Source organism: Acipenser ruthenus, chromosome 55, assembly GCF_902713425.1.
Source record: "Acipenser ruthenus chromosome 55, fAciRut3.2 maternal haplotype, whole genome shotgun sequence".
Classification (NCBI taxonomy): Eukaryota; Metazoa; Chordata; class Actinopteri; order Acipenseriformes; family Acipenseridae; genus Acipenser; species Acipenser ruthenus.
This window is the reverse complement of record NC_081243.1, coordinates 2,920,413-3,063,297: the sequence shown is the minus strand read 5'-3', so window position 1 is coordinate 3,063,297 and position 142,885 is coordinate 2,920,413. Positions and strand designations below refer to the sequence as shown.

Here is a 142,885-nt window from a genome sequence, read left to right as displayed (position 1 = left end):
ACTTTACACTTTTCACCTTTGTTGCTGCAACAGTATTTGCCACTACTCCTATTTTTGTGTCTTCTGCAAATTTAACAAGTTTGCTTACTATACCAGAATCTAAATCATTAATGTAGATTCGGAATAGCAGAGGACCTAATATTGATCCCTGTGATCCCTGTGGTACACCACTGGCTCCATTTTGAGATTTCTCCTCTATTATTTATTATTGTTATTTATTTCTTAGCAGACGCCCTTATCCAGGGCGACTTACAATTGCAAGCAAATACATTTCAAGTGTTACAATACAAGAAATACAATAAGAGCAAGAAATACAATAATTTTTGTTCAAGTGTGACAAACCACAATTCAATAATACAGCAGATAATAGTGATAGTTACATCAGGATATGATTAAAAAGTGATAGTTACATCAGGATATGATTAAGTACAAAATACTACAGGTAAAACACTTGGCAGATAACAATATTCTGAAGTACAGGATTAAATGCAGTAAAATACGGGGCAGATAAGAGCAAAATAAAGCACATTTAAATGAAGGGTGATAGTGTCCCAGGATACAACAGAGGAGTTCTACAGGTGCTATTTGAAGAGGTGAGTCTTAAGGAGGCGCCTGAATGTGGTCAAGGACTGGGCAGTCCTGACATCTGTAGGAAGGTCATTCCACCACTGCGGAGCAAGGGTGGAGAAGGAGCGGGCTCTGGAGGCAGGAGAGCGTAGCGGAGGTAGATCCAGTCTTCTAGTGCAGGCGGAGCGGAGAGGTCGAGTGGGGGTGTAGGGAGAGATGAGGGTCTGGAGGTAGCTGGGTGCAGTCTGGTCAAGGCATCTGTAGGCTTGTGGCAAAGTGCCCCCCCCCGTGTATGTTATATGTTACGTGTTGTGTGTAAATGTTGGTGTATAGGCATTGGTACACGGGATATAAGTGGTCTGTGTTTCACGTGTGTGTAAATTGTATATTTGTAGTTAGGCACGGGGATGGCACATCACATCACGTGCAAGTAAAAAGTAATAGTATGTGAGCACGGGGAATTGCACTTTAATTAATTCACGTGCAGTTGTACCGAGATTCCAATTGAATGATTGACTAGCAATCGAATCTCGGTACAACTGCATAAAAGCTGCATGTTTTCACTCACTGGGGTTTTAGGTGTTCGGTGAGTGGAGAACGGGATAGGAGACGGAGGTAGTAATTGTTAGTAAAATAAGTAGTAAAAGAAGCTCACCGTGTTTGTCTGTGTGGTTCGTTTTGTCTGTCTGTTTATTTTGGCGTGTAGTGCCGTGTCCTGTGTTTTTGGTTGTGTTTAAAACCTTTTATTTTCTGTTTATTAAATGCTGAGCGCAATCACGCGCTCAGCTTAACCAAACTCCACATCTCTGTCGTTTGTGTTCCTGTTTCTGGTCTGACGCCACCCACTCCGGCCGTCTTTGTGACACGTGGTGTCAGAACCGGGATAACAGCGCCTCCAGGGCTCAGGCCAGAGCGGGAACCGCAGTTTTTTTTGGGGGAAAAAAAAAAACCAAAGGAGAAGAAATGGGGAGAAGAGGCTGGAGAAGAGCACAGGAGGGCAAAGGGAGAAAGGTGGAAGCAGGGCTGTGGTGTTTCGACTGTGGCCAAACTAGCCACACCACCATACCCTGCTCCGTCCACAGGACCCTACAGGCAATGGCCCAAAGACTGGGATGGGGGGAGTGGTGCCCTGGCTGTGGGGCATATGGGCACACGTTGGCCCTATGCCCCATGCAGGATGAAGAAGAGGAGCCCTTGCTGCCACGTCCTATGCCTGAGCGGGAGGAGCCCGAACGTCCACAGCCCGAGTGGGAGGAGCCAGAACGTCCACAGCCCGAGTGGGAGGAGCCCGAACGTCCACAGCCCGAGTGGGAGGAGCCCGAACGTCCACAGCCCGAGTGGGAGGAGCCCGAACGTCCACGGCCCGAGAGGGAGGAGTCGGTGCGTCCACGGCCCGAGAGGGAGGAGTCGGTGCGTCCACGGCCCGAGAGGGAGGAGTCGGTGCGTCCACGGCCCGAGAGGGAGGAGTCGGTGCGTCCACGGCCCGAGAGGGAGGAGTCGGTGCGTCCACGGCCCGAGAGGGAGGAGTCAGTGCGTCCACGGCCCGGAGGGGAGGAGACAGTGCATCCTGTGTCCGGAGGGGAGGAGCTGAAGGCCCAAACCCCTAATTTTTTTTGGGAGGGACGAGGGCGTGAAGCTCAGGCTCCACAGCAGCCGCTGTTTTTGCTGCTGAAGGGAGCCCAGCGGAGACGCCCGCCACCAGCTCTACCCCCGCTGTCGGAGGAGCCGGCAGTGCCACCAGCCCTACCCCCGCTGTCGGAGGAGCCGGCAGCGCCACCACCACCACCCGAGGGAGAGGAGCAGGAGCTGCCTCTGCCTCCACCACCCGAGGGAGAGGAGCAGGAGCTGCCTCTGCCTCCACCACCCGAGGGAGAGGAGCAGGAGCTGCCTCTGCCTCCACCACCACCACCTGAGGGAGAGGAGCAGGTGCTGCCTCTGCCTCCACCACCTGAGGGAGAGGAGCAGGAGCTGCCTCTGCCTCCACCACCACCACCTGAGGGAGAGGAGCAGGAGCTGCCTCTGCCTCCACCACCACCACCACCCGAGGGAGAGGAGCAGGAGCTGCCTCTGCCTCCACCACCACCACCACCCGAGGGAGAGGAGCAGGAGCTGCCTCTGCCTCCACCTCCCGAGGGTCCGCTGCTGCTGCCGTCGCCTGGGGTCGCCAGGGATCCTGCTTCGCCTGAGGTCATCGAGGGTCCTGCTTCGCCTGGGGTCGCCGGGGCCTCTGCTTTGCCTCGGGTCGCTACAATGTGGCCGGAGCTCCATGAAGGGGAGCTGCCGGCCATAAAGAAAGAGGGGGAGGTCAGGAGACCAGCTCCCCCAGCTGCACTTTCGCAGCAGCAGATAGTGTGGCTGAAGCCCCGGAAGAGGGAGCTGCCAGCCACGAAGAATTGGGGGGTGCCAGACATTCCACCATGGCCACCCCCAGAAACAACTTGCTTCCCCCTCTTCCGGGACTTTGGGACTGAGGGGGGAGGTGGCCATTGAGGCCATGTGTGCGTTGCACAAGGGGGGGTATATGTGGCAAAGTGCCCCCCCCCCCCGTGTATGTTATATGTTACGTGTTGTGTGTAAATGTTGGTGTATAGGCATTGGTACACGGGATATAAGCGGTCTGTGTTTCACGTGTGTGTAAATTGTATATTTGTAGTTAGGCACGGGGATGGCACATCACATCACGTGCAAGTAAAAAGTAATAGTATGTGAGCACGGGGAATTGCACTTTAATTAATTCACGTGCAGTTGTACCGAGATTCCAATTGAATGATTGACTAGCAATCGAATCTCGGTACAACTGCATAAAAGCTGCATGTTTTCACTCACTGGGGTTTTAGGTGTTCGGTGAGTGGAGAACGGGATAGGAGACGGAGGTAGTAATTGTTAGTAAAATAAGTAATAAAAGAAGCTCACCGTGTTTGTCTGTGTAGTTCGTTTTGTCTGTCTGTTTATTTTGGCGTGTAGTGCCGTGTCCTGTGTTTTTGGTTGTGTTTAAAACCTTTTATTTTCTGTTTATTAAATGCTGAGCGCAATCACGCGCTCAGCTTAACCAAACTCCACATCTCTGTCGTTTGTGTTCCTGTTTCTGGTCTGACGCCACCCACTCCGGCCGTCTTTGTGACAAGGCTAGTACAAGAGTCTTGAACTGGATGCGAGCGGTGATCGGGAGCCATTGGAGCGAGCGGAGTAGTGGAGTAGCATGGGCGAAGCGAGGCAGAGAGAATACCAGGCGGGCAGCAGAGTTCTGGATGAGCTGGAGCGGACGGGTGGCGGACGCAGGGAGGCCAGCCAGGAGGGAGTTGCAGTAGTCTAGGCGGGAGAGTACCAAGGCCTGGACCAGGAGCTGGGTAGCATAGTTGGTGAGGAAGGGTCGGATTCTTCGGATGTTGCTCAGGAAGAATCGGCAAGTTTGTGCCAGAGTGGAGATGTGCTGGGAATAAGAGAGGCAGGGGTCCAGGGTGACTCCAAGGTTCTTAGCAGAGGAAGAGGGAGAGAGTGTGGTAGATTCCAGAGGAACAGAGATAGAGAGATCAGAGGAGGGGGAGGAGGAGGGAAAGAAAAGGAGGTCAGATTTAGAGAGGTTGAGTTTGAGGTGATGCGAGTGCATCCAGGAGGAGCTAGCAGACAGACAGGTAGAGATACGGGAGGAGATGGTGGAGTCAGAGGTGGGGAAGGAGAGGAAAATCTGAGCATCATCAGCATAGAAATGGTATGAGAAACCATAGGATGCGATGGGGGGGCCCAGGGAGTGGGTGTAGAAAGAGAACAGGAGAGGACCCAAGACTGACCCTTGGGGGACTCCAGTTAAGAGTGGGTGAGGTGTGGAGGTTGCTCCACGCCAGGTTACCTGGTAAGTGCGGTTGGAGAGGTAGGAGGAGAACCAGGCCAGAGCAGTGCCAGAGATCCCCAGGTTAGCAAGAGATGATAGTAGAATAGAGTGATCAACAGTGTCAAAGGCAGCAGAGAGGTTGAGGAGAATTAGGACAGAGGAGAGAGAGGCAGCTCGGGCACACTTAAGTGAGTTGGTGACAGACAGGAGGGCGGTTTCAGTGGAGTGAGAGGAGCGGAAGCCAGATTGGAGAGGGTCAAGCAGAGAGTGGTTGGACAGGAAAGCAGAGAGCTGGCGGTGTACAGTCCGCTCGAGGGTTTTGGAGAGGAAGGGTAGGAGGGAGACGGGACGGTAGCTCTGGAGGGAGGTGGGGTCGAGGGTAGGTTTTTTGAGGAGGGGGGTGATAGAGGCATTTTTGAAGGCAGAGGGAAAGAGACCAGAAAGTAGAGAGGTGTTGAGGAGTGAGGAGATGAAGGGGAGTAGAGCAGGAGCAGCAGCTTGAAAGAGGTGAGTGGGGAGGGGGTCCAAAGCACACGTGGTGGGTTTGTGACCCTGGAGCAGGGAGGAGAGGTCAGAGTCTGAGAGGGGCAAGAAGGTGGAGAAGGAGGGCGAGTTAGTAGGGGATGTAGTGGGTGTAAGGGTTGGAGCAGGAGGGGGTGCGGGGGAGGGAGAGGTGTTAAAGAGTTTGAGGATATCTGAGATTTTAGAAGAGAAGAAGGAGGCAAAGTCGTCGGGGGAGATAGAGGAGGGAGGAAAAGGTAGAGAATAGTTTACGTGGGTTGTTAGTGGAGGCTTCGATAACAGATTGGAAATAAGCACATTTAGCAGAGGAGAGAGTAGAGGAGAAGGAGGAGAGGAGAGTGCGGTAAAGGTCTAGGGCAGCAGGGAGTTTGGTTCTCTTCCATTTCTTTTCAGCAGATCGCAGTGTGATTCTTGCCGAGCGGAGCGCAGAGGAGAGCCAGGGAGGGGGAGGGGAGCGGCGAGCAGGTCGGGAGGTGAGGGGACAGAGGGAGTCGAGGGAGGAGGTGAGTGAGGAGAAGAGGGTGGAGGTAGCAGAGTCTATGGAGAGTTGTGAAAAGGAGTTGATAGGAGGGAGGTGAGAAAGAGCAGTGGAGGCAAGGACAGAGGGGGAGAGAGATCGGAGGTTACGGCGAGAGGTGACAGTGGGGGTAGGAGGAGCAGGGAGAGTGGGGAGAGACAGAGAAAAAGAGATGAAATAGTGATCAGAGAGGTCCAGGGGGGTGACAGAGAGAGTGGAGCCCTGGAGAAGGTGAGGTCCAGTTGACGGCCAGCTTTGTGGGTAGGAGGGGACGGAGAGAGACAGAAGTCGAAGGAGTGAAGGAGAGGGAGGAATCCAGCAGAGTGGCTGGGGTTGGAGAGATGGATGTTGAAGTCACCCAACAGGACAGTCGGGGTAGACAGAGAGGGGAGGGAGGAGAGTAGATAGTTGAGTTCATCCAGAAAGTGAGTGAGAGGCCCAGGGGGGCGGTACAGAACAATGAGCAGGAGTTGACAGGGAGAGGTTAGTTGGACTGCATGAAATTCAAAGGTACTGACAGAGAGGGAGGTGAGATCGGAGGGGACAGAGAAGAGTAAGGAGGGAGAGAGGAGAAGACCCGTCCCACCTCCCCGTCCAGTGAGACGCGAGGTATGGGACAGGACGTAGAGAGAGGACAGGGCAGCAGGAGTAACAGTGTTATCAGGGGACAGCCAGGTTTCAGTGAGAGCAAGGAAATCGAGCGAGAGGTGGGAGGCAAAGGCAGATATGAAATCAGCTTTGTTAGCAGAAGAGTGACAGTTCCAGAGTGCACCAGAGAGTGTGCGGGAGGGGGGGAGAGGCAGAGAAATGAGGTTAGAGGGGTTGGAGGAGCAGCAGCAGAGGGAGGGCAGAGGACGAGGACGGGAGGACAGAACAGGGATGTGAGAGACAGTCATAGCAGGACAAGCAAGACAAAAGGCACGGTAGGAGCAGTGGGGTGGAGGGTACAGACTTGACTAGTAGATAGATTCTTCTAGAGCCCCGTTAGGTTCGGATCTAGTCGAACAGCGTCTCAGCGCAGGCCTCCCCTCGCTGGACTCCCACAGCTAGACTCCCGGCTCTTTTGTTGAGGCTCTCAGTTTGCTGGCGCTTCTTGCTGGCGCCGAAATAAGCTGCTTGATTAAATGTTACACCTGCTTGGCAAAAGAACCAACTAAACTGTGTGGAAACCAATCAAATAGCAAAATCAACTGCTAATCAATTTAGCCACTCATCTGGTACTAATCACACACTAACTCAGCCAATTCAAACACCACCTTACAATGTCACCAAATGTAGTTAGTTAAAATTACTAGAAGCAGGAACTTATCTAATCAGTACTTTCTGTTTTCTACATGTTAACCACTCCCTAATCCATGTGCATGCATTTCCTTGAATCCTTACTGCGTTCAGTTTGAGAATTAATCTTTTATGCGGGAGTTTGTCAAAAGCTTTCTGGAAATCTAAATAAACCATGTTGTATGCTTTGCAATTATCCATTGTCAATGTTGCAACCTCACAAAAGTCAAGTAGGTTAGTTAGACACGATCTCCCTTTTCTAAAATCATGCTGGCTGTCTCCCAGGATATTGTTACCATATAGGTAATTTTCCATTTTGGATCTTATTGTAGTTTCCATAAGTTTACATATAGTAGAAGTCAGGCTTATTGGTCTGTAGTTACCTGGTTCGGTTTTGTCTCCCTTTTTGTGAATCGCTATTATGTTTTCTATTTTCCAGTCTGTCGGTACAACCCCTGTGTCAAGAGACTGTTGCATGATCTTGGTTAGCGGTTTGTAAATAACTTCTTTCATTTCTTTGAGTACTATTGGGAGGATCTCATCCGGCCCAGGGGATTTGTTTATTTTAAGAGCTCCTAGTCCCTTTAACACTTCTGCCTCTGTTATGCTAAAGTTATTTAAAATTGGATAGGAACAGGTCGACATGTGGGGCATGTGGTCTGTGTCCTCCTTTGTAAAAACCTGTGAAAAGTATCATTTACATATAGGATTTTGCCATTTGTGTCTCTTAGACATTTAACCTTCTCTTTGAATGTTCTCTTGCTGTTATAATATTGGTGTGACAGGATTGACCGAGGTTTGAGACTCAGAGACAGTGTAAAGTTCAAAAATAAAGTTTTTAATAAACAAAAATACAAAATAAATCAGCACGAGGGCCAAACAAAAAGATTTAAACATAAAATAAACACACAAAACAAAAACTTACAAAAATAAAGGTTTCCAGGCTGGGCGTTGCCTTCACTGGATCAAAACACAGCACAAACAGAAAACACTCTTCTTCTCCTTCCAGAACTCTCTACCAACTCTCTCTCCTAGCCAGGGCCTCTCCCCTGGCTTTTATCCCCTGTGGCTGGAGCCCTCACATGTCTCACATGTTTTCTTGGCAGGGAGGAATTTTAACCCCCTCCCTGCCAGTCCCAACATTGATCATAAAGACGGGGCAATACCCCGTCACAATTGGAAAAACATTTTTAAATTGATTTTAGCCCCCTTAGCAATATTGGCCTTTCTAACTTCCTTTTTGACTTGTGTTTGCAGTTCCAAGTACTCTTTCTGTGTACTTTGTTTTTGGTCCCTTTTAAATGCTCTGTAAAGTGACTTTTTTAGCTGAGTATTTTTTTTAATTGATCTATTAAACCATTTTGGCCATTTTGTTTTATATTTAGATTTGTCTACTTTTGGGATGTAATTGTTTTGCGCCTCTAGTACTACATTTTTAAAAAACAGCCACCCTTTTTCTGTGGATGTTTTCTCTATTTTACTCCAATCTAGTTTTGATAGTCTCTGTTTCATACCTTCATAATTTGCTTTTCTAAAATTGTAAACCTTAGCTTTAGTCATTACTTTTGGGGTTTTAAAAATACTTCAAATGAGACCATGTTGTGGTCTGAGTTTGCCAATGACTCTCTGACCTCTGTATTAGTTTTTCTGTCTTCATCATTATTTGAAAAGACTAAATCAAGGCATGCCTCCCCTCTAGTCGGTGCCTTGACAAATTGCGTTAGGAAGCAGTCATTTGTCATTTCCACCATTTCAATTTCATCCGTCGTGCTCCCTATCGGGTTTTCCTATTTTATACGGGGGAAGTTGAAATCCCCCATTAGTATGGCTTCTCCTTTTCTACACGCATTTCGAATGTCATTGTATAACAGATAATTTTGCTCAGCGTCTGGATTTGGCTGTCTATAGCATGCTCCTATTATTATTCCCTTTGAATTTGTGTCCATTATTCTGACCCATATTGATTCTGCATTGTTTTCTATGTCCTGATTTAACACCTGGGCTTCAAAACTATTTCTTATGTATAGCGCTACCCCTCCGCCTCTTCTGTCCTGCCTGTCTTTCTATACACTGTGTACCCACTAATATTATATTCGTCTCCATCACTCTCAGACAACCAAGTTTCTGTAACACCTATCACACTGTAGTTACTTGTTACTGTATTCCTCTCTCCATCTCTGGATCACTCAGTGTGAAAAAGATTTTTCTCATTGAACAAAGACCTGAATAGGACAATGGCTAAAGTCATTACCCCAGGAATCAACGCTGCAAAACAAATAGAATATTCAGAAAAGAGTAGAAACTAGAATAGAATAGAAAAGAGTCACTGAAGAGATACTTGGGGAATAGAATAAATGCATGTTTGCAGAAAGACTGGTGTTTGTGAAATATAAAGGGGTGTACAAATCAATAGTGATCTAAGAGACTGAGTGAAGGGGCTGAAATGAATAAGAACAAGTGAAGTGGGGTTTAAGTTTTTGTACTGTAAATTCTAATTAAAAGAAATATAATTAACAACAGATCAATAAAGAATTAACTCTTTTCTCATAATCTCTTATTAATCAGATTCCACTGAAATGTATAGTCTAATATTTACTGATTGGTATTCACTCAAACAGCTATCCTGCTTGCATATTCATATTTGATTACTGATTTAAGAATATTGCTACTCCAATATAAAAGACATTATAGACAATAGATGAATTCATTGTTTTCCATATAATCAATACTTACACTGAAGCTGAGATGCTACCTGAATATTATTCATTGCTAAACTAATTTCTGCAATTTTGATAAAAATCTTCTTTTCTTTTTTTGTAGAGCATCTATTTTCTATCTTTCTTGATAAAAATGTATAAAATATATAACGGTGTTTTGTGATTTACTGCTCAATTGTTTACCTCAGCAATCTTGAACTCGTAAAAAGGAAGACATGCAGCAGAGTGCTTATTAAATTAGTCCATGTGATGGGGAGAGAAGGAATCCAAGCTGCAATTCCCAACCAGGAAGGGCGCTTGGTAAGGTGGGTGGTGTGCTTTCCCAGAGATGGCCTAACTCGATAGTGGGGTGAAACTGGAAGTCGGCCATCTTGGTGAAAGAGCGTAGTACTGTTGCTGCGTCGCGAGTGGATACACCGTAGTGCCGGCTGATCACGGGGAGGAGTTTGGCACTACAAAGGGGCTGCATCTACGTAAGCATTGCCCTTACGCTGAATGGAGATAAAGTGTCGGAGCACTGTGTGGTGTTTATGTTTGTATGTTCCAGAGGACTGAGAGCGGAGCTGCAGCCAGAGACACAACCTGATTTTGCTGTGTGGCTGTTGTTCCTGGTCCATCATTGTACAGTTGGTCCTGGATGAACATCCCCTTAATCAATCATCGTTCAATTTACTGAGACTGTGGTTATGTGATGTCACACAATACTCCCGCCTCCTTTATGGTTTTCAGATGGGAGGTCAACTAATCTGGCATATTTCATGTGCAACAATTGTGACATGTATAAAAAAGGGGGGAAAAACACCATCTTCGCTTGCTGGATGAATACGCATATAAAGTATAAAGTATGGTACATTTGCAAACTGACGTTTATCCCAGAAATCTTTAATATAAAATAAATAGGGTTACCATATGGCTCCAGATTAACCGGACGCTTTGAGACAGACCGGGATTTCAAAATTCCCCCTAAACTGAAAGTAATTCACGTATAAATGAGCTCCACCTTTGATTAATCCTGCTGTGGTGGAATTACTTGGGCGCAGCAAACAAGTCACACTGATCAGCTGCTTCTGATCAGATCTTAATGAACAAATAGCTAATCTATCAATAGAGCAATGAGATGATGATGCGATTGTATTTGCAGAATAATATGGGTGATTAAATTTTAACAAACAGAAAAAAATAGCGACTGGCTGCAATTCATTCTTAGTATAATACAATTATTTGACGTGCATGCGTGTATTTAAGCACCATTATTAATTGTAGCTAAGGATGGTTCATTTACACATTCATTTATTTCAATTTAGGGGCAAGTTTGAAATCCTGTTCTGATTCACAGCGCCAGTTAATCTGGAGCCACATGGTAACCCTAAAATAAATAAATACAATTACATAATTGAGAACCATTAACAATGCTGTCATGAATTCAATATGTGTGCAATACTGTATTCTGTGTTGATTAGCAGAAAGGAGCGGTTAGTAGGATAGAAAGTGGTCACTGACTAAGGGTGACGATGCCGACACATCCCAGGGGCGAAGGACCCAACGACCGAAAACACATACGAAGGTTATGACTCGGGGAGCCACCCCTCGGGAGGAAGTCGGTCCCGGAAGACCGCAACACGAAAGGAGATGAGAGAGAGGTACCCAGCATCTGAGACTTCTGTGAAGGGGTGCTCGTTAAACCCCCGATTAGCCAAGATGTCACGCTGCCTGGGACCTGAAATAAGGACAAAGCATAGAGGTTAGTATGGGACTCGAGCACGAGGGCCACATCCAGAAAGAAAGACAGAATAGAACAGAGTCTGAAGTGAGGCAAGATTATCGCAGGAGCTGCGACAGGACAGAGTATGGCCAGGGGTCCGCTCTGACTCACATGGTGAGAACCCCCCTGAAGGTAAGGGAGGCGGATGCCTAGCCCTGAGGTCGGGGAAGTGAGACTCACTTGCCCCCCAAATGATGGGCCCCCGGCACCTCACGAAATCTCCTACACCGTGAAACAAACAAAAGACAGCACATGTCAACGCATAACAAACAAAAGACCAGAAGGACAAAATGAGACAAACAGAGGGATGGTTAGTGATTATATTAGTAGGATGTGACTATGTGTATACCTGCCGCTCAGTGGAGAGGGAAAAAAACCCTTGAGGCCGATTAGGGGAAAACCTCTGGTGGCCCCGGCGGTCAGGTAGCCCCAACTCCGGGCATACTAGCGATTTTAAAATGGGCTGCAACTATATCGGAGGGAGATGAATGAACATAAGAATCCACTGCAGAAGAGGACCGGCGCCCCATGGTCTTAATCAGGCTTTGATTGATGCTGGCCTTTGCGGCAGAGGTGGCTGCACCTATATGGAATGAATGGGGAGTATAAAGCTGAGGAGGGAGGCCTGCTCTGGACAGGAGGGTCGCGAGGTGGGTTGAAAACCAGTGACGAGTGATAACACTATGTAACACAATTTTTGTTCCTGGGTAGTAAGTGTTATTTCCTAATTGCTTATGCCTCAAAAGTATAGAAAATGGCTATTATTCCCCACAAACTTTGCTTTTGTGACCAGGACAGTGATATTTTGAAATTTACCTATTTCCAATGAGAAAACTGGCGAATTTGTGTCTTCTCGTTCACAAAGTCAGAAAAAAACAACATATGAATCCAAATTAACATGTATTTATACTAAAGTAATACAAAAATGACTACAAAAGATTTAGAAGTGAGTAGTTTTTCGAGATTTCTGGTTACAGGCGATTCCGATTGCCTCGAACAGACTGGTCACATTGTGGCAGAAGCAGAGCCCATCTTGACGGGTGAAGAAGCTGGAAAAAGGTTTGTGACGCTTCCTCTGATCTGCGACTTGCACACTTTCATCCAACAAGTTCCACTGCTTGAGCCTAGACGTCAAAAGCTTGGCATTGGACTTGGTGAGACCAAGATCTCTAATCAAGTCGTTGAGGTCTTTTTGGTTGGGGTAGTATGGGTTTCTCTCCTCAGCTCCACCTCTGAAATTGTCATCTGGATCTACAATGTCTTCCTCGCTCTCTGACTTGCTGCTCTCTTCTAAAGACGGCTGCTCTCTCTCCGGAGGAGTGGGTACGGGGAGCTCATGGCAGTGTGGCACCGGGGCGATGGACGAAGGAAGGTCCGGATACGTGATAGCAGGTGCATTCTTGCCAGTCCGACGTTTGGAAAGGTCCACCATGCAGAAGTAGCAGTTGCTTGAGTCGTCAGTGGGTTCCCGCCAAATTCTTGGGATAGCGAACTTCATGGCTCTCTTTTCCCCTCTGTACCATCCTACAAAAATACATTTATATCACCCATGACTAATGTGTAAGAGATTCTCTCAACATTTTTCATATATGATATATTTTTTCAATAACATTGAAAATTGTAAAACATTTTAAAATTAAAAACTTTTACAATTTTAAAAATTTTAACAAATTTTATAACATAAAATTCCGAGCAACAATTGTCCCTCTTACCTTCCAGAGTTTTTTTGCAGTGCTCACAGGTGAAATGAGGTGCCCAGGGTTTGTCTTGATCCCCGACAGGCATGCCGAAATATGCCTTGTAGGCCTCACACATCTTAGCAGATGCTTCCACGGAGTACTTTTTCGCTCTTGTCTTGATAAATTGGCCGCAGACATAGCAAAATGCGTCTGCCGGATGCTTGCAGCCTCTTGATGCCATCTCAGAAAAATGCAGATATGTATCCACTTAGGCAGCTGGAACTAAACTGAACTGGTGGGCTTAAGGCCCCTGTATTTATACTACTATTTATATTACTGGAAAGTTCTAGAAAGTTCTAGAAGTTACTCCAAGTTTACTCAGCACTGAATCTATCTGGAATGTTCTGGAAAATAGGTACATTTCAAAATATCACAGTCCTGGTCACAAAAGCAAAGTTTGTGGGGAATAATAGCCATTTTCTATACTTTTGAGGCATAAGCAATTAGAAAATAACACTTACTACCCAGGAACCAAAAAAAATAAAAAATGTGTTACACGGTGTAATAGAGCGAGAAGAATCAATGGTGGATATGATTATGAGCGCAGAAGGTAAAGAATGCTGACCAGGCTGTAGAAGAAGCAGCTCTTGAAGGGGCGAGGGCTGCAGACATGTAGCATGGAGCAGATTGAAGGAGGTCGCGAAGGGTAGGGTTCAGTCTAAAAGCAGCTGATGAAACTGTGGGGTCTGGAGGGGGTTTGGGGAAACAGGCGGGACCAGCTAACAGAACTTGGATACCACTGGGAAACTAGAAGCAGAAGAAACTGTGAACTCTGAGGAGACCGAAGACGGCTGAGATGCAGATGATCATAGGTAGATCCTTTTAGGGGCAAAAGTGGCCTTTCCAAAGAGTAGAATGAGCAAATGGAGAATGTCCATTGATATAGACAGACGGGAAGGTGAGTGAAAGCTCTTAAGAATCCCAAGGAAGGTCAGGTGAACTGCTGGTATGGAGAGAATGGGGGGGGGGGGGGGAGAGAATCCCTAGCGTGGACGATGAAAGCCAGGATCTCGTTTTGATTTAAGGAATAGGATGAATCCGATTCTGGGCACAGAAGTTTGAAAACACTGACCAAGCTGTACAATATGAAGCTCTCAAAGAAGGGCGAGGGCTGCAGACATGAAATGCTGAGCAGATTGAAGGAGGTTACTGAGAGTAGGATTCAGTCAAATAGCAGCTGGGGAACTCCCGAGAATCGATCAGAGTGAGAACAAACTGCAGGAATGGATAGAAAAGCTGTAGTGTCCGAGCTTCGCAGCGATAGCAAACCGGCTTAAATATATATATATATACTGTGATAAACCTCAGGGCATGGTCCTGAATGGGAGATATGTGAGGGCAGAGATTTTGTTAGGACTTTGTCCTTTCACAAAATGGAGGTCCCAATAGGACTACAGTTCCCAAAATGGTCGCCCACCACAATCTACACTACCCACGATCCTTACCAGGTAATTAAGGTATGTCAGCACACCTGCAGGTGATCAAGGGTAATGACCAGCCCTATAAAAGGAGCAAACTGACAGCACCATAGTGAGAGGGGAGTAGAAGGAGTTTGGTGCTGTGTGTTGAGAAGATTTTTGTGTGTTCTATTGATTTCTGGATTGCAATATTGTGTATGACCCTGGACTGTTTGGATAACCCTGTTGGCTGTTTTGACCCTATTTTGGATGACTACCTGATTGTTGGCACACTCTGGATTAACATTACGACTCTGATTATTGGACTTCCCTTGAAAATAAACACGCAGGTAACATCCTGTTTAAAATAAACTTACACTTGTTGTGTCTATTGTGTTGTCCCCGCTCATACTTGTGAACAAAGTACGCAAAGAAGGACTAACTTTGTCACATTATATATATATATATATATATATATATATATATATATATATATATATATATATATATATATATATATATATATATATATATATATATATAACTTGTGATATTATACTGCCATCTACAGGTTATGATTGGAATTAAACCATGGCTTGAGTGAAGCAGGGTAGAATATATGAGGTTATTATGATTTAAATCCTTGTCTATGTAGAACAATGTTTGCTCATTCCTTTAGATTTGAATAGTAAATATTCAAGACATGTTTTAGGACAGTTAGTCATGTATATGGATAAGTTAAACGCAGTATTTAGATGAAAGCGCAGCAACAGGAAGCCAGAAGATTGCAGTAATGAGGCACAGAGCACGCAGTGCCTGATGAAGCTGCCTGGTTACCATGGCAGCTTACCACTCCACACAGTCATTCAGTGAGGGCGTTGCCATGGTAACCATGGTCTGTGAGGCGCTGGTGGAAAATCTTCTGATGGAACGGTAATTGTGCTGGCTCTGTGGGATCAGGGGTGCTGGCTCTGTGGGAGCGGGGGAGGGGCGTCTGATTGCAGGCGAAGAGTAAAGAGAGATTCCCCGTACAAAGCTTCGTGGTGGATTTAATAGAGCTAAAGTAAGGCAATAATTGACAACGGGAATGTCGATGTCTTGTCGAAAGAGCTTGAAAGTTTAGCGGAGGACCAGTCTTTCTGATAAAGTTGTAGACAAGTTGAGTAATGAAGCTGCGCTTTGGACGGCTCTGTTGCTGGGGTGGAGACTAGATGGAACAGGAAAGACTAACGTTGGAGCTCTTGGAGCTGAAAAGAGAGGCTGAATGAAAAGGATCACCTGAGCAGGTAGGAAAATTATAGCTAATATCTTGGCAGCGCTGTGCAGAGAAATTACCTTCAGTGAGCGAGGCAACGAAGTTTAGAAATTAGCAGACGGCGTCTGAGAATTGCTAAAAACAAAACACTAGACAGCAAAGGTGCAAGTGATCAGGGCTTAAATAGAAAATAGATACTAATTAACAGGAAATTAAAAAATTAGAAGCCCCCAGGTCCACACCCCCTGAACCATGCAAGCTCACATGTAAAGGTTTAAAAGTCATTCTGTCATTGACATAAATCGTATATCCTATACACAGGGCCTCCTACCACTGGTGGAAACGGTAATGGTGCATCCTGTAAATTTCCTTTTGAATACAACGATAAGGATATTACTGCACTACAGACAATGAGGAATTAAAAAAACTCTGGTGTGCTACAGTTTCAAATTATACTCAAGATCAAAAGTGGGGATACTGCCCCACATCAGGTAAGTTAGTGTGTCTTCTTAATAGATGGATCATTTTGCAGAATACATTGTATATTGTTTGAATTATGCAAAATAAATGTGACTAAAAAGGGGGGTGCTCCATCTCAGTGTAAGCTGGAAAAATAGCCATGACATGATAAAACCAATCATGAAGATGTATTAATGTATATGAGAATAAACATGCAGATTGTGTATATGCTGGGGTAGTTTGATGCCTACTCCTAGGAGTGAGAGCTTATGTTTGAAGTTATATTTTCCTCTGCAGTGTTGCATCGTGGTTCCTGTGCCTCCACATGCTTAGCATTTATTCCGTGTTCTACTAAATGTTGTCTTTGATTCCAAATCTGAAATGGCAGAACCATGAAGAAAGTTTGATTTTGAGATATTTCTTCTGTTTATTTTCACTACTGTTTTGCATAGGCATTGTCACAGTAGGCGGTAATGATCCTGGAAAAGAGTGTGTCTTCCCCTTTTCCTATGACAAGCAGATGTACTTCGAATGCACAACCATCAATAACAACCGCATTCCCTGGTGTGCCACAACCAGTGATTATCCCCAAGACAACAAGTGGGGTAACTGCCCTTTTACAGGTAGATAATCAACTCTGAATCCTTAATAGCCATTTACAGCCCTTTCTGTAAATTTTTACGTGTTAAAGATAAATTACACAAAGGTACTACATTATGAAGTTCAGTGGTATGTAGAATGGAAGTAAAACTATAGGCCTTTCAGAATGAATTGCTGAATCTTGCTATTTCACGGAAAAAATCATGAGAAACTGTGGCAAAGTGCCCCGCCCCTGTGTGCATTTGTGTGTTCTATGTTGTATGTATGCGTGCGTATGTTAATGTTGGTGTATAGATTGGTACACGGGATATAAACAGGTCTGTGTTTCACGTGTGTTTAAATTGTATATTTGTATTTAGGCACGGGATTGCACATCACGCACGTGCATTTAAAATATAATATGCGAGCACGGGGTTGCACAGAATTAATTCACGTGCTGGGATTCAAGTGAATAATTAATTAGTAATTGAATCCCAGCACAACAGTATATATAGATGCACATTTTCATTCAGTGGGGGTTGGGTGTTCGGAAGAGGAGAACGGGTGAGAGAGAGAGAGGAGAGTTAAAATAAGTAAAATCGTAAACGTAAAGTGTTTGTTCTCACCGTGTCTGTTTGTCTGTCCGTGCACCGTTTGTTTAGTGTTAGTCGTTTTGTCTGTCTGGTTATTTTGGCGTCAAGTGCCGTGTCCTGTTTTGTGTTCTGTTTGTTAAACCTTTTTATTTATTTGTTATTAAACGCTGAGTGCAACCATCTCACTCAGTTTCTCTCATCATCACCGTCTGTCTGTGTGTTTCTCTCTCTGGTCTGAGTTCCTCCCTGCAGCCAGCCTGTCACAGAAACACATTGGCTATACACTTTCAGAATTGGCTGAAATGGTTTGAGCCCAAAATGCATGATATCACCAAAGAGGCACAGTAAATTCTGTCCATGTTTTGTGGGTAATTGTTATTGTATCTCTGGACTTGAATCAGACATTGGCCTGTTCTGTGCCAGTGCTGAAATCCAGCAGTTCATGCATGCAAGTTTACATGAGTTTACTGACTGGGTCAAAAAAAGCAATGTTATCTATATCCGTTGCTTCCACATTGTAAAGTACTTTCAATAAAGCATTTCAAGTCATTCTGTCATTAACATGAAGTATATATCCTATACACAGGGCCTCCTACCACTGGTGGAAACAGTAATGGTGCACCCTGTACATTTCCTTTTAAATACAACGATAAGGATTACTATTACTGCACTACAGAAAATGAGGAATCAAAAAAACTCTGGTGCGCTACAGTTTCAAATTATGCTCAAGATGCAAAGTGGGGATACTGCCCCACATCAGATGAGTTTCCTTGTGTTTCTAATAGATCGTCTAATAAAATGGTTTTCTTCATCTGATTACATGCTGCAAATGGGATGCCATGTACAAAATAGAGAGAAGAAGGGTAGGAGTTGGTATTTTAATAGCATTTTATTGTTTTGTATTTTGGCATGTCTGTAAGCTTCACATTTAACCTCAGTGTCTATCCTCCTAAATAAAACCAACAACATTCAGCATTGTGAACAGGATGTGAGTGGTGATAATAAAGGCAATGTCCAGACAAGAGTTCTCCCAAAAACGTCTGTGTTTTTAATTCCAATAATTACAATAAATAATAATAATAAACCCCCCCTTTTGCCAGCGATGGTATTGGGGGGAACACGGCAGGTTTACAGTCCTTAATAACAAAAGAATGACACTCCTGAACCACAATCCTCCGTGCACGAAACTGTGCTCTTTCTTCCGGGGTCGTGGTGAGTGCTGGTGCTGTGCTGTGTTGTGCTGTGAGGGACGTGCTCCGGGTCTAATGCTGGCTCCGCGGCTGCAGCTCCCGACTCTCACTCCTCCTCTGATAATGACACAAACAAAACAATAACAAACGCACAGGCTCCGGCTGAATATCGTCATCAGCGCAAGCGCGTACTAACGTAGCTGCTTCCCCTTTGTACCCAGAACCTCCTCCCTGCAAGCAACCCCGTTGCCATGGTTTCTCCAATAGGGGCCCGCCCCGCAGCTGATTGCAATGGAATCCTTCCAGGTACATGCAACTACGCGCTCCCCCTAATATGGTCACCTTCCGGTTTCCGCCTACCGTCAAGGCAGTCCGTCTAGGAGGAAGCATACGATCCACCTTACCAAGCGCCTTCTTTAGTCGGGAGGGAGATTTACAGTTTGAATTCTTTCTCTCTCACTACTAACAACCTGTGGGGTATTACTCTAAGCGCTTGGATGCAGTAGTACGCGGGAAGGTGGCCTGTATTAGAGCCGTGGCCGCTGCCTTAGAAGCTGTTAACAGCTGTGTTGACTTGGTGCGAATGTCTGAACTAATAGTACATGTACCCCATGCAGTCTCAGCCCTGTTAAATCAATGCAAAACCGCTCACCTTACTCCCGCCAGGCTTCTACATTATCAAAATGTCCTTCTATCCATGCCTAATGTCTCCATACAGCGTTGTATGTCTCTTAACCCAGCGACACTTCTGCCTGACAACGAAGACGGGGAACCCCATGACTGCCAACACATAGTGGACACTGTCAGCACACCGCGCCCTGACCTGTGGGACGAGCCATTAGACAACGCTGACCTGGTTCTATATGTAGATGGCTCCGCCCAGAAAAACAATAAAGGGGAAGGGCTTGTATCCTATGCAGTCGTAACTGACACCACCACCCTTGAAGCTGGCAGACTGCCCGCTCATTGGTCTGCCCAAGCAGCTGAACTATTTGCCCTGACCATGGCCTGTCTCCTTGCTGCTAAACAGACCGTTACACTGATAGTCGCTATGCTTTCGGTGTCGTTCATGACTATGGGGCTCTCTGGCAGTTCCGTGACTTTCTGACGGCCTCAGGCAAACCCATAAATAATGGGAGGTTGGTTAAAGACTTACTGGATGCCATTCAACAACCAGCAGCCATTGCTGTGGTTAAATGCGCAGCGCATACTAATGCCACTGATGTTGTTTCTTTAGGTAACGCCCGAGCAGACGCAGCTGCCAAGGCCGCTGCAACAGACGTCGATACCCCTTTAGTACCCCTTTTAACCTCTTCTCTTGCAGAGCAACCTTTTTCCCTACAGGATATACTCGACCTGCAAGCCTCCGCTGATGACAAAGAAAGGAGGAAGTGGAAACAGCACGGGGGGCAAACCGAGTCTGGTCTCTGGCTAGGGCCTAACGGTAAACCCATTTTGCCACGCTCTTGTTACCCCTTGATGTGTAAGTGGGCACATGGTCATGACCACGTGTCCAAAGGAGGGGTAGTAGACTATGTTTCTAAATTTTGGTTTTGTTTTGGTTTCACTGCTTTTGCTGAACAGTACTGTTCAAAATGTGTCATATGTATGCAGAACAACATAGGGAAGGGAACCGGCGCACCCATGTCAGCCCACCCAAAACCAGCACAGCCTTTTGATCACGTGATGATGGATTTTATCGAATTAACCCCTTGGCAAGGGAAAAAGTACTGTTTAGTTCTCGTGGACATGTTCTCCCGTTGGGTTGAGGCCTTTCCTGTCAAACATGCATCTGCACTGGCAGTGGCACGCGTTTTGATGAGAGAAATCACACCTCGGTATGGGGTTCCCCTGAAATTGAGCTCAGATAATTGCTCTCACTTTGTGAATCAAATAATTGACTGCCTGGGGGCCTCTTTCCATATCAATTTGAAACGCCATTGTGCTTACCACCCACAAAGCGGTGGTGCTGTAGAACGCACCAATCAAACTCCCAAAACCAAATTAACCAAACTGTGTGCTGAAACGGGGCTGGCATGGGGAACGGTTCTTCCTCTGGCCCTGATGTACATGAGGGGACGCTCTCATTCTACACTGGGTTTGAGTCCACATGAGGTTCTGACTGGCAGAATAATATGTATGCCTAACCACCCACCTTTTACCAGGCAACAGCTGACCCTCCAGGGATGTGACGATGAAATGGTTGCGTACTGTATAGCTCTCAATAATGTGCTTAAGAATCTTTTCTCCAGGGTACAAGACGCCTTACCCGACCCAGCTGAAGGACCAGGGCATCGCATCCGCCCCGGAGACTGGATCGTGATCAAAGACCTCCGACGGCAGCATTGGGACCAGCCACGGTGGATTGGACCTTTTCAGGTGTTGCTGACCACACAAACTGCTGTAAAGGTTGCTGAGAAAGCCACGTGGGTACACGCCGGTCACTGCAGAAAGGTTCCCCACAAACCCGAAGAAAGTGTACTCCGGGATGGGCCTCCACCGCCAACCATGGCCATGGAGCACCCTTAACTCTCGCTCAACTGCCGTATTGTTGCTAAGCGGCATATCAATCGTACTATTGATCCTGACCCTGACAGAATTGAACAACAAGGGGCAGAGGACGGACCGAGACATGAACCCTGTTATTGGACTCAATGGTACCGTTCGTAGGAAAAGATACGTACACTCTGCATGGCATGATGCCAATCACTCTTCTAAACACACTGAACTGAACAAATATGAACACAATACATGGTATCAGTTTACAAGGTACATGGTGAAGAAAAGTAAACATGCAAATAAGTCTTGCTATGTGTGTGCTGCGGTACCGCACTCCTCCGCGGCACCGTATACAGTAACTCCTGCACAACTGTCAGACGATGAATTGGTTTGCGGTATACTGACCCTGAGGACTGAAAAGAACTGTGGTGAGGCTTTAAGCAGGGAGTGCTGTATTAATTCCACCCTTTTAATGCAAGGCGTTTCAGACCAGTGGGCACAAGAAAGGGATGGGACAAAATTAAAACCATTGAATTGTACCAGTATGTGTGACAACTTGTTCTCTGGGGCAAAAGAAAAACCAGGTGCTTCGACAGGACCATTACTGCTAGTAGAATCAACCCAGAGGGTCTATAGCCAGTGTGTGTGTAGAAATGTTACCGATAGAGGTGTTTCAAAATGGATGGGGGACACAGATTGCAGGTTATACTTTCACCGCTCAAGAAAAAGACGCCTTGAAAATATAACCTTGCAAAATAGGGTAGTTAGCTCAAACCCTGGGGAATTCTTTCCAGGGTATTGGGGCTCAATGGCTTTAATGGATGTATATTGGCTGTGCGGGGTTAATGTCTGGGCCATGCTGCCACCGGGATGGCAAGGTTGTTGCACATTGGTGAGATTAAATATGTCATTGGTAATAATCCCTACCACTCAACATGCCAAAATAAGAAGTAGGTGAGCCCTGGGAGACCCCAATAACGTCCCCTTGGAGCATAGGCGGTCCACCAGATGGGATAAATTCTGGAGGGGCGTTCTCCCTGCATATGGGGCGATGGAAAATGCTCATGAGATAGACCGAATTGGCTACCATTTAGAAAGCTTCTGCAATACGACCTTACTAGGCTTCAGCACCCTGACCGCCAAGGTAAAAGAGATTAGGCTGATGGTATTGCAAAATAGAGCAGCCCTTGATTACCTGTTGGCTGCAGAAGGTGGTGTGTGTGCAGTGGTAGGGGAACATTGTTGTACTTACATCCCTGATATCTCAGAAAACATGACTGATGTGGCTAACCAATTAAATAGATTAAGGAGTGCCATAATGGAGGAGGAGCATGGGAAGGAAGGCTGGGAACCATTTGCATGGGTAAAAACATTGATGGGCACGTGGGGATCCACCGTGTTGCATTGGATGATTTATGGGTTAGTGGTACTGTTAGTGTTAGTATTCATTTTGGCTTGTGTAAAGAAATCGTGCGCCAAAGTGTTAGATAATGCCCTAACCATGTCCCTCCTGGCCACAGACAAGGATAATGAAGGCGAGGAAGGCATTGACTCGAACCCACTAGAGGCAATTGCCGATGATGCCATTTAAATGTGGTACCAGGTTTGCACGGCACCAAAGGAGGGAACTGTAATGGAATTTTTGTAACATTGCAATTGCTTAGCTTGCTCAATAGCAAACAAATAGGTTAAGATAACAAAGCTTGCTCAATAGGAAGCAAATAGGTTTTAAGATATCAATGTAGATTGTAACGTTAAGTCTAAGTTGAAGCCTGTCCCAAGTCAATAGGACTAGCGGGACATGTTATAAGGAAAATAATGATTTTGTGTGTAATAAATATAAAAAGTATAATTTGTTTTAAACTAAACTGACTGTTCCTTGGAACTCACGGGGGGGGGGGGGAATTACCCCACCGACAGGGGTAGCAACAACCAATCAGAGACTTATTATTAACCTCTCTATTCAGACGAACCAATATGAATCTAAAGTAAACAACCTTTGTGGGTAACAGGGAGCAACCAGTAAACTAATTTTAGCTGTCATGTCTAGCGTGCACTTGTCTTATGACTGTTTTTATGATTCTCTGAAGTGGAAATAATTTCTTGTTCTATAGCCTGACTGTGACCCTATATGGTCTCCACTTCGTTTAAGTCTTGTAACCAATCCTTATATGGTTACACTGTTTAATTTCCTTCTTGTATGATGTTCCAGAAAACTATATAAGCTGCATTTGAAATTAGCTTGGTGTGCATCTCCGCTGATTGCTAACAGAGTCCGTGTCATTCTGTTGAGTGCGCCAGTTTGCAAACTCATTAAAAGCTTTTTGATTGAACCACAACGTCTCCTCATTGAGTCAACTCGCGGGCTGGGACAAGTAACCTGGGAAGAATAACCCTTACCATACTTAGGTTCAAGGGGGATTGAAAATTTCCATCACAAAACACCCAAAGAACATAGAAGTTTGTGACTTCGTTTTTTTAAGTGGGCTTGTGTTAAGTGAATTCTCATTGAAATGCTCTCCTTAAAGATACATTTTATAAATGGATCAATATTTCCTTCACCCCGACAGTTCTGAATGTAACATCTATTTTCACCCAATCAGTACAACAGTTGGAGAAATTCTAAAGATCCACAAAGATGCATCACTGTAGCTGTGGTGCTTATTTTATTGTAAAGCTCTCCCACTAGATTTATAATGACCTGTCACTGACTGTTGCAAAAAAAGTTCAGACTTGTACAGCTCTGTGAATAATACCATGAGTCAGTCAGCACTGTCCCATTACTTAATGTCTGCAGCCTGTTTTGTTGTCTACAGTTTGTCTTCTACATAGCTACAATTTGAGACGATGTTCATCCATTTAGATCCTGTAGTAGAGAACCAGTCTTGCAAAATAAGCTGTATGGCAATGCACTTTATTAGTTAACTCTTAATCATTCTCTCTAGGAACACACTTTTATCAGTCCTTTGTTTTATAATATCCAACAGTAGTAGTAGTAGAAAGGGCATCCTTTTTCATAAGAAAAAATGCAGGTTAAAAAAAAGCAAAACAGTTGCCCTATAGTCAGAACTAATGCAAAACAGAAAAAAAGTATAGGATGTGTAGACATTGCTGCCAGGAGCTCCAGAGTGTGGATATCCATTGCCTACAACTCAGGGGATCAAATGGGGAAACCTGTATGCACTGATCAGCTCACTACAGCACCCTGGACAGCTGCTTTACAGCTTACAGAGTCACATACGTTCAGTATTAAACATTGGAGACTGTCAACGGGGAAACACTACTTGTGCTTGCTTTCTGGGTGTGAGCACTGACTGCTAAGAGAAAACCAAAGGCTACACTGGGCTTTCTTAGTAAGACAATTGACCATGCTGCACCCTCTTTGTGTGCAGTGTGGTGTAATGAATGAAGCTGCAGTCTATCAAATAGGCAAATCAATCTTGAGACATTTTCACACATGAAGCACAAGCAGGTTTTATAAAAGTCCTTGGTCCCCCGTGCAGATATAACTTCAGCTACAAAAGCATTTTTTGAGAAACAATATGGATAAAGACAAGTTTTCCAAAATGGACTACTCCTTGCTGGGCATTCCTTAATTATATATATATAATTGTGCAGCCCTTATAAGGATTCCCTGGAAGCAATCACACTGCGATGATTTGGCATTAGAGAGAAGACCAAACAGACACACTCATTGCAAGCTTAAGCACTATTAACACAGAGCCCAAAGGGTATCTGCTGAACACAGTAAAGCAGAGGGGGTCACTACAGAGAAGCATCCCCCCTCTCACGGTGGCCACAGGCCCTCATCCCAGCCCCCCCCCCCCAAACCACAACCCCCCAAACCACCACCACCAACACCAACACCGTGTCCCCTATTTTTGCACAAGCATACACCACCCCCAATCCCTCCCCACATTTATAACAGGCCCCCTCTCAATGTTTAATTACCCCTTTTATTCAAGTTAACAGTTACCCATGATCCTATGCGCTATGCAACTAATTTGCATAGCGCCCCCCGTGCACGTCACAATACGTTTTGAGATATAGAGTGGTGTTAAAAACAGCTGTTTTTCATTATGTTTTTAGAAAATAAGACGCTTTTATATACACCTGTATCTCACAAAGTATAGCAAATTAAGAAACAACGCTCGGCATGCACAGTCCCTGGGGTGTAGATGTGCAACGGGGTATTAATATATTTTGGTGGGTCCTAGTTTTACAGAAATTTAACCCCAAAGATATTGGTCTGACGTCACTGCTGCCTGACGTCCTTACTAGGCAGAGTGACTTGCGACCGTTCCATTGCGCTGAATAGGGAGACAAGGAATATATCGTTCAGTACACACGGGTCACATCTGTGTTTCTGTCTGGGTTAAAATTGGTAATCAGTGATAATATGTTTTGTTTGTGCCTTTAACACTGGGGAAACTAATAATCATTTTTTAAATTCAGGATATATGATTTTCATTTTCTCCCTCTCACTTTTGTTGTTATGGTACGGTCGGGAGTTCAATGATACCGTTCATTTCCACAAACAAATCTATGTTGCTGTCGGTATAAAAACTGTGAACTTCTCTGTGCTTTTAATAATAAAACATGAAAAACGAGTGACCCTATGTATAGTGTTACTTATTATACAATTAAGATTAAATTAAACTGGTGGGGACGCAACCTCTAGCATGTAGCTAGTACAGCAATTGCAAGCAACGACACTGTTTACAGACTTACAGATTTCTTTCAGAGCTGATTTCCACATTTAGCCAAGTTTAACAATAACAAAATGTTGGTTAACAATAAGACATAAATGATAACATGCTCCTGTGTACAGTTTTTAAAAGAATATTTCTAATTGAAAACTATTTTGAAATGACACGAATGTATTCTATACTTTTCTTACCATCAAAAATTACTTATTTGGAAGTTACTTGTGCTGAGTTAGAAAATAAAAATACTGCACCATATAGCGCCATTTTAAAATAAAAACACAGAATTATCCCCCATATTTTCTCAAGGATTTTAAAGCAAAGGACAGGTGGTAGAGCATTCAGTCATGGGGCACCTGAACTCTGGAATGCTCTCATGCACTGTGAGAGACGCATCTACATTGGCCATTTAAAAAAAAAAAAAATTAAAACATACTTTTATAACAGGGCTATTATATCTTTATAATATTTGTTTTTTATATAGTTTTATTCCTATTTATTCGGTTTGAGTTCCTCATCTGTTGCTTTTATTTGCTTTAATTTTACTAAATGTACTTCCGGATGTTCTTTTCTTTTTGTTAAAAGCACCTTGGGATGGCTTGCCATGAAAGGTGCTTGTGGCAAAGTTTTGAGTGAATACAGGTGCGTGCAGTGCAGAGTGGATACAAAACAGACAAGGCAATGATTTCCAGGTGCAAGGGTGTTTATTGATTTAATTAACAATGTCCAGAGCCTTATGGCAAACACCTGTAAATAATAATGATGGAGTGATACAGCAGCGTGTATCACTCTGTATTTGTAAATCTCCGGGTTTGACCCGCAACCAAAAGTCCAGTTTTACACACCAACACTAAACATGAAACACAAACACAGTTCTTAGTGATAGTGAATAAGTGCAAGAGGTGTAATACAGTTCTCCGTGAATGCAGGGGTGAAAGTGATGTCCGGGTTTATGCTAGCTTTCGCTCCAGCTCCGGATCGTGCTACTGGTAGTCTATTAAAAAACAAACAACAGTTAACAAACACTAACAAACACAAGACAAAACTCACGGTTCACTATACTGCAACACAGACTCCTAGTAGGTTTGAAACACTAACCATTTACCAAGGAATAGATTACTTACAACCTGCAGGATTCTTACATGATCTTTCTAGAGAGAGTGGACAGTACCATTCAACATGAAGAATAACTGTTCTCAGCACTACTGTTCAAATTTGTCCCCACCTCTCCAGTCGCAGAGGCAGCCATTGCTGTCCCCACCTCTTCAGCCTCAGGGCAGCCGTTGCTGTCCCCACCTCTCCAGTCTGAGGGAAAGCCTTTGCTGTCCCCACCTCTTCAGCCTCAGGGCAGCCGTTGCTGTCCCCACCTCTCCAGCCTGAGGGACAGTCATTGCTGTCCCCACCTCTCCAGTCTGAGGGAAAGCCTTTGCTGTCCCCACCTCTTCAGCCTCAGGGCAGCCGTTGCTGTCCCCACCTCTCCAGTCTGAGGGAAAGCCTTTGCTGTCCCCACCTCTTCAGCCTCAGGGCAGCCGTTGCTGTCCCCACCTCTCTAGCCTGAGGGACAGTCATTACTGTCCCCTCCTCTTCAGCCTCAGGGGAGGGATTAACATTTTTCACATTTGATTTTACTTCAGTAAATCTGGCTTTTAAAAAAAAAAACTTTACATACGTCTTTCTTCTGTGCTATTTAGTGTCTCAAGTTGTGTTTTCACCACTACATTATGTGGCAGATGTGGTTGTTTGATTTTCCAGGATGCCTTCTGCAAAACAATGGACATTCATGGCAAAAACTTTGTTAAAGTAATGTTAAGATTTGGTTGCAAAAGTCCAAAAGGTTTGAAACTTGCAAGTTTAGGTAGCCACACAACCTTAACTCTGCACTCTTATGTGTATGTTTCCCATCACACTTGACATCACATATGACATCATGTGGTGGAGTGTCCCGCCCCTATTTTAAAAAAAAAAACACACACACACACACAACATAATCTGTACATCACAGGCTCTCAACCTGGGGTTGGACTTTCTATTGAAGCACAGCGAGCGCTCTAATAATACAATAATTATTGAAATTAAAAAAAAAATCTAAATACAAGTTTTACACATCAGTCTCAATGTTTCATTGCAATGAAATGGACACATTGAGATCTCTGTGTAACTGGTGGGACTATAGATAACAACTTGGTGTATTCAGACTATTTGATAGCTCATCTAGTCATGTTGCAAATTCAAGCAAGCTGAATACAGAAAGGAAGTTAATATTGTCTTTAAATATACATTATCTTCTGCTGAAAGCAATACATTGTTTATTCAGTCGAGTTTTCATGTGTCTGATTAGTACTATGGTGCAACACATCAGCTGCAAGTGTTGTGCTGTTCTGCTCTGAACGCAGGCAGAATAATGTTATGAAGGAGAGAAACGTTTACAGGACAACTAACTGCAAATAAACTCCAGCTAATTTTCCAAAACTGTTTAAGTGAAAATGATTTTCATTGTATGTCTCTTTTCCACACCTACGTTCCTTCTGCTAGACTTGCAACTTTAAACTTTTACAATTACGTTCATAAAATCAGGAAAATATTTTGCTCTGGAGCAAAAAACTTTGAAAATCACTGTTGCTGTATTATTTAAATTCATTTCACAATTGATGGGTTTATCAACGTTTTAATTAAGAAACAGAGTCGGATTGATAGCAATAAATTACAACTCAAAGGGTGGGGTAATAAAAAACAAAACAAAAACTGGAGCCCGTCACGCAACAATGGAAAGAATTATTCTTGACAATAGGGTAATTTACACTGCCATTTCTGATCCGGATCAAACACATCGGTAGCATTTGATCCTGTCAGTGTAAACGCTCAACTGGCTCAAGTTCCAGCATGCACTGCGGTGCAGTGGAGCTGTCGCTAAAGGCCAGCACCAAACCGGGACAAAAGTGCATTTGTGTCACGATCAAACTGCATTTGCACCACGAGCACTATAGCACTCACTGTTTACACAGGGGGCATTCAGAACAGAAAATAGGAGGCACTTTTTTACACAGAATTGTGAGGGTCTGGAACCAACTCCCCAGTAATGTTGTTGAAGCAGACACCTTGGGATCCTTCAAGAAGCTGCTTGATGAGATTCTGGGATCAATAAGCTACTAACAACCAAACGAGCAAGATGGGCCAAATGGCCTCCTGTCGTTTGTAAACTTTCTTATGTTCACTGTGGACTTGTGATCGTGTTTTCGGGCCAAGCTGTGGATTAACAGAGCAATAAGCAAACACTGTGTATTGTTGTAAGTAGTATTGTTTGTTATCATAATTGTTTACTGTTTGTCATCAGACTTCGGATTACAACAATAAACCTTCATTTCACCAGTACTTTGTTGTTTGTCCTTGTCTTGAGCACTGCATCACCCCGACACCTGCGCACTGCAAACACTTTGCCATACTTTGCTATATAAGGAAAAGTTCAGAAATGGCAGTGTAAATGCACCTAATTACCAATAAATGACACGGAAAAGAACAACGGCTCCGAGGACAAAGCGCTCCACTTAACAAACCGGTCTTAACTGGACCGAGAGCAATGCAGTCCAACTACAGCGTGAGAATAGCATCTACATAAGAAAGAACATAAGAAAGTTTACAAACGAGAGGAGGCCATTCGGCTCATCTTGCTAACCATATTAGCATGAGATTGCCTGCTGAATGTTTAAGATAAATAATAAAACTGACAAAACAATATTAAATCAATTTGTTTGTTACCAGCAGTTAAAAATTAGAACATATCTTTACCAAATAAATCACCCTAGTTTAAGAGCAGCAGCCCCGAAATCCCCCACCATGCATCACTGCATATTTGGGGCCAGGTTTTTAATACACCAGCTCACCTGTATCTTCAAGTGGCCTGCAGCACGTGAGGTACAAGGCATGCTGACGTTTTGAAATGACACACTTATCACAGCAAACAGTCTCCAGGTCGTACTTCTTTCAAATGAATTCATCACACACACCTTTGTTTCCTGTTGAAGAATGATGGTCTGTTAGGCGCCCTGAACACCCTGCAGCTCTCGTGGACCAGAGATGACCACTCCTCATTTAACTGAACAACTTAACTTGCTAAATTGATCAACAATTTACATTCTTCAGAAATGGAATACATTGATCATTTAAGGGTTACCTTTGAAACCTGCTGGAGATTGTGTCTCTGCAGGACCAGGTTTGTCCACCCCTGGGTTAGAGTGTCCAGCGGGCACGTCTTCTGTGCATCCTGTTTACTTAGAGGTACAGGAGGTTATTATATAAGCACACCCAAACCAGAAGAAACCACAATTTGAATGACATGTTTTAATGTTATAAATAGGTTTTAACATCGTGCAAAAATGTATACAATAATCCTTTAAATCTGAGTGGAAATTAGCCTGTAAAATGATCCCCAGAGACAGACGTGTGAAGTCATTGAGGGCGTGTCTGGGGTAAAGGCGCTCATTCTAGGACTGTGAATTTCAACCAGGTCCGCTTTGTGTTCATAAAACTGCAACTCGCTGGGTAGTTTATTATTTCAGCTTGATATTTTGTTGTTTTAGTGTGAAGATGTCTGGTCGTGGCAAGGGAGGTAAAGGACTCGGAAAAGGGGGCGCTAAGCGTCATCGCAAAGTGCTCCGTGATAACATCCAGGGCATCACTTTGGTTTCCTAACCAGTGAAATAAATGCAAACCAGCAAATCCTCACGCAAAGCTTTGAGCTCCACGATGTCGTCTTTTCTGAATTTGAGTTGAAGTTTCGCCATTCAAGCTGCTGTGAAACAATCGGGACTCTGGTATGAGGAAGAAATCAAAGCATCAGCATTGATAGTGCGTTTCGACATTTAACGTGTTAAATTAGCACAAAAAAGTGACTTGGGTTTGATCATTTATTTATATTTCTTCTATATTTAAGACGCATCGGGTGTGGATTTCAGTATTGCTGTGTACTGAATTCTTCATGTATTTAATAAATGAAAAACAAAAGACCTAAACTAACCGCTCTAGAAAAAAGGCGCCGAATTCAAACCTGAACTCGAGAGAGAGAAAAAAAGATCTCAGCTCGCGGCAAAGTCACCGCCCCATCTATTGCGCTTAATTTGCACAACCAATCACATCAAACTACTCCGTCACCTGAGAGCGTTGCTAACATTCTCACGCTAAAGGATTGCTTAGTAATAATTTGCATACGGACTCTATAAATGCTGGGGCTCTGGGGCTGGTTACTCATTCATCCTCTCGTTTGTAATGTTCTCATGTACCGCAAGGTACCTCGTCAACTCCACATCCAGCCGCGTCGCTGACGGCATGCCGGAGTCAGAGGTGGTCATGGTGAGGACTTTTAAAATACTGTAATACCAAACGGGCTTCGTTTTTATATAGCGTCCTTCGTGTGCAAGCATCAGAGGGGGCTTTACAGAAATAGAGCACCCATTTGCTTGCTTGTGAAAAGCCAAATCAAATAGGGATCTTATGAGCTTAGAATGAAATGTTGACAGATTTCAAGTTAGGAAACCTGTTTGCAATAAAACTTTCTGGATTGATAACTTTATTGGGTAGAACTGCCTTTCTGAATTATGCTTATGAGTAGGAGTAAATAAAATCAATGTAGCCCAATTTAATAAACTGTTATAAACATAATTTACAGATTTTATTTACACATGTAATCAAAGAAGCTTCAAAATGATATCGCAAGAAGTCTACCGGAAGCCATAATAGTAGTAGAGTACAGTGCAAGTGTTTATTGGAGCAGGAATCCAGAATGACTATTTATTTGGCAGACTCCTTTATCCAAGGGCAGTGCGGGATTATAATGCAAGCTTCATATTTAGATAGTGTAGTTTACAGTAAGTGCAAATAACAATGATACTAAAATACAATATGAACTAGGATGCAACAAGTTAGGATTACAGCAAATTATATCTACAGTGACCTAGTAGTGCAATAATACATTAGCGGAGGATAAAGTGGTGCTGAGGTCAGACGAGTCCAGTGCTAATAGGAGGGGTGGATCAAAAGATCTACAAGTGCAGTCTAAACAGGGGGGTCTTGGGGAGATAGATAGAGAGAGAGAGAGCGAGAGAGAGAGAGAGAGATAGAGAGATAGATACCAGAAAGTTACCGGTTCAAATCCCATTTCTGCCACTGACTGGCTCACTGTGTGACCCTGAGCAAGTCACTCAACTTCCCTGTGCTCCATCTTGTGGATGAGATGTTAAATCAATGTCCTATTGTACATATAATGCACAGTTCACAACCTACCTCAAGGGTAATTTTCATTGATTTATTTTGTTCTCTTGTCAGTGATTAAACTAAGCAATACCATCTGGTTACGGTAGACTTAAGTCACAAACTCTTAAAAAACAAAATTCTGACAAAGTTTTGCTCCTTAAGCTTTAATAGGTCATTTTAAGACAATTAAAGTGAAAACTATATAAATTATTAATTTATTCATTAAATATAGGTGAAAACTAGAGGCTGCTAGAGTGTGCAAAAGAAACTGTTGAAATAAGAGTTGGTGTTAAAATAATAGTAACTATTACTTTATGTGACAGTTAGGCTTAGGGGTAGGGGTAGAGGTTATGTTTAGAGGTTAGGGGTAAGGGTGGGGTAGAGGTTATGTTTAGAGGTTAGGGGTAAGGGTGGGGTAGAGGTTATGTTTAGAGGTTAGGGGTAAGGGTGGGGTAGAGGTTATGTTTAGAGGTTAGGGGTAAGGGTGGGGTAGAGGTTAGGTTTAGAGGTTAGGGGTAAGGGTGGGGTAGAGGTTATGTTTAGAGGTTAGGGGTAAGGGTGGGGTAGAGGTTAGGTTTAGAGGTTAGGGGTAAGGGTGGGGTAGAGGTTATGTTTAGAGGTTAGCGGTAAGGGTGGGGTAGAGGATATGTTTAGAGGTTAGGGGTAAGGGTGGGGTAGAGGTTAGGTTTAGGGGTTAAATGTAGGGGTTAGGTGTAAGTCACATATGATGTGGCGTGGACTGAAGTTGCAGCTGTATTTTGTTTTACTAATTTTTTGTAAATTACTTTCGGATGTTTTTATTTTCTGCATTAAGAAAAATAATAATAAAGGTCAAGGATGAGAAATTGGGTAGAATTCTGTGTGAGTGAGCTCTTTATCACCCTCTAGTGGCGACTACATCCGACGAGCAATGCCCTGAACTGAACGGTAATGCGCAGTAATGTTTTAACCGATTTCATTAATAAATTCATCATGTCTGTATTTCTCACTGTATTGTTTTTAAAATGACCCATTAAAGCTTAACTAGCAAAAATTCTGAATAACTTTGTTTTTGAGTGTGCGTAGTTTACAGTACCCTACCATCTTTAGATTTATCAGCTGAAATGCCTTTATTCATAAATACACATGTTGGAAATGTTGGTGTACACAAGCGCTCAGCATTGCTCACTGCACAAAACACGAATATCAATCACGACTGGGTATCATTTTATAATGGCAAATACAATCGATGAATAATATACTTGAGACCATTTATTTGTTTGTGTTTGTCCACCCCGCAGTGACAGACAATGTAATTTAAAACACAAAACCCCCCAAAAATAAACAAAGATCAAAACAAACGCAGACGTATTTCAGAGCTTCAAAAGCTCGCAGTTCAATTAACAAATTTTGGAAAAGTATGACGCTATTTTATTTATAATAAACGTTACTTTGAAATCAAATTGCTTCCATCATTGTAAAACTCCCTCGGACACTGACAAGATCTAACAGTACTGGAGAAACAAAACGTGTTACTCAAATTGAACAGTCAAATAAAGACGTACCTTTGTATACATTAAAATTAAACAGCAGGCAACAGAAGTCAAACTCTTTGTTTGATATTTTGGGTGGCTCTTAGAAGAGCCTTTGTGTTGTTGTAAGGACGGAGCGGGGACGGTCTCGGTTTACTTGGAGCTGGTGTACTTGGTGACGGCCTTGGTGCCCTCAGACACGGCGTGCTTGGCCAGCTCTCCGGGCAGCAGGAGCCGCACGGCTGTCTGGATCTCCCGGGAAGTGATGGTGGAGCGCTTGTTGTAGTGAGCCAGGCGGCACGACTCGCCGGCGATGCGCTCGAAAATGTCGTTGACGAACGAGTTCATGATGCCCATCGCCTTGGAAGAGATGCCGGTGTCGGGGTGCACCTGCTTCAGCACTTTGTACACGTAGATGGCGTAGCTCTCCTTCCTGGTCTTTCTGCGCTTCTTTCCTCCCTTAGGCTGGGTCTTGGCAACAGCCTTCTTGGAGCCTTTCTTCGGCGCGGGTGCAGCTTTCGGTTCTGGCATTTTCGCTTCTTTGATAGTTTCAAAAAGGAATGAGCAGCCAGCCTCAGACCCCTGAATTTATAGAGCGTGTATGCAAATTAAAACCGGACAATCACTTAGCTTGAAAGGTTTTTAATGTGAACCAATCAACGCGGTTCACGGGGATTGGGCCTTAGAGAGGGCGTGGTTTAGAAGGCGGTGATTTGGCAGATTTTTTTTTTTTTTTTTTTTTTTTTTTTTAAGGATTACAGGCTACGAAGGTGGCGCCTTTTTCATTTGTTTATTTTGGTTCTTGTTAATAGATTTTACTACATTGGCACATTTTAATTGTTTTAGCAAAAACATTGTTTTCCATTCAGCTGAGGTACTTCTTCCGACATGTCCTGATTATATGTATATATAAGTATACATTATTGGTTTCCTATAGGTAGTTTATTTTATAATTCAAAGCTCCTTAAATGAAAGGGTGGGCGGCTCTTAAAAGAGCCTTTGTGTTCGTGTTCTTGTGTCCAAATCTTTAACCTCCGAATCCGTACAGAGTGCGACCCTGGCGCTTCAGAGCGTACACCACATCCATAGTGGTGACGGTCTTTCTCTTGGCGTGCTCCGTGTAGGTGACGGCATCCCGGATCACATTCTCCAGGAAAACCTTCAGCACCCCGCGGGTCTCTTCATAGATCAGCCCGGAGATTCGCTTCACTCCTCCGCGGCGAGCCAGGCGGCGGATAGCGGGCTTGGTGATGCCCTGGATGTTATCACGGAGCACTTTGCGATGACGCTTAGCGCCTCCTTTCCCGAGTCCTTTACCTCCCTTTCCACGACCAGACATCTTCAAAAAATAATTTACTGTTTGTCTAAATGAAATAATGTTTTTGTTTTGTTTTTTTAAACAAGCTATGATGTATAGACGCATAAAGCGGACCTGTTTGAAAAGCTCGTCCCAGCATTGCGCGCCGTTTCAGCAGACACGCCCTCAGTGCGCAGACTCGTCTGTTTGAGATTGTCATTTTAACCACTTCGTTGCCGACTCGTTTTTTAAATTTAGGGAGTGTTTGGGGTTGTTTTTGCACATTGCTACGACTAAGTATTACCCCCTATTACAATGAACTCAAAGGCTCCTCAGAGCCGACACATCTTTCTGAAAAAAAACAAACGATAATTCCCAGTAGTAAAAAAAGCAATTGTTTTATAAACATACCGAGTTCCTGCATTGTCCACTAATATAAATATAAATATATTCTTCAAGTGGGGAAAATAAAATACTATGAGAATGCTTTCGTCTTTTAGATTAGCATTACAGATAACAAAACAGCCACGTGATCGTTGCTTTGGACAAACAACGTATTCAACGGCATACATTTTTTTTTTTTTTAATTGTAGACCAATCGTGCGCCTAATGGGTTGTGATAGGCTACGCAACTACATTACCTTTGAACCAATCAGAACGATATGGAGTGTATAAATAAATACCAGTCGCGTTGCCTGTTTTATTAGTACTGTTGTATTATCAAGAATACATTACAATGTCTGGTAGAGGAAAGACTAGCGGAAAGGCGAGAGCAAAGGCTAAGACTCGCTCTTCCAGGGCAGGACTGCAGTTCCCAGTCGGCCGTGTCCACAGGCTGCTGCGGAAAGGAAACTATGCCCAGCGTGTCGGCGCTGGAGCCCCGGTCTATCTGGCCGCTGTGCTCGAGTACCTGACTGCTGAAATCCTGGAGCTCGCCGGGAACGCCGCCCGGGACAACAAGAAAACCAGAATCATCCCGCGTCACCTGCAGCTCGCTGTCCGCAACGACGAGGAGCTCAACAAGCTGATGGGAGGCGTCACCATCGCTCAGGGCGGAGTGCTGCCCAACATCCAGGCCGTGCTGCTGCCCAAGAAAACCGAGAAGCCCGCTAAGAGCAAGTAAACCAGCCCGACTGACCCGCGTTTAGACTTTACAAACCCAAAGGCTCTTTTAAGAGCCACCCACCACTTCAATAGAAAGCTAAAGTCATTGTTATCGCGCCGCTGAAAACGTGAATAATGCATTTATTACCAAGTACACATCATGTTTAGTATTGCAATTTGAACCATTAAAATTGATCAGAAAGATTTAGTGTTTTCAGATTAGCGGTAGTTTTAGATGTAATTGATTAATGTAATCATTCACAAGGAGTTAGCTGCCGAATTAAACCTGCGTTATGTACAAATAAAGCCCAATTTTTGCTCCGCTTCTCCCTGAAAACCGCTACACAGATAAAGCTAATCTGAATCCAAGCTTGAATTGTTTAAAATAGACCGTATGTTTCACCCAGTAACGGCGATCTGTTGCGCCGTGAGTTTTGTTCACAGTGAAATTGTAGAGCCATCAGTTTAATTAAATTACATCCCAAACAATAACATGTTAAATTGATAATTCTCACATCGATATTTAATAAGAAAAAAATACAATCCCATTTAACGAGCAAAAAGGACGAAAATAGTTGCGTTTTTATTCCTGGTGAACAGCAGTGAAAGACGTTAAAACAAAGAAAGAAGCGCCAACTTCAAATGATCCAATCACGATAGAGTATTTACAAAATGGCCAATGAAAAACGACTTTGTGACTCGTGACTCTTTTATCCAATCAGGACAATCCAGCAGCTGCTATAAAGCCTGAAGCACCGGCTTTCCGTCATTTAGATAGAGCTTTAATCTGCATAGTTACTGACTTGAAGCAGGTAAAGATGGCAAGAACCAAGCAAACCGCTCGTAAGTCTACCGGAGGAAAGGCACCCAGGAAGCAGCTCGCTACCAAGGCTGCGCGAAAGAGCGCCCCTGCTACCGGCGGCGTGAAGAAACCTCACCGTTATAGGCCCGGGACTGTGGCTCTCCGGGAGATCCGCCGCTATCAGAAATCCACCGAGCTGCTGATCCGCAAGTTGCCCTTCCAGCGGCTGGTTCGAGAAATCGCTCAGGATTTCAAGACCGACCTGCGCTTCCAGAGCTCCGCTGTCATGGCGCTGCAAGAGGCTAGCGAGGCTTACCTGGTCGGGCTCTTCGAGGACACCAACCTGTGTGCCATTCACGCCAAGAGAGTCACCATCATGCCCAAAGACATCCAGCTGGCCCGCCGCATCCGAGGTGAACGCGCATAAACTGGAACCCGGTTCAAGAAACTACTTTAAACAACAAAGGCTCTTTTAAGAGCCAATCACCTTACTTAAAAGATCTGATTCCATCAACAAAACTAGTCCAAACCGATTCTGTTAATAAAGCAAGTGTGAATATTCTGTTGCTGGTTGTTGACCGTTAAGGTGTTATCAAAGCAAAACTTTTTAAATTCTATATTTTCTATGTAGTATTATACACACAATGTCATTTATGATTTTGTATGTACACAAATGTCAGTAACTGATAAATTGTATATATATATATCAGGATGTTTTGGATGAAGTACCTCAGCTGAATGGAAAACAATGTTTTTGCTAAAACAATTTAAATACTCACAATAACTAAAATAAACAAAACAAAAGGCGCCATATTCGTATCCTGTAATCCTAAACTGCAAAAAAAAAAAAAATCAGTCCAGCTCAAGTGAAGTCACCGCCTAAACCACTTCCCCCTATTAACGCCCCCTTCCCCTCACCGTGTTCATTGGTTCACATTAGAAATCTTTCAATCTAAATGATTATCCGGTTTTAATTTGCATACACGCTCTATAAAGTCAGGTGTCTGGGGCTGCCTGCTCATTCGTCTTTGAAACTAGCAGAGAAAGAAAATGCCAGAACCGAAAGCTGCACCTGCGCCAAAGAAAGGCTCCAAGAAGGCTGTTGCCAAGACCCAGCTTAAGGGAGGAAAGAAGCGCAGAAAGACCAGGAAGGAGAGCTACGCCATCTACGTGTACAAAGTGCACCCCGTTTTTAATATTATTTATTTATTTATTTAATCTATATCGCTTCTCTACCCCATGTATTAGAATGTATTCATAGCCTTGCTTTTGTTACTGATATACAAAGCAATAACAATTGACATTGATTATGTTTGTTGTCCAGTTTGTATTTGTCGAAGATAGCGCCTAAACCTACAAGGTAATAACCAAGCAGCTAAACCCGCAGCGAAGAAGACGGCTCTTAAAAAGAAGTGAACAGTTAAAGTGACGATTTCAGAGCCAACACATCTTTCTAAAAAAAGAGCAGATTTTCCTTGTATACTTAATTAACCTGGCACTGCTGTGGTGTTTCAGCACGCAGTTTTTAATTGTTTAATATTAGAGTAAATCAATCGATACCTAATTAAGTATAATTACGATGACATTTATTAGGGATACGAAGGTTGTTCGTTTTATATCTCATATCACTGTAGTGAAAGATCAGAACTGTTTTTGATATATTTGCCTTATATTGTATTAATGATGTTTAGAAACTATATAATGTTCTAGGAGCTCCCAAATATGGGCATAATCTGCATAGCAACTGACAAAGTTGTGATGTATTTTAGACTATGGCCCGGACCAAATCACTTTAACTTTAACCCACCCGCTAATCACAAATTGTAAATCCAGTATTAATGACGGGTTTCCTCTGACCAGGTTTGTAATTTGTGATTAGCGGGTGGGTCAATTATTATTATTATTATTATTTATTTCTTAGCAGACGACCTTATCCAGGGCGACTTACAATTGTTACAGGGCGACTTACAATTGTTACAAGTTATCACATTATTTTTTTACATATAAGTACCCATTTATACAGTTGGGTTTTTACTGGAGCAATCTAGGTAAAGTACCTTGCTCAAGGGTACAGCAGCAGTGTCCCTCAGCTGGGATTGAACCCACGACCCTCCAGTCAAGAGTCCAGAGCCCTAACCACTACTCCACACTGCTGCCCTCAATGTTTTGATTTGGTCCAGGCCTATGTATCTTTTAAAATTGTAAGTTGCCCTGGATAAAAATAATAACTAGAACTAGAACTGCAAAGCAGTTTTACGGCTTCTAAGCCCAGTACCAGTACCTGTACCAAACACTTTAGCAAATAGTGCAGAATGCCATTTTTACATATATGGTTGATGCAGGAGCACAGTTTTCTAGCATCAGATTTGAAGTTTAGCCATAACAATAACACTATACAATAACAATAGGCTTCCCAGCCTATGGCCTATCGCCAGAACTCATTTCAAATATCAAGTTACTTTCTACTCCCTTAACTATCTCTGAATTTTCAAGGTGTATCAAACAGCTGATTAACCGGGGCTCTCGAGTGGTGCATCCAGTAAAGGCGCTCTGCTTGGAGTGCAGGATGTGCCCTATAGCCTGGAGATCGCAGGTTCGAATCCAGGCTATGTCACTGCCAACCATGACCAGGGGTTCCTAGGGGGCGGTGCACAATTGGCAGAGCACCCGGGTTCACCGCGCACCAGCGACCCCTGTGGTAATAGGGTGCCTGTGGTTCTGCAGTGGAGTCATCAGATCTGTGTTGGCCTCCGGCACTATAGGTCTGGTGGCCTCACTGTAGATCCGCAGTGTGTAAAATGACGGATTGGCAGGAGGACGCGTGTTTCAGCCTCCGTTTCCCGAGTCGCCAGGGGGTTGCAGCGGTGGACCGGGATACAAATAAACAATTGGGCATTTCAAATTGGGGAGAAAACCAGGTTTAAGGGATGCTTCAATTATACACTTAATCTTTATGTGACTAATTGACCCTGCGATAAAAGTATGCACAGCTATCCACCATTACATTGCAATGTGATAATAAAGGAAATATGTGAGACAGTTATTGTAATGTACCCTAACCATCCATTATCTGTAACCTTAATCCTATAGAGGGTTGCAGTGAGCCGGAGCCTGACCCGGCAGACACAGGGCGCAAGGCAGGACTACACCCTGGACTGGATGCCAGTCCATCGCAGGCAATGAATGGCCAATTTAGAGAGTCCAATCCACCTAGCAAGCATGTCTGGACTGTGGGAGGAAACCGGAGTACCCGACGAAAACCCACGCGAACACGGGGAGAACATGCAAACTACAAAAACAGCCTGACCCCTGAGGCTGGAATCAAACCCAGGACCCTGGAGCTGTGAGGCAGCAGCACTATCGTGCCACCCTGTACCCTAATCCTACATCTTATATTGAACTTATTTAAAATACTACCCCTTACATGTTTTTAGTATTGTATTAGTACAATTATATTATCCTATTTTGGCTCTTTCAGTTTCAGTATACTTTCAGTTCTGTTTTGTAAGCAACTACTGTATAAGAATTGATCTAAATATAAAAATACACTTTCTGCTATTGTTTTATGCTAAATGCTTTTTTTAAACTGTATTAATTAAACCCACTTTTATGTCCTCTCAAAGTTGCTACGATTATTAAAATACACTATATACTGATGCACGAAATCGAAACAGTCTTAAGTTTAACAGCAATAGCTCATTGGGCACATGCATAATGTTATTCACATTTTAAATAGTGAGCAGGTTTGTTAATTGTTTGTGTGGTATTGTTCTTTGGTATAACAAAATAAGGAACTCAAGTCATATGATTTCATTAAAAAAAAACACCAGATGCTCAGCGTTTGATATTTGAGTTGAGTTAAAATTGCCAAGTGAGTTAAGAATCTGTATTATATAGTGTGAAAGATTTCACTTAATTTAAGGTTCATAGCCCCTTAAAATCAGACCCAGACACAAGAATTTGAAGTTTTTAATAGCACTTCTGTGCTGTTTCATTAATTACAGAAATGAAAGAAATGTAAACAAAAACAAAAACCTAACTCACACGTGGCGTACTTACTACACTTTTTAAATTTCAGTCCCTAACTATCATCGGACAGCTAAGCCATTTACCGATTAGAACAAAACACACACAAAACGGTTCACATCGTACCTCTTTCTAAAACCACACAGGAGTCTTCACTGTGACAGCCTCACTTCACACAGACTGGAGACTGTCCAGAAGAAACATTTGCCCTAATTTAAATACCTGCCTGCTAATTGTTGGCAGGTGGCATTCATTTCTTAGCAGACTCCCTTATCCAGGGCGATTTACAATTGTTACAAGATATCACATTTTTTTTACATACAATTAAATTATTTTTTACACATTATTTTTTTACATACAATTACCCATTTATACAGTTGGGTTTTTACTGGAGCAATCTAGAACATAAAAACATAAGAAAGTTTACAAAGGAGAGGAGGCCATTCAGCCCATCTTGCTCGTTTGGTTGTTAGTAGCTTATTGATCCCAGAATCTCATCAAGCAGCTTCTTGAAGGATCCCAGGGTGTCAGCTTCAACAACATTACTGGGGAGTTGGTTCCAGACCCTCACAATTCTCTGTGTAAAAAAGTGCCTCCTATTTTCTGTTCTGAATGCCCCTTTATCTAACCTCCATTTATGTCCCCTGGTCCTTGTTTCTTTTTCAGGTCAAAAAAGTCCCCTGGGTCGACATTGTCTATTCCTTTTAGGATTTTGAATGCTTGAATCAGATCTCCGCGTAGTCTTCTTTGTTCAAGACTGAACAGCTTCAATTCTTTTAGCCTGTCTGCATATGACATGCCTTTTAAACCCAGGATAATTCTGGTCGCTCTTTGCACTCTTTCTAACATTAGCTAATATATTATTATTATTATTTATTTCTTAGCCGACGCCCTTATCCAGGGCGACTTACAATTGTGTAATTGTAATCGCTCTAAATAGAGGAATAAATTATGCATGGAGAAGTACAGTAGCCTGCCTACCTTATCAGCTTCAGGTGATCTCTCTGGAACAAAGAATGATTGAATAGCCTGATTGGATCTCCTTGTTAGTTATGAGCATGGCCTTCTCCCGCTTCATGCTGTCTAAGGTCACAAACTCCGCCGTGAGAGATCGAAAATTATTTTCTGCACACTGTGCACCGGGCTTTGAAAATATTGTCATAAACTTTGTTCACCCATGTAAAATCCCTTTCCCATTCGTCTCGAATTTGCCATTGTGTGCGAAATCGGTCAGCTACATTATGTGTTTCATAGCTACATAGTTGACAGTGGCACACATAGGATTTAGAACTGCCTGGCGCTAGTCGATCCTTTTCGCTCAGCATGTGTAAAGTGAATAATTGTTAATCAAATGAACTACACCTCCCATAATTACCTGATAACTCTGAGATGGATCCGGTTCCGGTAGGAAGTTGGTGCTTCACCAGAGATGGAGATCTCTGACTTCTCATGCTTGAAAAATACATTTGGCTCAGTAGTGCAAAATACGGAACACATTGCGTTCTGAATCGATTTGAAACGGAACGCAACATTTTATTAACCAATACGGGACGATTCCGTATTATACGGAACAGGTGGCAACCTTGGCAAATAAGAGGTACCTGGAATGCCACTGAAGAACAGAGGAAACGGACTACTGCTGGGAATAGATACATCCGAATGGAAGTGTTTTCTATAAAGGATGGACACCACAAATCATCATCTGATTCTGTTCATAGTGACCTGGGTTACTGTTTACAGTCAGCTCACTTGAATGTTTTATGAAATGTATTGTTTATCCTATTCACTTACAAGCAATGTTTTAATGACACAGGGTGGGGTTATAGCAGAATGTACATGCTGTTTTAAAGGTGTATGTATTTAATGAGTGATCCCATGATCCTTGCTGTGTCACGAGAGCTATTCACCATATATGTATGTATTGTAAGCAGTTTAAAATTACCAGAATAAAGCTATTACGTGTAGTTTTGTACATGTATACTTTTCATACAAATTTAAAATGGTATAAAGAAAAAGACTGGTTTAATCATTGTATTTTATTTATTATTTTCAAACAAAAATACCAACAGAAAGTTGTCAGTTACTCTGTTTACTCAACAGTTGATTCAGGCAGTGCTTGAAATGGGGCCGTACTCACCACCACTTTTCAGTTTCAAATATTTGAGTCACTGACCATCTGTTCTGCATTTATGTGACTTTCTAGTTGTTACTTTGTTGGCCCACCAGCAGCTGTAAGATTAACGTCATAGCAGAGCATAGACTGCAACTCCCAGAGTGGATTACAAAACAACTGCAACTCCCAGAGTGCATTACAAAACAACTGCAACTCCCAGAGTGCATTACAAAACCATTTCAAATGATCCAGGTCAAGTCGTGGTGATGAGAGAGGGAGGTCACTTTATTTTTTTATTTTTTTTCATTTCAAGCACTGGATACAGGTACATTGATTTCTATTATTGTGACATTATTAGTATTTTACAAAACAGAAACAGTTCTAATAACAGTTTGAGTAGTCAATTAGTTTTACTTTGGGGAAAATCAGCCTGCCAATACACTGCATTTGACAATGCTGACGTTCTGAAATAACATGTTAAGCAACTAAATGATTAAGATGTTGCTGAAGTCAATCACCATTCACCCATATTTCATTAAACAAATGTATATTGAGATCTATGATTAACAAAAGAACTAAGCACCATTAAACTGAAATCTATTTTAAAGAAATCAATCCACCATTATACAATGCTGCAGTAGCATGTTATATCTGAGTTCAAGTAATGATCATAGACAGTGCTAAAGACATGCTGTATACAGTTATAAGGGTATATTAATCACATAATCATTCCTTTTTCTGTGAAGAAAACTCTATTTTTTCTTCTTTGTACTCAGTTTGCAAGGTCAGCCCTGATTGGCACCTATACTCTCCATATTCAATCACACTGTGCTTGCCCTGAGTTATAGTCAGCTTGACTGGCACCTTTACATCAACTTCTTTCCTGATCACAGACACAGAGAGCTTGGTGTGCGGATGGATTGTAGCTGGCAGGGTGATGTTCACCTTCTTTGTCTCAGTGTGTGATTCAGATTTCCCCTTTTCAACTGTAAAGGTGTTACTGACAGACAAAGTGAATTCGATCTTCACTTTGAACAAATCTACAGAGAAAGTTGTCCCTGCACTAATTGTTGTAGAATTATTAAAACTGAAGGTCTCAGTGATAGTACCTGCATACTCCTTGCTGAGTGATGTGGAGAAGGTTTGCTCATGGTCAGTTGGGTTCAGACCACAGATAGAATCGATGATGAAGGACTTCTCCTTCTCTTCCTTCATCTCCCAGAGGACCTCCGCAGTCACAGTCCCCTTGCCAGGCTTCAGAGGGCGCAGGTGGGACACACAGTCATGGAACGACAGTACACCATAGTCAGGAACACGCTCGCCATCCCGGGCCGTGATGTATCTGCCTCCTCTGTCTGGGTGCTCATATAGAAGCCAAGCACCTTTTTGCACAATGTGGGAGGATGCCATGTCATTGAAGGAACCATAGCACAGATTTGCCTCGCAGGTGAGGACTATTTCTTTTCCTTTGTAGTTTGGGTGTTCATACAGAGTGATCTTAGGGTTGTGCAGGTCCTCTGTGATGAGCCTCAGTGAAGAAACAGTATCATGCTTACTGACATTGCTGTACTCTCCTTCCTCATAGACCCACTCCAACCCCTTGTAGTCGAGGTGTTCGTATAATACCCAGGGTTGCCCGATCACTTTCACTGAGGATATGCAGTTGTCAAAGTTTTTGTGGACCAGGTTTTGAATGTCATCGGTGAATTCCATGCTGAGACCGCGGAAATCAGGGTGCTCATAGACAATGATCTTGTTCATGGTGACTGCTGAAGGCTGTGTCTTTGAGGGTTTATATCTCAGAGAAAGTGTGAGCTGAGTGAAGGAAAGAGAACCTTTTATACAGTCAACTTCCTCAACTAGGGGAGGGAGGAGTGTATGGAAGTGTTGTGCAAGAGAATGATCTGAACAGTCATTCCATGTCGATTAAACTGTCACAGGGGTTGATGGCAAAAGTTTTTTTTGCAATTTTCAAATTGGGCATCACTTTGGTAAATCGGACTGCTGAGGTGGGAAGCTGTGGGAAACAGTAAATGTGTATTCATCTTTGTAATGCTTTTTATTGTAACTAATGCAGCTATTTTGTCAGTTAAAGCATAATAATAATATTAATTTAGTGGGAAGAGTGATCCCATGATCCTTGCTGTCTCACTAGAGCTATTCACTGTTTACTATGTATTTTGGGTATGTATTGTAATCAGCAGAATAAAGCCACTACATGTCGTTTTTTAAACGTAACTTCATACAAATTTAAAATGGTTAAAAGAAAAAGACTGGTTTAATCATTGTATTTTTTGTCAGTTACTATGTTTACTCAACAGTTGATAAAAGTGATTATGGCAGAATAGACAGGTAAGGCATCTTGTGTTATATTTTAAATGCATATTATAATCAACTTTGTAAATGGATATAAATTCTCAATAAAATACTACAAATCATAACATATATATATATATATATATATATATATATATATATATATATATGAAAATTCAGTGGTCATGTAAACTATACTTGTACTTACAAAGATATTAAATGATTTCGATTGAATGTTTAATACAAATAAAACATCTTGTGTAAATTGCAATTCAGACGAATGGTTTTTGGAAGAAAAATACTATTTAGTTTAAAAGTAATATTTAGTATTCTGACCCCTTTTCGATATGTGTTTTCTGTTCCCAACCATACACGGAATATCTGTCTGCCCAACTCATACACGCAGTTCCCAACCAGATCTCTCCTCTCATCTCCTCCCCGTCATCCATCCCTATCTCTTACTAAGCAGCCCTGGAAGGCCCCCCGTGAAAGTCTCTTCATGAATTCAAATAGATAGGACTAAATAACAATGAATAGAAAAACTAAACAAAAAAAAGACCCCAAACTATACATTTCTCTAGAGCTGGATTGCAGCAGTTAAAGGCTTAACAGCTATTAATTAAAGGTTTAAAGAAATGGAGAAAGATGGAAAATAAAAACACAAAACAGGGTCTTGCTAATGTTTAAATCTGTGTTTGCGTGCAATGTGTGGAACTGTTGGTGCTTACAGAATGTAACCAATACATTTGATTCATTATCCAAAGTATGTGTGTAATGGAATTTTTATAACATCGCACTTGCTTAGCTTGCTCAATAGCAAACAAATAGGTTTTAAGATATCAATGTAGGTTGTAACGTTAAGTTTAAGTTGAAGCCTGTCCCAAGTCAATAGGACTAGCAGGACATGTTATAAGGAAAATAATAACTTTATGTGTAATAAAGTTATAAAAAGTATAATTTGCAGTATACTGAACTGACTGTTCCTTGGAACTCGCGGGGGGTGAACCATCACCCACCGACAGCCAATCAGAGACTTACTATTAATCTCCCCATTCGGATGAACCAATGAGGATCTAAAAGTAAACAACTTTGTGGGTAACAAGGAGCAACCAGTTTAAACTAATTTTAGCTGTCATGTTTAGCATAAACTTATCTTGTGACTGTTTTATGATTCTCCAAAAATGGAGATAATTTATTTTTCTATAACTTGACTGTGACCCTATATGGTCCCCACTTCTTTTAAGTTCTATAACCAATCCTTATATGGTTACACTGTTTAATTTCCTCCTTTGTATGATGATCCAGAAAACTATATAAGCTGCATAAAAAATTAGCTGGGTGTGCGATTCTGCTATTGCTAACAGAGTCTGCATCACTCTGTTGAACGCTCCAGTTTGCAAACTTATCTATTAAAGGTAAACTTCTGTTTGACTCAATTTGTCTCTTGGCACATTCTTTTCGGGTCTAAAAGGAGATATTGAAATTTCCAATACAATTGTTTCTTCTTTTTATTAATAACGTTAATGTTTTTTTTTTTTGGTTGTGTAAGAATATACAAAATCTGAATGGCTGGAGAGATTTTTCAAGTTCCATATACAATTGTAAAAATTAAAGTGTTATTGAAATCTCCAACTTTGTATATGCTAAATTGATTTCAAAAGTCTAATAAAGGAAATTATTTGTTCAATTGAGGGTTCAATGAAATAATTCAGAGCAGCTCCTCAGTTGGAACAAAAACCAGCAGAGACACAGACAGACAAACAGCAGGGGGTCCCCAGGACCAGGGCTGAAAACCACTAATGTACACAGCAGAGCTGCTATACTGTCTGTGGTTAACACTGCTGTGGTTAACATTGTACAGCAGCTCTGCTGTGCACAACACTGTATAGCAGCTCTGCTGTGCACAACACTGTACAGCACCTTTGCTGGTATTTATATTGCACCCTTAAAAGGAAACATGTTCTGATTTGTACTCAGGAGCAGGCAGGGTGGAGCAATGTGTGGAAAAGCATCTTTCTTTCTTCTTGTAGCCTGATAACACCTGCATACACTCTCTGTTTCTACTTTCTCAACTCTGCTTCTGTGACCTTCCACACTTACTTCCATTCCATTCCATGAATGTCTTAAAGGCACAGTATTCCAGTCTCTATCTTATTCGAGTAAATGTAAACAAACTGGAATATCAATAAAGATTGCACAAAAGTTGTAACTACTTTAACATTAACTTTTAGTTTCTAGTATCTACTTCTGATCTCTAAATCAAACCCAGTTCCTGTAGGGCCAGTGCTGCAGCGTCTCTGCTGGTTTTCATTCCAACTTCTTCTGCTCTCAATTACTTCAGTGATCTAATTATTATTATTTACTCAATTTGACATTTGTAGCTTGTTTTTGCAAGGAATTTTACAGTTAATGATTTAAAATGTGCCCGCTTGATCCAAGTAGGTTCAGTTTCTATACAATCAGCACCCCTATGACAGGGTCACACTTCTTCAGGCCATGGACGGTGCCTGTCACGGCTGGATACGTCACAGCAGGTTTTCTTTTTCCCTCGTTGCATTGCCAGAGAGAACATCTGCTGAGGTGTTGATGTATAATGCAGCCAGACAGGAATGAGAGAAATGGTGGTGATGATGCTGAATGATGTTAACACTGTACATTCTTCATCGTGTTATTTATTTCTTATATTGCATATCTAAATACAAAAAGAGGAATAAATGAATATGAACACAAAATAATAATAGTATTGATAGTTTTGCAAGCAATCCTTTGATGTATTGCCTTCAGTATGTTTAAAAAGCCGTATAAATTAGTGTAATGTGTGTGAATGGATTTGACCCATATGATGAGTTTTGCAAATGTGCAAAGTGTTTTGATATTTGTGTTCACTGTTTTGACCATTGTATTTGGAGTAAAATTGTGCTTCAGCAACTGAGAAAAACTGTAAGTCAGCTTCAATGTGTGTCTAAAGCTTCAAAAACACGGAATGAAACTCATAACTATTTTATCTTCCAAAAGTATTGATTCAAAGTGCAATGTCAGAGTTTGGCAGTGTCCTTGTAGGTGGCAGTGTTTCGGAGCCAATGCAACGCAATTGGATGAGGGCAGTAGAGAGGGTGCTGTTCCTTAAGGCCAGGTTATTGCCTTCATAACCTAATTATATACTGACACCTACTGGTTTAATCCTTCATTTACAATTCCACAGTGTTCAACACCTCACTGATATAGTGGCTATATAATAACAGCTTGTTAGTTTTATTCAGTGTTTGTATTGTTAAAACGCAGTGAGGTTTGTATAGTATTAATATTGGTGGAGATGTTTATATAAATGCCTCAATTGCTTTATTAGTGCAGGCTACATCCTCCTGTCACTGATCCCAATGCTGATCCTGCTGCTGCTCCCAGTGCAGCTCCTATAGCCAGCCCTGCTGCTGCTGCTGCAGCTGAACCCAGTACTGCTGCAGACCCTGCCCCTATCCCTGCCCCCACACATCCTCCAATCACTGCTGCTCTCAGACACTCCTTTCCAGTCGTCCTCTTTCTTCTTCTCTCCTTCACCTCCAGACACTGGAAAAAACACAACAGAACATCAGCTTTGCTTCATGCTTCCAACCCAGCTATAGCTGTATGTTAATGCAACACAACCCACACCCTGTCATGTGTTATCCCTTACTTGTCATACACAAGGACAGGATGTTGCTTCAGGACACAACCAGCCCGATTTTCAAAAGGGGCACAGGAATAAACAGGTCGCACAACACCTTTGCTACACCAGAAAGGTGTCAAACTGTATTTTCAAAAGTCCTATCAGTCAGTGGCACAGTGGCAGCTCAGGGTGTGTGTGTGTTTTGAAAATGCAGTCACATTACAGCTTGTTAAGTAATTAAAGTCTGGAATTAGTTCTATTTGGGAATTAATTACTTATTTTCAAAAGGAGCAAAATACGAATGTGATCCAAAATATACTCGCTGAATATACATATCTATACGAGTATTAAACTGGCTGCGACCAAAAGGGTTGACTGTAACTTGAAATATGCATGGAACCTTGCATTTAATTTGTGTCTCAACATCTGTGTGTATCACGGCAAGCCTTTATTTTAGTTGTTTGGTTATTAAGACAAGACAATTAGAACAGAGCTAATAGCTATTTCGTTCATAACCAAAAACAAGTCTATATTTGATGAATAAATCCCTTTAAAAAAAAAAGCTTTGTTGTGTTATTTATTAATATTGATCATTTTCCCCTAGAGGATTTTATACAATTGTTATCAGTGTTTAACTGCTTAAAACTGCTGGTAGATCATCTGTGAATTATCCAAAAAATATAAACATGAAAAATTTAATAGAAATATCTACACACATGTTAAATGTTCTCTTCTTGTATTATACAGAGCAGTCTTTAACATTTTTTTTTTCTTATGCAGCTCTTGTCTTTTTCTTAAAGACAAATAAATCACACAGCCTTACTGTGGTGGCTTCCCATGATTTTGCCACTTCTTAGTTTTGTAAGCGAGATATCCCATACATTCACGACTCGTCATCCATTTACATCCACTTCTTATTTAACAGAATGATTCCAGGCTTAAGATTTCTCAATCTTCATAAAACAATGAGCTTTTATTTTATTTACATCAAAAACAGTCCAACGAGTGGAAAATCCTTCCAGCCAATACAACAGTATTGTAACGTTTTTGTGTTCCGACCTTATGGACTGAGACGGAGGCAGTGATTGTAGTGAACAGGTGTCAGCCCGTATTTATTTAGAAGGACAGAGGGGTGAAAGAGCAAAGGGTAGGCAGAAGTATGGGGGGGAAAGGGTCACTACACACACGCACGCACGCACGCACACTGCTCCGCTCAGTCTGGCTCCTTCCCTCTGTCAGTCGCTCCCTTGTCCCCGACAGGTTGTCCGTTCTCTCCCTCTTCCTCTCATTTCCCTTAGGAAGGTTCACGGGGGGGGGGGGGGGGGGGGGGTAATGACACAGCTGTAGTCGGGGCCCGTCTCACAGCTGACAGTAGTAAAGGTGGGTGCTTCTCTCGCTCTCTTAGTATCTCCTCACTCTTATCAGTTTGGCTGTCGTCTCTCTCTCACCCTCGCGTCATTCTTGCAGCTCTTATACGCTGGCCCGCCCCCCTCTCGCTTCTCAGATCAATTGGCTGCTGGTCCGCGGCGGTGCAACACTGAGCGCTGGTTTAACATGTTACAGGTGTTATGCACCAGCGCCAGCAGGCACTGAGCGCTTTTCACCTCCAGCGACAGTGTGTCACTGACGCTGGCATGCGTATCGGGTGTCCTTGGAGGCAGACACAGCCTTGACGATGAGCTCCGACACGCTGCGACCCGATTTCTTGGGCTTTGCTGCGGTCTTCTTCTTGGCAGCTTTAGCTGGAACAGGAGCGGCTGGTGCTGGAGCAGTTTCTGCCATTTCTAAGACTTTTTAACACGGAAAATCTATCAATAATACCGATGCGCAGAGCTAGACTGTACTGTCTGTCAGAGAATGTGCGCAGAAAGGCAGAGCGCGAAACTTATCGACATGATGAGAACCGTGTAGACTCAACTGACCCACAGGCAGCACACTCATTTTGAAAACGTTCTGTCTTGTGTTTTCTACCTGCACAAAATATACAGTTTAATAGTGAAATACGAACAAGTATACACAAACAACCGAGGCTAGCAAAAGAGAAGGGTTGTGTTTACAATATAGCTTATTCTTTAACCAGGAAATGTACTGCATGTTTAATTGAGGTGACAAAAACGTCACTACTTTCAGCGAAACCAAACTGCTCGCTCAGTACTTCGCTGTTTGTTTTATATAAAATGATGAATTAACTGTTTAAAGTAACTATGATTCGTTTCACCAACGAGACGGCTAGTCAAACACAACTTAATACGTTTGAAGCGTGAGGTTTGTTAAACTGCACATTTAATCGCCTTTCTGTTAGGTGTGGTTAACACACTGCAGGCACATCCCATTGTAATCGATAGGGAGGATTTATTTGTTGAATTGTATTATTTCTCTTTATCCGTGACCCACACTTGTTGCAACAGTTTAATTACCCTGGTATCACCAAAGCATTTTCTCGTAGTTTCAATATTTTACTGTTGTATTTCATAGGAGATGCACAAATACAAGTGTAATACGCAGGAAAATAATTAACCATTGCAGAAGAAAGAAAAAAAAACATGAAACAACTTATTTTGAAGCAGTTTTCTAACCCCTAAGGATTTCTAGCCCCTAAAATTCGGGTATTTCCTTTATAATTAAGCATTTTAATAAATATTGAATGGAATTAGAATTAAAAAGTAACCCTTTGCGTTAACATAATGGTAAAACGGGAGCTCAGTTTACCCGATTTCCCCTTATGCAGAATTAAAGCTAGATAAAACCTCTTTGTTGTTGAAAGCCTTACCCAATGTTGTTTCTCTAAACCTGTCAGATAAATAAATTAAAGCTAGAAATTCTGAGCCAGAGCTCTCTGAGCTCCACAACATTGTCTTTTGTGAATTCGGGGTGAAGTATCACCATTGAAGCTGCTATGAATCAACCGGCAGTGTGGTGGACGCAGGAAATGATAAAGGATCGACATTGATACTGTGTTTAAACATTTAACTTGTTAATGGTCACAAAAATAATGAGATAGATTGCACACTGCAGGGCGACTGACTACAATTTGAAATGTATTTTAAAACGGGTCGGGTGTGGATTATAGTATTACTGTATATGGAATTATTGATGTATCTAAGAAATGAAAAACAAAAGACCTAAGCGAGCCGTTGTAGGAAAGGGGGTTGAACTCAAACCGGAACTCGAAAAAGAAAAAAAATAAAGTCACCACCCCCTCTATTGCGTTTCATTTGCACAACCAATCACATCGAACTACTCCGTCACCCGGGAGCGTTGCTTGGTTCACAATTGAACATTCTCAATCTAAAGGATTGTTTGGTAATAATTTCCATACAGGCTGTATACATAGCGGGGCTTTTGTCTGGTAACTCATTCATTTTTAACTGTATCAGGGAAGGAAACATGCCAGAACCGAAAGCTGCACCCGCGCCGAAGAAAGGCTCCAAGAAGGCTGTTGCCAAGACCCAGCCTAAGGGAGGAAAGAAGCGCAGAAAGACCAGGAAGGAGAGCTACGCGATCTACGTGTACAAAGTGCTGAAGCAGGTGCACCCCGACACCGGCATCTCTTCCAAGGCGATGGGCATCATGAACTCGTTCGTCAACGACATTTTCGAGCGCATCGCCGGCGAGTCGTCCCGCCTGGCTCACTACAACAAGCGCTCCACCATCACTTCCCGGGAGATCCAGACAGCCGTGCGGCTCCTGCTGCCCGGAGAGCTGGCCAAGCACGCCGTGTCTGAGGGCACCAAGGCCGTCACCAAGTACACCAGCTCCAAGTAAACCGAGACCGTCCCCGCTCCGTCCTTACAACAACACAAAGGCTCTTCTAAGAGCCACCCAAATACCGCAAAAAGAGTACAATTCTCACTTCAATACTCTGTAAATTTTAAAACAGCGATGTTGAAGTTAAAATGTTTTTAATCATTTGAGAAAAAGTTATACTTGTGATTCGTTAAACCTAGCTATGCACAGGGTTTTAATATCGGAGGAATATATATATATATATATATATATATATATATATATATATATATATATATATATATATATATAAATAAATTTAGTTTATTTATTTGTTTATTTTGGAGCTGTTTGACACTAGTTTTTACTATTTATTTATTTATTTAATCTATATCGCTTCTCTACCCCTTGTATTAGAATGTATTCATAGCCTTGCTTTTGTTACTGATATACAAAGCAATAACAATTGACATTGATTATGTTTGTTGTCCAGTTTGTATTTGTCGAAGAAAGCGCCTAAACCTACAAGGGTAATAACCAAGCAGCTAAACCCGCAGCGAAGGAGACGGCTCTTAAAAAGAAGTGAACAGTTAAAGTGACGATTTCAGAGCCAACACATCTTTCTAAAAAAAGAGCAGATTTTCCTTGTATACTTAATTAACCTGGCACTGCTGTGGTGTTTCAGCACGCAGTTTTTAATTGTTTAATATTAGAGTAAATCAATCGATACCTAATTAAGTATAATTACGATGACATTTATTAGGGATACGAAGGTTGTTCGTTTTATATCTCATATCACTGTAGTTTCTCTAGATGTGGCCTTTCTTTCATCTAAGTAACACTCAACCATTATATTTGATCGTTTTACAAGAATAACATGTTGGGAAGAAAATGCGAAACCCTTCCATTGTCTAGAGATAACACTTTCAAATTGCTAAATATATTAGACAATTAAAAACAATAGGTATTGGAATATAACGCTTTCAGAGAAGTGGGTGGCTCTTGGGTTTCACTGTGTTTTTGTTTTAGGGGATATGCAGTTTAAGCGCGTTCCCCTCGGATGCGGCGAGCCAGCTGGATGTCTTTGGGCATGATGGTGACTCGCTTGGCATGAATGGCACACAGGTTGGTGTCCTCAAAGAGTCCGACCAGGTAAGCCTCGCTAGCCTCCTGCAGCACCATCACAGCTGAGCTCTGGAAGCGCAGGTCGGTCTTGAAATCCTGAGCGATTTCTCGGAGGAGCCGCTGGAAGGGCAGCTTGCAGATCAGCAGATCAGCAGCTCGGTGGATTTCTAATGGCGGCGGATTTCCCTCAGAGCCACAATCCCAGGCCTGTAGCGGTGAGGTTTCTTCACGCCGCCGGTAGTGGGGGCGCTTTTTCTGGCAGCCTTGGTAGCGAGCTGCTTCCTGGGCGCCTTTCCTCCGGTAGACTTACGAGCGGTCTGCTTGGTTCTTACCATTTCCAAACTCCTTTAGGCAGTATCACAAACTCTGTAAAATGTAACACAAGCAAGCCGATACCAGAGCATTTATTGACTTACTGAGCTGCTCTGATATGATATACCAGCTAGGGCGGGTTTATGATCTTCATTGGTTATATACCTGATTCTCAATAATTGGTTGGCTGTTTTGAATTTTGCGCGCATTCAGACACGGCCACTGTCCCGCCGGTTTGCGATCCTTCTCACACTGTTCTGTTTCTGTGCTTTGTTATTCAGTGTCACAGTAAGCTCTTCTATAGAAAGATACATGTCATTGTTTTTGAAAGAAAGCAATCTAAGACAATGCAATATCGATTCATATTTATAAAGAACCCGTAGCTCACGTCTCACTTTGTGTTTAACAATCCAGAGTCATATAATAGGTCCTATAGTATATAACAATGCTTTATATATTTGCAATGAAACGAGGCAGATTGTGTTTCATTGTATTGTACAGCAAAAACATCCACAAACAGACAACAACCGTCATCATGGCAAAGAGAGAAAACAGATTCAATTAAAATGAATAAATAGAAAAAAAAACAATAGTACTTTTAAAAGTGTGACTGTGGAGAACATTAAGAGCCCCAGCGGTTGTCTCAGTGGATTTCATTGTCTCTCGGCTGCGGTGAGTCTTCTTGCCGGAGAGACAGAGATGCCTCTTCGCAGAGAAAGAGCGGGGCTCAGACAACACGGGACAGGGGGATACATAATGCAACCAGCAACTCTATCATGGGAGGCGTGAAGAAACATTTATTTCAAACACCGAACATATTGAACTGTACAATAAACGAGGCGGTACATTATAAACACAATGGTTTAGTAGAGAAGTCTGTTCATGTGGACAGAGCAGAATTTGTACAGAACTTCGTGGGAAGTGAAGTGAAATGGTGAGTTGTCTTTAGCAGTCCGCGTTTCATTCATGTGAGGAATGTTACCACCCGCTACATTGTGAAGTTCTACAATTCAGAGAAATAATTCAGTGTTTCAATTTGAATTAATTGCTTATTTTAGATGGTGAAATGGGTTGATATTAAACATGAACAGATTCTATGCTCCCTTAGAGAAAAAAGTGGGTGGCTCTTAAAAGAGCCTTTTTGTTTTTAACATCTTAAAAAGGAGCGTCGGAATGATTTATTTCTTGGCTGGCTTCTCGGTTTTCTTGGGCAGCAGCACGGCCTGGATGTTGGGCAGCACTCCGCCCTGAGCGATGGTGACGCCTCCCATCAGCTTGTTGAGCTCCTCGTCGTTGCGGACAGCGAGCTGCAGGTGACGCGGGATGATTCTGGTTTTCTTGTTGTCCCGGGCGGCGTTCCCGGCCAGTTCCAAGATTTCAGCAGTCAGGTACTCGAGCACAGCTGCCAGATAGACCGGGGCTCCAGCGCCGACACGCTGGGCATAGTTTCCTTTCCGCAGAAGCCTGTGAACACGGCCGACTGGGAACTGCAGTCCTGCCCTGGAGGAGCGAGTCTTTGCCTTAGCGCGGGCTTTACCGCCAGTCTTTCCTCTTCCAGACATCTTCACTGTAATTCAAAATACTACAACAATAAATGCAAAGCTGCTCTCTTTCTATTTTATACACACTGGCTCATTCCTGATTGGACAAAACGGTTCAATGCTATTAGAATGTTAAAACGTCACAGCGGAGAAGGGCGGGCAGTATTTCATTTGCATGTCTCTGATTGGTTGTATCATTCCCCGCCCGCTGTTTCTAGTTTGGCGTTGTTCTGTAGCAGATTGTCTTTTGTTTCCTCTTGGCGCTCATTTTTGAATTGTACAACAACACAAAGGCTCTTCTAAGAGCCACCCAAATACCGCAAAAAGAGTACAATTCTCACTTCAGTTGTGCAAATTCTAAAATGGGTATGTTGAAGGTAAGTAGTCTTTTATGTATTTATTAGGGAATGCATTAAGGGCTTCTGCTAAAATAATAATAGTAATATGTGCAATAATATACGTACTTCATTATTGAATAATTCGCTCTAGTTGTGTCATTTATTTCATGTATATCGCTGCCTCCACTGGCATACATTCTGTTCTACTTTTGCAATTTTGTGGTTGGGTTCTGTTCTAAATCGAGATCCACCCAAAATACCACAGAAAAACTATTCTTATTTCAGTTGTGCTTTGTATGTTAAAAGAATCGTGTTGATGGGAAGGACGTTTTTTCTAGTTTCTGTAATTTGAAAGAAAATATGCATGTTGCAGATAAATGACATTTCTAATACACTTGATGTTTGCAGACATTTGGATTGCATTGATGCTTCTTACAGTTGATACCTAACTATTAAAGCTCTGTGACTACCTGGTTTGTCATCCTAAACGCGTTTTAACTGCATATTTTAATGGCACTGGCCAGTGAAAACAAGCTCAGCATTCACACTACCGGAGGTGCAGTAGAACAGGTAGATATTTATTTCATGGGCATTGCTGCCCTCTAGTGTCGTACGTTCTACATGACATTTCACAATATACGTTTTTATGTTTGCAGGACCTTGTGTCTCATATTTTAGTTAAATGTGTTATTCATGCTAAATTTTAGCGCAGTCTTTTAACATATTGATGAACAAGTTAGTTCAATCTTTGCAATGCATTTCAGCTGATTGTGTTCATAAGGAGAGTGGCTGCTTGCCGTGGTCCAATTAACCCAGTAGCAAACACGCGGAGACACTGTAAACCTGTTCTGTGTTCTGATTTACAAATAGACGTGTTTATAACAACGTTTTTAAATGACGCATTTCAAAGTTTTATATAGCGTGTTTGTTTTTAGCAGATATACGAGATGCGATTACTTGCATTTTAACCGAGTATTTAAAAAGCTCACTTATGTTTTTGCAAATAGAATCACGTATGTTAATATTTACTGACCAAGACAACCCCGAATTTGCCTTTAAATATTCCACCACAAGTTGCACTACTAGTCGAGTTAATGCCGCGTTTTCCCCATTTAACGTGTATGTGTTCAAATTTCAAAGTATGATCAGATACAGCTGTGTTACTCGTTTAAACTGAACAGACAGTTTCACTGACACATTTGATTGCTCTTAGTTTTGTTGTTTCTTGCTGGAACATGAGGTTTAGTAATGGCTCCCTGGGTTGGGGCCAGTTGTAACACGTGTTACAATTGACCCCATACACCATTAGCTGAACCATATTTGGCCACATGAATCTTGCACTGAAGGAAACAAAATGTTCATATATCACAACAGTGACATATTCTTGATGGATCAGGCCTTTAATTTTAGGGATGTTAAACATTTTTAAAAGTAGGACAACAAAAAAAAGCCTTGTGAACATTTTTATTTTTCCATAAAGATAATCAGTTTTTGAGTTAAAAGCAAACATATTTGCTTCATTAACAAAATTGATCTTATTGAATAAAACATTCAATTATTTAGTTAAATGAAATGTGATGTTATTTATTTAATTATTCTTCACAGAATGTTACATCTGACCCCACTGCCGTTACAACTGACCCTGGCCATGGGGTCAATTGTAACATAAGACACATTTCAAGCCCTCTTGCCAAATGTATATCGGCTTTTAAAACAGGATCATTATGGGGATTGGTAGAGGACAGATGTAAGTTGTTTGTATCGCAGTCTGGTCAAACTAGTTCAAATCGTCCTTGTGTAATGGAGAGAAAGGTAAAAAATGTTACAACTGTCCCCGGTCTCCCCTAGTTATTAATCCGAGTTGATAGCATTGATACAGTGAGATGACGCAATTATCTGTCAATTTCTTACAAGATCAAACCTGCATTTTAAATCTTTAAAAAAAAAACACACACAACATACTCTGTACATCACAGGCTCTCAACCTGGGGTTGGACTTTCTACTGAAGCACAGCGAGCGCTCTAATAATACAATAATTATTGAAATTAAAAAAAAAATCTAAATACAAGTTTTACACATCAGTCTCAATGTTTCATTGCAATGATATGGACACATTGAGATCTCTGTGTAACTGGTGGGACTATAGATAACAACTTGGTGTATTCAGACTATTTGATAGTTCATCTAGTCATGTTGCAAATTCAAGCAAGCTGAATACAGAAAGGAAGTTAATATTGTCTTTAAATATACATTATCTTCTGCTGAAAGCAATACATTGCTTATTCAGTCGAGTTTTCATGTGTCTGATTAGTACTATGGTGCAACACATCAGCTGCAAGTGTGCTGTTCTGCTCTGAACGCAGGCAGAATAATGTTATGAAGGATAGAAACGTTTACAGGACAACTAACTGCAAATAAACTCCAGCTAATTTTCCAAAACTGTTTAAGTGAAAATGATATTCATTGTATTTCTCTTTTCCACACCTACGTTCCTTCTGCTAGACTTGCAACTTTAAACTTTTCAAATTACGTTCATAAAATCAGGAACACATTTTCCTCTGGAGCAAAAAACTTTGAAAATCACTGTTGCTGTATTATTGAAATTCATTTCACAATTGATGGGTTTATCAACGTTTTAATTAAGAATCAGAGTCGGATTGATAGCAATAAATTACAACTCAAAGGGTGGGGTAATAAAAAAAATAAAAACTGGAGCCTGTCACGCAAGAATGGAAAGAATTATTCATGACAATAGGCGCATTTACACTGCCATTTCTGATCCGGATCAAACACATCGGTAGCATTTGATCCTGTCAGTGTAAACGCTCAACTGGCTCAAGTTCCAGCATGCACTGCGGTGCAGTGGAGCTGTCGCTAAAGGCCAGCACAAAACCGGGACAAAAGTGCATTTGTGTCACAATCAAACTGCATTTGCACCACGAGCACTATAGCACTCACTGTTTACACAGGGGGCATTCAGAACAGAAAATAGGAGGCACTTTTTTACACAGAGAATTGTGAGGGTCTGGAACCAACTCCCCAGTAATGTTGTTGAAGCGGACACCCTGGGATCCTTCAAGAAGCTGCTTGATGAGATTCTGGGATCAATAAGCTAATAACAACCAAACGAGCAAGATGGGCCGAATGGCCTCCTGTCGTTTGTAAACTTTCTTATGTTCACTGTGGACTTGTGATCGTGTTTTCGGGCCAACCTGTGGATTAACAGAGCAATAAGCAAACACTGTGTATTGTTGTAAGTAATATTGTTTGTTATCATAATTGTTTACTGTTTGTCATCAGACTTTAGATTACAACAATAAACCTTCATTTCACCAGTACTTTGTTGTTTGTCCTTGTCTTGAGCACTGCATCACCCCGATGCCTGCGCACTGCAAACACTTTGCCATACTTTGCTATATAAGGAAAAGTTAACTTTAAAACATACATTAAATTTATTTAGACATGTATGAGAAAAAGTGAATTGTAATAATATTGGATGTGACTGCAGGTCGACTCTATGCAAAACATGCCAACCCCGGCCCTACATCCGGATCAGAAATGGCAGTGTAAATGCACCTAATTACCAATAAATGACACGGAAAAGAACAACGGCTCTGATGATAAAGCGCCCCACTTAACAAACCGGTCTTAACTGGACCGAGAGCAATGCAGTCCAACTACAGCGTGAGAATAGCATCTACATAAGAAAGAACATAAGAAAGTTTACAAACGAGAGGAGGCCATTCGGCTCATCTTGCTAACCATATTAGCATGAGATTGCCTGCTGAATGTTTAAGATAAATAATAAAACTGACAAAACAATATTAAATCAATTCGTTTGTTACCAGCAGTTAAGAATTAGAACATATCTTTACCAAATAAATCACCCTAGTTTAAGAGCAGCAGCCCCGAAATCCCCCACCATGCATCACTGCATATTTGGGGCCAGGTTTTTAATACACCAGCTCACCTGTATCTTCAAGTGGCCTGCAGCACGTGAGGTACAAGGCATGCTGACGTTTTGAAATGACACACTTATCACAGCAAACAGTCTCCAGGTCGTACTTCTTTCAAATGAATTCATAACACACACCTTTGTTTCCTGTTGAAGAATGATGGTCTGTTAGGCGCCCTGAACACCCTGCAGCTCTCGTGGACCAGAGATGACCACTCCTCATTTATCTGAACAACTTAACTTGCTAAATTGATCAACAATTTACATTCTTCAGAAATGGAATACATTGATCATTTAAGGGTTACCTTTGAAACCTGCTGGAGATTGTGTCTCTGCAGGACCAGGTTTGTCCACCCCTGGGTTAGAGTGTCCAGCGGGCACGTCTTCTGTGCATCCTGCTTACTTGAGGTACAGGAGGTTATTATATAAGCACACCCAAACCAGAAGAAACCCCAATTAGAATGACATGTTTTAATGTTATAAATAGGGTTTAACATCGTGCAAAAATGTATAGAATAATCCTTTAAATCTGAGTCGAAATTAGTCTGTAAAATGATCCCCAGAGACAGACGTGTGAAGTCATTGAGGGCGTGTCTGGGGTAAAGGCGCTCATTCTAGGACTGTGAATTTCAACCAGGTCCGCTTTGTGTTCATAACACTGCAACTCGCTGGGTAGTTTATTATTTCAGCTTGATATTTTGTCGTTTTAGTGTGAAGATGTCTGGTCGTGGCAAGGGAGGTAAAGGACTCGGAAAAGGGGGCGCTAAGCGTCATCGCAAAGTGCTCCGTGATAACATCCAGGGCATCACCAAGCCCGCTATCCGCCGCCTGGCTCGCCGCGGAGGAGTGAAGCGAATCTCCGGGCTGATCTATGAAGAGACCCGCGGGGTGCTGAAGGTTTTCCTGGAGAATGTGATCCGGGATGCCGTCACCTACACTGAGCACGCCAAGAGAAAGACCGTCACCGCTATGGATGTGGTGTACGCTCTGAAGCGCCAGGGTCGCACTCTGTACGGATTCGGAGGTTAAAGATTTGGACACAAGAACACGAACACAAAGGCTCTTTTAAGAGCCGCCCACCTTTACATTTAAATGGCTTTCAATTCTGAAACAAACCACATTTAGTGCACCAGTAAAATGTTCAAAAGATTAAAAACAAGTTTAAGAATGTTTGCATTGTTTACAAACTTGTTTTGTAATATAAATAATTTGAGACCTATTTTGCGATGTGTAACGAGTATTTTAGATTTAAACTTCGTTGTTGGATTTGTAGCCTTAAACACAGATCCAGATATATTTTCTGAAAAAATAAATAAGCATTTCATTTAATCAATAAAATATATATATTTTTATTGAATGGAATTGTATTGTAAACCTTTTCGGTAGCAGAATGATAAAATACGAGCTCAGTTTATCCGATTCTCGTGCAGAATTACAGTCCCATAAAATATATGCATTTTTTATTGATTTATTAAATTCATTTGGAAATCTTACTTTATTTTGTTTCCTAACCAGTGAAATAAATGCAAACCAGCGAATCCTCACGCAAAGCTTTGAGCTCCACGATGTCGTGTTTTCTGAATTTGAGTTGAAGTTTCGCCATTCAAGCTGCTGTGAAACAATCGGGACTCTGGTATGAGGAAGAAATCAAAGAGCATCAGCATTGATAGTGCGTTTCGACATTTAACGTGTTAAATTAGCACAAAAAAGTGACTTGGGTTTGATCATTTATTTATATTTCTTCTATATTTAAGACGCATCGGGTGTGGATTTCAGTATTGCTGTGTACTGAATTCTTCATGTATTTAATAAATGAAAAACAAAAGACCTAAACTAACCGCTCTAGAAAAAAGGCGCCGAATTCAAACCTGAACTCGAGAGAGAGGATAAAAGATCTCAGCTCGCGGCAAAGTCACCGCCCCAATCTATTGCGCTTAATTGGCACAACCAATCACATCAAACTACTCCGTCACCTGAGAGCGTTGCTAACATTCTCACGCTAAAGGATTGCTTAGTAATAATTTGCATACGGACTCTATAAATGCTGGGGCTCTGGGGCTGGTTACTCATTCATCCTTGAAGAAGCATCAGAGGAGGAAACATGCCAGAACCGAAAGCTGCACCCGCGCCGAAGAAAGGCTCCAAGAAGGCTGTTGCCAAGACCCAGCCTAAGAAAGCTTTTGACAAAGTCCCGCATAAAATATTAATTCTCAAACTGAACGCAGTAGGGGTTCAAGGAAATGCATGCACATGGATTAGGGAGTGGTTAACATGTAGAAAACAGAAAGTACTGGTTAGAGGAGAAACCTCAACGAGGTAACCAGTGGTGTACCACAGGGATCAGTATTAGGTCCTCTGCTTTTCCTAATCTACATTAATGATTTAGGTTCTGGTATAGTAAGCAAACTTGTTAAATTTGCAGATGACACAAAAATAGTAAGAGTGGCAAACACTTGCAGCAGCAAAGGTCATTCAAAATGATCTAGACAGCATTCAGAACTGGGCAGGCACACGGCAAATGACATTTAATAGAGAAAAGCGTAAGGTTCTGCACACAGGCAATAAAAATGTGCATTATAAATACCATATGGGAAATACTGAAATTGAAGAAGGAATCTATGAAAAAGACCTAGGAGTTTATGTTGACTTGGAAATGTCTTCATCCAGACAATGTGGGGAAGCTATAAAAAAGGCCAACAGGATGCTCGGATATATTGTGAAAAGTGTTGAATTTAAATCAAGGGAAGTAATGTTAAAACGTTACAGTGCATTAGTAAGACCTCACCTAGAATATTGTGTTCAGTTCTGGTCACCTCATTACAAAAAGGATATTGCTGCTCTAGAAAGAGAGCAAAAAACAATGACCAGAATTATCCCGGGTTTAAAAGGCATGTCGTATGCAGACAGGCTAAAAGAATTGAATCTATTCAGTTTTGAACAAAGAAGACTACGCGGTGATCCGATTCAATATAAATAACCAATCACGTACAGGGCTATTGAATTTTTTTTCTAAATTTCACCCAAGTGTTGGGAACTACAAATAAAAAGTGAAATGGTGCTTTTGGCTTTCGCGCTTTGCTGAGAACTTGGCGCGAGGAACTACCGTTTCTTTCAATTCAAAGTACTGAGGTGGAACAATGGTTGAATTCTCCAGATAATAGACATGGCCTCAAGAACATTGAACTCAAGGCTATTTTTAAAGCAGATGTTGCATGCATGTTAAGAGAATTGTAGACCATTTGTAGAATCTATTAATAGATGCATTAACCACACAAATTGTTAAAGTGCTACCTGTGTTGGAGTTTGTGTTAACTGTCTTGATAATTGTTGCATAAAGCACACAAGATGAACCATCATTATTGCAGTACATACCATCCTGTGTACCGATGTTATCCCGTGCACAGAACACATGAAAATTGTAACACACACACACACACTTTAATATGTAATAGTAGCACCTGAGTGCAATCTTCCTGTTTGCACAAAACATTTTTCTCTTTTCATAGGTAGGATCAGCTTCACTCCGAAACTGCATGTGATATCTACTTTACAGTAAGAGACACCCTACATTAACTTATAGAATTGGCAAATGTAATTCACATTCAAAAACTGTAAGACTGGCATCCGTTTCTATATTAATGAACCAGAGGCAAAGACGTTACAAATGAGAGAAGGGTGACATCTAGTGGAGAAAGAAAAAAGCACAAAGAGCGAATATATCTTTTGTGCCTCGGTAGAAAGCTAATCTCCATTTGATAAACAGTTTAAGTGCTTTCAAACAAGTAAATACCAGCTCTTAACACGACCTTAACTGTGTTTGTTTCTATATGCTTTAAAAATGACAAGAGAATTGTGTATACTAGCCGAAAATGAAATATACCCGATAGCAGTGCCATTAAAAGTGAGTATTTGCTTAAATTAACTGGATATCTATCGTCATTTTTTTTTTTAAAATAAATTCCAGTGTAGGTCCACGTGTACCATGTTGCTGATTTTGAAGGTCACTTTCCTACTTTGCCTCCATGTTTTAATGTGAGGGACATCTTTAAACAACACCAGTCTCCAGTATAGTGTTTAGCATTACGTGATGTGATACATATAAAATATTATATGATTTGATGATAGCGCTCACGATAAAAAAAGGCAGGATAAATACCTTAAAATTAAGTCAAAAAAGTCTGGAGGTGTGGGCCTACATATTTGATATACATGGAAACATAATAACAATGCGGCAATAGACAAGTTGTGCAGTATAGCCTCTGGGAGTTCCGTTACAGGCGAATCTCTCGATCTCCATATTGATCCAGGTCCATTTCGTTGTTCGAGGTGATCTTGGTGCAAACAGAACGAAGATCACGTGTCGTGTCATTGAGACCTCTCTATGTCACATAAATAGACGGCTGCGTTTCTCAAGATGCTCCAGCAAGCGCTGCTGCTTGCAAATGGAGAGCATGTAAACAAACCGGACAACCAACATCAATGTCAGTTATTAACATTTTTTGTTTTCTGTTTATGAATAAATTCTGATAATAGAAAGACACAAGTACTGAGGTGTGTGCAATTTGATTAAACATGCTACAGGGGATTCAACTGGGCAGTGCATTTTTCTGGGTTAATAAACAAATGGCCTCGGTTCTAATCTCGATTTAGAACATTGCACAACTAAACCCTTGAATTGCAAAGTACAACAGAATGTATGCCAGTGGAGGCAGCGATATACATGAAATAAATGACAGATTAATAGAGCGAATTGTTCAATAATTAAGAACGTTTATTATAACGCACAAGTGTAAGATACTGTCTTGTAATATTTGCAGTTCTGTCTAAACCGTCCCAAATTAAATTGCTCCCGCCAAAATTAAACAGACGCGGATCGATTTTACAAGAAAACCAATTAATAAAATCCGATGAATCTGTAAGTTTATCAAACTAAAATAATTAGATGTATTGTCAAATAAATACATTAAAAAGTCTCCTTACCTTAAACATGTTCATTTTAGAATTTGCAGAACTGAAGTGAGAATTGTACTCTTTTTGCGGTATTTGGGTGGCTCTTAGAAGAGCCTTTGTGTTGTTGTAAGGACGGAGCGGGGACGGTCTCGGTTTACTTGGAGCTGGTGTACTTGGTGACGGCCTTGGTGCCCTCAGACACGGCGTGCTTGGCCAGCTCTCCGGGCAGCAGGAGCCGCACGGCTGTCTGGATCTCCCGGGAAGTGATGGTGGAGCGCTTGTTGTAGTGAGCCAGGCGGCACGACTCGCCGGCGATGCGCTCGAAAATGTCGTTGACGAACGAGTTCATGATGCCCATCGCCTTGGAAGAGATGCCGGTGTCGGGGTGGACCTGCTTCAGCACTTTGTACACGTAGATCGCGTAGCTCTCCTTCCTGGTCTTTCTGCGCTTCTTTCCTCCCTTAGGCTGGGTCTTGGCAACAGCCTTCTTGGAGCCTTTCTTCGGCGCGGGTGCAGCTTTCGGTTCTGGCATGTTTCCTCCTCTGATGCTTCTTCAAGGATGAATGAGTAACCAGCCCCAGAGCCCCAGCATTTATAGAGTCCGTATGCAAATTATTACTAAGCAATCCTTTAGCGTGAGAATGTTAGCAACGCTCTCAGGTGACGGAGTAGTTTGATGTGATTGGTTGTGCCAATTAAGCGCAATAGATTGGGGCGGTGACTTTGCCGCGAGCTGAGATCTTTTATCCTCTCTCTCGAGTTCAGGTTTGAATTCGGCGCCTTTTTTCTAGAGCGGTTAGTTTAGGTCTTTTGTTTTTCATTTATTAAATACATGAAGAATTCAGTACACAGCAATACTGAAATCCACACCCGATGCGTCTTAAATATAGAAGAAATATAAATAAATGATCAAACCCAAGTCACTTTTTTGTGCTAATTTAACACGTTAAATGTCGAAACGCACTATCAATGCTGATGCTCTTTGATTTCTTCCTCATACCAGAGTCCCGATTGTTTCACAGCAGCTTGAATGGCGAAACTTCAACTCAAATTCAGAAAACACGACATCGTGGAGCTCAAAGCTTTGCGTGAGGATTCGCTGGTTTGCATTTATTTCACTGGTTAGGAAACAAAATAAAGTAAGATTTCCAAATGAATTTAATAAATCAATAAAAAATGCATATATTTTATGGGACTGTAATTCTGCACGAGAATCGGATAAACTGAGCTCGTATTTTATCATTCTGCTACCGAAAAGGTTTACAATACAATTCCATTCAATAAAAATATATATATTTTATTGATTAAATGAAATGCTTATTTATTTTTTCAGAAAATATATCTGGATCTGTGTTTAAGGCTACAAATCCAACAACGAAGTTTAAATCTAAAATACTCGTTACACATCGCAAAATAGGTCTCAAATTATTTATATTACAAAACAAGTTTGTAAACAATGCAAACATTCTTAAACTTGTTTTTAATCTTTTGAACATTTTACTGGTGCACTAAATGTGGTTTGTTTCAGAATTGAAAGCCATTTAAATGTAAAGGTGGGCGGCTCTTAAAAGAGCCTTTGTGTTCGTGTTCTTGTGTCCAAATCTTTAACCTCCGAATCCGTACAGAGTGCGACCCTGGCGCTTCAGAGCGTACACCACATCCATAGCGGTGACGGTCTTTCTCTTGGCGTGCTCAGTGTAGGTGACGGCATCCCGGATCACATTCTCCAGGAAAACCTTCAGCACCCCGCGGGTCTCTTCATAGATCAGCCCGGAGATTCGCTTCACTCCTCCGCGGCGAGCCAGGCGGCGGATAGCGGGCTTGGTGATGCCCTGGATGTTATCACGGAGCACTTTGCGATGACGCTTAGCGCCCCCTTTTCCGAGTCCTTTACCTCCCTTGCCACGACCAGACATCTTCACACTAAAACGACAAAATATCAAGCTGAAATAATAAACTACCCAGCGAGTTGCAGTGTTATGAACACAAAGCGGACCTGGTTGAAATTCACAGTCCTAGAATGAGCGCCTTTACCCCAGACACGCCCTCAATGACTTCACACGTCTGTCTCTGGGGATCATTTTACAGACTAATTTCGACTCAGATTTAAAGGATTATTCTATACATTTTTGCACGATGTTAAACCCTATTTATAACATTAAAACATGTCATTCTAATTGGGGTTTCTTCTGGTTTGGGTGTGCTTATATAATAACCTCCTGTACCTCAAGTAAGCAGGATGCACAGAAGACGTGCCCGCTGGACACTCTAACCCAGGGGTGGACAAACCTGGTCCTGCAGAGACACAATCTCCAGCAGGTTTCAAAGGTAACCCTTAAATGATCAATGTATTCCATTTCTGAAGAATGTAAATTGTTGATCAATTTAGCAAGTTAAGTTGTTCAGATAAATGAGGAGTGGTCATCTCTGGTCCACGAGAGCTGCAGGGTGTTCAGGGCGCCTAACAGACCATCATTCTTCAACAGGAAACAAAGGTGTGTGTTATGAATTCATTTGAAAGAAGTACGACCTGGAGACTGTTTGCTGTGATAAGTGTGTCATTTCAAAACGTCAGCATGCCTTGTACCTCACGTGCTGCAGGCCACTTGAAGATACAGGTGAGCTGGTGTATTAAAAACCTGGCCCCAAATATGCAGTGATGCATGGTGGGGGATTTCGGGGCTGCTGCTCTTAAACTAGGGTGATTTATTTGGTAAAGATATGTTCTAATTCTTAACTGCTGGTAACAAACGAATTGATTTAATATTGTTTTGTCAGTTTTATTATTTATCTTAAACATTCAGCAGGCAATCTCATGCTAATATGGTTAGCAAGATGAGCCGAATGGCCTCCTCTCGTTTGTAAACTTTCTTATGTTCTTTCTTATGTAGATGCTATTCTCACGCTGTAGTTGGACTGCATTGCTCTCGGTCCAGTTAAGACCGGTTTGTTAAGTGGGGCGCTTTATCATCAGAGCCGTTGTTCTTTTCCGTGTCATTTATTGGTAATTAGGTGCATTTACACTGCCATTTCTGATCCGGATGTAGGGCCGGGGTTGGCATGTTTTGCATAGAGTCGACCTGCAGTCACATCCAATATTATTACAATTCACTTTTTCTCATACATGTCTAAATAAATTTAATGTATGTTTTAAAGTTAACTTTTCCTTATATAGCAAAGTATGGCAAAGTGTTTGCAGTGCGCAGGCATCGGGGTGATGCAGTGCTCAAGACAAGGACAAACAACAAAGTACTGGTGAAATGAAGGTTTATTGTTGTAATCTAAAGTCTGATGACAAACAGTAAACAATTATGATAACAAACAATATTACTTACAACAATACACAGTGTTTGCTTATTGCTCTGTTAATCCACAGGTTGGCCCGAAAACACGATCACAAGTCCACAGTGAACATAAGAAAGTTTACAAACGACAGGAGGCCATTCGGCCCATCTTGCTCGTTTGGTTGTTATTAGCTTATTGATCCCAGAATCTCATCAAGCAGCTTCTTGAAGGATCCCAGGGTGTCCGCTTCAACAACATTACTGGGGAGTTGGTTCCAGACCCTCACAATTCTCTGTGTAAAAAAGTGCCTCCTATTTTCTGTTCTGAATGCCCCCTGTGTAAACAGTGAGTGCTATAGTGCTCGTGGTGCAAATGCAGTTTGATTGTGACACAAATGCACTTTTGTCCCGGTTTTGTGCTGGCCTTTAGCGACAGCTCCACTGCACCGCAGTGCATGCTGGAACTTGAGCCAGTTGAGCGTTTACACTGACAGGATCAAATGCTACCGATGTGTTTGATCCGGATCAGAAATGGCAGTGTAAATGCGCCTATTGTCATGAATAATTCTTTCCATTCTTGCGTGACAGGCTCCAGTTTTTATTTTTTTTATTACCCCACCCTTTGAGTTGTAATTTATTGCTATCAATCCGACTCTGATTCTTAATTAAAACGTTGATAAACCCATCAATTGTGAAATGAATTTCAATAATACAGCAACAGTGATTTTCAAAGTTTTTTGCTCCAGAGGAAAATGTGTTCCTGATTTTATGAACGTAATTTGAAAAGTTTAAAGTTGCAAGTCTAGCAGAAGGAACGTAGGTGTGGAAAAGAGAAATACAATGAATATCATTTTCACTTAAACAGTTTTGGAAAATTAGCTGGAGTTTATTTGCAGTTAGTTGTCCTGTAAACGTTTCTATCCTTCATAACATTATTCTGCCTGCGTTCAGAGCAGAACAGCACACTTGCAGCTGATGTGTTGCACCATAGTACTAATCAGACACATGAAAACTCGACTGAATAAGCAATGTATTGCTTTCAGCAGAAGATAATGTATATTTAAAGACAATATTAACTTCCTTTCTGTATTCAGCTTGCTTGAATTTGCAACATGACTAGATGAACTATCAAATAGTCTGAATACACCAAGTTGTTATCTATAGTCCCACCAGTTACACAGAGATCTCAATGTGTCCATATCATTGCAATGAAACATTGAGACTGATGTGTAAAACTTGTATTTAGATTTTTTTTTTAATTTCAATAATTATTGTATTATTAGAGCGCTCGCTGTGCTTCAGTAGAAAGTCCAACCCCAGGTTGAGAGCCTGTGATGTACAGAGTATGTTGTGTGTGTTTTTTTTTTAAAGATTTAAAATGCAGGTTTGATCTTGTAAGAAATTGACAGATAATTGCGTCATCTCACTGTATCAATGCTATCAACTCGGATTAATAACTAGGGGAGACCGGGGACAGTTGTAACATTTTTTACCTTTCTCTCCATTACACAAGGACGATTTGAACTAGTTTGACCAGACTGCGATACAAACAACTTACATCTGTCCTCTACCAATCCCCATAATGATCCTGTTTTAAAAGCCGATATACATTTGGCAAGAGGGCTTGAAATGTGTCTTATGTTACAATTGACCCCATGGCCAGGGTCAGTTGTAACGGCAGTGGGGTCAGATGTAACATTCTGTGAAGAATAATTAAATAAATAACATCACATTTCATTTAACTAAATAATTGAATGTTTTATTCAATAAGATCAATTTTGTTAATGAAGCAAATATGTTTGCTTTTAACTCAAAAACTGATTATCTTTATGGAAAAATAAAAATGTTCACAAGGCTTTTTTTTGTTGTCCTACTTTTAAAAATGTTTAACATCCCTAAAATTAAAGGCCTGATCCATCAAGAATATGTCACTGTTGTGATATATGAACATTTTGTTTCCTTCAGTGCAAGATTCATGTGGCCAAATATGGTTCAGCTAATGGTGTATGGGGTCAATTGTAACACGTGTTACAACTGGCCCCAACCCAGGGAGCCATTACTAAACCTCATGTTCCAGCAAGAAACAACAAAACTAAGAGCAATCAAATGTGTCAGTGAAACTGTCTGTTCAGTTTAAACGAGTAACACAGCTGTATCTGATCATACTTTGAAATTTGAACACATACACGTTAAATGGGGAAAACGCGGCATTAACTCGACTAGTAGTGCAACTTGTGGTGGAATATTTAAAGGCAAATTCGGGGTTGTCTTGGTCAGTAAATATTAACATACGTGATTCTATTTGCAAAAACATAAGTGAGCTTTTTAAATACTCGGTTAAAATGCAAGTAATCGCATCTCGTATATCTGCTAAAAACAAACACGCTATATAAAACTTTGAAATGCGTCATTTAAAAACGTTGTTATAAACACGTCTATTTGTAAATCAGAACACAGAACAGGTTTACAGTGTCTCCGCGTGTTTGCTACTGGGTTAATTGGACCACGGCAAGCAGCCACTCTCCTTATGAACACAATCAGCTGAAATGCATTGCAAAGATTGAACTAACTTGTTCATCAATATGTTAAAAGACTGCGCTAAAATTTAGCATGAATAACACATTTAACTAAAATATGAGACACAAGGTCCTGCAAACATAAAAACGTATATTGTGAAATGTCATGTAGAACGTACGACACTAGAGGGCAGCAATGCCCATGAAATAAATATCTACCTGTTCTACTGCACCTCCGGTAGTGTGAATGCTGAGCTTGTTTTCACTGGCCAGTGCCATTAAAATATGCAGTTAAAACGCGTTTAGGATGACAAACCAGGTAGTCACAGAGCTTTAATAGTTAGGTATCAACTGTAAGAAGCATCAATGCAATCCAAATGTCTGCAAACATCAAGTGTATTAGAAATGTCATTTATCTGCAACATGCATATTTTCTTTCAAATTACAGAAACTAGAAAAAACGTCCTTCCCATCAACACGATTCTTTTAACATACAAAGCACAACTGAAATAAGAATAGTTTTTCTGTGGTATTTTGGGTGGATCTCGATTTAGAACAGAACCCAACCACAAAATTGCAAAAGTAGAACAGAATGTATGCCAGTGGAGGCAGCGATATACATGAAATAAATGACACAACTAGAGCGAATTATTCAATAATGAAGTACGTATATTATTGCACATATTACTATTATTATTTTAGCAGAAGCCCTTAATGCATTCCCTAATAAATACATAAAAGACTACTTACCTTCAACATACCCATTTTAGAATTTGCACAACTGAAGTGAGAATTGTACTCTTTTTGCGGTATTTGGGTGGCTCTTAGAAGAGCCTTTGTGTTGTTGTAAGGACGAAGCGGGGACGGTCTCGGTTTACTTGGAGCTGGTGTACTTGGTGACGGCCTTGGTGCCCTCAGACACGGCGTGCTTGGCCAGCTCTCCGGGCAGCAGGAGGCGCACGGCTGTCTGGATCTCCCGGGAAGTGATGGTGGAGCGTTTGTTGTAGTGAGCCAGGCGGCACGACTCGCCGGCGATGCGCTCGAAAATGTCGTTGACGAACGAGTTCATGATGCCCATCGCCTTGGAAGAGATGCCGGTGTCGGGGTGCACCTGCTTCAGCACTTTGTACACGTAGATCGCGTAGCTCTCCTTCCTGGTCTTTCTGCGCTTCTTTCCTCCCTTAGGCTGGGTCTTGGCAACAGCCTTCTTGGAGCCTTTCTTCGGCGCGGGTGCAGCTTTCGGTTCTGGCATTTTCCTTCTCTGATGCTTCTTCAAAGATGAATGAGTAACCAGCCCCAGAGCCCCAGCATTTATATAGTCTGTATGCAAATTATTACTAATCAATCCTTTAGAGTGAGAATGTTCAACTATGAACCAGCAACGCTCCCGGGTGACGGAGTAGTTCGATGTGATTGGTTGGAAACACAAACGAGGGGGGGGGGGGGGGGGGGTGACTTTACCGCAAGCTGAGTTTTTTTCTTTTTTTTTCGAGTTCAGGTTTGAATTCAGCGCCTTTTTCTACAACGGTTAGTTTAGATCTAATGTTTTTCATGTTAAATGTATAAACAGTGTTCATTAATAACAAGTTGTATGTTGAAACACAAAATATTGTTTCATAGTTGCTTGACTGCGGATTCTGGTGTAATTGTTGTATCATACTCTTAACACAAAGGGTCACGTTAATACATTAGAAACATTAATACGAAAAACAAGAATCTACAGCTCCCGGCATTTAGAAATGGAAAGTTTATCCCTTGTTACAATACGTAAGCTTTTACGGGACGTTTTGCTGATTTCAGAATGGAATTCCCTCTTATATGTATTGCATTTAAATTGCTTTGTTTACCTTCTCACACTTCGACCAAGGGTCAGCTGGTTTAATTGCATCAATAATAACGGCTTTCTGGTTAATTGAAGTGCACAGAACTTTATAACTAAAATCGAACATGACTGTGGGCAGTGTGGTTTTGAACAGTTCTAAACTGTTACATTGTGTTCCAACCGGGTTACAATTCAAAAATGAGCGCCAAGAGGAAACAAAAGACAATCTGCTACAGAACAACGCCAAACTAGAAACAGCGGGCGGGGAATGATACAACCAATCAGAGACATGCAAATGAAATACTGCCCGCCCTTCTCCGCTGTGACGTTTTAACATTCTAATAGCATTGAACCGTTTTGTCCAATCAGGAATGAGCCAGTGTGTATAAAATAGAAAGAGAGCAGCTTTGCATTTATTGTTGTAGTATTTTGAATTACAGTGAAGATGTCTGGAAGAGGAAAGACTGGCGGTAAAGCCCGCGCTAAGGCAAAGACTCGCTCCTCCAGGGCAGGACTGCAGTTCCCAGTCGGCCGTGTTCACAGGCTTCTGCGGAAAGGAAACTATGCCCAGCGTGTCGGCGCTGGAGCCCCGGTCTATCTGGCAGCTGTGCTCGAGTACCTGACTGCTGAAATCTTGGAACTGGCCGGGAACGCCGCCCGGGACAACAAGAAAACCAGAATCATCCCGCGTCACCTGCAGCTCGCTGTCCGCAACGACGAGGAGCTCAACAAGCTGATGGGAGGCGTCACCATCGCTCAGGGCGGAGTGCTGCCCAACATCCAGGCCGTGCTGCTGCCCAAGAAAACCGAGAAGCCAGCCAAGAAATAAATCATTCCGACGCTCCTTTTTAAGATGTTAAAAACAAAAAGGCTCTTTTAAGAGCCACCCACTTTTTTCTCTAAGGGAGCATAGAATCTGTTCATGTTTAATATCAACCCATTTCACCATCTAAAATAAGCAATTAATTCAAATTGAAACACTGAATTATTTCTCTGAATTGTAGAACTTCACAATGTAGCGGGTGGTAACATTCCTCACATGAATGAAACGCGGACTGCTAAAGACAACTCACCATTTCACTTCACTTCCCACGAAGTTCTGTACAAATTCTGCTCTGTCCACATGAACAGACTTCTCTACTAAACCATTGTGTTTATAATGTACCGCCTCGTTTATTGTACAGTTCAATATGTTCGGTGTTTGAAATAAATGTTTCTTCACGCCTCCCATGATAGAGTTGCTGGTTGCATTATGTATCCCCCTGTCCCGTGTTGTCTGAGCCCCGCTCTTTCTCTGCGAAGAGGCATCTCTGTCTCTCCGGCAAGAAGACTCACCGCAGCCGAGAGACAATGAAATCCACTGAGACAACCGCTGGGGCTCTTAATGTTCTCCACAGTCACACTTTTAAAAGTACTATTGTTTTTTTTTCTATTTATTCATTTTAATTGAATCTGTTTTCTCTCTTAGACAACAACCGTCATCATGGCAGTTTGTGGATGTTTTTGCTGTACAATACAATGAAACACAATCTGCCTCGTTTCATTGCAAATATATAAAGCATTGTTATATACTATAGGACCTATTATATGACTCTGGATTGTTAAACACAAAGTGAGACGTGAGCTACGGGTTCTTTATAAATATGAATCGATATTGCATTGTCTTAGATTGCTTTCTTTCAAAAACAATGACATGTATCTTTCTATAGAAGAGCTTACTGTGACACTGAATAACAAAGCACAGAAACAGAACAGTGTGAGAAGGATCGCAAACCGGCGGGACAGTGGCCGTGTCTGAATGCGCGCAAAATTCAAAACAGCCAACCAATTATTGAGAATCAGGTATATAACCAATGAAGATCATAAACCCGCCCTAGCTGGTATATCATATCAGAGCAGCTCAGTAAGTCAATAAATGCTCTGGTATCGGCTTGCTTGTGTTACATTTTACAGAGTTTGTGATACTGCCTAAAGGAGTTTGGAAATGGTAAGAACCAAGCAGACCGCTCGTAAGTCTACCGGAGGAAAGGCGCCCAGGAAGCAGCTCGCTACCAAGGCTGCCAGAAAAAGCGCCCCCACTACCGGCGGCGTGAAGAAACCTCACCGCTACAGGCCTGGGATTGTGGCTCTGAGGGAAATCCGCCGCCATTAGAAATCCACCGAGCTGCTGATCTGCTGATCTGCAAGCTGCCCTTCCAGCGGCTCCTCCGAGAAATCGCTCAGGATTTCAAGACCGACCTGCGCTTCCAGAGCTCAGCTGTGATGGTGCTGCAGGAGGCTAGCGAGGCTTACCTGGTCGGACTCTTTGAGGACACCAACCTGTGTGCCATTCATGCCAAGCGAGTCACCATCATGCCCAAAGACATCCAGCTGGCTCGCCGCATCCGAGGGGAACGCGCTTAAACTGCATATCCCCTAAAACAAAAACACAGTGAAACCCAAGAGCCACCCACTTCTCTGAAAGCGTTATATTCCAATACCTATTGTTTTTAATTGTCTAATATATTTAGCAATTTGAAAGTGTTATCTCTAGACAATGGAAGGGTTTCGCATTTTCTTCCCAACATGTTATTCTTGTAAAACGATCAAATATAATGGTTGAGTGTTACTTAGATGAAAGAAAGGCCACATCTAGAGAAACTACAGTGATATGAGATATAAAACGAACAACCTTCGTATCCCTAATAAATGTCATCGTAATTATACTTAATTAGGTATCGATTGATTTACTCTAATATTAAACAATTAAAAACTGCGTGCTGAAACACCACAGCAGTGCCAGGTTAATTAAGTATACAAGGAAAATCTGCTCTTTTTTTAGAAAGATGTGTTGGCTCTGAAATCGTCACTTTAACTGTTCACTTCTTTTTAAGAGCCGTCTCCTTCGCTGCGGGTTTAGCTGCTTGGTTATTACCCTTGTAGGTTTAGGCGCTTTCTTCGACAAATACAAACTGGACAACAAACATAATCAATGTCAATTGTTATTGCTTTGTATATCAGTAACAAAAGCAAGGCTATGAATACATTCTAATACAAGGGGTAGAGAAGCGATATAGATTAAATAAATAAATAAATAGTAAAAACTAGTGTCAAACAGCTCCAAAATAAACAAATAAATAAACTAAATTTATTTATATATATATATATATATATATATATATATATATATATATATATATATATATATATATATATTCCTCCGATATTAAAACCCTGTGCATAGCTAGGTTTAACGAATCACAAGTATAACTTTTTCTCAAATGATTAAAAACATTTTAACTTCAACATCGCTGTTTTAAAATTTACAGAGTATTGAAGTGAGAATTGTACTCTTTTTGCGGTATTTGGGTGGCTCTTAGAAGAGCCTTTGTGTTGTTGTAAGGACGGAGCGGGGACGGTCTCGGTTTACTTGGAGCTGGTGTACTTGGTGACGGCCTTGGTGCCCTCAGACACGGCGTGCTTGGCCAGCTCTCCGGGCAGCAGGAGCCGCACGGCTGTCTGGATCTCCCGGGAAGTGATGGTGGAGCGCTTGTTGTAGTGAGCCAGGCGGGACGACTCGCCGGCGATGCGCTCGAAAATGTCGTTGACGAACGAGTTCATGATGCCCATCGCCTTGGAAGAGATGCCGGTGTCGGGGTGCACCTGCTTCAGCACTTTGTACACGTAGATCGCGTAGCTCTCCTTCCTGGTCTTTCTGCGCTTCTTTCCTCCCTTAGGCTGGGTCTTGGCAACAGCCTTCTTGGAGCCTTTCTTCGGCGCGGGTGCAGCTTTCGGTTCTGGCATGTTTCCTTCCCTGATACAGTTAAAAATGAATGAGTTACCAGACAAAAGCCCCGCTATGTATACAGCCTGTATGGAAATTATTACCAAACAATCCTTTAGATTGAGAATGTTCAATTGTGAACCAAGCAACGCTCCCGGGTGACGGAGTAGTTCGATGTGATTGGTTGTGCAAATGAAACGCAATAGAGGGGGTGGTGACTTTATTTTTTTTCTTTTTCGAGTTCCGGTTTGAGTTCAACCCCCTTTCCTACAACGGCTCGCTTAGGTCTTTTGTTTTTCATTTCTTAGATACATCAATAATTCCATATACAGTAATACTATAATCCACACCCGACCCGTTTTAAAATACATTTCAAATTGTAGTCAGTCGCCCTGCAGTGTGCAATCTATCTCATTATTTTTGTGACCATTAACAAGTTAAATGTTTAAACACAGTATCAATGTCGATCCTTTATCATTTCCTGCGTCCACCACACTGCCGGTTGATTCATAGCAGCTTCAATGGTGATACTTCACCCCGAATTCACAAAAGACAATGTTGTGGAGCTCAGAGAGCTCTGGCTCAGAATTTCTAGCTTTAATTTATTTATCTGACAGGTTTAGAGAAACAACATTGGGTAAGGCTTTCAACAACAAAGAGGTTTTATCTAGCTTTAATTCTGCATAAGGGGAAATCGGGTAAACTGAGCTCCCGTTTTACCATTATGTTAACGCAAAGGGTTACTTTTTAATTCTAATTCCATTCAATATTTATTAAAATGCTTAATTATAAAGGAAATACCCGAATTTTAGGGGCTAGAAATCCTTAGGGGTTAGAAAACTGCTTCAAAATAAGTTGTTTCATGTTTTTTTTTCTTTCTTCTGCAATGGTTAATTATTTTCCTGCGTATTACACTTGTATTTGTGCATCTCCTATGAAATACAACAGTAAAATATTGAAACTACGAGAAAATGCTTTGGTGATACCAGGGTAATTAAACTGTTGCAACAAGTGTGGGTCACGGATAAAGAGAAATAATACAATTCAACAAATAAATCCTCCCTATCGATTACAATGGGATGTGCCTGCAGTGTGTTAACCACACCTAACAGAAAGGCGATTAAATGTGCAGTTTAACAAACCTCACGCTTCAAACGTATTAAGTTGTGTTTGACTAGCCGTCTCGTTGGTGAAACGAATCATAGTTACTTTAAACAGTTAATTCATCATTTTATATAAAACAAACAGCGAAGTACTGAGCGAGCAGTTTGGTTTCGCTGAAAGTAGTGACGTTTTTGTCACCTCAATTAAACATGCAGTACATTTCCTGGTTAAAGAATAAGCTATATTGTAAACACAACCCTTCTCTTTTGCTAGCCTCGGTTGTTTGTGTATACTTGTTCGTATTTCACTAAAACTGTATATTTTGTGCAGGTAGAAAACACAAGACAGAACGTTTTCAAAATGAGTGTGCTGCCTGTGGGTCAGTTGAGTCTACACGGTTCTCATCATGTCGATAAGTTTCGCGCTCTGCCTTTCTGCGCACATTCTCTGACAGACAGTACAGTCTAGCTCTGCGCATCGGTATTATTGATAGATTTTCCGTGTTAAAAAGTCTTAGAAATGGCAGAAACTGCTCCAGCACCAGCCGCTCCTGTTCCAGCTAAAGCTGCCAAGAAGAAGACCGCAGCAAAGCCCAAGAAATCGGGTCGCAGCGTGTCGGAGCTCATCGTCAAGGCTGTGTCTGCCTCCAAGGACACCCGATACGCATGCCAGCGTCAGTGACACACTGTCGCTGGAGGTGAAAAGCGCTCAGTGCCTGCTGGCGCTGGTGCATAACACCTGTAACATGTTAAACCAGCGCTCAGTGTTGCACCGCCGCGGACCAGCAGCCAATTGATCTGAGAAGCGAGAGGGGGGCGGGCCAGCGTATAAGAGCTGCAAGAATGACGCGAGGGTGAGAGAGAGACGACAGCCAAACTGATAAGAGTGAGGAGATACTAAGAGAGCGAGAGAAGCACCCACCTTTACTACTGTCAGCTGTGAGACGGGCCCCGACTACAGCTGTGTCATTACCCCCCCCCCCCCCCCCCCCCCCGTGAACCTTCCTAAGGGAAATGAGAGGAAGAGGGAGAGAACGGACAACCTGTCGGGGACAAGGGAGCGACTGACAGAGGGAAGGAGCCAGACTGAGCGGAGCAGTGTGCGTGCGTGCGTGCGTGTGTGTAGTGACCCTTTCCCCCCCATACTTCTGCCTACCCTTTGCTCTTTCACCCCTCTGTCCTTCTAAATAAATACGGGCTGACACCTGTTCACTACAATCACTGCCTCCGTCTCAGTCCATAAGGTCGGAACACAAAAACGTTACAATACTGTTGTATTGGCTGGAAGGATTTTCCACTCGTTGGACTGTTTTTGATGTAAATAAAATAAAAGCTCATTGTTTTATGAAGATTGAGAAATCTTAAGCCTGGAATCATTCTGTTAAATAAGAAGTGGATGTAAATGGATGACGAGTCGTGAATGTATGGGATATCTCGCTTACAAAACTAAGAAGTGGCAAAATCATGGGAAGCCACCACAGTAAGGCTGTGTGATTTATTTGTCTTTAAGAAAAAGACAAGAGCTGCATAAGAAAAAAAAAATGTTAAAGACTGCTCTGTATAATACAAGAAGAGAACATTTAACATGTGTGTAGATATTTCTATTAAATTTTTCATGTTTATATTTTTTGGATAATTCACAGATGATCTACCAGCAGTTTTAAGCAGTTAAACACTGATAACAATTGTATAAAATCCTCTAGGGGAAAATGATCAATATTAATAAATAACACAACAAAGCTTTTTTTTTTAAAGGGATTTATTCATCAAATATAGACTTGTTTTTGGTTATGAACGAAATAGCTATTAGCTCTGTTCTAATTGTCTTGTCTTAATAACCAAACAACTAAAATAAAGGCTTGCCGTGATACACACAGATGTTGAGACACAAATTAAATGCAAGGTTCCATGCATATTTCAAGTTACAGTCAACCCTTTTGGTCGCAGCCAGTTTAATACTCGTATAGATATGTATATTCAGCGAGTATATTTTGGATCACATTCGTATTTTGCTCCTTTTGAAAATAAGTAATTAATTCCCAAATAGAACTAATTCCAGACTTTAATTACTTAACAAGCTGTAATGTGACTGCATTTTCAAAACACACACACACCCTGAGCTGCCACTGTGCCACTGACTGATAGGACTTTTGAAAATACAGTTTGACACCTTTCTGGTGTAGCAAAGGTGTTGTGCGACCTGTTTATTCCTGTGCCCCTTTTGAAAATCGGGCTGGTTGTGTCCTGAAGCAACATCCTGTCCTTGTGTATGACAAGTAAGGGATAACACATGACAGGGTGTGGGTTGTGTTGCATTAACATACAGCTATAGCTGGGTTGGAAGCATGAAGCAAAGCTGATGTTCTGTTGTGTTTTTTCCAGTGTCTGGAGGTGAAGGAGAGAAGAAGAAAGAGGACGACTGGAAAGGAGTGTCTGAGAGCAGCAGTGATTGGAGGATGTGTGGGGGCAGGGATAGGGGCAGGGTCTGCAGCAGTACTGGGTTCAGCTGCAGCAGCAGCAGCAGGGCTGGCTATAGGAGCTGCACTGGGAGCAGCAGCAGGATCAGCATTGGGATCAGTGACAGGAGGATGTAGCCTGCACTAATAAAGCAATTGAGGCATTTATATAAACATCTCCACCAATATTAATACTATACAAACCTCACTGCGTTTTAACAATACAAACACTGAATAAAACTAACAAGCTGTTATTATATAGCCACTATATCAGTGAGGTGTTGAACACTGTGGAATTGTAAATGAAGGATTAAACCAGTAGGTGTCAGTATATAATTAGGTTATGAAGGCAATAACCTGGCCTTAAGGAACAGCACCCTCTCTACTGCCCTCATCCAATTGCGTTGCATTGGCTCCGAAACACTGCCACCTACAAGGACACTGCCAAACTCTGACATTGCACTTTGAATCAATACTTTTGGAAGATAAAATAGTTATGAGTTTCATTCCGTGTTTTTGAAGCTTTAGACACACATTGAAGCTGACTTACAGTTTTTCTCAGTTGCTGAAGCACAATTTTACTCCAAATACAATGGTCAAAACAGTGAACACAAATATCAAAACACTTTGCACATTTGCAAAACTCATCATATGGGTCAAATCCATTCACACACATTACACTAATTTATACGGCTTTTTAAACATACTGAAGGCAATACATCAAAGGATTGCTTGCAAAACTATCAATACTATTATTATTTTGTGTTCATATTCATTTATTCCTCTTTTTGTATTTAGATATGCAATATAAGAAATAAATAACACGATGAAGAATGTACAGTGTTAACATCATTCAGCATCATCACCACCATTTCTCTCATTCCTGTCTGGCTGCATTATACATCAACACCTCAGCAGATGTTCTCTCTGGCAATGCAACGAGGGAAAAAGAAAACCTGCTGTGACGTATCCAGCCGTGACAGGCACCGTCCATGGCCTGAAGAAGTGTGACCCTGTCATAGGGGTGCTGATTGTATAGAAACTGAACCTACTTGGATCAAGCGGGCACATTTTAAATCATTAACTGTAAAATTCCTTGCAAAAACAAGCTACAAATGTCAAATTGAGTAAATAATAATAATTAGATCACTGAAGTAATTGAGAGCAGAAGAAGTTGGAATGAAAACCAGCAGAGACGCTGCAGCACTGGCCCTACAGGAACTGGGTTTGATTTAGAGATCAGAAGTAGATACTAGAAACTAAAAGTTAATGTTAAAGTAGTTACAACTTTTGTGCAATCTTTATTGATATTCCAGTTTGTTTACATTTACTCGAATAAGATAGAGACTGGAATACTGTGCCTTTAAGACATTCATGGAATGGAATGGAAGTAAGTGTGGAAGGTCACAGAAGCAGAGTTGAGAAAGTAGAAACAGAGAGTGTATGCAGGTGTTATCAGGCTACAAGAAGAAAGAAAGATGCTTTTCCACACATTGCTCCACCCTGCCTGCTCCTGAGTACAAATCAGAACATGTTTCCTTTTAAGGGTGCAATATAAATACCAGCAAAGGTGCTGTACAGTGTTGTGCACAGCAGAGCTGCTATACAGTGTTGTGCACAGCAGAGCTGCTGTACAATGTTAACCACAGCAGTGTTAACCACAGACAGTATAGCAGCTCTGCTGTGAACATTAGTGGTTTTCAGCCCTGGTCCTGGGGACCCCCTGCTGTTTGTCTGTCTGTGTCTCTGCTGGTTTTTGTTCCAACTGAGGAGCTGCTCTGAATTATTTCATTGAACCCTCAATTGAACAAATAATTTCCTTTATTAGACTTTTGAAATCAATTTAGCATATACAAAGTTGGAGATTTCAATAACACTTTAATTTTTACAATTGTATATGGAACTTGAAAAATCTCTCCAGCCATTCAGATTTTGTATATTCTTACACAACCAAAAAAAAAAAACATTAACGTTATTAATAAAAAGAAGAAACAATTGTATTGGAAATTTCAATATCTCCTTTTAGACCCGAAAAGAATGTGCCAAGAGACAAATTGAGTCAAACAGAAGTTTACCTTTAATAGATAAGTTTGCAAACTGGAGCGTTCAACAGAGTGATGCAGACTCTGTTAGCAATAGCAGAATCGCACACCCAGCTAATTTTTTATGCAGCTTATATAGTTTTCTGGATCATCATACAAAGGAGGAAATTAAACAGTGTAACCATATAAGGATTGGTTATAGAACTTAAAAGAAGTGGGGACCATATAGGGTCACAGTCAAGTTATAGAAAAATAAATTATCTCCATTTTTGGAGAATCATAAAACAGTCACAAGATAAGTTTATGCTAAACATGACAGCTAAAATTAGTTTAAACTGGTTGCTCCTTGTTACCCACAAAGTTGTTTACTTTTAGATCCTCATTGGTTCATCCGAATGGGGAGATTAATAGTAAGTCTCTGATTGGCTGTCGGTGGGTGATGGTTCACCCCCCGCGAGTTCCAAGGAACAGTCAGTTCAGTATACTGCAAATTATACTTTTTATAACTTTATTACACATAAAGTTATTATTTTCCTTATAACATGTCCTGCTAGTCCTATTGACTTGGGACAGGCTTCAACTTAAACTTAACGTTACAACCTACATTGATATCTTAAAACCTATTTGTTTGCTATTGAGCAAGCTAAGCAAGTGCGATGTTATAAAAATTCCATTACACACATACTTTGGATAATGAATCAAATGTATTGGTTACATTCTGTAAGCACCAACAGTTCCACACATTGCACGCAAACACAGATTTAAACATTAGCAAGACCCTGTTTTGTGTTTTTATTTTCCATCTTTCTCCATTTCTTTAAACCTTTAATTAATAGCTGTTAAGCCTTTAACTGCTGCAATCCAGCTCTAGAGAAATGTATAGTTTGGGGTCTTTTTTTTGTTTAGTTTTTCTATTCAGTGTTATTTAGTCCTATCTATTTGAATTCATGAAGAGACTTTCACGGGGGGCCTTCCAGGGCTGCTTAGTAAGAGATAGGGATGGATGACGGGGAGGAGATGAGAGGAGAGATCTGGTTGGGAACTGCGTGTATGAGTTGGGCAGACAGATATTCCGTGTATGGTTGGGAACAGAAAACACATATCGAAAAGGGGTCAGAATACTAAATATTACTTTTAAACTAAATAGTATTTTTCTTCCAAAAACCATTCGTCTGAATTGCAATTTACACAAGATGTTTTATTTGTATTAAACATTCAATCGAAATCATTTAATATCTTTGTAAGTACAAGTATAGTTTACATGACCACTGAATTTTCATATATATATATATATATATATATATATATATATATATATATATATGTTATGATTTGTAGTATTTTATTGAGAATTTATATCCATTTACAAAGTTGATTATAATATGCATTTAAAATATAACACAAGATGCCTTACCTGTCTATTCTGCCATAATCACTTTTATCAACTGTTGAGTAAACATAGTAACTGACAAAAAATACAATGATTAAACCAGTCTTTTTCTTTTAACCATTTTAAATTTGTATGAAGTTACGTTTAAAAAACGACATGTAGTGGCTTTATTCTGCTGATTACAATACATACCCAAAATACATAGTAAACAGTGAATAGCTCTAGTGAGACAGCAAGGATCATGGGATCACTCTTCCCACTAAATTAATATTATTATTATGCTTTAACTGACAAAATAGCTGCATTAGTTACAATAAAAAGCATTACAAAGATGAATACACATTTACTGTTTCCCACAGCTTCCCACCTCAGCAGTCCGATTTACCAAAGTGATGCCCAATTTGAAAATTGCAAAAAAAACTTTTGCCATCAACCCCTGTGACAGTTTAATCGACATGGAATGACTGTTCAGATCATTCTCTTGCACAACACTTCCATACACTCCTCCCTCCCCTAGTTGAGGAAGTTGACTGTATAAAAGGTTCTCTTTCCTTCACTCAGCTCACACTTTCTCTGAGATATAAACCCTCAAAGACACAGCCTTCAGCAGTCACCATGAACAAGATCATTGTCTATGAGCACCCTGATTTCCGCGGTCTCAGCATGGAATTCACCGATGACATTCAAAACCTGGTCCACAAAAACTTTGACAACTGCATATCCTCAGTGAAAGTGATCGGGCAACCCTGGGTATTATACGAACACCTCGACTACAAGGGGTTGGAGTGGGTCTATGAGGAAGGAGAGTACAGCAATGTCAGTAAGCATGATACTGTTTCTTCACTGAGGCTCATCACAGAGGACCTGCACAACCCTAAGATCACTCTGTATGAACACCCAAACTACAAAGGAAAAGAAATAGTCCTCACCTGCGAGGCAAATCTGTGCTATGGTTCCTTCAATGACATGGCATCCTCCCACATTGTGCAAAAAGGTGCTTGGCTTCTATATGAGCACCCAGACAGAGGAGGCAGATACATCACGGCCCGGGATGGCGAGCGTGTTCCTGACTATGGTGTACTGTCGTTCCATGACTGTGTGTCCCACCTGCGCCCTCTGAAGCCTGGCAAGGGGACTGTGACTGCGGAGGTCCTCTGGGAGATGAAGGAAGAGAAGGAGAAGTCCTTCATCATCGATTCTATCTGTGGTCTGAACCCAACTGACCATGAGCAAACCTTCTCCACATCACTCAGCAAGGAGTATGCAGGTACTATCACTGAGACCTTCAGTTTTAATAATTCTACAACAATTAGTGCAGGGACAACTTTCTCTGTAGATTTGTTCAAAGTGAAGATCGAATTCACTTTGTCTGTCAGTAACACCTTTACAGTTGAAAAGGGGAAATCTGAATCACACACTGAGACAAAGAAGGTGAACATCACCCTGCCAGCTACAATCCATCCGCACACCAAGCTCTCTGTGTCTGTGATCAGGAAAGAAGTTGATGTAAAGGTGCCAGTCAAGCTGACTATAACTCAGGGCAAGCACAGTGTGATTGAATATGGAGAGTATAGGTGCCAATCAGGGCTGACCTTGCAAACTGAGTACAAAGAAGAAAAAATAGAGTTTTCTTCACAGAAAAAGGAATGATTATGTGATTAATATACCCTTATAACTGTATACAGCATGTCTTTAGCACTGTCTATGATCATTACTTGAACTCAGATATAACATGCTACTGCAGCATTGTATAATGGTGGATTGATTTCTTTAAAATAGATTTCAGTTTAATGGTGCTTAGTTCTTTTGTTAATCATAGATCTCAATATACATTTGTTTAATGAAATATGGGTGAATGGTGATTGACTTCAGCAACATCTTAATCATTTAGTTGCTTAACATGTTATTTCAGAACGTCAGCATTGTCAAATGCAGTGTATTGGCAGGCTGATTTTCCCCAAAGTAAAACTAATTGACTACTCAAACTGTTATTAGAACTGTTTCTGTTTTGTAAAATACTAATAATGTCACAATAATAGAAATCAATGTACCTGTATCCAGTGCTTGAAATGAAAAAAAATAAAAAAATAAAGTGACCTCCCTCTCTCATCACCACGACTTGACCTGGATCATTTGAAATGGTTTTGTAATGCACTCTGGGAGTTGCAGTTGTTTTGTAATGCACTCTGGGAGTTGCAGTTGTTTTGTAATCCACTCTGGGAGTTGCAGTCTATGCTCTGCTATGACGTTAATCTTACAGCTGCTGGTGGGCCAACAAAGTAACAACTAGAAAGTCACATAAATGCAGAACAGATGGTCAGTGACTCAAATATTTGAAACTGAAAAGTGGTGGTGAGTACGGCCCCATTTCAAGCACTGCCTGAATCAACTGTTGAGTAAACAGAGTAACTGACAACTTTCTGTTGGTATTTTTGTTTGAAAATAATAAATAAAATACAATGATTAAACCAGTCTTTTTCTTTATACCATTTTAAATTTGTATGAAAAGTATACATGTACAAAACTACACGTAATAGCTTTATTCTGGTAATTTTAAACTGCTTACAATACATACATATATGGTGAATAGCTCTCGTGACACAGCAAGGATCATGGGATCACTCATTAAATACATACACCTTTAAAACAGCATGTACATTCTGCTATAACCCCACCCTGTGTCATTAAAACATTGCTTGTAAGTGAATAGGATAAACAATACATTTCATAAAACATTCAAGTGAGCTGACTGTAAACAGTAACCCAGGTCACTATGAACAGAATCAGATGATGATTTGTGGTGTCCATCCTTTATAGAAAACACTTCCATTCGGATGTATCTATTCCCAGCAGTAGTCCGTTTCCTCTGTTCTTCAGTGGCATTCCAGGTACCTCTTATTTGCCAAGGTTGCCACCTGTTCCGTATAATACGGAATCGTCCCGTATTGGTTAATAAAATGTTGCGTTCCGTTTCAAATCGATTCAGAACGCAATGTGTTCCGTATTTTGCACTACTGAGCCAAATGTATTTTTCAAGCATGAGAAGTCAGAGATCTCCATCTCTGGTGAAGCACCAACTTCCTACCGGAACCGGATCCATCTCAGAGTTATCAGGTAATTATGGGAGGTGTAGTTCATTTGATTAACAATTATTCACTTTACACATGCTGAGCGAAAAGGATCGACTAGCGCCAGGCAGTTCTAAATCCTATGTGTGCCACTGTCAACTATGTAGCTATGAAACACATAATGTAGCTGACCGATTTCGCACACAATGGCAAATTCGAGACGAATGGGAAAGGGATTTTACATGGGTGAACAAAGTTTATGACAATATTTTCAAAGCCCGGTGCACAGTGTGCAGAAAATAATTTTCGATCTCTCACGGCGGAGTTTGTGACCTTAGACAGCATGAAGCGGGAGAAGGCCATGCTCATAACTAACAAGGAGATCCAATCAGGCTATTCAATCATTCTTTGTTCCAGAGAGATCACCTGAAGCTGATAAGGTAGGCAGGCTACTGTACTTCTCCATGCATAATTTATTCCTCTATTTAGAGCGATTACAATTACACAATTGTAAGTCGCCCTGGATAAGGGCGTCGGCTAAGAAATAAATAATAATAATAATATATTAGCTAATGTTAGAAAGAGTGCAAAGAGCGACCAGAATTATCCTGGGTTTAAAAGGCATGTCATATGCAGACAGGCTAAAAGAATTGAAGCTGTTCAGTCTTGAACAAAGAAGACTACGCGGAGATCTGATTCAAGCATTCAAAATCCTAAAAGGAATAGACAATGTCGACCCAGGGGACTTTTTTGACCTGAAAAAGAAACAAGGACCAGGGGACATAAATGGAGGTTAGATAAAGGGGCATTCAGAACAGAAAATAGGAGGCACTTTTTTACACAGAGAATTGTGAGGGTCTGGAACCAACTCCCCAGTAATGTTGTTGAAGCTGACACCCTGGGATCCTTCAAGAAGCTGCTTGATGAGATTCTGGGATCAATAAGCTACTAACAACCAAACGAGCAAGATGGGCTGAATGGCCTCCTCTCCTTTGTAAACTTTCTTATGTTTTTATGTTCTAGATTGCTCCAGTAAAAACCCAACTGTATAAATGGGTAATTGTATGTAAAAAAATAATGTGTAAAAAATAATTTAATTGTATGTAAAAAAAATGTGATATCTTGTAACAATTGTAAATCGCCCTGGATAAGGGAGTCTGCTAAGAAATGAATGCCACCTGCCAACAATTAGCAGGCAGGTATTTAAATTAGGGCAAATGTTTCTTCTGGACAGTCTCCAGTCTGTGTGAAGTGAGGCTGTCACAGTGAAGACTCCTGTGTGGTTTTAGAAAGAGGTACGATGTGAACCGTTTTGTGTGTGTTTTGTTCTAATCGGTAAATGGCTTAGCTGTCCGATGATAGTTAGGGACTGAAATTTAAAAAGTGTAGTAAGTACGCCACGTGTGAGTTAGGTTTTTGTTTTTGTTTACATTTCTTTCATTTCTGTAATTAATGAAACAGCACAGAAGTGCTATTAAAAACTTCAAATTCTTGTGTCTGGGTCTGATTTTAAGGGGCTATGAACCTTAAATTAAGTGAAATCTTTCACACTATATAATACAGATTCTTAACTCACTTGGCAATTTTAACTCAACTCAAATATCAAACGCTGAGCATCTGGTGTTTTTTTTTAATGAAATCATATGACTTGAGTTCCTTATTTTGTTATACCAAAGAACAATACCACACAAACAATTAACAAACCTGCTCACTATTTAAAATGTGAATAACATTATGCATGTGCCCAATGAGCTATTGCTGTTAAACTTAAGACTGTTTCGATTTCGTGCATCAGTATATAGTGTATTTTAATAATCGTAGCAACTTTGAGAGGACATAAAAGTGGGTTTAATTAATACAGTTTAAAAAAAGCATTTAGCATAAAACAATAGCAGAAAGTGTATTTTTATATTTAGATCAATTCTTATACAGTAGTTGCTTACAAAACAGAACTGAAAGTATACTGAAACTGAAAGAGCCAAAATAGGATAATATAATTGTACTAATACAATACTAAAAACATGTAAGGGGTAGTATTTTAAATAAGTTCAATATAAGATGTAGGATTAGGGTACAGGGTGGCACGATAGTGCTGCTGCCTCACAGCTCCAGGGTCCTGGGTTTGATTCCAGCCTCAGGGGTCAGGCTGTTTTTGTAGTTTGCATGTTCTCCCCGTGTTCGCGTGGGTTTTCGTCGGGTACTCCGGTTTCCTCCCACAGTCCAGACATGCTTGCTAGGTGGATTGGACTCTCTAAATTGGCCATTCATTGCCTGCGATGGACTGGCATCCAGTCCAGGGTGTAGTCCTGCCTTGCGCCCTGTGTCTGCCGGGTCAGGCTCCGGCTCACTGCAACCCTCTATAGGATTAAGGTTACAGATAATGGATGGTTAGGGTACATTACAATAACTGTCTCACATATTTCCTTTATTATCACATTGCAATGTAATGGTGGATAGCTGTGCATACTTTTATCGCAGGGTCAATTAGTCACATAAAGATTAAGTGTATAATTGAAGCATCCCTTAAACCTGGTTTTCTCCCCAATTTGAAATGCCCAATTGTTTATTTGTATCCCGGTCCACCGCTGCAACCCCCTGGCGACTCGGGAAACGGAGGCTGAAACACGCGTCCTCCTGCCAATCCGTCATTTTACACACTGCGGATCTACAGTGAGGCCACCAGACCTATAGTGCCGGAGGCCAACACAGATCTGATGACTCCACTGCAGAACCACAGGCACCCTATTACCACAGGGGTCGCTGGTGCGCGGTGAACCCGGGTGCTCTGCCAATTGTGCACCGCCCCCTAGGAACCCCTGGTCATGGTTGGCAGTGACATAGCCTGGATTCGAACCTGCGATCTCCAGGCTATAGGGCACATCCTGCACTCCAAGCAGAGCGCCTTTACTGGATGCACCACTCGAGAGCCCCGGTTAATCAGCTGTTTGATACACCTTGAAAATTCAGAGATAGTTAAGGGAGTAGAAAGTAACTTGATATTTGAAATGAGTTCTGGCGATAGGCCATAGGCTGGGAAGCCTATTGTTATTGTATAGTGTTATTGTTATGGCTAAACTTCAAATCTGATGCTAGAAAACTGTGTTCCTGCATCAACCATATATGTAAAAATGGCATTCTGCACTATTTGCTAAAGTGTTTGGTACAGGTACTGGTACTGGGCTTAGAAGCCGTAAAACTGCTTTGCAGTTCTAGTTCTAGTTATTATTTTTATCCAGGGCAACTTACAATTTTAAAAGATACATAGGCCTGGACCAAATCAAAACATTGAGGGCAGCAGTGTGGAGTAGTGGTTAGGGCTCTGGACTCTTGACTGGAGGGTCGTGGGTTCAATCCCAGCTGAGGGACACTGCTGCTGTACCCTTGAGCAAGGTACTTTACCTAGATTGCTCCAGTAAAAACCCAACTGTATAAATGGGTACTTATATGTAAAAAAATAATGTGATAACTTGTAACAATTGTAAGTCGCCCTGTAACAATTGTAAGTCGCCCTGGATAAGGTCGTCTGCTAAGAAATAAATAATAATAATAATAATAATTGACCCACCCGCTAATCACAAATTACAAACCTGGTCAGAGGAAACCCGTCATTAATACTGGATTTACAATTTGTGATTAGCGGGTGGGTTAAAGTTAAAGTGATTTGGTCCGGGCCATAGTCTAAAATACATCACAACTTTGTCAGTTGCTATGCAGATTATGCCCATATTTGGGAGCTCCTAGAACATTATATAGTTTCTAAACATCATTAATACAATATAAGGCAAATATATCAAAAACAGTTCTGATCTTTCACTTATCTAAAAGAGAACTGTCTTAAGACTGTTTGATTTTAGTTCCTTTTTCTGTGTAGTTTTGTTATTGCTGTAAGCTAGCAGTCCAGCAAAAAGAGGATCGTATGAAAACCACAGTCTAACTACTGACTTTTCCCTACAGGCAGCATTAAACAAAAAGCAGAAAAGGCGCTTTTGAGCTAAATAAACAGATTAAGGCCTCGACCAATTCAAAACATTGACCCACCCGCTAATCGCACATTCCAAACCCAGTATCAATGGCGTGTTCCTTCTGGGGTCGAAGGAATAACCTTCTGACAAACAAAAAAGCCGCCATCGGTACCAGGCTTGTAATTTGCAATTGGCGGGAGGATCAAAGTTTTAATTTGGTCCAGGCCTAAATTTAAATGTTATTTCTATGTAAATATAAAATCCAAACATATTTTTCTTTACTATTTCAATACCCATGTTGAAAACCTCTGCCTACACTAGGCTATAGTTCAATAATAACCCAGAATTTAACTTTTTTTTATAACCCCACCACCACCACCACCCTAGTTATTCTGGTCATTCATTTCCTGTGATTGATTGATTGATTGATTTCTAAAATGTGATTTGTAATGTAGAATTTGATGTCACTTATTATTACCAATCAAAGGAGCTTGGCTAGACTAAGGTTTCTGATTAAAATATAATATTAGAAACTACAGTTTCCATCCATTCATTATCTGTAACCGCTACATCCTATATGTGAGAGATAATGAGTGACGCTTTTCATAGTTTTGTAACCACATGCTACATGTAACTAGAATGAACCTAAACCACAAATGTTGAAATGAACGTGTACGTGCTGGCTAGCACAGGATGACCAAGATGTTTCCTTAAGCAGCTGCACGCTTGACCTTGAGGTGAGAAGTCAAAGTGAGTGTATCTCACACTGTAAGACTGAGTGTTTAACTTTAAAACATTTATTTAGAACATAAGAACATAAGAAAGTTTACAAACGAGAGGAGGCCATTCAGCCCATCTTGCTCGTTTGGTTGTTAGTCGCTTATTGATCCCAGAATCTCATCAAGCAGCTTCTTGAAGGATCCCAGGGTGTCAGCTTCAACAACATTACTGGGGAGTTGGTTCCAGACCCTCACAATTCTCTGTGTAAAAAAGTGCCTCCTATTTTCTGTTCTGAATGCCCCTTTATCTAATCTCCATTTGTGACCCCTGGTCCTTGTTTCTTTTTTCAGGTCAAAAAAGTCCCCTGGTCGACATTGTCTATACCTGTCACATATGTCACTGCGTTTATAATTCTAAATGTGTTTAGGATTTAAACATCCTGTGGTGTTTATTTTATAAACTCTTCTATTTTACTATACCCATGCAGCATGGTTGTTTGATCCCTCTTGATAAATAATATTATACTTACCCAGATCTTGGGCTGAGCTCCATATGACAATCTGAACTAACATAAATAAGCCAGCGGTGCAGGGGTGGGGTGCGGGGGCGACACCTTAAAACACGGCGGTTTGTGTTGCTCGGGGGACCTTTAGTGACATGATATGAAAGCTGCAGCATGTCACTGCATTTTATTTATTCAACATCTGATTTGCAACGTAGTTAATACGTTGCCTTGTTGCTCTGAATCTTCGTTTCCAGCACCCCCCGTTTGAAATTCGTTCCCGCGTCTCTGGTTCAGACACGCACAGCAAATTCAATAGTGTTTAAATCCCAGTGTTACTGATTTCAGAGTTGAAGTGTTGGCATATTGGTGTTGTTTTTAAGAGGATTGATACGACCTAGTGCTTAGTTACCTAAAGTACGGGTGTTAAATCAAAGTGTTGCATCAAACCAGCACCACCGAGTGTTTAATTAACATCTAGGTCTTCCGTTATCAAGCCTTGGATGAGTGGCCACCATTACCAGAGACACGCGCCGAACAGGTAGGAATTTTAATTTATCCTAACAGTTGACATGTTAAAAGTAGTGGCTGTTTTTTTTGTTGTATGATTTAATGTTCTTGTTTGAATTTTAACGTTACATTTACCAATTCATGTCGAATTGATCGTCTCACTAGCTAGCTGCACGTTTCAGATAGCTAATGTTAGCTGCCTAAATCATTCCAGAGTTAGCTAACGCTAGCTAAGTATCTCTTAGTGGCCAGTTCTTGTGAAAAATAGAAAATATGTTAAAATTATTAGTGCTTAATTTAACTCGCCTAGCTTGACCTAGATAATGACATTTGATAGCTAAAGTTAGCTAGCTAGCTAGCCAGTAGCTGTGGACACCATTTTGCATCAAGAAAAATCGAGAACGCCACACGTGTCACATAGCTAGACAGGCTGACATTAGCTAGCTAGCTCATAGAATTATAACTGTTATAATTTTAAATGTTATAATTCTATGAGCTAACGTTACCTAATCAACTTGAGCTAAACGCTGTTATTGTTTACTGTTATTGTCCACCAAAGCAATATCTTAAGTCCACTTTTCTTATCTGTTGGTTAGAACTCCAAATTGTTGTAAGTTATGTTAGCAGTTATGAGGTTCAGTCAAGTTGATTTTCGTTTTTATATTTTTTGAAATTGAAATTGTTTAACGTTAGCTAGCTAGCTAACTATCCAAGCTTAAGGTTGACTGTGTGTTGCAATTTTCTAAGTTTCAGTGAGCAAGCACGGCGAGTTTTATGGCGGTGAGCACATGGAAGGAGATGGCGTACCGAACTGAAGCGGTGAGTCTACTGTATGTCTTGTCTGAAGTCTGAAGTTAATTAACATTAGTAATTAAGTTTACAAATACAGTTTCATATTGATTTATCCCTTCAACACAAGTTAATTAGAAGTTTTAAAATATCGATGGGCAGGCTTGTCTGACTTGGTCTGAAAAATAACGTTTCAATTTCTCACCATGTTCATTTTGCAGACTTACAACAAAGCCACATTCTTGTGATGGTGGAATACAGAAGTAACAGAAAATACATCAAACTGGGAGTGGTTAACATGTAGAAAACAGAAAGTACTTGTTAGAGGAGAAACCTCAAAATAGAACGAGGTAAGCAGTGGTGTACCACAGGGATCAGTATTAGGTCATCTGCTATTCCTAATCTACATTAATGATTTAGATTCTGGTATAGTAAGCAAACTTGTTAAATTTGCAGATGACACAAAAATAGTAAGAGTGGCAAACACTTGCAGCAGCAAAGGTCATTCAAAATGATCTAGACAGCATTCAGGACTGGGCAGGCACACGGCAAATGACATTTAATAGAGAAAAGCGTAAGGTTCTGCACGCAGGCAATAAAAATGTGCATTATAAATACCATATGGGAAATACTGAAATTGAAGAAGGAATCTATGAAAAAGACCTAGGAGTTTATGTTGACTTGGAAATGTCTTCATCCAGACAATGTGGGGAAGCTATAAAAAAGGACAACAGGATGCTCAGATATATTGTGAAAAGTGTTGAGTTTAAATCAAGGGAAGTAATGTTAAAACTGTACAATGCATTAGTAAGACCTCACCTAGAATATTGTGTTCAGTTCTGGTCACCTCGTTACAAAAAGGATATTGCTGCTCTAGAAAGAGAGCAAAAAAGAATGACCAGAATTATCCCGGGTTTAAAAGGCATGTCGTATGCAGACAGGCTAAAAGAATTGAATCTATTCAGTTTTGAACAAAGAAGACTACGCGGTGATCCGATTCAATATAAATAACCAATCACATACAGGGCTCCTCGCCCTGTACACAGCTATAGACTTTTTTTTCTACCTTTCACCCAAGTGTTGGGAACTACAAATAAAAAGTGAAATGGTGCTTTTGGCTTTCGCGCTTTGCTGAGAACTTGGCGCGAGGAACTACCGTTTCTTTCAATTCAAAGTACTGAGGTGGAACAATGGTTGAATTCTCCAGATAATAGACATGGCCTCAAGAACATTGAACTCAAGGCTATTTTTAAAGCACATGTTGCATGCATGTTAAGAGAATTGTAGACCATTTGCAGAATCTATTAATAGATGCATTAACCACACAAATTGTTAAAGTGCTACCTGTGTTGGAGTTTGTGTTAACTGTCTTGATAATTGTTTCATAAAGCACACAAGATGAATCATCATTATTGCAGTACATCACATCCTGTGTACCGATGTTATCCCGTGCACAGAACACATGAAAATTGTAACACACACACACTTTAATATGTAATAGTAGCACCTGAGTGCAATCTTCCTGTTTGCACAAAACATTTTTCTCTTTTCATAGGTAGGATCAGCTTCACTCCGAAACTGCATGTGATATCTACTTTACAGTAAGAGACACCCTACATTAACTTATAGAATTGGCAAATGTAATTCACATTCAAAAACTGTAAGACTGGCATCCGTTTCTATATTAATGAACCAGAGGCAAAGACGTTACAAATGAGAGAAGGGTGACATCTAGTGGAGAAAGAATAAAGCACAAAGAGCGAATATATCTTTTGTGCCTCGGTAAAAAGTTAATCTCCATTTGATAAACAGTTTAAGTGCTTTCAAACAAGTAAATACCAGCTCTTAACACGACCTTAACTGTGTTTGTTTCTATATGCTTTAAAAATGACAAGAGAATTGTGTATACAAGCCGAAAATGAAATATACCCGATAGCAGTGCCATTAAAAGTGAGTATTTGCAAAAATTAACTGGATGTCTATCGTCATTTTTAAAAAAATAAATTCCAGTGTAGGTCCACGTGTACCATGTTGCTGATTTTGAAGGTCACTTTCCTACTTTGCCTCCATGTTTTAATGTGAGGGACATCTTTAAACAACACCAGTCTCCAGTATAGTGTTTAACATTACGTGATGTGATACATATAAAATATTATATGGTTTGATGATAGCGCTCACGATAAAAAAAGCAGGATAAATACCTTAAAATTAAGTAAAAAAAAGTCTGGAGGTGTGGGCCTACATATTTGATATACATGGAAACATAATAATAATAATGCGGCAATAGACAAGTTGTGCAGTATAGCCTCTGGGAGTTCCGTTACAGGCGAATCTCTCGATCTCCATATTGATCCATGTCCATTTCGTTGTTCGAGGTGATCTTGGTGCAAACAGAACGAAGATCACGTGTCGTGTCATTGAGACCTCTCTATGTCACTCAAATAGACGGCTGCGTTTCTCAAGATGCTCCAGCAAGCGCTGCTGCTTGCAAATGGAGAGCATGTAAACAAACCGGACAACCAACATCAATGTCAGTTATTTACATTTTTTGTTTTCTGTTTATGAATAAATTCCAATAATAGAAAGACACAAGTACTGAGGTGTGTGCAATTTGATTAAACATGCTACAGGGGATTCAACTGGCAGTGCATTTTTCTGGGTTAATAAACAAATGGCCTCGGTTCTAATCTCGATTTAGAACATTGCACAACTAAACCCTTGAATTGCAAAGTACAACAGAATGTATGCCAGTGGAGGCAGCGATATACATGAAATAAATGACAGATAAATAGAGCGAATTGTTCAATAATTATTAAGAACGTTTATTATAACGCATAAATGTAAGATCCTGTCTCTTGTAATATTTGCAGTTCTGTCTAAACCGTCCCAAATTAAGTTGCTCCCGCCGAAATTAAACAGACGCGGATCGATTTTACAAGAAAACCAATTAATAAAACCCGATGAATCTGTAAGTTTATCAAACTAAAATAATGAGATGTATTGTCAAATAAATACATTGAAAAGTCTCCTTACCTTAAACATGTTCATTTTAAAATTTGCAAAACTGAAGTGAGAATTGCACTCTTTTTGCGGTATTTGGGTGGCTCTTAGAAGAGCCTTTGTGTTGTTGTAAGGACGGAGCGGGGACGGTCTCGCTTTACTTGGAGCTGGTGTACTTGGTGACGGCCTTGGTGCCCTCAGACACGGCGTGCTTGGCCAGCTCTCCGGGCAGCAGGAGCCGCACGGCTGTCTGGATCTCCCGGGAAGTGATGGTGGAGCGCTTGTTGTAGTGAGCCAGACGGGACGACTCGCCGGCGATGCGCTCGAAAATGTCGTTGACGAACGAGTTCATGATGCCCATCGCCTTGGAAGAGATGCCGGTGTCGGGGTGGACCTGCTTCAGCACTTTGTACACGTAGATCGCGTAACTCTCCTTCCTGGTCTTTCTGCGCTTCTTTCCTCCCTTAGGCTGGGTCTTGGCAACAGCCTTCTTGGAGCCTTTCTTCGGCGCGGGTGCAGCTTTCGGTTCTGGCATTTTCCTCCTCTGATGCTTCTTCAAAGATGAATGAGTAACCAGCCCCAGAGCCCCTGCATTTATAGAGTCCGTATGCAAATTATTACTAAGCAATCCTTTAGCGTGAGAATGTTAGCAACGCTCTCAGGTGACGGAGTAGTTTGATGTGATTGGTTGTGCAAATTAAGCGCAATAGATGGGGCGGTGACTTTGCCGCGAGCTGAGATCTTTTTTCTCTCTCTCGAGTTCAGGTTTGAATTCGGCGCCTTTTTTCTAGAGCGGTTAGTTTAGGTCTTTTGTTTTTCATTTATTAAATACATGAAGAATTCAGTACACAGCAATACTGAAATCCACACCCGATGCGTCTTAAATATAGAAGAAATATAAATAAATGATCAAACCCAAGTCACTTTTTTGTGCTCATTTAACACGTTAAATGTCGAAACGCACTATCAATGCTGATGCTCTTTGATTTCTTCCTCATACCAGAGTCCCGATTGTTTCACAGCAGCTTGAATGGCGAAACTTCAACTCAAATTCAGAAAAGACGACATCGTGGAGCTCAAAGCTTTGCGTGAGGATTCGCTGGTTTGCATTTATTTCACTGGTTAGGAAACAAAATAAAGTAAGATTTCCAAATGAATTTAATAAATCAATAAAAAATGCATATATTTTATGGGACTGTAATTCTGCACGAGAATCGGATAACCTGAGCTCGTATTTTATCATTCTGCTACCGAAAAGGTTTACAATACAATTCCATTCAATAATATATATTATATATATATATATATATATATATATATTTTATTGATTAAATGAAATGCTTATTTCTTTTTTCAGAAAATATATCTGGATCTGTGTTTAAGGCTACAAATCCAACAACGAAGTTTAAATCTAAAATACTCGTTACACATCGCAAAATAGGTCTAAAATTATTTATATTACAAAACAAGCTTGTAAACAACAATGCAAACATTCTTAAACTTGTTTTTAATCTTTTGAACATTTTACTGGTGTACTAAATGTAGTTTGTTTCAGAATTTAAAGCCATTTAAATGTAAAGGTGGGCGGCTCTTAAAAGAGCCTTTGTGTTCGTGTTCTTGTGTCCAATTCTCTACCCTCCGAATCCGTACAGAGTGCGACCCTGGCGCTTCAGAGCGTACACCACATCCATAGCGGTGACGGTCTTTCTCTTGGCGTGCTCAGTGTAGGTGACGGCATCCCGGATCACATTCTCCAGGAAAACCTTCAGCACCCCGCGGGTCTCTTCATAGATCAGCCCGGAGATTCGCTTCACTCCTCCGCGGCGAGCCAGGCGGCGGATAGCGGGCTTGGTGATGCCCTGGATATTATCACGGAGCACTTTGCGATGACGCTTAGCGCCCCCTTTTCCGAGTCCTTTACCTCCCTTACCACGACCAGACATCTTCACACTAAAACGAAAAAATATCAAGCTGAAATAATAAACTACCCAGCGAGTTGCAGTGTTATGAACACAAAGCGGACCTGGTTGAAATTCACAGTCCTAGAATGAGCGCCTTTACCCCAGACACGCCCTCAATGACTTCACACGTCTGTCTCTGGGGATCATTTTACAGGCTAATTTCGACTCAGATTTAAAGGATTATTCTATACATTTTTGCACGATGTTAAAACCTATTTATAACATTAAAACATGTCATTCTAATTGTGGTTTCTTCTGGTTTGGGTGTGCTTATATAATAACCTCCTGTACCTCAAGTAAGCAGGATGCACAGAAGACGTGCCCGCTGGACACTCTAACCCAGGGGTGGACAAACCTGGTCCTGCAGAGACACAATCTCCAGCAGGTTTCAAAGGTAACCCTTAAATGATCAATGTATTCCATTTCTGAAGAATGTAAATTGTTAAGTTAAGCTGTTCAGTTAAATGAGGAGTGGTCATCTCTGGTCCACGAGAGCTGCAGGGTGTTCAGGGTGCCTAACAGACCATCATTCTTCAACAGGAAACAAAGGTGTGTGTTATGAATTCATTTGAAAGAAGTACGACCTGGAGACTGTTTGCTGTGATAAGTGTGTCATTTCAAAACGTCAGCATGCCTTGTACCTCACGTGCTGCAGGCCACTTGAAGATACAGGTGAGCTGGTGTATTAAAAACCTGGCCCCAAATATGCAGTGATGCATGGTGGGGGATTTCGGGGCTGCTGCTCTTAAACTAGGGTGATTTATTTGGTAAAGATATGTTCTAATTCTTAACTGCTGGTAACAAACAAATTGATTTGATATTGTTTTGTCAGTTTTATTATTTATCTTAAACATTCAGCAGGCAATCTCATGCTAATATGGTTAGCAAGATGAGCCGAATGGCCTCCTCTCGTTTGTAAACTTTCTTATGTTCTTTCTTATGTAGATGCTATTCTCACGCTGTAGTTGGACTGCATTGCTCTCGGTCCAGTTAAGACCGGTTTGTTAAGTGGAGCGCTTTATCCTCGGAGCCGTTGTTCTTTTCCGTGTCATTTATTGGTAATTAGGTGCATTTACACTGCCATTTCTGATCCGGATGTAGGGCCGGGGCTGGCATGTTTTGCATAGAGTCGATCTGCAGTCACATCCAATATTATTACAATTCACTTTTTCTCATACATGTCTAAATAAATTTAATGTATGTTTTAAAGTTAACTTTTCCTTATATAGCAAAGTATGGCAAAGTGTTTGCAGTGCGCAGGTGTCGGGGTGATGCAGTGCTCAAGACAAGGACAAACAACAAAGTACTGTTGAAATGAAGGTTTATTGTTGTAATCCAAAGTCTGATGACAAACAGTAAACAATTATGATAACAAACAATATTACTTACAACAATACACAGTGTTTGCTTATTGCTCTGTTAATCCACAGGTTGGCCCGAAAACAAGATCACAAGTCCACAGTGAACATAAGAAAGTTTACAAACGACAGGAGGCCATTTGGCCCATCTTGCTCGTTTGGTTGTTAGTAGCTTATTGACCCCAGAATCTCATCAAGCAGCTTCTTGAAGGATCCCAGGGTGTCCGCTTCAACAACATTACTGGGGAGTTGGTTCCAGACCCTCACAATTCTCTGTGTAAAAAAGTGCCTCCTATTTTCTGTTCTGAATGCCCTCTGTGTAAACAGTGAGTGCTATAGTGCTCGTGGTGCAAATGCAGTTTGATTGTGACACAAATGCACTTTTGTCCCGGTTTGGTGCTGGCCTTTAGCGACAGCGCCATTGCACCGCAGTGCATGCTGGAACTTGAGCCAGTTGAGCGTTTACACTGACAGGATCAAATGCTACCGATGTGTTTGATCCGGATCAGAAATGGCAGTGTAAATGCGCCTATTGTCAAGAATAATTCTTTCCATTGTTGCGTGACGGGCTCCAGTTTTTATTTTTTTTATTACCCCACCCTTTGAGTTGTAATTTATTGCTATCAATCCGACTCTGATTCTTAATTAAAACGTTGATAAACCCATCAATTGTGAAATGAATTTCAATAATACAGCAACAGTGATTTTCAAAGTTTTTTGCTCCAGAGCAAAATATTTTCCTGATTTTATGAACGTAATTGTAAAAGTTTAAAGTTGCAAGTCTAGCAGAAGGAACGTAGGTGTGGAAAAGAGAAATACAATGAATATCATTTTCACTTAAACAGTTTTGGAAAATTAGCTGGAGCTTATTTGCAGTTAGTTGTCCTGTAAACGTTTCTCTCCTTCATAACATTATTCTGCCTGCGTTCAGAGCAGAACAGCACAACACTTGCAGCTGATGTGTTGCACCATAGTACTAATCACACACATGGAAACTCGACTGAATAAACAATGTATTGCTTTCAGCAGAAGATAATGTATATTTAAAGACAATATTAACTTCCTTTCTGTATTCAACTTGCTTGAATTTGCAACATGACTAGATGAACTATCAAATAGTCTGAATACACCAAGTTGTTACCTATAGTCCCACCAGTTACACAGAGATCTCAATGTGTCCATATCATTGCAAGAAACATTGAGACTGATGTGTAAAACTTGTATTTAGATTTTTTTTTTTTAATTTCAATAATTATTGTATTATTAGAGCGCTCGCTGTGCTTCAGTAGAAAGTCCAACCCCAGGTTGAGAGCCTGTGATGTACAGAGTATGTTGTGTGTGTGTGTGTGTGTGTGTTTTTATTAAAGATTTAAAATGCAGGTTTGATCTTGTAAGAAATTGACAGATAATTGCGTCATCTCACTGTATCAATGCTATCAACTCGGATTAATAACTAGGGGAGACCGGGGACAGTTGTAACATTTTTTACCTTTCTCTCCATTACACAAGGACGATTTGAACTAGTTTGACCAGACTTTGATACAAACAACTTACATCTGTCCTCTACCAATCCCCATAATGATCCTGTTTTAAAAGCCGATATACATTTGGCAAGAGGGCTTGAAATGTGTCTTATGTTACAATTGACCCCATGGCCAGGGTCAGTTGTAACGGCAGTGGGGTCAGATGTAACATTCTGTGAAGAATAATTAAATAAAAAACATCACATTTCATTTAACTAAATAATTGAATGTTTTATTCAATAAGATCAATTTTGTTAATGAAGCAAATATGTTTGCTTTTAACTCAAAAACTGATTATCTTTATGGAAAAATAAAAATGTTCACAAGGCTTTTTTTTGTTGTCCTACTTTTAAAAATGTTTAACATGCCTAAAATTAAAGGCCTGATCCATCAAGAATATGTCACTGTTGTGATATATGAACATTTTGTTTCCTTCAGTGCAAGATTCATGTTATCAAATATGGTTCAGCTAATGGTGTATGGGGTCAATTGTAACACGTGTTACAACTGGCCCCAACCCAGGGAGCCATTACTAAACCTCATGTTCCAGCAAGACACAACAAAACTAAGAGCAATCAAATGTGTCAGTGAAACTGTCTGTTCAGTTTAAACGAGTAACACAGCTGTATCTGACCATACTTTGAAATGTGAACACATACACGTTAAATGGGGAAAACGCTGCATTAACTCGACTAGTAGTGCAACTTGTGGTGGAATATTTAAAGGCAAATTCGGGGTTGTCTTGGTCAGTATATATTAACATATGTGATTCTGTTTGCAAAATGCAAGTAATCGCATCTCGTATAACTGCTAAAAACAAACAGGCTATATAAAACTTTGAAATGCGTCATTTAAAAAAGTTGTATAAACATGTCTATTTGTAAATCAGAACACAGAACAGGTTTACAGTGTCTCCGCGTGTTTGCTGCTGGGTTAATTGGACCACGGCAAGCAGCCACTCTCCTTATGAACACAATCAGCTGAAATGCATTGCAAAGATTGAACTAACTTGTTCATCAATATGTTAAAAGAATGCGCTAAAATTTTGCATGAATAACACATTTAACTAAATATGAGACACAAGGTCCTGCAAACATAAAAACATATAGAATGTGAAATGTCATGTAGAACGTACGACACTAGGGGGCAGCAATGCCCATGAAATAAATATCTAGCCGTTCTACTGCACCTCCGGTAGTGTGAATGCTGAGCTTGTTTTCGCTGGCCAGTGCCATTAAAATATGCAGTTAAAACGCGTTTAGGATGACAAACCAGGTAGTCACAGAGCTTTAATAGTTAGGTATCAACTGTAAGAAGCATCAATGCAATCCAAATGTCTGCAAACATCAAAAGTGTATTAGAAATGTCATTTATCTGCAACATGCATATTTTCTTTCAAATTACAGAAACTAGAAAAAACGTCCTTCCCATCAACACGATTCTTTTAACATACAAAGCACAACTGAAATAAGAATCGTCTCTTTCTGTGGTATTTTGGGTGGATCTATATTTAGATCAGAACCAAACCCCAAAATTGCAAAAATACAATAGAATGTATGCCAGTGGAGGCAGCGGATATACATGAAATAAATGACACAACTAGAGAGAATTGTTCAATAATGAAGTACGTATATTATTGCACATATTACTATTATTATTTCAGCAGAAGCCCTTAATGCATTCCCTAATAAATACATAAAAGACTACTTACCTTCAACATACCCATTTTTGAATTTGTACAACTGAAATATGAATTTTACTCGTTTTGCGGTATTTGGATGGCTCTTAGAAGAGCCTTTGTGTTGTTGTAAGGACGGAGCGGGGACGGTCTCGGTTTACTTGGAGCTGGTGTACTTGGTGACGGCCTTGGTGCCCTCAGACACGGCGTGCTTGGCCAGCTCTCCGGGCAGCAGGAGGCGCACGGCTGTCTGGATCTCCCGGGAAGTGATGGTGGAGCGCTTGTTGTAGTGAGCCAGGCGGGACGACTCGCCGGCGATGCGCTCGAAAATGTCGTTGACGAACGAGTTCATGATGCCCATCGCCTTGGAAGAGATGCCGGTGTCGGGGTGCACCTGCTTCAGCACTTTGTACACGTAGATGGCGTAGCTCTCCTTCCTGGTCTTTCTGCGCTTCTTTCCTCCCTTAGGCTGGGTTTTGGCAACAGCCTTCTTAGAGCCTTTCTTCGGCGCGGGTGCAGCTTTTGGTTCTGGCATTTTCCTTCTCTGATGCTTCTTCAAATATGAATGAGTAACCCGCCCCAGAGCCCCAGTATTTATAGAGTCTGTATGCAAATTATTACTAATCAATCCTTTAGAGTGAGAATGTTCAACTATGAACCAGCAACGCTCCCGGGTGACGGAGTAGTTCGATGTGATTGGTTGGAAATGCAAACGAGGGGGGGGGGGGGTGACTTTACCGCAAGCTGAGTTTTTTTCTTTTTTTTTCGAGTTCAGGTTTGAATTCAGCGCCTTTTTCTACAACGGTTAGTTTAGATCTAATGTTTTTAATTTTAAATGTATCAACAATTCAGTTTTCATTAATAACAAGTTGTATGTTGAAACAAAATATGTTTTGCATTATTTTTGGCTTAATTGTTTCATAGTAGCTTGACTGCGGATTCTGGTGTAATTGTTGTATCATACTCTTAACACAAAGGGTCACGTTAATACATTAGAAACATTAATACGAAAAACAAGAATCTACAGCTCCCGGCATTTAGAAATGGAAAGTTTATCCCTTGTTACAATACGTAAGCTTTTACAGGACGTTTTGCTGATTTCAGAATGGAATTCCCTCTTATATGTATTGCATTTAAATTGCTTTGTTTACCTTCTCACACTTCGACCAAGGGTCAGCTGGTTTAGTTGCATCAATAATAACGGCTTTCTGGTTAATTGAAGTGCACAGAACTTTATAACTAAAATCGAACATGACTGTGGGCAGTGTGGTTTTAAACAGTTCTAAACTGTTACATTGTGTTCCAACCGGGTTACATTTCAAAAATGAGCGCCAAGAGGAAACAAAAGACAATCTGCAGCAGAACAACGCCAAACTAGAAACAGCGGGAGGGGAATGATACAACCAATCAGAGACATGCAAATGAAATACTGCCCGCCCTTCTCCGCTGTGACGTTTTAACATTCTAATAGCATTGAACCGTTTTGTCCAATCAGGAATGAGCCAGTGTGTATAAAATAGAAAGAGAGCAGCTTTGCATTTATTGTTGTAGTATTTTGAATTACAGTGAAGATGTCTGGAAGAGGAAAGACTGGCGGTAAAGCCCGCGCTAAGGCAAAGACTCGCTCCTCCAGGGCAGGACTGCAGTTCCCAGTCGGCCGTGTTCACAGGCTTCTGCGGAAAGGAAACTATGCCCAGCGTGTCGGCGCTGGCGCCCCGGTCTATCTGGCCGCTGTGCTCGAGTACCTGACTGCTGAAATCCTGGAACTGGCCGGGAACGCCGCCCGGGACAACAAGAAAACCAGAATCATCCCGCGTCACCTGCAGCTCGCTGTCCGCAACGACGAGGAGCTCAACAAGCTGATGGGAGGCGTCACCATCGCTCAGGGCGGAGTGCTGCCCAACATCCAGGCCGTGCTGCTGCCCAAGAAAACCGAGAAGCCAGCCAAGAAATAAATCATTCCGACGCTCCTTTTTAAGATGTTAAAAACAAAAAGGCTCTTTTAAGAGCCACCCACTTTTTTTCTCTAAGGGAGCATAGAATCTGTTCATGTTTAATATCAACCCATTTCACTGTCTAAAATAAGCAATTAATTCAAATTGAAACACTGAATTATTTCTCTGAATTATAGAACGTCACAATCTAGCGGGAGGTAACATTCTTCACATGAATGAAACGCGGACTGCTAAAGACAACTCACCATTTCACTTCACTTCCCACGAAGTTCTGTACAAATTCTGCTCTGGCCACATGAACAGACTTCTCTACTAAACCATTGTGTTTATAATGTACCGCCTCGTTTATTGTACAGTTCAATATGTTCGGTGTTTGAAATAAATGTTTCTTCACGCCTCCCATGATAGAGTTGCTGGTTGCATTATGTATCCCCCTATCCCGTGTTGTCTGAGCCCCGCTCTTTCTCTGCGAAGAGGCATCTCTGTCTCTCCGGCAAGAAGACTCACCGCAGCCGAGAGACAATGAAATCCACTGGACAACCGCTGGGGCTCTTAATGTTCTCCACAGTCACACTTTTAAAAGTACTATTGTTTTCTTTTTTCTATTTATTCATTTTAATTGAATCTGTTTTCCCTCTTTGCCATGATGACGGTTGTTGTCTGTTTGTGGATGTTTTTGCTGTACAATACAATGAAACACAATCTGTCTCGTTTCATTGCAAATATATAAAGCATTGTTAAATATTGTAGGACCTATTATATGACTCTGGATTGTTAAACACAAAGTGAGACGTGAGCTACGGGTTCTTTATAAATATGAATCGATATTGCATTGTCTTAGATTGCTTTCTTTCAAAAACAATGACATGTAGCTTTCTATAAAGAGCTTACTGTGACACTGAATAACAAAGCACAGAAACAGAACCGTATGAGAAGGATCGCAAACCGGCGGGACAGTGGCCGTGTCTGAATGCGCGCAAAATTCAAAACAGCCAACCAATTATTGAGAATCAGGTATATAACCAATGAAGATCATAAACCCGCCCTAGCTGGTATATCCTATCATTGCAGATCAGTTAGTCAATAAATGCTCTGGTATCGGCTTGCTTGTGATACTGTCTGGAGGAGTTTGGAAATGGTAAGAACCAAGCAGACCGCTCGTAAGTCCACCGGTGGGAAGGCACCCAAGAAACAGCTCGCTACCAAGGCTGCCAGAAAAGCGCTCTCGCTACCGGCAGCGTGAAGAAACCTCACCGCTACAGGCCCGGGACTGTGGCTCTGAAGGAAATCCGCCGCCATTAGAAACCCACCGGGCTGCTGATCCGCAAGTTGCCCTTCCAGCGGCTCCTCCGAGAAATCGCTCAGGATTTCAAGACCGACCTGCGCTTCCAGAGCTCCGCTGTCGTGGCGCTGCAGGAGGCTAGAGAGGTTTACCTTGTTGGGCTCTTTGAGGACACCTGTGTGCCATTCTTGCCAAGAGAGTCACCATCATGCCCAAAGACATCCAGCTGGCCCGCCGCATCCGAGGGGAACGCGCTTAAACTGCATATCCCCTAAAACAAAAACACAGTGAAACCCAAGAGCCACCCACTTCTCTGAAAGCGTTATATTCCAATACCTATTGTTTTTAATTGTCTATTATATTTAGCAATTTGAAAGTGTTATCTCTAGACAATGGAAGGGTTTCGCATTTTCTTCCCAACATGTTATTCTTGTAAAACGATCAAATATAATGGTTGAGTGTTACTTAGATGAAAGAAAGGCCACATCTAGACAAACTACAGTGATATGAGATATAAAACGAACAACATTCGTATCCCTAATAAATGTCATCGTAATTATACTTAATTAGGTATCGATTGATTTACTCTAATATTAAACAATTAAAAACTGCGTGCTGAAACACCACAGCAGTGCCAGGTTAATTATGTATACAAGGAAAATCTGCTCTTTTTTTAGAAAGATGTGTTGGCTCTGAAATCGTCACTTTAACTGTTCACTTCTTTTTAAGAGCCGTCTTCTTCGCTGCGGGTTTAGCTGCTTGGTTATTACCCTTGTAGGTTTAGGCGCTTTCTTCGACAAATACAAACTGGACAACAAACATAATCAATGTCAATTGTTAGTGCTTTGTATATCAGTAACAAAAGCAAGGCTATGAATACATTCTAATACAAGGGGTAGAGAAGCGATATAGATTAAATAAATAAATAATAATAATAGTAAAAACTAGTGGTCAAAGTAGTGTCAAACAGCTCCAAAATAAAATAAATAAAACTATATATATATATATATATATATATATATATATATATATATATATATATATATATATATATTCCTCCGATATTAAAACCCTGTGCATAGCTAGGTTTAACGAATCACAAGTATAACTTTTTCTCAAATGATTAAAAACATTTTAACTTCAACATCGCTGTTTTAAAATTTACAGAGGATTGAAGTGAGAATTGCACTCTTTTTGCGGTTTTGGGTGGCTCTTAGAAGAGCCTTTGTGTTGTTGTAAGGACGGAGCGGGGACGGTCTCGGTTTACTTGGAGCTGGTGTACTTGGTGACGGCCTTGGTGCCCTCAGACACGGCGTGCTTGGCCAGCTCTCCGGGCAGCAGGAGGCGCACGGCTGTCTGGATCTCCCGGGAAGTGATGGTGGAGCGCTTGTTGTAGTGAGCCAGGCGGCACGACTCGCCGGCGATGCGCTCGAAAATGTCATTGACGAACGAGTTCATGATGCCCATCGCCTTAGAAGAGATGCCGGTGTCGGGGTGCACCTGCTTCAGCACTTTGTACACGTAGATGGCGTAGCTCTCCTTCCTGGTCTTTCTGCGCTTCTTTCCTCCCTTAGGCTGCGTCTTGGCAACAGCCTTCTTGGAGCCTTTCTTCGGCGCGGGTGCAGCTTTCGGTTCTGGCATGTTTCCTTCCCTGATACAGTTAAAAATGAATGAGTTACCAAACAAAAGCCCCGCTATGTATACAGCCTGTATGGAAATTATTACCAAACAATCCTTTAGATTGAGAATGTTCAACTGTGAACCAAGCAACGCTCCCGGGTGACGGAGAAGTTCGATGTGATTGGTTGTGCAAATGAAACGCAATAGAGGGGGTGGTGACTTTATTTTTTTTCTTTTTCGAGTTCAGGTTTGGATTCAGTGCCCTTTTCTACAACGGCTCGCTTAGGTCTTTTGTTTTTCATTTCTTAGATACATTAATAATTCCATATACAGTAATACTATAATCCACACCCGACCCGTTTTAAAATACATTTCACTGGTTGCCTACGAGGGCTTGAGAGGAGGCGAAATTGGGAGTGAGATATTAAGAATGAGACCAGATGAGAGGATTTCTCCGGTTGCTTAGGAGGCTTGAGAGGGGTGAGACATTTGAGAGTTTAAGAGTGAGACGAGTTTGAGGGATGGCGAGATTGAGGGCTGGAGTTTGGGAATGGTGCTTAGTAACATTGAGGTTAGATACTGATAGCAGGACGAGATAGGGGGGACGAAGAGTTTTCCCTTCTCGTCGGGTCAGGCAGCATCCTCTGGCTGCTGGGCGACGTAGAGAGGGAGACATGAGAAGAGCAAAGGATTAGATATAAACACTTTCCGCCGGGTCAGACAGCATCCTCCGACTGCTGGGTGACGTAAAAGTGGGAGAGAGAGCAAAGTTTAGACATATAACATACAACAAACTGACTCTCGCTCCCGACGGGTCAGGCAGCATCCTCTGGCTGCTGGGCGTTTAGTGGAGCAAGAGACAGGAAGGGGACGAACAGGACAAAAGGACAGATCCTTCGCAACTCAGTGCAGCATCCTCAGGCAGCTAAGCTGGCAGCTGGGCGGCGTGGAGAGCTTAGGAAAAAGTGTCTCGGGTCCGTTTAGGAGAGACGAAAACAGAGAAACCCCCCCCCCCTCGGTCGGGGCCCGCTCGGCAGGTGGAGGCACGGCCTACTGCATGAGGGGGCTGAAATGGTCCTGGACCTGAAATAGAAGAGAGGAGATGGGACAGCAAGGTTGAGGCCTGGAAGGCTTAGCGCATAAGCAGCAGAAGAATAGGATGTGGCCGGGGGTCCCCTCAGGCCGGCGAGGAACAGCCGGGCGGCAGTGGTTGAGACGAGAGGCCGACCCGGACAGCCGGGGGAGTGAGACTCACTTCCCCCCAAAAGAGGACCCCCGGCTCCCCGCAAGAACCACACCGTGGGATAGAAAAGAGATCGCAGAGTCGCACACATAGACAAAAGCTAGAAGAAAAGAGAAAAGACAAGAGATGTTAGTAGACAACCTATGCCTATAAGCCGTCCGCACTGTGGAGAGGAAAAACCCCCCTGCAGGGAGGAAACCTCTGGTGGGCCTGGCGGAGAGGGCGCCCCCCACTCCGGGCAAGCTAACAAGTGCTTGGTGAGCTGTGGCGATGTCTGCAGAGGATGATCTAATATAAAGTTCACAGCTGAAGAGATCCAGCGCCCCATAGACTTAATCAAGTGTTGATACCTGCCCTGGCCGCGGAGGCAGCTGCTCCGATCCAGAATGAATGGGGGGAAAAATAGTAGAAGAAAGTCCGATCCGTGACGAGAGGGTGCATAAACGGGATGAGAACCAGTGACTCGTAAGTATAGATCTGGAGCTGTCGAAGAGGGGATCTGACAGAAGATACTGAATCCTCGGCTTAATTGGACCGTTTTTGAAGATCTGATGAAGAGGATAAAGTGGTTTCCGGGGATTTGAGAGAGATCTGAGCACTTGAGGCATAGAGCTGGGAAGCTGGAAATTGATGGAGTTGAGAATTCTGCACAGCGGAGAAATCCAAAGGCGACGGTCAGGCACAGGGTTTCCATGACGATGTCGTTGAATAGGTTGAAACATCCTTGCGGGAGAGCAGTGATGAGACAAAGGAGAAGGTCAGTAGAGATTGATTAACTTGATGGAGAGGAGGGGAGCAGGCTTTTCTCCATACCTCTGAGCGTTCTCTCTAGAGATCCGCCATCTCTAGAACGGACGAGAGGAGAAAGATTGGAGGCGAAATTGATACTGAATGCCCGCTAGGTAGCATCTAAATAGAGGAGGGGGCTAAACGTAGAGACGGCCTGAGGTGAGTGATGAAGGCGAGGAGGTGCTGTAGGTTGAAAGAGGTATGAGATCCGTTTTTTTTTTTTTTTTTTTTTTTTTTTTTTAATTATTTATTTTTTACTCGCAAAAAAGTGAGTAAATGGAGACCAGGCAGTCGAGTAGGAGGAACGGGTAGATGGGGCGAGAGCGTTCTCCATGAATCCACGTGCTGATTGAAGGAGGCCGGAGAGAGAGTTATTCAGTTGAATATTGTTTTGCTGAAAGGTAGTACGAGACGAGGGTTGGGGTCTGCTCCTGGGACCAGGTTGCAGAACTTCTGGATCTTGATGTAACTGCCTGTTTTGAAGTCCTGATGAAGTCCTGATTTTTATTTATTTATTTATTTATTTATTTTTTTTTATTTTAACTGCAAGGTGTAGTGTTCTGTAGTAAAATTACTACAGCTGGCCAAAGTCCAGTATCTGGGTGCGTGGAATGGTTCACAAGACCTCATGGTTGAAATGGCTTAACGCTCAGAGTCTATCCATTGTATTCCCCTTGATGTCTTGGTACTCTTGCTTTTTTTTTTTTTTTTTTTTTTTTTTTTTAAAAACCGGTAAATCACAGGTGTTGTCACGGTAAGTTCACAGGGTGCACTCTGTTCCTTCAGGAATCCTGCAGAGGAAGTGCTTCACAAGAGCAGTTAGACATAGTACTTCCAAGGTAAGGTCATTGCATAGACAGAGCAGCTTTTTCTGAGGGTAGATATTAAAGAGTGAAGGATGTCTATTGATATAGGGAGCCAGGAGGGAGCAGCAGGGGGGGGGGGGCTCTTGAGGATCTCTCTGAGTGTCAAGCAAACTGATGGGATGGATAGGAGTGTTGAAGAAGGGACGGAGATGAGGCGGCAGAAATACTAAATTCCGGAGATGTAGGCTTTAACGGTAGAGGGGGCTAAGTGAAGAGAATCCCTTGCATGGGCGATGGAGGCTAGAATCCATTGCTCATTAAATCAGAATGGGATGTATTTTGAGTGCAGAAAGTTGTAAATGTTTTCCATCCAGAGGTAAATGAAGATTTGGTCGCTGGGACTAAGAGTGTGGCCATGTAGAGATGAGCAGATTGCAGAAGGTTGGAGAGTGTTGTATTTAGTTGAACGGCAGATGTTGATGTTGCAGAGTTTGATGAGGGCTGAGGTGGCAGCTGGACCTGAACAAATATATGAAATCGACTGCTGAGATGTTTTTAAAACGAAGGCAGAGAGCTGAGATGCCAACCATCCTGTGTTAGTTAATACGGGATTGATCAGCGCTTTGCTACCATCTTGTCTGTTTGGAATGGAAAAGGTGAACTCATAAATCAGAGATTTGGGTTTCACAACTCCAATCATTCTCCAAATAGTGGAACTCCTTAATTCGTAAATCAAACAGATTTCCAGTCTCGTACCATATATTAAAGCTTGTAGTATCTGAGAGGATGAGCGGACATATGACTAAATTGCTGAGGAAGTCAAGCTCTCCGTGTATATATATATCTTAGATCCAGGTATTGGAGGAAAGCTGGAGCGTTGGAAGCTCTGGAGGAGAGCAGTTGCAGATTTGAACAGTAAACTAAAGCCACTTTTGTATGCTGCAATAGAAGCAGATCTGAAGAGGGAGCCGAGATTTGCTGTAATGAGGAGATATTAACAGTAGAGGCAAGATCTGCTGAACGGGCAGAGATCTGAGGGAGTAAATGATGGAATGCTGTCAGTAGTCTGCAGTGGCCTGCTGTAGAGAGCAGAGAGCTGCTGAATGCGGTGAAAATTGGTATTTGAGAGTTAAGGCGTTTTTAGATGATGTCGGCGATGGGGCTGCCTTTGGGCAGAAATGAAGAATGCATAGATCTGAGGCCGCTGCAGAACCTGAGAGGATAGGAATGCGTTGCTCGGAGGCTGCTGCAAAACCTATTGATTTGATCAGGAGCAGTCTAAGAGTGTATTGTCCATTGCGGGATACGAGGACGCTTGACTGAAATGTTGATAATCGTAGCACATAGTTTCCGAATGTGACTGGTAGCTCAAATTGAATGAAATGGACTTTGAAAGTTATATTAAGTGCCTTGATGAAGTTGGGGGCAAATAAGGAAGTGCAAATCCAGGAACAAGAAGGTTGCAGGAATGGCCTGATGCAGGGAAGCTGTAAATTAATGTGACGGTGGATTCTTAACATCTCAGAAAGCTGATAAGCATGGCTTCATGACAAGGTTCTCAAGGGGAGGAGTTTGGATTTGAAAAATTCCAGTTAATATATGTAGAAAAAGAGGTTGAGGCAGGAGGGTACTGAGAATCCCTCAAAAAGACAACGAACTGCAGGAATTGATAGAAGGTTTGGAGAGTGCCAGATTCGCAGTGATAGCAAATCATCTTAAATTATGTAGAGCTTGTGGTGTTATGCTGCCATCTAGAGGTTTTGATTGGAATTGAAACTATTGGCTTCAGTGAAGCAGGGTAGCATATATTTGGTTATTGCGATTACGATCCTTGTCTATGTATTAAGCATTTGCTTTAGAACAGTTAGTGATGATATAAGTAAGTTAATGTAGGTCTAGAAGAGGAGCCTGCAGTATTTAGATGTCACAATTCGGCGAGTTGAAGCTCTCATGTTGCAAAAGCGCTGCAGCAGGAGCCAGAAAATTGCAGTCGTGAGGCACAGGCTCTCATTGCCTGTTAAAGCTGCCTGGTCGCCGTAGCAACTTACCACTCCCAGTAGTCACTCGCTGAGGCGTTGCCGTGGTAACCATGGTCTGTGAGGCGCCGGTGTAAAACAGTTGCAGTACAGCGGTGACATTGAAACAGTCTTTCTGATGAAAACGCAGACCAAGTTGAGAATGACGCTGCGTTTTGAACGGCGCAGACTGAGCAGGTAGGAAAATAGCTGATACTATCTTGCGAGCGCAGACAGAGAAACGGCTTGCAGTGAAAGAAACGAACAAAAAACAAACACCGAACAAAAAACAAACACAGACAAGGAAGCGGAAATAGTGCTGGGTTAAAGTAGAAAAAGAGAGCGAGATAGACAGGAGGGGCAGCCAATAACACATACGTGGAGCAGTGCTGGCCATGCCCTAATAATTGACGTGGCGAGCGCTGCATTGTGCGATTGGCTGGAAATACTAAATGAGGCTGAACTGGGATCAGCTTCCACCCGGAAGAGATCGCGGACGCTACCGGGCAGGATGCCACGGAGGGAAGGTAAGACAGGCTAAAGAAAAGGAAATAGGATAAGAAGAAAAAAGGAGCGCAAAGCGGGAGAGCGCCCTCTACGGCATCCCCCGAATTACGCCTAAAGGCTAACATTTCAAATTATAGTCAGTCGCCCTGCATAAGGTCGTCTGCTGAGAAATAAATAATATATATGCGCAGTGTGCAATCTATCTCATTATTCTTGTGACCATTAACAAGTTAAATGTTTAAACACAGTATCAATGTCGATCCTTTATCATTTCCTGCGTCTACCACACTGCCGGTTGTTTCATAGCAGCTTCAATGGTGATACTTCACCCCGAATTCACAAAAGACAATGTTGTGGAGCTCAGAGAGCTCTGGCTCAGAATTTCTAGCTTTAATTTATTTATTTGACAGGTTTAGAGAAACAAAATTGGGTTAGGCTTTCAACAACAAAAAGGTTTTATCTGGCTTTAATTCTGCACAAGGGGAAATCAGGTAAACTGAGCTCCCGTTTTACCATTATGTTAACACAAAGGGTTACTTTTAAATTCTAATTCCATTCAATATTTATTAAAATGCTTAATTATAAAGGAAAATACCCGAATTTTAGGGGCTAGAAATCCTTAGGGGTTAGAAAACTGCTTCGAAATAAGTTGTTTCATGTTTTTTTTTTTTTTTCTTCTACAATGGTTAATTATTTTCCTGCGTATTACACTTGTATTTGTGCATCTCCTATGAAATACAACAGTAAAATATTGAAACTACGAGAAAATGCTTTGGTGATACCAGAGATGTACCCTGCTTAGCTCAGTCCAGACGGTTGTCATGCTGATGCGCTGGGGAGGCCGCACTGTGGTTGATCCCCTTAGCCAGCATCACAGCCGTTGTGTGTGCTGATGCGCCAGGGAGGCAAAATAAGCTGATCCCTGAAGCCAGCATTACACTTCAGCCATTAACACCAGACAGAAGGATATCTACATCATCATATGGAAGGAAACGTAAATGGATGGAGACCCATATGGATCACATTAGTTTACTGTAAAGCTACGCCTTAGTTGGTGCTTATCTTGGCAAGAGCCGAGTTCAAATCAGCATGAAGTTTTAACATCTACTCTCGTGTAATGGAAATCATGAAGATCTGGATACGTCCAGTGACTGCTGTGAATAGTGCAGCTGGCAACAAGGGAAAGACCTTGTGACAGCCTGGAGAGACAGCTGACAGGAGGAAAGAGACCCCATTGGGGCTGGTAAGGGTTAGCTACCCTTGTCGGCAGTATCCAGCTCTGTGTTTACAGGATGCTGGAGACACCCGCCCAAGGCTTCTAAGAAATTAAAGAGAAAAATACCCCTAGAGTCTGCGAGAGCGGGGGCGGAAGATGACTCAACGTTGGACAACACAGTTAACGACTTAGGAACGGAAACAGATATGAGTATGGGGAGTACTTCACAAAAGACTAGTTCAAGATCTGCATTTAACAAAGACATGGAACTCCAGGTTTGTGTCTGCGGCTGGAGCAAGGTGACAACAGTCAGGGGTTTGAAGATTCATCAAGGGAGAATGAAATGCTTGATGGAGAAGGGACAAGGGCCTCGCATTGATCAGTACTTCTTACGAAGTCAGTCAAGTCAGTCGAATGAAATCCAGCGACAGGAAGCAAACCACAGTTCGCAGGATATCAGCACCCCTGTCATAGACGTGAGGAGGACTTGCATGGACACAGTTAGTGATGAACCTAATGATCCTTGTGAACCCGGTCAGACAAACCAGCATAAGAGAGAAAAGAACCTCAACGGGCACAAGCCTGGAGTTAAATGGCCAAGAGCTTGTGAGAAAACTGCATGGGACACAGTAAACACAGATCTCTGCGTTGCATTGGAAAGATTAAGTGGAACAGTTGAAAAGAAGCTGGATAAATTTGGGGACATCATCTACGCATATGGAAGTGAAAGGTTTGGAGTTGAAAAAAGGAAGGAAAAAGTACAAACTATTCCTGGAAAGTCTAGACGGCAGCAGGAGATTGAACGCTTAGTTAGAGAAAGGAGACAGCTGAGGAACCAATGGAAAAGAGCAGAACAAAGTCAGAAGGAGGGACTCAATCTCTTACAAAGGGTCATAAAAGATAAGCTTGCAACATTGCGCAGAGCTGAGCGCCTACGGAAACGCTACAAAAAGAAGGAGCATGCGAGAGCTAACTTTTATAAAGACCCATTCAAATTTGTAAAGAAGTTATTCACCAGTGAAAAGAATGGCACACTAAAAGCATCTAAGGTTGAGCTGGAGAGATATTTGGAGGAAACACATACAGATTCAAAAAGGCAGGAGCCTATGTCAATTCCTTCAGACATCCCACCTATCAATCCACCAGAATACCAAATGGAGGACTGTGCACCTAAGTGGAAAGAAGTAGAGCAAGCTGTGAAAAAAGCAAGGGCTTCATCATCTCCAGGGCCTAATGGAGTTCCGTACAGAGTGTACAAGAGTGCTTCAGGAGTTCTACGAATTCTGTGGAAATTGATGAAAGTGGCATGGGAAAAACAGGTTGTACCAAGAGCATGGTGCCGAGCAGGTGGAGTCTTTATACCTAAAGAAAAAGATTCTACAAGCATCAGTCAGTTTCGTCCCATTTCCCTATTAAACGTAGAAGGCAAGATTTTCTTCAGCATTATTGCTCAGAGATTGTCAGCTTACCTATTTAAGAACTGCTTCATTGACACTTCAATACAAAAAGCGGGCATTCCAGGTTTCCCAGGTTGCTTAGAACACATCAATGTGATCTGGCAACAAATTCAATCAGCTAAAAAGGAGAGGAAGGAGCTCCATGTGACATTCCTGGATTTGGCTAATGCATATGGTTCAGTGCCACATGAACTACTTTGGGCAGCATTTGATTTTTTCAGTGTACCGATGACAATAACAAATTTAGTGAAAGCCTACTTTGGAGATTTGCAATTCAGTTTTTCAACTTCAGAATTCAGCACTACATGGCAATGCCTAGAGGTTGGAATAATGGCAGGATGCACCATTTCTCCACTGGCTTTTACCATGGCAATGGAAGTAATCATTAGGGCATCAAAATGGGTAGTAGGAGGAGAGCGCTTGGCTTCTGGAATGCGACTACCACCAATTCGAGCATACATGGATGACATGACAACCATCATGCTGATGCGCTGGGGAGGCCGCACTGTGGTTGATCCCCGGAGCCAGCATCGCAGCCGTTGTGTGTGCTGATGCGCCAGGGAGGCAAAATAAGCTGATCCCTGGAGCCAGCATTACACTTCAGCCATTAACACCAGACAGAAGGATATCTACATCATCATATGGAAGGAAACGTAAATGGATGGAGACCCATATGGATCACATTAGTTTACTGTAAAGCTACGTCTTAGTTGGTGCTTATCTTGACGAGAGCCGAGTTCAAATCAGCATGAAGTTTTAACATCTACTCTCGTGTAATGGAAATCATAACTGTTGCAACAAGTGTGGGTCACGGATAAAGAGAAATAATACAATTCAACAAATAAATCCTCCCTATCGATTACAATGGGATGTGCCGGCAGTGTGTTAACCACACCTAACAGAAAGGCGATTAAATGTACAGTTTAACAAACCTCACGCTTCAAACGTATTAAGTTGTGTTTGACTAGCCGTCTCGTTGGTGAAACTAATCATAGTTACTTTAAACAGTTAATTCATCATTTTATATAAAACAAACAGCGAAGTACTGAGCGAGCAGTTTGGTTTCGCTGAAAGTACTGACGTTTTTGTCACCTCAATTAAACATGCAGTACATTTCCTGGTTAAAGAATAAGCTATATTGTAAACACAACCCTTCTCTTTTGCTAGCCTCGGTTGTTTGTGTATACTTGTTCGTATTTCACTATTAAACTGTATATTTTGTGCAGGTAGAAAACACAAGACAGAACGTTTTCAAAATGAGTGTGCTGCCTGTGGGTCAGTTGAGTCTACACGGTTCTCATCATGTCGATAAGTTTCGCGCTCTGCCTTTCTGCGCACATTCTCTGACAGACAGTACAGTCTAGCACTGCGCGTCGGTATTATTGATAGATTTTCCGTGTTAAAAAAGTCTGCTCCAGCACCAGCTGCTCCTGTTCCGGCTAAAGCTGCCAAGAAGAAGACCGCAGCAAAGCCCAAGAAATCGGGTCCCAGCGTGTCGGAGCTCATCGTCAAGGCTGTGTCTGCCTCCAAGGACACCCGATACACATGCCAGCGTCAGTGACACACTGTCGCTGGAGGTGAAAAGCACTCAGTGCCTACTGGCGCTGGTGTGTAACACCTGTAACATGTTAAACCAGCGCTCAGTGTATAACACCTGTAACATGTTAAACCAGCGCTCAGTGTATAACACCTGTAACATGTTAAACCAGCGCTCAGTGTATAACACCTGTAACATGTTAAACCAGCGCTCAGTGTATAACACCTGTAACATGTTAAACCAGCGCTCAGTGTATAACACCTGTAACATGTTAAACCAGCGCTCAGTGCCGCACCGCCGCGGACCAGCAGCCAATTGTAAGATAGCAAGCCAATATAGAAAGTATCACATGACAAGTGTTCGTGTGGTGTTTTAGCTTGCTGAAATCATCTTTCTATTTTAGCACTAGTACAACAAGACCATGTACGGAATTAAAATGAATGGACTATAGAATAGTCATCTTTTTTTTTTTTTTTTTAACAATTTAATTGGTTTAAAAGCAAACAAGATCCATAAACTAATGTTAACAGAAAATAAATATAAAAAGAGAATTTCGACAAAAGCTGCCGGGAAGCACTGTCGCTGCTGATTGCTTGTTTCTACGCGCTTTGAAAAGGGAGTCTCATCTTCCAGAATATCACTTACAATGTGCGTCATCAAAAATAAAAATAAAGTTTAGAAAGATGATTTCAGCAAGCTAAAACACCACACGAACACTTGTCATGTGACACTTTCTATATTGGCTTGCTAGCTTACAATTGGCTGCTGGTCCGCGGCGGTGCGGTACTGAGCGCTGGTTTAACATGTTACAGGTGTTATACACCAGCGCCAGCAGGCACTGAGCGCTTTTCACCTCCAGCGACAGTGTGTCACTGACGCTGGCATGCGTATCGGGTGCGCAGTGGGTGGTTCTTTTGTAACAGAATATAGTGAAGGGTGGGGTGAATTCTGTTTACAGTTTCGCACTGTATGGCAGTTCCGTCTTTTGTAAGAGCTGCAAACCGCAGGGAGAGAGGACATGTTCGCATCTTACAGAGCTTGACATAGGATCACTAAAGGGGGCTGGCAAGCTTGATTTAATAGGTCTGTCCCTCTTCCGATACTTTAGTATATCTATCCTTGTTTAAGTGTGTACCTGTTAGAGACGCATTAACAGATTGCCTGTGAAGTGCTGTCTCTCCAGATAGCTGCTTGAATAAAGACTACTATTTGTTTATTTAGCAGACGCCTTTATCCAAGGTGACTTACAGAGACTAGGGTATGTGAACTATGCATCAGCTGCAGAGTCACTTACAACTACGTCTCACCCGAAAGACGGAGCACAAGGAGGTTAAGTGACTTGCTCAGGGTCACACAATGAGTCAGTGGTTGAGGTGGGATTTGAACCGGAGACCTCCTGGTTACAAGCCCTTTTCTTTAACCAGTAGACCACACAGCCTCATTTCGAATACTTCGTTACAAAAAGCAATATGAAAAATGGGAAAACAAGCCCGAATCCGTTTTTGTATTTTAAACTCAGAAATTGGAAAATGAAAAACGGGTCGATTTTTGTTTTTATGAAAAACCGAAATAGAAAAACGAGTCGTTTTCTGGTTTTCAGATTCACGATTTAGAATGCAAAAACGATTGGCCGGAATGTACACGGACCCAATTCACCTAGTATTATTAAATTATGACCTAGTATTCACATACAAAACCAACCCAGTAATATAATTAACTACATGAATTTACTCAAATAAAATATTCAAATATTTTTTAGCAAACAAAAAACTAAACAATATTTTTTTATTCTATCAAAATAAATATAAAACAAACTAATAATATTCAATCACTATAAATCATTACTTACCTTCTCTCAAATTATATAAACGTTGATGGAGGACCTCTGTGATGGTCAGGTGGAGAGGACGCTGATTGGGCGGAGGGCAAAGGCTGCTAGAGGTCTCCTCCAACCGGATCTGAGAAGCGAGAGGGGGGCGGGCCATCGTATAAGAGCTGCAAGAATGACGCAAGGGTGAGAGAGAGACGACAGCCAAACTGATAAGAGTGAGGAGATACTAAGAGATCGAGAGAAGCACCCACCTTTACTACTGTCAGCTGTGAGACGGGCCCCGACTACAGCTGTGTCATTACCTCCCCGTGAACCTTCCTAAGGGAAATGAGAGGAAGAGGGAGAGAACAGACAACCTGTCGGGGACAAGGGAGCGACTGACAGAGGGAAGGAGCCGGACTGAGCGGAGCAGTGTGCGTGCGTGCGTGTGTGTGTATGTGTGAGTGACTGTGCGTGTGTGTGTGTGCGTGACTGTGCGTGTGTGTGTGTGAGTGACTGTGCGTGTGTGTGTGTGCGTGACTGTGCGTGTGTGTGCGTGACTGTGCGTGTGTGTGTGCGTGACTGTGCGTGACTGTGCGTGTGTGTGTGAGAGTGACTGTGCGTGTGTGTGCGTGACTGTGCGTGTGTGTGTGTGCGTGCGTGCGTGTGTGTGAGAGTGACTGTGTGTGTGTGTGTGTGTGCGTGCGTGCGTGTGTGTGTGTGAGTGACTGTGTGTGTGTGTGTGTGCGTGACTGTGTGTGTGTGTGTGTGTGACTGCGTGTGTGTGTGTGCGTGCGTGCGTGCGTGTGTGTGAGTGACTGTGCGTGTGTGTGTGTGTGCGTGACTGTGTGTGTGTGTGACTGTGCGTGTGTGCGTGCGTGCGTGTGTGTGTGTGTGCGTGCGTGTGTGTGTGCGTGTGTGTGCGTGTAGTGACCCTTTTCCCCCCCATACTTCTGCCTACCCTTTGCTCTTTCACCCCTCTGTCCTTCTAAATAAATACGGGCTGACTAACACCTGTTCACTACAATCACTGCCTCCGTCTCAGTCCATGGTGGGAACACAAAAACGTTACAATACTGTTGTATTGGCTGGAAGGATTTTCCACTCGTTGGACTGTTTTTTATGTAAATAAAATAAAAGCTCATTGTTTTATGAAGATTGAGAAATCTTAAGCCTGGAATCATTCTGTTAAATAAGAAGTGGATGTAAATGGATGACGAGTCGTGAATGTATGGGATATCTCGCTTCCAAAACTAAGAAGTGGCAAAATCATGTATTAAGAAGCCACCACAGTAAGGCTGTGTGACTTATTTGTCTTTAAGAAAAAGGCTAGAGCTCCATAAGAAAAAAAAATATGTTAAAGACTGTTCTGTATAATACAAGAAGAGAACATTTAACATGTGTGTAGATATTTCTATTACATTTATTCATGTTTATATTTTTGGATAATTCACAGATGATCTACCAGCAGTTTTAAGCAGTTAAACACTGATAACAATTGTATAAAATCCTCTAGGGGAAAATGATCAATATTAATAAATAACACAACAAAGCTTTTTTTTTTTTTAAAAGGTATTTATTCATCAAATATAGACTCCTTGTTGGTTATGAACGAAATAGCTAATAGCTGTGTTCTAATTCTCTTGTCTTAATAACCAAACAACTAAAATAAAGGCTTGCCGTGATACACACGCATATTTCAAGTTACAGTCAACCCTTTTGGTCGCAGCCAGTTTAAGACTCGTATAGATACGTATATTCAGCGAGTATAAAGCAGCAGAGAGGAGCAGCAACTGGCTGTGGTTGAGACGGAAAGATTCTGGCTGGGGACAGGTAAGTAAGCTGGGCTGAGTTGAGTGGGGGACGGAGGGGGGTGATGCTGGGACGCCAGAATCACCGTCGAGCCCTCTTGAGGTGTCGTGGGCTAGTCGACGAAACACTGAGGATGGAAGGTGCCCACTTGAAAACCCCAGAGATGTACCCTACTTAGCTCAATCCAGACGGTTGTCATGCTGATGCGCTGGGGAGGCCGCACTTTGGTTGATCCCCGGAGCCAGCATCGCAGCCGTTGTGTGTGCTGATGCGCCAGGGAGGCAAAATAAGCTGATCCCTGGAGCCAGCATTACACTTCAGCCATTAACACCAGACAGAAGGATATCTACATCATCATATGGAAGGAAACGTAAATGGATGGAGACACATATGGATCACATTAGTTTACTGTAAAGCTACGTCTTAGTTGGTGCTTATCTTGGCGAGAGCCGAGTTCAAATCACCATGAAGTTTTAACATCTACTCTCGTGTAATGGAAATCTTGGATCACATTCGTATTTTGCTCCTTTTGAAAATAAGTAATTAATTCCCAAATAGAACTAATTCCAGACTTTAATTACTTAACAAGCTGTAATGTGACTGCATTTTCAAAACACACACACACACCCTGAGCTGCCACTGTGCCACTGACTGATAGGACTTTTGAAAATACAGTTTGACACCTTTGTGGTGTCGCAAAGGTGTTGTGCAACCTGTTTATTCCTGTGCCCCTTTTGAAAATCGGGCTGGTTGTGTCCTGAAGCAACATCCTGTCCTTGTGTATGGTAAGTAAGGGATAACACATGACAGGGTATGGGTTGTGTTGCATTAACATACAGCTATAGCTGGGTTGGAAGCATGAAGCTGATGTTCTGTTGTGTTTTTTCTAGTGTCTGGAGGTGAAGGAGAGAAGAAGAAAGAGGACGACTGGAAAGGAGTGTCTGAGAGCAGCAGTGATTGGAGGATGTGTGGGGGCAGGGATAGGGGCAGGGTCTGCAGCAGTACTGGGTTCAGCTGCAGCAGCAGCAGCAGCAGGGCTGGCTATAGGAGCTGCACTGGGAGCAGCAGCAGGATCAGCATTGGGATCAGTGACAGGAGGATGTAGCCTGCACTAATAAAGCAATTGAGGCATTTATATAAACATCTCCACCAATATTAATACTATACAAACCTCATTGCGTTTTAACAATACAAACACTGAATAAAACTAACAAGCTGTTATTATATAGCCACTATATCAGTGAGGTGTTGAACACTGTGGAATTGTAAATGAAGGATTAAACCACTAGGTGTCAGTATATAATTAGGTTATGAAGGCAATAACCTGGCCTTAAGGAACAGCACCCTCTCTACTGCCCTCATCCAATTGCGTTGCATTGGCTCCGAAACACTGCCACCTACAAGGACACTGCCAAACTCTGACATTGCACTTTGAATCAATACTTTTGGAAGATAAAATAGTTATGAGTTTCATTCCGTGTTTTTGAAGCTTTAGACACACATTGAAGCTGACTTACAGTTTTTCTCAGTTGCTGAAGCACAATTTTACTCCAAATACAATGGTCAAAACAGTGAACACAAATATCAAAACACTTTGCACATTTGCAAAACTCATCATATGGGTCAAATCCATTCACACACATTACACTAATTTATACGGCTTTTTAAACATACTGAAGGCAATACATCAAAGGATTGCTTGCAAAACTATCAATACTATTATTATTTTGTGTTCATATTCATTTATTCCTCTTTTTGTATTTAGATATGCAATATAAGAAATAAATAACAAGATGAAGAACGTACAGTGTTATCTTCATTCAGCATCATCACCACCATTTCTCTCATTTCTGTCTGGCTACATTATACATCAACACCTCAGCACATGTTCTCTCTGGCAATGCAACGAGGGAAAAAGAAAGCCTGCTGTGACGTATCTAGCCTTGACAGGCACCGTCCATTGCCTGAAGAAGTGTGACCCTGTCATAGGGGTGCTGATTGTATAGCACACAGCAGAGCTGCTATACAGTGTTGCACACAGCAGAGCTGCTATACAGTGTTGCGCACAGCAGAGCTGCTATACAGTGTTGCACACAGCAGAGCTGCTATACAGTGTTGCACACAGCAGAGCTGCTATACAGTGTTGCGCACAGCAGAGCTGCTATACAGTGTTGCACACAGCAGAGCTGCTATACAGTGTTGCGCACAGCAAAGCTGCTATACAGTGTTGCACACAGCAGAGCTGCTATACAGTGTTGTGCGCAGCAGAGCTGCTATACAGTGTTGCGCACAGCAGAGCTACTATACAGTGTTGTGCGCAGCAGAGCTGCTATACAGTGTTGTGCACAGCAGAGCTACTATACAGTGTTGTGCGCAGCAGAGCTGCTATACAGTGTCGTGCACAGCAGAGCTGCTATACAGTGTTGTGCACAGCAGAGCTGCTATACAGTGTTGCACACAGCAGAGCTGCTATACAGTGTTGTGCGCAGCAGAGCTGCTATACAGTGTTGCGCACAGCAGAGCTGCTATACAGTGTTGTGCACAGCAGAGCTGCTATAGTGTTGCACACAGCAGAGCTGCTATACAGTGTTGTGCACAGCAGAGCTGCTATAGTGTTGCACACAGCAGAGCTGCTATATAGTGTTGTGCACAGCAGAGCTGCTATAGTGTTGCGTACAGCAGAGCTGCTATAGTGTTGTGCACAGCAGAGCTGCTATAGTGTTGCGTACAGCAGAGCTGCTATAGTGTTGTGCACAGCAGAGCTGCTATAGTGTTGCGCACAGCAGAGCTGCTATACAGTGTTGTGCACAGCAGAGCTGCTATACAGTGTTGCACACAGCAGAGCTGCTATACAGTGTTGCACACAGCAGAGCTGCTATACAGTGTTGTGCACAGCAGAGCTGCTATAGTGTTGCACACAGCAGAGCTGCTATACAGTGTTGTGCACAGCAGAGCTGCTATAGTGTTGTGTACAGCAGAGCTGCTATAGTGTTGCACACAGCAGAGCTGCTATAGTGTTGCGCACAGCAGAGCTGCTATAGTGTTGCGTACAGCAGAGCTGCTATACAGTGTTGTGCACAGCAGAGCTGCTATAGTGTTGCGTACAGCAGAGCTGCTATAGTGTTGCACACAGCAGAGCTGCTATACAGTGTTGTGCACAGCAGAGCTGCTATAGTGTTGCGTACAGCAGAGCTGCTATAGTGTTGCGTACAGCAGAGCTGCTATACAGTGTTGTGCACAGCAGAGCTGCTATAGTGTTGCGTACAGCAGAGCTGCTATAGTGTTGCACACAGCAGAGCTGCTATACAGTGTTGTGCACAGCAGAGCTGCTATACAGTGTTGTGCACAGCAGAGCTGCTATAGTGTTGCACACAGCAGAGCTGCTATACAGTGTTGTGCACAGCAGAGCTGCTATAGTGTTGCACACAGCAGAGCTGCTATACAGTGTTGTGCACAGCAGAGCTGCTATACAGTGTTGTGCACAGCAGAGCTGCTATAGTGTTGCGTACAGCAGAGCTGCTATAGTGTTGCACACAGCAGAGCTGCTATACAGTGTTGTGCACAGCAGAGCTGCTATACAGTGTTGTGCACAGCAGAGCTGCTATACAGTGTTGTGCACAGCAGAGCTGCTATAGTGTTGCACACAGCAGAGATGCTATACAGTGTTGTGCACAGCAGAGCTGCTATAGTGTTGCACACAGCAGAGCTGCTATACAGTGTTGTGCACAGCAGAGCTGCTATACAGTGTTGTGCACAGCAGAGCTGCTATAGTGTTGCACACAGCAGAGCTGCTATACAGTGTTGTGCACAGCAGAGCTGCTATAGTGTTGCACACAGCAGAGCTGCTATACAGTGTTGTGCACAGCAGAGCTGCTATAGTGTTGCGTACAGCAGAGCTGCTATAGTGTTGTGCACAGCAGAGCTGCTATAGTGTTGCGTACAGCAGAGCTGCTATACAGTGTTGTGCACAGCAGAGCTGCTATAGTGTTGCGTACAGCAGAGCTGCTATAGTGTTGCACACAGCAGAGCTGCTATACAGTGTTGTGCACAGCAGAGCTGCTATAGTGTTGCGTACAGCAGAGCTGCTATAGTGTTGCACACAGCAGAGCTGCTATACAGTGTTGTGCACAGCAGAGCTGCTATAGTGTTGCACACAGCAGAGCTGCTATACAGTGTTGTGCACAGCAGAGCTGCTATAGTGTTGTGCACAGCAGAGCTACTATACAGTGTTGTGCACAGCAGAGCTGCTATACAGTGTTATGCACAGCAGAGCTGCTATAGTGTTGTGCACAGCAGAGCTACTATACAGTGTTGTGCACAGCAGAGCTGCTGTACAGAGTTGTGCGCAGCAGAGCGAAGCGATCAAAAAAAGACGCCAAGTTAGAAGCAAGAATTGTGGGAATCTTGGGCCCCAGCACCTTTCCAATTGTGCCTATTTGCTTGATGCTTGACAAGATTGGCCTAATTGCTTCTCCTAACTTGGACTTTTGTGTTTGATATCACCACTTTAAAGGGCTGTTGCGTTTTTCTAACTTGTTTTTTTTTACATTGAGAATGTTTTTGTTATATATATATACACTGAGTGTACAAAACATTAGGAACACATGCTCTTTCCATTAGATAGACTGACAAGGTGAATCCAGGTGAAAGCTATGATCCCTTATTGATGTAACCTGTTAAATGCACTTCAGTCAGTGTAGATGAAGGGGAGACAGGTTAAAGAAGGATTTCTAAGCCTTGACACAATTGAGACATGGATTGGGTATGTGTGCCATTCAGAGTGTAAATGGGCAAGACAAAAGATTTAAGTGTCTTTGAACGGGGTATGGTAGTAGGTGCCAGGCGCTCCGGTTTGAGTGTGTCAAGAACTGCAACGCTGCTGGGTTTTTCACGCTCAACAGTTTCCCGTGTGTATCAAGGATGGTCCACCACCCAAAGGACATCCAGCCAATGGCAGGCCAGTGGTCGAAAATGGCTCATTGATGAAAGAGGCCAAAGGAGGCTGACACGAATTGTGCAGAGCAACAGACGGGCTACAGTTAGTCAACTGACAGTCCAGTACAACACTGGTGCTGAAAGACCCATAAAAGAATGCACAACTCATCGTACCTTGACACGAATGGGGTATGGCAGCCGATGACCTAACAGAGTTCCACTTCTTTCAGCAAAACACAAGAAACTGCGGTTGCAGTGGGCTAAGGAACGAAAACACTGGACACTGGAGGATTGGAAAAACATTGGCTGGTCTGATGAATCCCGGTTCCTGCTGTTTCACGCTGATGGGAGGACTAGGGTATGGAGAAAACCACATGAGTACATGCATCCATCATGCTGCGTGTCAACATTGCAGGCTGGTGGTGGTGATGTGGGGTGTGTTTTCATGGCACACATTGGGCCCCTTGATAAAAGTGGAGCAACATTTGAATGCCACAGGATATCTGAACATCATTGCCAATCAGATGCATCCCTTCATGCCAGCAGTGTATCCATCTGCTAATGGATTTTTTCAGCGGAATAATGCCCCATGCCACAAGGCTAGGATTGTCCAGGAATGGTTCCACGAACATGACAGTAAAATCAGCTTACTGCAAGTGGCCTGCCCAATCACCAGATTGAGAATTGAGCACCCGTGGGATGAGATGGAACAAGCTATTTGGAGTACAGATCCACTACCAGCCAACTTGACACAGCTGTGGGAAGCATTGGAGTCAACATAGCCAGCATCCCCGTTGAACGCTTTCAACACCTTGTAGAGTCCATGCCCCGACGAATTGAGGCTGTTCTGAGGGCAAAAGGGGGTGCAAACCAATATTAGGAAGGTGTTCCTAATGTTTTGTATACTCAGTATATATATATATATATATGACATTGTCTTTTATTTTCCTCTTTTGTTTTGTTTTTCCTCTTTTGAGTGCTAACAGATCACGCTAGCATCAGAGATCTATCTATCTATCTGTCTGTCTACTTCATTTAGAGTCTTGCCTTGGCAGTGCAACATCTTTTCCCTTAGAGTGCACATAAACAGGTTTTCAAATTGTTTTAAAAATGATTACAAAATTGTGACCGAAGGGGGTTATTTTATTTTATTTCTCACGTTTACAGCCTGCTGGCAATCTAGTGCTTAATCAATGCACGCTTCTAATGTCAAATTACAAAATGCACCACTAAAGGGTAGCAGAGATATTATTAATGTTTAACAATGGCATCTACATTCTACAACAGAAACCTTATACTGGAGGACTAATGTTGTACAAAATAAATGAACACGACATACAAAACAATGGTTACCTGCACTTAAAGAAGAAAGAAACTAGCATCGTACAGGTGTCACAAATTGCCAATAGACAACAATCTACGCTGTAAACTTCAGTATATGTTTTGCTTTCGACCCCACCTCATACACGAGTTGTGCAATGCATAGGCACCAGGGGGCGCAAGAGACTAATAAAAGAGCAGTGTTGCTTATTTACTGTAGGCAGGGGTACTCGATTACATTCTCTAGCAGGCCAGATAAGTTAGGTAATGTCCAAACCTTTGCAACACTACACTACACCAATCAACTAATACATGTCAGAAATAACTACTTCCAATGATACAATGTCTGATCGTCATTTAATAATAAAAATAGAAAGCAAATATATTTTTCCTGATATTTTTCTCACAATATTCAAATGACATCTTGCAAACAAATAATTATACAAATCCCACTGTAATGCTATTAAAACAGCATGTTATTCATTTTAATTTTATTAAAACTAGAAAATATTCAGAAAATGACTGTGCAGCCAGCATTCAAGTTGACGAATGAAAGCGTGTCAATTAGTGATCGCTTTATTTGTGTTGTATAAGCATCTTATTAAGCGCCTGGTTAAACGTGTAGCACGGTGTTTAAATATGCATGTTCTAACTCCAGTGTGTTTAAATGTAGATGAAAAGTTTCTAAATTAAATACACAGCATGACAGTAAACAGAGGGAAAATAAACTTCAGTGCCTATCCACCGTGCCATCTTTGAGAGACGTGCCATCTTTGAGAGGAGACGTGTCATCTTTGAGAGGAGACGTGTCATCTTTGAGAGACGTGTCATCTTTGAGAGGCGTGCCATCTTTGAGAGGCGTGCCATCTTTGAGAGGAGACGTGTCATCTTTGAGAGACGTGTCATCTTTGAGAGGCGTGCCATCTTTGAGAGGCGTGCCATCTTTGAAAGACGTGTCATCTTTGAGAGGCGTGCCATCTTTGAGAGGCGTGCCATCTTTGAAAGACGTGTCATCTTTGAGAGGCGTGCCGCAGGTGCATTTCTTACTGTTGCCAAACAGGTTTTGTTTAAGCCCAAATAAAAGACCTTTGACAGGCTCCGTTTCCTCTGCCAATTTCCTGCTCCTGTGCCGCAGTGCTATTTATTCTTAAAAATACTTAGTTTATCATATGAAAAATAAAGAAAATATAGACATATGCACTTAAGTTTTTCATGTATTTCTATAATAAAGCCAAACATACAGCAGCCCCTCTCAACTTCCCAAGCCTTTCTATAATAAACTAGAGACAAAAATCTGGTGTTTTACAAGACTTAAAAAAATGGTCTGACACCAGGTCAAACGTAATACGTTAATCAATCACATAACTTAATACAACACCTAACGTATCCCTGCCATTGTAATTTCTTCGCAATAAACAAAGTGGCAAATTACACAACTACAATAGCGTTTCTTTTAAGCTGTGCACACTAGTGAAAACTGTCAAATTTAACTTAAATAAACTCTTCAAGAAATAAATATGGAAAAGGGGACGTTGCACAAAGAAAAAAACACACCATTTTGGTTTTCGTTTATTACACTACTCTCCTCATAACAGAAAATAGGATCACAAAATAAAAAAAAAAAAAATAATTAAAAAAAAAAAAAACGTTGATTATTGGTAACGTTTACTTTGCTAGTTTGGCCAGTGTCTGGAAAGTGTGAAGCATTTTCGAGTGATGTACATTACATTACCTGCATCTATCCCCCGATTCTGACTCGCTTGCCAAATCTGAAACATCGCTTTGTTGATGTTGTGTTAATACCGCACATCACATGCCATTTTACACACAGACGTGGATTTTTGCCTGCAGCAATGTTTGTAAGAATATTCAGATAGTTTCTCCGCACTAAAGAAAATAATACCGCTGTTTTCATGTCGCACTAACACTAAGCTAAATAGGCGGAAATTTGTGACGCATGCCAAAGGAAATCTCATCGAATGAAAGCTGGCCAATCAGCTGACTTGTTCCTGATTAGGTTGCCAATAATAATAATAATGATAAATACTACCATAGAATCAACCCGCGCCCTCTACAAAACTCCATGTCACGTATACATTTTAAATAATAATAATAATAATAAATACTACCATAGAATCAACCCGCGCCCTCTACAAAACTCCATGTCACGTATACATTTTAAATAATAATAAAAGTTTCCTTTTTTTGTAGGCTGGTTTTGATACCGTTAAAATATACAGAACACAGTTTGTGTGTGTAATGTTTAGGGGTCATAGATGAGAGGTATTCATCTGACAAATAAAAACCCACACGACACATTTTGGTTCTGGTGGTAGCGTTATTGGTAGCACAGTATAGGAAAGACAACTCAATACAGCAGAACTGTTCAATAACCTAATATACTATTTATATATCTATGTCAGTTTGTACTTATTTTTCCAGAAGACATGTAAATTATTTGTGTTATAATCTTTCTGTAAAGTATTAGTACTTAATGAGTTAATATGTTTTTAGATTTATTTCCATATTACAAATTGCTATGTTCAATGTACTATATGTAATTATTGATTATGTACTGTGTAGCATTGAACAATTTAAGAGAGAATTTATAAACAGCAAACAGCTCTTTATCTAAAGAGAATCAGCTTTCTTCAAATAACACGATAGAAATAGCTAGGTAGACTGATGCACCAACGCCTCTCAAAGCTGTCCAGGTCGTGCACCATTTTAAAATAAGCAAACTCCATCTTAATCCTGGAGACCATCAAGATCCTAAAAATACTAATGGGATTTATAAAACCAGTGGCTAAAATCTTATTTTTTCGGGATTTTAAAATAGCTAATTTCGCCTGACCAAGGACAAAGTTAACCAATGAGCATCTATCCCTCCGTGCAAAACTATACACTAAAAACAAAAAATGCTTTAGTAAAAATAACCCCCAAGGAAGCCAGCAGGTTCTCTAAAAACAAAAAGAAGGGCTGCAGCTAGGGCAATCCACAAACAAATGGAAAACAGACTCCTCCGCGGGACAGAAGGGGCACTGGACACTGACACCCGGTTCCACTCGGCTCAAATAATGATTTGTGGCAAAAATGCCATGCAGCACTCTCCACTGCAGGTCTCTGGAGCGCTTAGGCAAGGGAAGCTTATACAGCACCCTCCAGACAGGAACTTCATCAACAGGGACACCAAGGTGAGCCCTCCACTTCGTGTCCACCAGGTCTTTCAACTTATTAAAATGTCTGGTTTTCACACAGATGTCTTTTTCTCAATTGTGTGGAAAGCCACCTCAGTGACCTTCTTAAGCGACAGCAGCTTTTAATCGGCGACATTATTTTACCATATCTGGAAAGTTCTCTTTCAATCAATGAATTATTAATAAAAGGGGGAATATTTGACAATATTACATTGGTAAGAGGCGTAGATAACGGTGTTACAGTTACCAAAGAATCATTCAACATAAAACCCTCTTCCACAATTTTGTTAACCAGATTTTCTTGGTTAAGGAAAACGACTATAGCTTTGTTCATCCGTGAGGCGGATTTGATCTTTTCAAAACCAACCACCCGCCCTGCGGCAAGCAGCACATCTTCAACAGAATCATTATTTTCGGAAAAAACGATAGGTTGCGGATGCAACCCCGGTTCCCTGAAAGAGAAAATAACCATCAACATGAGATATTGCCGTCAGGCAGCACCGGTAGGCTGAGCTTTTATAGCAAAGCTGCCGATAGGCCCCCACGCCAGCTGCAGTGTAAGCCCGCCCCCCTGGGAGCTTACTTAACTGCGCGCGTGGGGATGCACTTCCTCTTTTGCTCTTCAGGCCGTGAAGGCTACCGGAGCGACCTCGCAGCTTGATGGTTATTTTCTCTTTCAGGGAACCGGGGTTGCATCCGCAACCTATCGTTCCCTTTCAAGTCGAAAATAACCATCAACATGGGATACAGTGTACCCTAGCTGTCGCGAGGGAGGATTCTCGGCAGTAGGACAGACTTACGTCATAACGCAACTGCGTAGGCAGTACATCTAGGCATATGCGGAGCTGCGCCTCAGCGTCTATGCTCGTAATGACACCTGTCTTAAAGGTGGAACAGTCAACACCATGCTATCTACCACTCTATACGTCCGCATCCTGAGGCGTCATAGAGTGTAAAACAGATGCTCCAAACAGTGGAGCAGAGGAATCCAGTACATTTAACCTGTAAAACCTCATGAAAGTATGCGGCGTAGCCCAACTGGCTGCCGCGCAAATATCAGACACCGGCACCCCTCGAAAGAGGGCCCAGGATGTCGCCATACCCCTAGTAGAATGCGCCTTCAACTGCCCTGGTGGCGGAAGGCCTGCAGATTCATACGCTAATTTAATAGCATCCACTATCCAGTGGGAAAGGCGCTGTTTAGACAGCGGCTGACCCAAAGATCTAGAACCATGGCATATGAACAACTGTTCTGTCTGCCTCACAGTCCTTGTACGGTCAATATAACACCTCAATGCCCTCACGGGGCAGAGCATGTGTAACCGCTCTTCCTCTGGGGAAGAAAAAGGAGGAGGATGGAACGCCATCAACTCGACTGACTGGTTCATGTGGAACGGGGATATAACCTTTGGTAAAAAGGCCGGATTAGGGCGCATGGAGACCTTAGAACCGTCTCCTGCAAAACGAGTACAAGAAGGATGCACTGAAAGTGCATGTAACTCGCTCACGCGTTTTGCTGATACCACAGCCAGCAAAAATGCAGTCTTAATAGATATGAGCTTCATATCCACGCTGTGGAGAGGCTCAAATGGTGCCTTGGTAAGGGCTTCTAGCACCACATCAAGGCTCCAAGACTGTAAACTGGTCGTTCTTGGAGGCCGCAAGCGTCTTGCGCCTTTCAGAAACTGAGATGCCAAAAAATGGCAACCAGGTGATAAACCGTCAATGCGTACATGACAAGCCGAAATGGCGGCTAAATACACTTTAAGTGTAGAAGGAGATTTCCCTTCATCCAGCAGTTTCTGCAGAATATTACTGAGTATAGGTCTGCCGCCTCCTCTAGGTCGCCACCCTGTGCGCTGCGGTCGTCCCCTTGGGATTTGGCCACGCGCTGCTGTATCCGCCGGGGAGGTCTTAGTACCCCCTGGACGCGGCTGGTGTTGCGGTGGTGCTCTACGCCACTGATGTTCTTGTGGGCGTTTGACCTGGAAAGGCCTACGCGGCCATATCGTAGCCAACTGCTGTGATGCCTCTCTAGCCTTAGCTGAGCTTTGCAACATCTCTTCCACCGCTGGGCCAAATGTGTGCCCCGGTGTAATTGGGGCATCCAACAAGGGAGCTTTGTCATGCTCCTGGACTCTCGCCTGCGAGAGCCAGAGCTGTCGTCTGGCCACCACCAGAGACGCGATGCTCCTGCCCTGGGCCCGCGCGTTAAGCTGGGCTAGCTTGACCAGCAGCTGGGCAACTAGCCCCAACTCTGCTCTCAGAGACACCGAAGGGTAGTCTGGGAGATCCTTTATTAGCGCAGCCTGATAAACTGAGAGGAGGCTGGCCAGATTGGACAGCCTAACTGCCTCTGTAGCCGCCGAATAGCCCTTCTTGAGGTGCACCTCGGTGATCCTGCACTGCTTGTTAGGACAGGTGGGGTCTTTCACCAACCCAGAGAGTGTTGGTGACTTCACCAACGCTGCGAACGCAGCGCCAACTGGCGGAAATGACGCCAGACCCGCTTCACTCGCACCTTGCATGGTAAAGGCAGCCGCCTTACGCGAGGTTGCCGGGGCGGAGGCTGGAGTCCCCCAAGTGGACTGCACCTCCTTAACAAAGTCTGGGAAGGCCGGAAGCGTCCTAGACTGCTGGCCCTGTGCCAAAGGCGACTCAAAAAGAGAGCGCCTAGGCTCTTCAGTGGCAGGCCATTCTAAGCCCAGGTGGCGAGTCGCCCGCTCTACTAGGGACCATAAAGAGTCATCCACGCCTACCTCCATCTCAGACTCTGAGTGGTGGGACGTGAGCTCTGCCTCCACACTATCCTCTCCGTGGAGAGGCTCACCCTCTGATGCATCTCGAGAGATAGCATCCACGTCCCATGCGTCCTGTTGCGCAACTGGAACGGACAGGGGTTGTGGTAGGATGATCGGCTGGTTGACAGCCGGTCTGACTGGCTCCTCTGCGGCCCGAGCTGTGGCCAGGGACATGAGCAACGATTGCTGCCCCATCATAAGGTCCATAAACTGAGACATCTTACTAGTAAGCTCAGTTACACCACCTCGCCTGTCGCGACGAGGAGAACGGGAACGTCCTCTCCTTCGGGGCTATCTAGAGCGGGATCTCGAGATCTGACGGGGGCGTTCGCCGCGAGGAGAAGGGCCTCGCCTTACAGAAAGGCTGTGGGAGCGGTCTCTCTTACGCCTAACGTCAGGAGATCGTTGACCAGGGGTAACCTGGGAAGGCGAACTCCTGGAAAAAGGCAGCTTCGCTGGCGGGGAAGCCAAAGAAGGCTGCGGGGCGGAAAGGGTGTGTGACGACCCAGATGAAGGGGAGCAATCCCCGACTGCTCTCCTCGCCCTACGACGCAGAGTGCGCGTCTGAAAACTTGCACATAACGTGCAAAAGGCTTTGTCTGCCAAAGCAGATGCCGCATGCTCCGGCCCCAGACAGGACACGCAGTCCTCATGCGGGTCATTAGCCGGTAACTTCGTCCCACAGGTGACACAGCGGTGAAATGACATGGTGCAGCACGTTGTATGCCCAAGCGTACCGTGCCAGTAATAGGAGCGCCGAGCGTTAAGCACTGAGCACCAAGCGAACAGCTTTAAGGTGCGTTGAGGCGCGTGCACCAAGCACTGAAGACAAACGTCGAGTGCGTGCACTAAGGCACTGAGCGTCGAGGTGCGTGCACCAAAGGTGCGTGCACCGAGCACCGAGCGTCGAGGTGCGTGCACCGAGGCACCGAGCACCGAGCGTCGAGGTACGTGCACCGAGGCACCGAGCGTCGAGGTGCGTGCACCAAGGCACCGAGCGTCGAGGTGCGTACACCGAGGCACCGAGCACCGAGCGTCGAGGTGCGTGCACCGAGCACCGAGCGTCGAGGTGCGTGCACCGAGGCACCGAGCGTCGAGGTGCGTGCACCGAGGCACCGAGCACCGAGCGTCGAGGTGCGTGCACCGAGGCACCGAGCACCGAGCGTCGAGGTGCGTGCACCGAGCACCGAGCGTCGAGGTGCGTGCACCGAGGCACCGAGCACCGAGCGTCGAGGTGCGTGCACCGAGGCACCGAGCACCGAGCGTCGAGGTGCGTGCACCGAGGCACCGAGCGTCGAGGTGCGTGCACCGAGGCACCGAGCACCGAGCGTCGAGGTGCGTGCACCGAGGCACCGAGCACCGAGCGTCGAGGTGCGTGCACCGAGGCACCGAGAACCGAGCGTCGAGGTGAGTGCACCGAGGCACCGAGCACCGAGCGTCGAGGTGCGTGCACCGAGGCACCGAGCGTCGAGGTGCGTGCACCGAGCACCGAGCGCTGACACCGAAAGCGCCGGAGCGCGTGTACTGCACCAGACGATCCACGTCAGCTGACCCGCAAAGCGGAGACGCTATGTGCTCTAGTACTGTGTCTGAGTCTCGAAAGACAAGGTGTTGTGCTGCTTATAAGGGCAACAGTTAATGCACTTGGTGGTCGTCTTCCTTAGTACTGTATGGGAAAAAAAAACTTTTTTTTTTTTTTTTTTTTTTTTTGTTTTGTTTTGTTTGGACGCTGCAGCAGACACTACGTATAGTGTAGAACAGTGGGGCTATACTCAATAGCAGCCACGTGGCGGTAGAACGCGCCGCGGTGGGGGGGGAGACTGCAATGCAGGTCTGCACGCACACACACACACACACGCGGTCTAGCCTAAGCAAGACCGAGGCTGCAAAAATGCGCGTGGCCTAAGGCCAACGCAACACGCGTCCCAAACAATATACAAAAAAGAATATATATAACAATATATATACACACAAAAAACCCAAATAATAAATATAATATAATTATATATTATAATAATAACAAAGAAAAGGAAGACGGGAGACCACGAAGACGCAATGCCGAAGCAAAGCGAAAGGAAAAATATATATATATATTAACAAGAATATATAAATCCTAAAACACAGTAACTGAAATAAACTCAGAGAAGGGGTAATTAACCAGCTTCTCAAGCGTAAAGCTTATCGAGTACAATCAGTTAACAAGCTCGCTCTGTTATCTATTACCTACCGTACCAAGGCTGAAGACAAAAGAGGAAGTGCATCCCCACGCGCGCAGTTAAGTAAGCTCCCAGGGGGGCGGGCTTACACTGCAGCTGGCGTGGGGGCCTATCGGCAGCTTTGCTATAAAAGCTCAGCCTACCGGTGCTGCCTGACGGCAATATCTCATGTTGATGGTTATTTTCGACTTGAAAGGGAACTTTAAAACCGTGGCGCCTAGTAAGCCCCCCCAACCCACCGGAGTGGGAGCCCATCTTTGGGCACACACTGGCTAAAACATTTAAAAAGTTAAACTAAGATTACAAAAAATACTTTTTAAAAAACGTTTAATAAATATAATAAATAAATATAGAAGTAAATGCTGATAAGTTCACCACTACCGCTCTCACACAGCTCACAAACCCTGCTTGCAGCAGGCCCCTCCCACAATCCTCAGAGAGAGAGAGAGAGCGACAGACAGACAGAGACAGAAAGAGAGACAGAGAGAGAAATTCTTCATCAAATTTCTTTTATTGATACAGAAATCTTCAGTAATGTCAGTGCAGCACTTTTCAAAACGATATTTTTAGATTTACAGTGAAAAATATATATTCTTAAATTGAAAACACAGGGATAATCAGAAAATCTGGCTGTATACACAACGTAGATACACATGACATAGCTGTATGTATCCCTTTAAGCACTATACAAATGTATACTCTTATTTGGCTCACCAAACACCACAGTATAAGAGAGTTTCACCTTTTGAGCTTCTTTACAAGGTAGATATACATGATTGTATCCCTTTAAGCACTGTACAGTCTGCCCTGTTTATCGGGATGCTTCGAGAGAACTAAAAATATCCTGAGTAAGCGGCTGTCCCAATTAAACGAGAGGCATTTGAGACGACCTTAGTCACACTTTTTTTTGTTTCTAAATGAAAAAAAAGAATGAAATCACATTATGAATACATGTTAAATACCTCACTTAAAATACGAGTCATTTTTTTATTTCTAAACAAAATGAATCATTTTTTTTTATTTCTACATTAAATGAAAAATAATAAAATCACATCACAAGGCAAGGCACCTGCGATGCTGACACGCCAGCTTTCTGATACCACCACCGATCATTCAGTATTCTGTTGATACCACAAGTATATTCAAATAAATGGGAATAGAATGTGTACATTTTTATATTAAATCAATTAATTATTTTACCAAATAACACTGACAGTTAAACATTTAGCAGCAGGTCAACAAAAAGTTGCCTAATAGATGAATTCAATATCCCATGATGAGTGTCAGTGCATGACTATAAACTGGAGTGTTCAAAAGGTTGGAAACAGCAAATGAGGATCATCCACTCAGGGGTACCAAGATATTAAGAAAGGGAACTGAGTGAGGAAAACCTTCAATACAATCCCCAGCCCTAATCTTGCTGTTTCCAAACTTTTGAACACAACTGTATATTTCAAAGAGTGCTAACCTTGGCTTTTAAATAGATCTAAGCTTCTAGCATTGCCAACAATATCACTGGTCCCCTAATCGATTCATATCTTTTTGTTCTTGAAAAACTCTGGGTGTCATCAAATTAAAGAAAAAAAAAGTAAGCAAAGAATAAAACATTCTTAATCCCTTCAAGGGGGCCAGTGCTTAATGTATGTATTGATTTGAACGCCTTGGTTTTGAATGGGGTAGTGCAGGACTCGGATTTGGAAATGAGTGACAAAACCCAATATAAAATTCCAGCTTCAGGTTTTGGGACTGGCCCAGCCCACTTTTGGCTCTGCCCATTTCTGAATTGCAGTGTTGCACACCCTTCCCTCTCGCTGCTTTAGGTGGCATGTCAACTTTGCCTTCATATGTCTTTAGAACAGTAGCAGCACAGAGCTGCAGACAATCCCACTCATATCTCTGTTTAACACCTTGGGTAAAACTTACACAAGAAACAAGGTTATAAACGTTCGGCTTAAGCCAAACAACTGTTCACCTGACTTAGTTTTACTTCAAAATCCTGATTATTGTTTCCAAGGTACGGATGATGCTATATCTTGGTTTGCTGAATAGATTACTGTCCTCTCTTCAATAATACATTAAATTATTTATTTATTCATTTTAGACTCTTTAAAAAACGGGAGACAAGCAAGCACAGATGCGTTGCAGCTAGATGCCTTCCTCGGTGTGTCAGGCTAAATGAATTATTTATTTATATACTGTAAAGCCATAAATATCTGCAACCAAAATATTTGGCAGATCACACCCATAAAACCTATTTTGCTCCAGAAATGTTGGCTACCTGTTGCAACATATGAAGTATGTATTGTTAGTGGAGTTTGATATTAGTGCCAACAATGTTTGCGTTTTTTTTTTTCATACGTGAAAAATGCACCATAAAAGGCTCGCAAATATTTACGGCTTCACAGTAATTGATTGGTGATTATTAGAATGAATTCATTTGCTCTTAAAAAAGGAAAGCCAACACTACAATAAAACTACAGAAATAAAAATAGCTTGTTTTGACTTTCCCTTTAGGAGCAAATTAATTAACAAATTATAATAATCACCAATCAATTGTATAAAAATGTAATGAAGTTTGTTCGAATGCACTCTGAGGAAGGCATCTAGCCACAACGTGTCTGTCTGTGCTTGCGTAGCTGCCATTTAAAAAAAGAAAAAAATGTCTTAAATAAATCTTTTTGTAAATTTGAAGTGAGTGCTGGTCTTACGGTAAAATGTAATATTTCTCTTTGACCAAAGCACCCAAAGTGAATGTTGTGAATTAAGATTCAAGTTTTCTTTGGAGTTGAGCAAACCCTTTGATAATTTATTGAGTACTCTTCAAAATACTCATCCTGCATTGGCAGTTAACATGTAACTGTTTGGGTGCCATTGCAGTTGTGGGACAATTCTCTTTTCAGGACCAAAGACACAGACTTTAAAAATCAGGATGTACTCAAGAGGAGAGTCTGTGCGGCACATGGAAGAGCTCTGAAACGGCATCCCATTACTTTTCAGCTCTTCACGTGTCAGCCCTAGCAGCTGGAAGATCTTGCACCACATCTCATAATAGGCATCACTTAAATGAAATATGAACGATTCATCTGCATGCTTCCACAACTGAACTACTACATTCTTGGGGCGGTGGTGGTCAGAAGGCACAACTGCATTGGACGCAACCTTTTCTGCATTCTCTTTTTCTTCAATGCGGGCCAGTATGCTCAGAAATTCGGCTTCGTTGCTTTTGATGAATTCCCTGGTCTCCTCTTTCATTTTCTTTACTTCTTCATCCTGCATTAATTCATCGTATTCTTCTTCCGTCTTTAAAACAAACCAGAACAAACACGTCAGTGACAAGCATCCCTGCCATTCAACATTAAACAATGACATCCAAAAATAGAGCACCAGGACCAAGCACTGTAGACACATGTAACAATGTGAGTGTGACATGCAGACCGGTGGTCTTCATATAACCCCAGATTATATAGCAATGTGAGTGTGACATGCAGACCGGTGGTCTTCATATAACCCCAGATTATATAGCAATGTGAGTCTGACATGCAGACCGGTGGTCTTCATATAACCCCAGATTATATAGCAATGTGAGTGTGACATGCAGACTGGTGGTCTTCACATAACCCCAGATTATATAGCAATGTGAGTCTGACATGCAGACCGGTGGTCTTCATATAACTGTATATTATATAGCAATGTGAGTGTGACATGCAGACCGGTGGTCTTCATATAACCGTATATTATATAGCAATGTGAGTCTGACATGCAGACTGGTGGTCTTCACATAACCCCAGATTATATAGCAATGTGAGTCTGACATGCAGACTGGTGGTCTTCACATAACCCCAGATTATATAGCAATGTGAGTCTAACATGCAGACTGGTGGTCTTCACATAACCCCAGATTATATAGCAATGTGAGTGTGACATGCAGACCGGTGGTCTTCACATAACCCCAGATTATATAGCAATGTGAGTCTGACATGCAGACTGGTGGTCTTCACATAACCCCAGATTATATAGCAATGTGAGTGTGACATGCAGACCGATGGTCTTCATATAACCCCAGATTATATAGCAATGTGAGTCTGACATGCAGACTGGTGGTCTTCACATAACCCCAGATTATATAGCAATGTGAGTCTGACATGCAGACCGGTGGTCTTCATATAACCGTATATTATATAGCAATGTGAGTGTGACATGCAGACCGGTGGTCTTCATATAACCGTATATTATATAGCAATGTGAGTGTGACATGCAGACCGGTGGTCTTCATATAACCGTATATTATATAGCAATGTGAGTGTGACATGCAGACCGGTGGTCTTCATATAACACCATATTATATTACTGTCAATAGGTTATGTAAATTATCAAGACCGAGCTTCATCATAGTTGAAAAAGCTACACATACGTAAAACCACTTTCAAACACGGTCCATGATACAAACAGGCAAACAGACCAATTCCATATAACCCCAGATTGTGATACTCAGAATTACTTAGACTGCTAAAAATGTCCAAATCTAGTTTTGTCAGAATTGGAAAAGCGGTTTTCTAGAAAATGTAATTGCAGCTTTTTGATGATTTTTTTTCTTGATGTCTAAGATTTGTCAATTGTGTTTATTATCATTACTGTATGAATGACTTGCAATCAGTTCTATGCTTGACATGTTTCAACTGGGTCCCTAGACCAGTTTAGGAGTCTCTGTATATCAATCTGTAGAAAAATGTAGTAAAGGTTTCAAAACATAATGACCACACCCACATCCCAATTGTTGCCATTCTCTATATCCTCCTCTGACAGTGAGGAGAGGCATAGACATTGTGTTCACAGCACCCTGGTCATTACAGCTTTGACTTTGACTAGTTTTATATTCTTACCATAGGAGCAAAACATTCCCCATAGTTGTAGACTTTGGTTCCAGGAAACTCAATTCCCTTTTGGAAGAGGTCCTGCAAGCTGTCGGCCACTTGGTGCAACACCTCATTTTCATAAGCATAGATGTTGCCATCTTTGCCTGCCAGAATGATCAGCTGCAGCCCCACTGCCAGACTCGGGAACATATCAATGGCACCGATAACTCTCATCTCTACTCTTTCAGGAAGGTAGAAATCTTCCCATGCTTCAAGCTCATCCTCCATTTCTGCATAGATTGTGTCATCTAGGCCCCCAATTCTCATTGGATACCCTGCTGGCTTCTCCAGAGGCACAGTCTGCCCCCTGTATTTCTCCACTTGTTCCGATACATGGTCAAGATAGTTGGGTAAATCTGTTGTAAGAAAAAACAAAGTGGTGGGTGTCAACCTTCAGGGATCAAGACCTAAGATATGGTACATTAACTGTATCAAAGCGTTTTTCTGGCAAATAACAAAGAACTACCTATGTTGCATTATATCATAACAGGAGGTGTGGTGGTCCAGTGGTTAAGAAAGGGGCTTGATACCAGGAGACTCCTGGTTCAAATACCAGCTCAGCCACTGACTCACAGTGTGTGGGTGTGTGAGAGACCCTGAGCAAGTCACTTAACCTCCTTTTGCTCTGTCCTTCGGACGAGTCATAAAACAAACAAGGTTCTATTGGAAGTGACTCTGCAGCAGCAGCAGCAGTTGTTGATGCATAGTTCACCCCCTAGTCTCTAAGTCGCTTTGGATAAAAGCATCTGCTAAATGGGCAGCAGTGTGGAGTAGTGGTTAGGGCTCTGGACTCTTAACCGGAGGGTCGTGGGTTCAATCCCTGGAGGGGGACACTACTGCTGTACCCTTGAGCAAGGTACTTTACCTAGATTGCTCCAGTAAAAACTCAACTGTATAAATGGGTAATTGTATGTAAAAATAATGTGATTTCTTGTAACAATTGTAAGTCGCCCTGGATAAGGGCGTCTGCTAAGAAACAATTAATAATAAATGAATAATAACATCATTATTTTCAATTGACGGCTCTATAGTACGATGTGAATTTACCAGAAAACAACAGCCACACATTTGTAATATGGCAGTCATAATCTTGTTATGACCATCACAATTTAAAAAACAATTGCAAAAGATGTCAATTGGGTTCAATGCACGCCATTCATTTGACAAGTTACACATACCTTTAGCAATGCTGCAGAAATCCCGGATCCTGGATAAGGCACTCTTGTTGCTGCAATTCCAAAAAACAACTCAAATATTAGCAAGTGCAGTTATGTTATGGTCTAATTCTTTATAGTGAACCAATTCTAAATGAAAATGTTATGAAACCTGCCTTGTGCAATTAGTTTTTTGCCATCACCATAAGTATCCATTCACTCTGCTTTATAGGCATTAGGTTCAGATCATGTTTAAAACAGTGACGCTCAGTATGGTACTGGCTGCTTTGTTTTTTAAATCCCTGATTTTAAAATATTAAACTGTATCATCAAAGTCTTTAGAAAGTATTTGATCAGTTCAGTAAGTTATTGATGCCAGTCTCTGATCCCCTCAGAGCAGCTCACCCTCAGAACTGGTCTGAAGAAGATATGATCACTTGAAAAGAAAATCTAGCAAAGAGGCTTATTTCTGACCCCTGATTTGCCCATCCTACATCATTATTATTGCTGGCAGTAGTTAAAATCCTAAACTACATGGAAATGCATGACCACTTGCAGTTCTCAGTTCCTTGGCCACAAAAGACTTCTTCATAAAGTGTAAGACTGGACAGGTCAAAGTGCCAGGAGTTTGTCCCTAAATGCAAATGGTATGAGAGTCTCCAAGGCTTGAAAAATGAAACTGGGGCATGCTTTTCATCCAGCACAGGGCTTGATGAGGTCTTTAGTTATCGAGGTATCCAAGCCGTTAGCTCCGGTCTTAATTATAAAAACATCATTGTCATTTTAATTGGGTGTTTCATTTGCTTCCAAGTTTTTTTTTTCTTTTTCAGATCTTTTTGAGCTCTCACTGAAATGATCAATGACTGCATGGAACCTCACTTAAACAGCAACATTAATCTATCACCGATTTAAAAGACAAGACTAGATGCACAGTAAGTGGATTTATCCAGTCCTGTTTCCAAACAAAGCTTTTGTATTTATTCTAGAGCACTGCAGAGTTACCAATCCCAAAGATAATTCACTTCCATGATAGCAATGAATGGGGCTTTCCTGTGTTAACTCTACTGCAATAGTTTGTTTCAAAGAAGAAACGAGGATGTGTCACAGTTTCCTAGGTAGTGGGAATGAAGAAAGTCACTGAAAGGAGTAAATGGGACCTTACCAGGAGCCAATTAATGAACAGACACAAAACTGTATTAACATTGAAGTCACCAATACAAGTAGAACTAATCTTGGTTAATTACAGTGCAGGGTTAACAAAACAAACAAACAAAAAATGTGCCTACCGTGTCATTGTGCATTGTTCATCCAGCATCCCTTGGGTCAGTTTTGACACTTGAATGATCTCGATGGCACAACTAAATGAATGAAAAGAAACGTGAGCCATTCAGGAATATTCTGCTGCCTTCCTTCCTGATCTGGCTTGAGAAGCTACTTGCCAGTCTCACACTGTATGTCAAGTTACTGACAGCAACCAATCAGAAACAAACAGGGAGGTGAATCTGAACAGTGTTTCCAGGTGTAACCAAAGAGAAGCCACATTATAAACAGCATTATAAAAGAGAAGCCACATTATAAACAGCATTATACAAGAGAAGCCACATTATAAACAGCATTATAAAAGAGAAGCCACATTATAAACAGCATTATAAAAGAGAAGCCACATTATAAACAGCATTATAAAAGAGAAGCCACATTATAAACAGCATTATACAAGAGAAGCCACATTATAAACAGCATTATAAAAGAGAAGCCACATTATAAACAGCATTATAAAAGAGAAGCCACATTATAAACAGCATTATACAAGAGAAGCCACATTATAAACAGCATTATAAAAGAGAAGCCACATTATAAACAGCATTATAAAAGAGAAGCCACATTATAAACAGCATTATAAAAGAGAAGCCACATTATAAACAGCATTATACAAGAGAAGCCACATTATAAACAGCATTATAAAAGAGAAGCCACATTATAAACAGCATTATAAAAGAGAAGCCACATTATAAACAGCATTATAAAAGAGAAGCCACATTATAAACAGCATTATAAAAGAGAAGCCACGTTATAAACAGCATTATACAAGAGAAGCCACATTATAAACAGCATTATAAAAGAGAAGCCACATTATAAACAGCATTATAAAAGAGAAGCCACATTATAAACAGCATTATAAGAGAGAAGCCACATTATAAACAGCATTATACAAGAGAAGCCACATTATAAACAGCATTATAA

At 42.0% G+C, this 142,885-nt stretch overlaps 16 protein-coding genes and 2 pseudogenes across 16 annotated transcripts in view; 8 read left to right on the top strand and 10 right to left on the bottom strand.

Annotated features, from left to right (window-relative positions):
* Window positions 1-33,453: 33,453 nt before the first annotated feature.
* LOC131723412 (histone H2B 3-like) lies at window positions 33,454-33,931 on the bottom strand. The gene has a single exon (XM_059017195.1). The coding sequence runs from the start codon at window positions 33,892-33,894 to the stop codon at window positions 33,517-33,519; it is 378 nt and encodes a 125-aa protein (XP_058873178.1). The 5' UTR covers window positions 33,895-33,931; the 3' UTR covers window positions 33,454-33,516.
* A 1,427-nt stretch (window positions 33,932-35,358) lies between these two features.
* LOC117967706 (histone H2A-like) lies at window positions 35,359-35,842 on the top strand. The gene has a single exon (XM_034914992.2). It carries the CDS (start codon window positions 35,397-35,399, stop codon window positions 35,781-35,783), a length of 387 nt encoding a protein of 128 aa, XP_034770883.1. The 5' UTR covers window positions 35,359-35,396; the 3' UTR covers window positions 35,784-35,842.
* A 675-nt stretch (window positions 35,843-36,517) lies between these two features.
* LOC117967707 (histone H3) lies at window positions 36,518-37,050 on the top strand. The gene has a single exon (XM_034914993.2). The coding sequence runs from the start codon at window positions 36,583-36,585 to the stop codon at window positions 36,991-36,993; it is 411 nt and encodes a 136-aa protein (XP_034770884.1). The 5' UTR covers window positions 36,518-36,582; the 3' UTR covers window positions 36,994-37,050.
* Window positions 37,051-43,038: 5,988 nt separating this feature from the next.
* LOC117401745 (epidermal differentiation-specific protein-like) lies at window positions 43,039-44,508 on the bottom strand. Its single transcript, XM_034002567.3, has one exon. It carries the CDS (start codon window positions 44,464-44,466, stop codon window positions 43,432-43,434), a length of 1,035 nt encoding a protein of 344 aa, XP_033858458.2. The 5' UTR covers window positions 44,467-44,508; the 3' UTR covers window positions 43,039-43,431.
* Window positions 44,509-51,990: 7,482 nt separating this feature from the next.
* On the top strand, window positions 51,991-52,491 carry LOC131723384 (histone H2B 3-like). Its single transcript, XM_059017090.1, has one exon. It carries the CDS (start codon window positions 52,052-52,054, stop codon window positions 52,427-52,429), a length of 378 nt encoding a protein of 125 aa, XP_058873073.1. The 5' UTR covers window positions 51,991-52,051; the 3' UTR covers window positions 52,430-52,491.
* A 2,455-nt stretch (window positions 52,492-54,946) lies between these two features.
* On the bottom strand, window positions 54,947-55,424 carry LOC131723382 (histone H2A-like). Its single transcript, XM_059017088.1, has one exon. The coding sequence runs from the start codon at window positions 55,387-55,389 to the stop codon at window positions 55,006-55,008; it is 384 nt and encodes a 127-aa protein (XP_058873071.1). The 5' UTR covers window positions 55,390-55,424; the 3' UTR covers window positions 54,947-55,005.
* Window positions 55,425-64,704: 9,280 nt separating this feature from the next.
* Window positions 64,705-65,179, bottom strand: LOC131723383 (histone H2B 3-like). The gene has a single exon (XM_059017089.1). The coding sequence runs from the start codon at window positions 65,142-65,144 to the stop codon at window positions 64,767-64,769; it is 378 nt and encodes a 125-aa protein (XP_058873072.1). The 5' UTR covers window positions 65,145-65,179; the 3' UTR covers window positions 64,705-64,766.
* A 6,050-nt stretch (window positions 65,180-71,229) lies between these two features.
* Window positions 71,230-71,675, bottom strand: LOC131723385 (histone H2B 3-like). The gene has a single exon (XM_059017091.1). It carries the CDS (start codon window positions 71,662-71,664, stop codon window positions 71,287-71,289), a length of 378 nt encoding a protein of 125 aa, XP_058873074.1. The 5' UTR covers window positions 71,665-71,675; the 3' UTR covers window positions 71,230-71,286.
* Window positions 71,676-72,644: 969 nt separating this feature from the next.
* LOC131723381 (histone H2A-like) lies at window positions 72,645-73,122 on the top strand. The gene has a single exon (XM_059017087.1). It carries the CDS (start codon window positions 72,680-72,682, stop codon window positions 73,061-73,063), a length of 384 nt encoding a protein of 127 aa, XP_058873070.1. The 5' UTR covers window positions 72,645-72,679; the 3' UTR covers window positions 73,064-73,122.
* Window positions 73,123-73,927: 805 nt separating this feature from the next.
* Window positions 73,928-75,277, top strand: LOC131723397 (histone H3-like; annotated as a pseudogene).
* Window positions 75,278-75,577: 300 nt separating this feature from the next.
* LOC131723415 (histone H2B 3-like) lies at window positions 75,578-76,073 on the bottom strand. The gene has a single exon (XM_059017207.1). It carries the CDS (start codon window positions 76,015-76,017, stop codon window positions 75,640-75,642), a length of 378 nt encoding a protein of 125 aa, XP_058873190.1. The 5' UTR covers window positions 76,018-76,073; the 3' UTR covers window positions 75,578-75,639.
* Window positions 76,074-83,561: 7,488 nt separating this feature from the next.
* Window positions 83,562-85,031, top strand: LOC117401744 (epidermal differentiation-specific protein-like). The gene has a single exon (XM_034002566.3). It carries the CDS (start codon window positions 83,604-83,606, stop codon window positions 84,636-84,638), a length of 1,035 nt encoding a protein of 344 aa, XP_033858457.3. The 5' UTR covers window positions 83,562-83,603; the 3' UTR covers window positions 84,639-85,031.
* A 10,607-nt stretch (window positions 85,032-95,638) lies between these two features.
* Window positions 95,639-96,121, bottom strand: LOC131723416 (histone H2B 3-like). Its single transcript, XM_059017210.1, has one exon. It carries the CDS (start codon window positions 96,072-96,074, stop codon window positions 95,697-95,699), a length of 378 nt encoding a protein of 125 aa, XP_058873193.1. The 5' UTR covers window positions 96,075-96,121; the 3' UTR covers window positions 95,639-95,696.
* A 6,034-nt stretch (window positions 96,122-102,155) lies between these two features.
* Window positions 102,156-102,633, bottom strand: LOC131723399 (histone H2B 3-like). Its single transcript, XM_059017148.1, has one exon. It carries the CDS (start codon window positions 102,592-102,594, stop codon window positions 102,217-102,219), a length of 378 nt encoding a protein of 125 aa, XP_058873131.1. The 5' UTR covers window positions 102,595-102,633; the 3' UTR covers window positions 102,156-102,216.
* A 964-nt stretch (window positions 102,634-103,597) lies between these two features.
* LOC117967565 (histone H2A-like) lies at window positions 103,598-104,073 on the top strand. Its single transcript, XM_034914810.2, has one exon. It carries the CDS (start codon window positions 103,631-103,633, stop codon window positions 104,012-104,014), a length of 384 nt encoding a protein of 127 aa, XP_034770701.1. The 5' UTR covers window positions 103,598-103,630; the 3' UTR covers window positions 104,015-104,073.
* Window positions 104,074-105,142: 1,069 nt separating this feature from the next.
* Window positions 105,143-106,243, top strand: LOC131723398 (histone H3-like; annotated as a pseudogene).
* Window positions 106,244-106,496: 253 nt separating this feature from the next.
* LOC131723400 (histone H2B 3-like) lies at window positions 106,497-107,082 on the bottom strand. Its single transcript, XM_059017149.1, has one exon. It carries the CDS (start codon window positions 106,935-106,937, stop codon window positions 106,560-106,562), a length of 378 nt encoding a protein of 125 aa, XP_058873132.1. The 5' UTR covers window positions 106,938-107,082; the 3' UTR covers window positions 106,497-106,559.
* A 27,987-nt stretch (window positions 107,083-135,069) lies between these two features.
* Window positions 135,070-142,885, bottom strand: part of LOC117401687 (uncharacterized) — a 10,935-nt gene continuing 3,119 nt past the window's right edge. The window contains exons 2-5 of the mRNA XM_034002483.3: window positions 141,931-142,002; window positions 140,669-140,718; window positions 139,458-139,846; window positions 135,070-137,877 (exon numbers count right to left, since the gene is read on the bottom strand). Of these exons, the coding sequence (XP_033858374.2) occupies window positions 137,407-137,877; window positions 139,458-139,846; window positions 140,669-140,718; window positions 141,931-142,002 (982 nt within the window). The 3' untranslated portion in view covers window positions 135,070-137,406. The remainder of the gene's footprint in view (window positions 137,878-139,457; window positions 139,847-140,668; window positions 140,719-141,930; window positions 142,003-142,885) is intronic.

Bases quoted from the DNA above. Each gene is read 5' to 3' on its own strand.
- LOC131723415 (XM_059017207.1), bottom strand. From the start codon at position 76,017: ATGCCAGAACCGAAAGCTGCACCCGCGCCGAAGAAAGGCTCCAAGAAG.
- LOC117967707 (XM_034914993.2), top strand. From the start codon at position 36,583: ATGGCAAGAACCAAGCAAACCGCTCGTAAGTCTACCGGAGGAAAGGCA.
- LOC117401744 (XM_034002566.3), top strand. From the start codon at position 83,604: ATGAACAAGATCATTGTCTATGAGCACCCTGATTTCCGCGGTCTCAGC.
- LOC117967565 (XM_034914810.2), top strand. From the start codon at position 103,631: ATGTCTGGAAGAGGAAAGACTGGCGGTAAAGCCCGCGCTAAGGCAAAG.
- LOC131723384 (XM_059017090.1), top strand. From the start codon at position 52,052: ATGCCAGAACCGAAAGCTGCACCCGCGCCGAAGAAAGGCTCCAAGAAG.
- LOC117401745 (XM_034002567.3), bottom strand. From the start codon at position 44,466: ATGAACAAGATCATTGTCTATGAGCACCCTGATTTCCGCGGTCTCAGC.
- LOC131723412 (XM_059017195.1), bottom strand. From the start codon at position 33,894: ATGCCAGAACCGAAAGCTGCACCCGCGCCGAAGAAAGGCTCCAAGAAG.
- LOC131723416 (XM_059017210.1), bottom strand. From the start codon at position 96,074: ATGCCAGAACCGAAAGCTGCACCCGCGCCGAAGAAAGGCTCCAAGAAG.
- LOC131723399 (XM_059017148.1), bottom strand. From the start codon at position 102,594: ATGCCAGAACCAAAAGCTGCACCCGCGCCGAAGAAAGGCTCTAAGAAG.
- LOC131723400 (XM_059017149.1), bottom strand. From the start codon at position 106,937: ATGCCAGAACCGAAAGCTGCACCCGCGCCGAAGAAAGGCTCCAAGAAG.
- LOC131723383 (XM_059017089.1), bottom strand. From the start codon at position 65,144: ATGCCAGAACCGAAAGCTGCACCCGCGCCGAAGAAAGGCTCCAAGAAG.
- LOC117967706 (XM_034914992.2), top strand. From the start codon at position 35,397: ATGTCTGGTAGAGGAAAGACTAGCGGAAAGGCGAGAGCAAAGGCTAAG.
- LOC131723381 (XM_059017087.1), top strand. From the start codon at position 72,680: ATGTCTGGAAGAGGAAAGACTGGCGGTAAAGCCCGCGCTAAGGCAAAG.
- LOC131723385 (XM_059017091.1), bottom strand. From the start codon at position 71,664: ATGCCAGAACCGAAAGCTGCACCCGCGCCGAAGAAAGGCTCCAAGAAG.
- LOC131723382 (XM_059017088.1), bottom strand. From the start codon at position 55,389: ATGTCTGGAAGAGGAAAGACTGGCGGTAAAGCCCGCGCTAAGGCAAAG.